This window comes from Hyperolius riggenbachi, chromosome 1, assembly GCF_040937935.1.
Source record: "Hyperolius riggenbachi isolate aHypRig1 chromosome 1, aHypRig1.pri, whole genome shotgun sequence".
Taxonomy (NCBI): domain Eukaryota; kingdom Metazoa; phylum Chordata; class Amphibia; order Anura; family Hyperoliidae; genus Hyperolius; species Hyperolius riggenbachi.
Window position 1 is genome coordinate 547,780,201 of NC_090646.1, and position 144,179 is coordinate 547,924,379.

General features: G+C 45.4%; 1 protein-coding gene across 1 annotated transcript; it reads left to right on the plus strand.

The window, feature by feature from the left end:
• Window positions 1–43,971: 43,971 nt before the first annotated feature.
• CDO1 (cysteine dioxygenase type 1) lies at window positions 43,972–119,339 on the plus strand. Its single transcript, XM_068271674.1, has 5 exons — window positions 43,972–44,235; window positions 72,436–72,513; window positions 90,337–90,494; window positions 113,050–113,219; window positions 118,879–119,339. The coding sequence occupies exons 1-5, from the start codon at window positions 44,066–44,068 to the stop codon at window positions 118,906–118,908; spliced, it is 606 nt and encodes a 201-aa protein (XP_068127775.1). The 5' UTR covers window positions 43,972–44,065; the 3' UTR covers window positions 118,909–119,339.
• Window positions 119,340–144,179: the final 24,840 nt, after the last annotated feature.

Below are 144,179 nucleotides of genomic sequence, written 5' to 3' on the forward strand. Positions count from 1 at the left end.
AAATGATCAAAATGTTAGGAGAATGTGTTTATGAATATACCCCACTCTCTGCAAATGATGGTGTAATGAATAGCGGAGATGCCGCCGCGCGGTCTGACGGTGGGGCGGCTGTCTCCGCGTTCAGACCGGCGGTTTCCGCACAGCAGCATGCGTCTGGTTTGCCTGGGCCTTCTAGTGCACACAGATGGAGAGCTACGTGCGCGCCAGAAGACAGGCCAGCAGGAGAGGTATCAGCTGATCAGGACGATCAGCTGATCCCAGTGGAACTCCTGATTGGCTAGATCTTGCTTGTCATTTGCTGGTTGTCTGCCGTTGCGAATACTTGCGTGTGAGCACTCAGACCTCAGTCAGATCCTACAGTGTGTTAGAACCAGTTGGAACTGGGAATTCACACTTAGCCAGATTCCGCTCTTGATGTTTACTTTGTCATCACTGTGTTATACTTTAGATCAGTTCCAGGGTGTTGAGACCAAGGATCTCACACCCAAGCATAGGATTACTGTGTCATTACTGTGTTATATTTTATACCAGTTCCAGGGTGTTGAGACCAAGGACCTCACACCCAAGCATAGGATACTGTGTTATTCTTTAGTCTAGTTCCCGGGTGTCGAGACCAAGGAACTCACACCACAGACTAGGATTGTGCTTGATATCTGTTATGACCTCTGGCTCTGTTGATCTCTCTCTTGCTTTCTGATTCGGTACCTCTGCCTATCTGTCTACCAGTTGCCAACCTTGCCTGTACCCGGTTACCGAATCAGCCTTCTGTCTCTGTACCTTATCTGCTCGTGTGTTGCCGACCTGGCCTGTCTGACCCTTCTGACTGACTGTCACTCATCCCTCGAGTGATCAGTCTGTCTGTACTACCCGTGACACTAATCCACCAGGTGTCAGTTAGCTGCAAGGACCTCCTGCTCCTCAGAGAGTCCTTCCTGCAGTTCAGCCAGTGGCCTCTACCCCATAGGAGTCCACTGGCTGCAGTACAGTCTGATTCCCAATCCATCTGGGAATCCTTGGCTGCAGTACAGTCTGATTTCCAGTCCATCAGGGAATCACTGGCTGCAAGATTATCTCTATCTCCTCCTCTTAAAAAGAGATAGTCCCTGCACAGCCAGAGGCCACCTGCTCCTCAGGTGGTCACTGGCTGTAGAAGTATCTGTGTCTCTCGCTCCACGGGAGATAGCCTTACAGTTGCACCAAGCACTTACACTTCATTAGGTGTCCAGAGGTTAGTCATACTTGTATTATTGGTGATTCTGCAGATCATCCATAATCAGGTATACATTTGTATTGTTGGTGATACTGCAGATCATCAATAATCAGGTATACATCTGTATTGTTGGTGATACTGCAGATCATCAATAATCAGATACTCTCTGTGTGCTGACACCAATCGTTACAGAACGGCAGACCTAAAAAACAAAATGGATGCACTCAACAGCCGTATTGATGGACTAACCACCTCGGTGGAGAATTTCATCAGGGTGTTGGATGGCCAACAGACCCAGATCACCGCTTTATCTGGGTCCATACAAGTCCTCCAAACGGCTGTGTATGCAGTGCGATATCCTCCTGTTACTGACTTGCGTATGTCTGTACCCGAAAGGTTTTCTGGGCATAGATCTGACTTTCAGAACTTTAGAAATCGAGTATTGTCTTATTTTGAGTTAAGACCTAGTTTATCGGGAACTGAGGCACAGAGAATTACTTTTATTAAGACCCTTTTGTCAGGGGACTCACAAACATGGCCATATAGCCTCCAGGCAGGGCATGAGGCTTTGTCATCAGTTGAGGAATTTTTTAAGGCTATGGCCATAATTTATGATGATCCGGACATTGCTTCCACCGCTGAGCGGAAGCTTAAGACTTTGCGTCAGGGTAAAGATCCGGTAGAAGTTTACGCAGCTGAATTCAGGAAGTGGGCTGTGTCAGCTAGGTGGGGGACATTTGCATTGTTAGACTGCTTTTTGTCAGGTTTATCAGATGTAGTTTCTGATTTGATGTTGGGATATCCTGAACCGAAATCTATTGATGAGGCAATCTCTTTAGCAGTACGGGTTGATCGCCGTTTACGCTATCATCATTCAAAATTGACACAGGTGGAAAAGAATCGCAGGAAAACAGAACAACTCTGTTTGTACTGTGCAGAGGAGGGTCATAAGGTACAGAATTGTCCTAAAAAGTCGGGAAACGCTGCCGCCTAGGTGTAGTCAGAGGTAATACCCTAGGCGCGCAGACATTACCTCTAAACAGTAATCGTCTGCTCCTTCCCTGCTCTATCACATGGGAGGGTGACCGTGAGACTGTTCCCACCGAAGCTTTTCTAGACTCTGGTTCAGCGGCTAACTTTATAGACTACGAGTTTGCAAAGAATTTGGGGATTCCCTTACTCCCGTTAGACCAACAGCTTTTGGTCACTGCTGTAGATGACTCTCCTCTGCAAAGTAGACAAACCCTTTCTCGAACCCCTGAGTTGATTTGTAATGTTGGGGTACTACACAAAGAGAGTTTACAGTTTCTGGTCCTGCGTATGACAACCTCCACCATTATTCTTGGCATGCCATGGTTACAACTTCACTCCCCTCAGATTGACTGGGCTTCAGGTCAGCTAACGAGCTGGTCTACCCATTGTCATCATCATTGTTTAGCGAAAGTAACCGTAGGAAACACCAAGATTCAGGTTAAAGGTGTGCCAACTCAGTATGCAGAATTTGCTGATGTATTCTGTCCTAAATCAGCAGATAAACTTCCCCCTCACCGTACCTTCGACTGTCCCATCAATTTAAGATCTGGTTGTATGCCTCCAAGGGGTCACCTCTATAATCTATCTGGGCCTGAGAAAGTGGCAATGCAGGAATATATCAAAGAGAACTTGGCCAAGGGTTTCATCCGTCCCTCTCATTCACCAGCAGGGGCAGGATTCTTTTTTGTAAAAAAAAAGGATGGAGGCCTGCGTCCCTGCATTGATTATCGAGGTTTGAACAAGATTACAGTGAAAAATCGTTATCCATTGCCTCTGATTGATGATTTTTTCACTCAGGTTACCAACGCCAAGATTTTCTCTAAACTAGATTTAAGAGGCGCATACAACCTAGTGCGAATTAGAGATGGTGACGAATGGAAGACGGCCTTCAACACACCCGATGGGCACTACGAGTATCTGGTGATTCCCTTCGGGTTGTGTAACGCTCTGGCCGTCTTCCAGGAGTTGATAAATGAGGTATTCAGGGAGGTGTTGGGGAAGTTCGTCTTAGTATATCTGGACGACATACTGATCTCCTGTGACACTCTTTAGGTATAGGAGACCAATACGCTGAGAACAGCAACCCTTGAGCCTCACTGACTGGATACCCTGGAAGTGAGACAGGGAATTCCAGTAAGCAAGGGGCAGGAGTGCTTGTGAAACCAGTGGTGAGACTCCTTTGGAAACACAGCACTCCCGCAGGCTGAGTCTGGTACTGCAATGACTCAGACGCCAGGTAAGTTCAGAAGCAGACACCAGATCGAAGATGAGGCTGGGTTTGAGACAGGCAGAAGTCGGCAACGGTGCAGGTACTCGTACAGGCCGGGGTCTGGCAACGAATCGGGTTCTCAGGCAAGCAAGGGTCGGCAGCAAATCGGGTAGTCGTCCAAAGCCAAGGTCAGCAGGGAATCGGGTAGTCAGGCAAGCCAAGGTCAACATCCAGGAAGTCAGAAACGGGCAGAGCAGGAACTCACGCACGGGAGTGCAACACACACAAAGCTGCAATACTACAGTACCGAGGTGTAGCACTCTCCAGACTTAAATAGGCTGTTTGGCGCGAATAGCGCAACGCGTCATGCGCACACGCATGCGCAGACGCGCGCAGCCACACGTGCACGCACACGCGCGCAACATGCGCGCATGCGCACACGCCGCAACAACAATCAGTCATGCATAAACAGACCATCCCTCACGCGCGAGCGTACGCGGCACTCACGCCAACGCCTTGCAGCGCCACCGCTTACGCCGCGCCACGCAACGCAAGGCGTGTGGGCAAGCACCGACAGACCGCCACGTAGGGAAGCCCCACCGAGACCTACCAGGATGGCTGCCAGCATCCGTATGTGCCAGCCGCCTCGTCTGGACAGGTAACTGACCGTGACATCTTCTCTTCCAATCTGTTGGAACATCGAAGACATGTCAAATTTGTGTTAGTGAAATTAAAACAGAATTCACTTTACGCTAAACTGGAAAAATGCCTCTTCGAGGTAACCTCCGTTGCTTTCCTGGGGTACATTATCTCTACATCTGGCCTCTCCATGGATCCAGGAAAAGTCTCTGCTGTTTTGGAGTGGCCTCAGCCTGTGTGATTGACGGCACTCCAAAGATTTTTGGGCTTTGCCAACTACTACAGGAGATTTATAAAGGGGTACTCCACAGTGGTCTCACCTCTCACCAAGAAGGGTGCTGATACTTACCACTGGTCAGCAGAGGCACATTCTGCTTTCTCTACACTGAAAAAAACGTTCTGTTCTGCACCCATTTTAAGACATGTGGATGTCACCTTCCCCTTTATTGTGGAGGTCGATGCCTCAGAGGTTGGGGTGGGGGCTGTATTGTCTCAGCGCTCTGGTTTGCAGGGCAAACTTCATCCATGCGCTTACTTTTCTCGTAGGTTTTCACCCGCAGAGAAAAACTACGATATTGGCATTACGAATTAGCTTTTAGCTATTAAATTAGCTTTTGAAGAATGGCGACATTGGCTAGAAGGTGCAGAGCATACTATCACAGTTTATACAGATCATAAAAACCTGGAGTAAATAGAGGGCGCCAAGAGACTTAGCCCTCGTCAGGCCTGGTGGTCTTTGTTCTTTTCAAGATTCAGATTTGTTATAACGTATACTCCAGGTAGTAAAAACATCAAAGCTGACGCCTTGTCCAGGTATTTCGAGCCAGAGACAGTACAGCCTCAGCCCCTGAGACCATTCTACCTCAGAGGGTAGTCCTGGCAGCTACCGAGACCTGGAAAGATTGGACAGTCACTCTGAGTCCTTACCAACAGGATGTTCTAGAGGGGAAGCCTGAGGGGGTGATGTTTGTACCACTACCTTTTCGTCTGCAACTCTTACATCTGTTTCATTCCCATAAGAATGCAGGTCATCCCGGGGCCACCAGAACTCAGGATTTGCTGGCCAGATGCGCTTGGTGGCCTACATTAGCAACAGATTGTAAGGAGTTTGTGAGGTAATGTGCAGTATGTGCTAGGAGTAAGCCTTCTCGCCAGGCACCCGTGGGTACGTTACAATCCTTACCAGTGCCAAGTGAACCATGGACTCATCTGTCCATGGATTTTGTAGGAGAACTCCCCAGGTCTGAGGACAAGACAGTCATTTGGGTGGTAGTGGACAGGGGGGGGGGTGTACTGTAATGAATAGCGGAGATGCTGCCGTGCGGTCTGGCGGCGGGGTGGCTGTCTCCGCGTTCAGACCGGCGGTTTTCGCACAGTGACATGTCTGGTTTGCCTGGGCCTTCTAGTGCACACAGATGGAGAGCTACGCGCGCGCGCCAGTAGACAGGACCTTTATGCCAGCAGGAGAGGTATCAGCTGATCAGGACGATCAGCTGATCCCAGCGGAACTCCTGATTGGCTGAGTGGCTGGGGGCGGCGCTGCGGAGCGCTGTAGTATATATAGATCTTGCTTGTCAGTTGCTGGTTGTCTGCCATTGCGAATACTTACGTGTGAGCACTCAGACCTCAGTCAGATCCTACAGTGTGTTAGAACCAGTTGGAACTGGGAATTCACACTTAGCCAGATTCCGCTCTTGATGTTTACTTTGTCATCACTGTGTTATACTTTAGATCAGTTCCAGGGTGTTGAGACCAAGGACCTCACACCCAAGCATAGGATACTGTGTTATTCTTTAGTCTAGTTCCCGGGTGTCGAGACCAAGGACCTCACACCTCAGACTAGGATTGTGCTTGATATCTGTTATGACTTCTGGCTCTGTTGACCTCTCTCTTGCTTTCTGATTCGGTACCTCTGCCTATCTGTCTACCAGTTGCCAACCTTGCCTGTACCCGGTTACCGAATCAGCCTTCTGTCTCTGTACCTTATCTGCTCGTGTGTTGCCGACCTGGCCTGTCTGACCCTTCTGACTGTCACTCATCTCTCGAGTGACCAGTCTGTCTGTACTACCCGTGACACTAATCCACCAGGTGTCAGTTAGCTGCAAGGACCTCCTGCTCCTCAGAGAATCCTTCCTGCAGTTCAGCCAGTGGCCTCTACTCCATAGGAGTCCACTGGCTGCAGTACAGTCTGATTCCCAATTCATCTGGGAATCCTTGGCTGCAGTACAGTCTGATTTCCAGTCCATCAGGGAATCACTGGCTGCAAGATTATCTCTATCTCCTCCTCTTAAAGAGATAGTCCCTGCACAGCCAGAGGCCACCTGCTCCTCAGGTGGTCACTGGCTGTAGTAGTATCTGTGTCTCTCGCTCCACGGGAGATAGCCTTACAGTTGCACCAAGCACTTACACTTCATTAGGTGTCCAAAGGTTAGTCATACTTGTATTATTGGTGATTCTGAAGATCATCCATAATCAGGTATACATTTGTATTGTTGGTGATACTGCAGATCATCAATAATCAGATACTCTCTGTGTGCTGACACCAATCGTTACAGTTGGACTCATAACTATACAGCCCCTCTAAGGGACAGTTAGTGACAAGACTATATACTCTGTAAGATACTGCAGATTAAAAGCACTATGTTAATACTAATTTAAATTTAAAAAAGCTGCACAGCTCTATGAAGACATTGACATCTATATAAAGTCTACAAAATAGTGTGTAACCTGGGACTGTAAGTCAGTAGCCATTCTTGGGTTAAAATTCAAGAAGTAAAGAATACCACTGAAATTGCAGAACTAAACTTGTAAACCTTCTTAAAGGAATACTGTAGGGGGGTGGGGGGAAAATAAGTTGAACTTACCCGGGGCTTCTAAGGGTCCTCCGCAGACATCCTGTTCCCGCGCAGCTACTCACCAATGCTCCGGCCCCGCCTCCGGTTCACTTCTGGAATTTCAGACTTTAAAGAGACTCTGTAACAATATTTTCATCCTTATTTCTTCTATACTATAAGTTCCTATACCTGTTTTAATGTGCTCTGTCTAACTGCAGCCTTTCCTAGTTGCAGGGTGGCTGTATTATCTCTGTTATATGATCTAATCCTCTCTCCTCTGTAGGGTCTCTTGCGCTCAGGCAGTCAAGCTGGAATGTGCTGTGCTGCTTGTGATTGGATAAAAGCTATACACACCCTCTCCAGGCCCCCTGCACACTCTGTATGACTCACCACACACTGAGCTCCTCTCAGCCTATCACTTGCTATGTCTTTTGTTTGTAAACACTGCATAAAAATGGCAATAACAAGCCAGGATTGCAGCAGGGAGTGGCAGAAACAGCGCAGAGGGGCCCAGGAGAACATAATGAATAGAATGGTATGCTTTTTATTGTAAGAATTTTAGAGTACAGATTATCTTTAAAGTCTGAAAACCACTGCGCCTGTGTTGCCGTGTCCTCGCTCCCACTGATATCACCAGGAGCGCCCTGCGCAGGCCCAGTATGGTCTGTGCCTGCGCAGTACGCTCCTGTTGACATAAGCGGGAGCGAGGACACAGCAATGCAGGCTCAGTGGTTTTCAGACTTTAACCAGTTCAGCCTATCTGGACGAGGATGTTCGTCCACATAGGCTCTGCCGCTGCTGCTGCGCGGTGCGCACGATCGGGCGCGCTCCCCCCACCTGCCGCTAGCCCTCCGATCAGTGAATGGGAATACAGTTCCCATTCACCGATCTAAGTGTTCCGCAGAAAAACCGACGATCTCTCATCAGAGACCACCGTCTTTCTGCCAAAAAAACAGTTCCCCGTCCACTTTCTAGTTCCTGGATGCGAGATCGTTTGCATCCAGGACTTTTTTGATTGTGGCCATCTTGTGGCCAAATAGTAAACTACACCCACATACATTTTTTATTCAACAATTACATTATTTTACATTTAAAATTAGCTGTTTCCCTCCCACACCAAAAATGACCCAAATACATTTTTTAATTAAAAAAAAAAATTACAATTAAAAAAAACAAAAACAACATAAATAGTTACCTAAGGGTCTGAACTTTTTAAATATGCATGTGAAGAGAGTATATTATTATATTATTTTAAATTATAAGCTTGTAAATAGTGATGGACGCAAATTGAAAAAAATGCACCTTTATTTCTAAATAAAAATCTCCATAAATTGTGATAGGGACATCATTTAAACGGTGTAATAACCGGGACAGATGGGCAAATAAAATACATGAGTTTTAATTACGGTAGCGTATATTAATTTCAAACTATAATGGCCAAAAACTGAGAAATAAGGATTTTTTTTCATTTCTTTCTTAATCTTCCTGTTAAAATGGATTTAGAAAAAAATAATTCTTAGCAAAATGTACCACCCAAAGAAAGCCTAATTGGTGGCAGAAAAAACGAGATATAGATCAATTCATTGTGATAAGTAGTGATGAAAGTCAAATTAATGGGAGGTGAACGTTGCTCGGATGCATGAGGTTTTCGACACTGTAGGGCTGAACCGGTTAAAGTCTGAAATTCCAGAAGTGAACCGGAGGCGGGTCCGGAGCATCGGTGAGTGGCTGTGCGGGCACAGGATGTCTGTGGGGAACCATTAGAAGCCCCGGGTAAGTTCAACTCATTTTCCCCCGACCCTCTTACAGTATTCCTTTAAAGGGATCCCGATATGAGAGGGATATGGAGGCTAACATATTTATTTACATGTAAACAATACCAGTTGCCTGGCAGCCTTGTTGATCTTCTGGCATAAGTAGTGTCTGAGTCTAAACCCTGGAACAAGCATATGGCTAATCCACCAAACCCTAAGTCAGAGTATCTGATCTGCTGCATGCTTGTTTAGGGTCTATGGCTAAAAGTATTGGAATCACAGGATCAGGACAGCCAGGCAACTGGTATTGTTTAAAAGGAACTAAATATGGCAGCTTCCATATCCCTCTCACCTCAGGTTCCCTTTAAAGACATTTACTTTTTGAAGTCAGATCACAAAATGAATAATCACATGGTTGGATATGTGTAGGTACCTGAACAGACATGTGACATGGAGAGATAAACATGGAGACATACTGTATAGTACTAGTTCTACTAAGATACTGTATGCCCTTTCTGTTTTCCTGCATTGCTAGTATTATAAAACTAGTGCTGTTATTTATACAAATGAGGCAGTCAAAGTGTAATATGCACTGCTGAGAAAACCGCAGCAGCAGGAATTTTTTTAATCGCATCAAAATTTGGAATCGGAATAGCATGTAAAATCGCATAGAAATTGGAATTGATGTAGTGTAAAAGAGCCCTGAAGTAGATTTCACATCAGGCTGTAATGGCTGCTGTTTAGAATTCAGACTTAAAGGTAACCTGAGACAAAGGACCTAAAAGAATTGATACTTTCCTGGGGCTTCCTGCAGCCCCACGACTACTGTTGCCTCCATCACTGTCCTCCTGGGTGGCTCCGTTCTATACTACTGGTCCTGGTAATTTACTTTCAGTCGCAGCAGTCAGGCTCTTTTGCGCATGCGCGGCCTGCACACCCGTAGTGTTCACATTGCAGTACTACCTGCACAGACGCAGAATACTCCCGGCAGCATCAATGCGACACGGCAGATTACAGTAAGGGCTCGTTTCCACTATAGCGAATCCGCATGCGGGCACTGCATGCGGATTCGCATACTCAATGTTAGTGGATAGGGCTGTTTCCACGTGTGCGGCGGTGGCGGCATTTTTCGGTGCGGGAAAAATCTGCACGACAGGGACGTCAGATTTCGCATACGGCAGGAATGCGGGCGAATCGCCGCTAATGCATTCAATAGGGAAATCGCATGCGGCTTTGTCATGCGGATTTCCCCGCGATTTCGCATGCGATTTCGCATGAAAGGCAATGGAACTTTACACAGGCAGTGACATGGTTAATTTCGCCTGGCTCCTTGCCATGCGAAATCGCATGCGAAATCGCGGGTAAATCCGCATGGGGAAACGCAGCCGCATGCGATTTCTTCAGCGGTGGAATCCAGGCGATTCCGCACCGCTACAGTGGAAACGAGCCCTTAAAGGAATTCTATTGGGTGCCATTGTGAGTGGAACTGTCCGGAAAGTATATTTAATTGCATGTCAGAACCCCCTCCCTCCCCCATTCCCACTGCATCACCTGGGGGTGGGAGGGGTGGGGAGTACGGATGATCAATTAGATGCGAATAATTCCAAGTTGATTTACATTTTATTCTAATTTTATGCAAATTGACATAGCTTGGCAGTGGACCAATCAAATGCAGCATTTGATCACTCCTGCATTTAACTCAAATGTCCTGTAACTGTGAATACTTCCCAAACGTGGTGGGCATTTAACCAGCTGGCTGAACATTCAAGACAGAGTTTTCCAGAATGTGGATGATATAACCAGAAGGGAAAACAGTGACTGTAAGACATAACCATTACATAAGCCTGGGACGGAATCACATTCTGGGAAACCAAAAACAACTTAATGTCTTATGCACAGATTTACCATCGTCCTGAGAAACCCAGCCAGGGAAATAGAGGCTATACTACAAATATTCTGATCTGTTCCCAACCCAGTCTGTTTTTTAGAAGGAAATAATAAAAGACTTGGCATTAATGGATGGAAATGCATTATGGAAGTTTTACTGATGACTATTTTCCAGATATTTACTGAAGAATGAGCATTTGTATTAACCTCCTCAGTCCAAACCTGCTCTGCCCCCTTAAAGGACACCTGAAGTGAGAGGGATATGGAGGCTGCCATATTTATTTCCATTCAACCTCCCCGGTTGTTTAATTTCCCTGCAGTTTTTGTACCAAAAGCGGTACAATTTTTTCAAGCATTTCTTTATATTGTAAGCATTTTTGCGGATTGCTTGCAAGTTGCTGTCTTGCAAGCTGTCCACAAGCATGCGCACAATATAAAAAAAACAGCATTTTTTCTTTTTTACTTTTATCAAAAGAAGTTTTTTTCACTTTATTATGTGCTGCTATGGGCAGTAGTGCTGCCTATAGCTTTTTTTTTTCTTACACTAAGAATTTTTTTTATTGGATCCAATACAAAAAAATTTAATTTTCCGCCTGATGTAATGATGCTGCATGCACCCGACACCAGATGGAGCACTTAGCGTTATCAGAGGGACACACCGGGGGACGTGATCATTGGGGGACAGGAAGCAGAAGAAGAAGGGAGAAGGGGAGACCGTTGTCAGAGACCGCTAAGAAGACAGGAATCCGCTTACAAGGAAGCCCCGAGGTGCCTGTGAGTGATCGAGCGACGCCGCAGGTGAGTAATAGTAACTGGACAAGCCTGACTCGTCCTTACCGATTCCAGCTATTTTTTTTTGTACGAATCAAGCTCGTCCATAACAATGCAATTTGCCTGGCTGACCTGCTGATCATCAGCCTCTAATATTTTTAGCTATAGACCCTCAGCAAGCATGCAGATCAGATGTTTGACTCAAATCTGACTGCATGCTTATTTCAGGTGTGTGAGACAGATACTACGGATGCATGAAACATCAGCAGGACACCAGGTGACTGGTATTGTTTAACCAGTTTCTGCAAACTGGATGTATGTGTGCGTCCAGTTTGCAGTCTGTTGCTGCAAACAGGAGGTACAGGCGTGTCCTCTTAATCAGCAGTGGCTGCGCACGTGCACGCGCTCCCGCAGAAATAATGTCTGGAGCTGTTCCAAGTACACAGGATAAAATGTGTGGGAACATCTAGTGGTAAAAAAACGAAAATTACATACTCTATACAAACTAAACCTACACTATACATATTAAATACACTACTAACACTACAAAAATCACATTAAAAAGACATTAACCTCGCCTGCCCTCTCCTCCACCCCCATAGTTGTAAACAAAAACAAAAAAAAGAGCCAAAGTGACAGCATTTAAAAAAAAAAAAAACATAAATATTTACCTAAGGGGCTTTTTTTTAATATATATGTCATAAGGGTATATTACTGCTATCTTTGCAAACAAAGGTTTGTAATTATTGATAGAGTACAGTAAGAAAACAAAAAACGCACAACCCTTGTTTTTTACCTTTAAAATTAATAGAAAATAATTACTGAAAATAAGTATCACCCACAAACAGCATAATTTGTGGCAAAAAACACAAGATATAGATCATTTAGGTGTGATAAGCGGTGATGATCAAATTAATGGGAGGAGTGCTGAAAGGTGAAAATGGCTTATGGCGGGAAGGGAAAAGGCTGTGGCATAAAGCGGTTAAAAGTAAATAATTATGGCAGCCTAGATATGCCTCTCACTTCAGGTGTCCTTTAAGACCTTTGACTGTGAGTGTTATAATGACATTGGATTTCACACCTCCTTGCACCTCTTGTGCTCCACTGCTAATGCAGGAAGATGGATGTCAGCAACGTCTTCCAATGATGAGCATTCCCCGATCCATTATCCTGTTGGCTGGTATACGCGATGGCACACGACGAGAGAGAATGGGAAGTCAAGTGATCGCGGTATTTTGAGTCATTGGTAATCTCAAAGTTCCGATCCACCGTGACGGTCATTATCGTTGTTTGCATAATCACGCATGTGTATCTAGGTCACGAGATCGCTCAAAAAGTCGCCGGTTGTCGGAAAAATTATTGTAGAAATCACATAATGGGTACGGGTCTGTAGATTACCAGTGTCCGGAGTGAGGAGTCTGAGTATGTTGGAAAAGGAGAACAGTCACATGACTGCTGCTATCACTGCAAACTTTAGAGACATATTTTTTGTTTATTTACTGGTGTCCTAGGACCGGAGCATTTTTTTAAATTCTCACCCTGTGATTACTGTGATGGGCTCACAGTAACTCAGCTGTCACAAGACAATACAGTAGTTAAATATATGTTGTGTCAGCATTAAACCTCCATAGACACAGCATAGGCAGGATTATAACAATAGACCCTGCAAGGGATGCAGCCGCAGGGGGGCCCAGAAGCCACAGTGAGCCTGTCCTGAGAGACTGACAATGAAGGGCAAGGAGAGAAAAAAAATGTCTGCTGTCTGCACAATTGTTCTAATGACAGCATCTGCTCGGCCACTGATAACAAATTATACAAAGGCTTGGAGCACTCTTGTCTGTCGGTTTTGTGTATGCATTTTCTGCACATCATGTGTCTTTGTATGTGTGAAAACATGCACGTTTTATCACAGAGGCTAATGTAGTTGATAGAGAACATGTGTGCTGTGCTTTATACTGTCTGTTTTTATCTGCATGGGGAAAACACATTCAAGTGTGCACTAGCCGACTGAATAACATTTGTTCTCAGTTTACCTGTGCAGAAAGTAAGGGGGGGGGGGGGGGTAGCCCATCAAAAGTTTTGCTGGGGGGCCCAGCGATTTCTAGTTACGCCCCTGAGCATAGGTGTTACTGCCTGCTTTCCTGAAACAGTTTACCGGAGTATCCATTTTATCATTATTATCAGCCTTAGACCCGGTTAACATTAGCGTTGAGCAGAACGGAAGCTGAATGTATACTGTACAAACGGTCCGGTATGCGAACGGATCCAATGTTAAACCAATGGTTCTGTTCACATCCATCCGCTTGTTCAGATCCGTTGTCCATTCCGCTCAGTGGACAAAAAATGGACCGTTGTGCCCAGCGGAACGGATATGGAAAGTTTTGCAGCTGCATAGGAACAAATAGAAAACTAACAGTTTACAGCACACCGGCTGTAAAAACGGACAGTTTTTACCTGATGCTTATGGCCGGCTCTGCAAAACAAACGATGTGAACCGGGCCTTACTGGTCAGAGACAGCTTATTACCCTATAATGTAAAGGTTACCTGAAGCCAGAGGCGTAGCTATGGGGCTATGGGCCCTGGTGCGAGTTTTACATTGGGCCCCCCCAAGCACTCTATATGTAACACTTGAAACAGCAAAACAAAACCTGTCCACAGTGTCAGAAGTGCAAGAAGGGGATGGGAAACAGTTTGTTAATGATTATTATCATTCAAAGCATCGATAGAAGTGATTATTTCCACCACAGGACCAATAAACAGCTAATAATTTGGTTGAGGAAGGGCCCCGATGCGGTGGCTATCTCTGCAACCCCTATTGCTACACCACTGCCCGAAGCCTAAAAAATGAGACACCTCAGTATGTAAGTATCGATGTTTCTCCACTGTGATCCACTGAAAATATTCAACATGAATGTGAAATATTGTGCTCATGGTCGCATTCTCCTCCATATAGGAGCGTGGCTGCACTGTGCAGATGCAATGTTTGGCCTGTGCCTGCGCAGTAGCATGGAGCGGCTCATGCATTGCTCTTTCCTCTGTGCATGAGCGGCACCGTGCTACTGCACAGCCACAGACCCTACTGGAAATCATTTTTTTCTCCCATACTGTTTGATGTGGACACTAACAAAGGCATGTGTAATGAGGAACCTGTTTCAAACTTCAGGCTTTGAATTGTATAACTCAAACCACTTAGATTAGATTAGAATCAATTAGATTCTAGTTGCTGACATGTTTCCTCATTACAACCATCAGTTTCAGTTATCTTACTAATATTATAAATGTGAATGTTTGGATGTATGTTACTTAATCACACAACAATGGCTAAATGGATTTGAATGCAATTTGGCACACACAGAGTACATCACCTGGAATAACAAATAGGATACTTTTTATCCCCATAACCAAAAAGTGGGCAGAGACAAATACAAAGTTCACTGGCAAAATGTAAACTGCAGCCATTCTTACACTGTTAATGGCAGGGTCCAAGCTTTGCACAGTTGGTCACTAGGTGACTGGGATTATTATTCAGAAAGGTGGATGGAGCCTACAAAAGCCAATCAAAATTCACCTATTGATTTTCAAGGGGAATATTTAATTGCTGACATTCTTGCACTGTTAATGGCACAAGTCTCAAACTTGGTACAGCTGGTCATTGGGTGACTGGGATTTAAATTCAGAAAAGGGGGTGGAGCCACAGCATCAGATTTGTTTCATTTCAATGCAAATTATTGATGCCAAAGACCGCAAAGCTCACAAACTTGGTCACTGAGTAATTGAGTAATTGTGTGTTTGAGTTGGAAAAAGTGGGCGGACCAGCCAAATACATACCCAGGCAACGCCAGGCTATCAGCTAGTACAGTATATATATATATATATATATATATATATATATATATATATATATATATATATACATATACAGTATTTTTTAATAGAATAGATAAGAACAGGAAGGCTGCTGTAACGATTGGTGTCAGCACGCAGAGAGAATCTGATTATTGGTGATCTGCAGTATCACTAAGAATACAGATATATACCCGATTATTGATGATCTGCAGAATCACCGATAATACAGATATATTACTAACCTCTGGACACCTATACAGTGTGAGTGTTTGGTGCAACAGTAATAACTTTGAGTGAGGACCACCCGAGGAGCAGGTGGTCCTTGGCAGTATGAGAAATACTTTCCTTTGGAAGTGCAGCAGCCTGAGACCTCCAAGGGGCGGAGTCTCAGGCTGAATAGCAAGAAGACCCGGTGACTAGTGACCCCTGGAAGATGGGCGTCACAAGCAGGTCTGGAGAATAACACAAATGATAACACAGTTCCCTAGTCTTGGGTGCGAGGTCCGTAGTCTCAGCACCCTGGAACTAGTCTGGAGTATAACACAAATGATAATACAGTTGCCTAGTCTTGGGTGCGAGGTCCGTGGTCTCAGCACCCTGGAACTAGTCTGGAATATAACACAAATGATAATACAGTTCCCTAGTCTTGGGTGCGAGGTCCGTGGTCTCAGCGCCCTGGAACTAGTCTGGAATATAACACAAAGACAATACAGTTCCCTAGTCTTGGGTGTGAGGTCTTTGGTCTCCACACCCTGGAACTAGTCTGAACAATAACACAATAATAAACAGAAGTAATCTGGCTCAGTGTGAATTCCCAGGTCCTCCTGGTTCTAACACACTGTAGGATCTGACTATGGTCTGAATGCTTCCACGTAAGTGTTCACAATGGCAGACAACCAGCAACTGGCAAGCAAGGTATATATATAGTTGCAGGACTCTGCCGCCCTGCCCGAGCCACTCAGCCAATCAGGAGTCCAGCAGGAATCAGCTGATCGTCCTGATCAGCTGATCTATCTCCTGCTGGTATAAAGGTCCTGACTTCTGGCTCGCGCGCGTAGTTCTCCATCCAGGTGCACTAACAGACCCAGCCACACCAGACGCACGCTGCTGCGTGCAAACCGCCGCGTTGGACGCGGAAACAACCGCCTTGCTGCCAGTACATGCGGCGGTTTTTCCGCGATCTATCATATTATCAGACACATGCTGCTGTGTACAAACCGCTGCGCTGGACACGGAGCCAGCCGCCTTGCTATCAATACACGCGGCGGCTTTTCCGCGTTTTCTCACAGTACCCCCCCTCTGAGGAGTAGACTCCGGACACTCTCCACCAGGTCTTTCAGAATGTGGGTCTAGAATATTTTCGGTCTCACATTCTGATTGTTCTTTTACCATCACAGGGAGGGAGGGAGGGGAATCCACGTGCACTGCTGGCTTCAACAGAGACACATGGACTGATCTTACACCTCCCATACTGGCTGAAAGATCGACAGCATAGGTGACAAAATTAACTCTCCTGATCACTGGGAATGGTCCTATGAATGTAGGACCCAGTTTGGTTGATAATCGCTTCAGGGCTCCATGCCGAGAGGATACGTACACCATGTCCCCTGGGGAAAACTCCCACTCTACAGACTTTCTCTTACTAGTCTGATTTTTCAGAGTCCGGGGTTTTCTTGACACTGGTAAATATTGTAATGTACCCGGTGAAGTCTGACGAGATGTTTTACCCCTAGAATGTCTCGCTGGCAAGGGCCCAGACTAGGCATCCAGTCATCCACCGTCTCCGCAGGTGCCCTGACCACCCTTCGAGGTAGACCGGTCTCAGGCTTAGCATCTTTAACTACAGCTTCTGCTTTAACCTGCACTGCCACTCCTCCAACCTGTATCTTGGTAGCATGAACAGCCACTCTGCCCAAACAATGCTGATGGCAATAGGCTGAGCATTCCAGCAGCTGACCTGAAGCCCAGTCAATCTGTGGGGAGTGGAGTTGCAACCAGGGCATACCAAGAATAATGGTGGAGGTTGCCATGGGCATAACCAGGAACTGTAATCTCTCTTCATGTGACGCCCCTAAACAACAGGACAACAAGGGGGTTTGAAAAAGAGATTGACTACTCTGCAGCAGCGAGTCATCCACTGCAGTGACCAGAGTCTGCTTGTTAAGTGGGGACAAAGGTATCCCCAATTTTTTAACAAAATCGTAATCAATGAGGTTTGCCGCAGAACCGGAGTCCACAATGGCTTCTGCGGACCTAGTCTGACCCTCCCATGTAATAGAGCAGGGAAGGAGCAGACGATCATTGTTTAGAAGAAACGACTGCTCAACTATGGTGTTGACCAACCCCAGACGGCAGCATTCTCCTGGCCCCTTATCATCTAGATTGCGTTCTCTTGGCCCTCTGTGACTCTTTTTCTCCTGACTTAACCCTGAACACCCGATTTGCATCGGCTCGTCTGCGGGTGATGGAGATCGAGAAGAATCGTGTAAGACAGACCTTCTAGCATTCCTACCACGAACCTGTCTCTGGTAGCGCAATCGGTGATCTATCTGCACGGCCAATGAAATGGCCTAGTCTACAGATTTGGGCTCAGGATGTCCAATCATCACATCATAAACTGTATCTGACAACCCTGCCAAAAAAAAGTCCAACAGTGCAAATGAGTCCCATCTCGCAGATACTGCCCATTTCCTGAACTCAGCTGCGTAATTTTCAAATGGATCCTTGCCTTGCCGCAACATCTTGAGCTTCCGCAATATACGGATCATCATAAATTATAGCCATAGCTTTAAAAAATTCCTCAACCGAGGCCAAAGCCCCATCTCCTGGCTGGAGATTATATGCCCAAATCTGGGAATCCCCTGACAACAGAGTCTTAATAAACGTAATTCTCTGTGCCACAGTTCCAGATTAATTAGGCCTCAACTCAAAGTATGATAACACTCTATTTCTAAAGTTCTGAAAGTCAGATCTGTGACCAGAAAACCTTTCGGGTACAGGCATACGTATGTCTGTGCTAGGAGGAGATCGCACTGAGTTAAAAGCTGATTGAAGTTCCTGAATAGCCCCAAATAGCTGGCTAATCTGAGTCTGTTGGTTCAAAGTTACCCCGGAAAGATTGTTTACTGCGGTAGTCAGGACTTCAACATGCCTATACAGTGCGTCCATTTGGTTTGGGTCTGCCATTCTGTAACGATTGGTGTCAGCACGCAGAGAGAATCTGATTATTGGTGATCTGCAGTATCACCAAGAATACAGATATATACCCGATTATTGATGATCTGCAGAATCACCGATAATACAGATATATTACTAACCTCTGGACACCTATACAGCGTGAGTGTTTGGTGCAACAGTAATAACTTTGAGTGAGGACCACCCGAGGAGCAGGTGGTCCTTGGCAGTATGAGAAATACTTCCCTTTGGAAGTGCAGCAGCCTGAGACCTCCAAGGGGCAGAGTCTCAGGCTGAATAGCAAGAAGACCCGGTGACTAGTGACCCCTGGAAGATGGGCGTCACAAGCAGGTCTGGAGAATAACACAAATGATAACACAGTTCCCTACTCTTGGGTGCGAGGTCTGTAGTCTCAGCACCCTGGAACTAGTCTGGAGTATAACACAAATGATAATACAGTTCCCTAGTCTTGGGTGTGAGGTCCGTGGTCTCAGCACCCTGGAACTAGTCTGGAGTATAACACAAATGATAATACAGTTCCCTAGTCTTGGGTGCGAGGTCTGTGGTCTCAGCACCCTGGAACTAGTGTGGAGTATAACACAAATGATAATAAAGTTCCCTAGTCTTGGGTGCGAGGTCCGTGGGCTCAGCACCCTGGAACTAGTCTGGAATATAACACAAATGATAATACAGTTCCCTAGTCTTGGGTGCGAGGTCCGTGGTCTCAGTGCCCTGGAACTAGTCTGGCATATAACACAAAGACAATACAGTTCCCTAGTCTTGGGTGTGAGGTCCTTGGCTCTACACCCTGGAACTAGTCTGAACAATAACACAATAATAAACAGAAGTAATCTGGCTCAGTGTGAATTCCCAGGTCCTCCTGGTTCTAACGCACTGTAGGATCTAACTATGGTCTGAATGCTTCCACGTAAGTGTTCGCAATGGCAGACAACCAGCAACTGGCAAGCAAGGTATATATATAGTTGCAGGACTCTGCCGTCCCGCCCGAGCCACTCAGCCAATCAGGAGTCCAGCAGGAATCAGCTGATCGTCCTGATCAGCTGATCCATCTCCTGCTGGCATAAAGGTCCTGACTTCTGGCTCGCGCGCGTAGTTCTCCATCCAGGTGCACTAACAGACCCAGCCACACCAGACGCACGCTGCTGCGTGCAAACCGCCGCGTTGGACGCGGAAACAACCGCCTTGCTGCCAGTACATGCGGCGGTTTTTCCGCGATCTATCATATTATCAGACACATGCTGCTGCGTACAAACCGCCGCGCTGGACGCGGAGCCAGCCGCCTTGCTATCAATACACGCGGCGGCTTTTCCGCGTTTTCTCACAGCTGCCAGTTTTGTACTGCTAGCTCTGTCCACATTGAGAACATTTTTATTTTTGTCCGGTTGAACACAACAAGAAATGTGGACCTACTGCATTTTTCCTCTTTGTGTATTGGTGTAGAGAGGGATTAGAAGTTTCCATGCCAACACATTTTTTTACTCGTCACACACACAAGAGAATGCTGGATGTCAGGTGGGCACTGGATAGGCACTCCATATACTCTGCATTGTAGAGAAAATCAAAGACATGGGGCCATATGCAATTCACTTTTTCACCTGAGTTTTCTCCTAGGTGATATTTTTAAACTTGTCAATAAAATGCCTTTTAAGCTACCAGAAAGAAGAAAATACACAAAATAATTTTGTTAGTACTATTTTACCTACTTTCGGGTACTTTTTTTTTAGTTGAAAAGTGCTGAAAATTATTTTAAATTGAGAATGAAAAATTATCTCCTGGGGGAAAAGTCAGGTGAAAAAAAGAATTGCATATGGCCCAGGATGTCTTGAGGGTGATTCCATGGGTACCAAGCTCTAGAAACGTGACTGTGGTGAATAGCTGGCAGACCTTTAACTGTCAGGGTAATAATGACACAGGATTCCTCACCTCCCTGCCTGTAAGAGGGGAATAGCCCTTTCACACTACGTCTGATGCATTACAGAATAATTGTGCATGCCAACTGTGTTGTGTGACTGATCACTTTATTCTAACTCGCTGCATGCAGGCTTTGTATTAAAGTACCCCTGAAACTGTGAAATAAAGCCCATGGTGGCCTAGATTACCTGATACTGAATGTGCTTCTGCTGCTCGTTGTTATTGGGGGACCCCCCACCCCATCCCTGGTCCTCTATAAACTCCGCAGCTGCCCAGAAGTTCTTCCAAGTGGTGCAGAATCCATGAATGAACTGTGCAGGCACGAGTTAACAAGCTCTTCGCTTTCACTGTGCTTGATCGATTCGGAACTGTACCTGGGCTGTTCTCAATCAAACAAGGCTATATTGGGAAGCAGTTTCTTGACTTTAACTGAAGATTCCATTGAAGAAGAAGACGGACAGGGCAGGGGTGGTGGGGTGATTCCCGGATGACATTGAGCAATGGCAGCACATTCAGCATCAGGTAATCTAGCCCCCATGGGCTTATTGCACAATTTTTTATGTCAGTTCAGGAGTACTTAAAGTCTATATCCAGTCTCCATTGCCAGTGTCCAGGAGTGTGCTCAAGATTGCCTGACAGTCTGGGTGTGTCTGAAAAGGAGAACAAACTGCAAACTTTAGGTATCTTTTTTTTTTTTTAATTCATACCATACAAGTATTTCTCTTTTTGATGGTTTCCTAGCTAGAAACAAATTTCCAGTATTTCTAGGTTACAGCTTTTTTTATATAAATGGACCAATAACTTGATAATCTCAGTGGATGGACAGTGCAGCACTGGCTGACATATGCCAGTGCATATGAAGCAGTGCACACTGACAGAGGCCATACTATTATATCAAACGCACAGGAGACCATACATAGGGGGTGTGGCATCAGCTGGAAATGGTGAAAGATTGTTACTAGTTAATGATTTGCTAGGCAGCATTGAAAAACGGTTTGCAGAACCATTTCAACAATTTTCCAGACTTCTGTTTTCTAATAGTACATTCCGTTTGAAGATCACAAAGTACTTAATGTGGAAAATATGATATAGAGGGGATTCAGAAAGGGAGCAAATAGTTTTTCAGATCATTTCAAATTTAAAAACAGTGTGACTGCCACTTGACTCACTGGGCAATATCTTTTAAGAGAAGGTAGCGCCTGCACAACCGAAACCTCTGATTATATATGCAAAAGGAGCAAGTGAGAGTCCCGATTTTTATTTCCCTATGGTTGTATGGTGACAGTCCAACTTCTGTGATCTCTTCACTATGAAATTCACCACCACACCACAAGGGACCAGACTCACCAGACAGTAGGACCTATACTAGGCCAGATCGCGCATCAGGACACTTAGGGCCGTCCTCCACTTCCTCTGGATCATCCACTTGCTAGGGGCCAGTTACTCATGTGCTTGCCATCATGCATCACAGAAGTATTCCTCAAAGGGAAAAAGACTCCACATAGTGTAAAACCGTATGCGTAAGCTTTTGCACTTACAAAAAGTAGACTTGTAAAAGGGCGTAGAGTTTTAGGACGGGCTCTCCCCCGTTAGGCTGGGCTCCGGCTGCCATTTTTTTGTCCCCCATTTTTTTGTCCTGCTCAGAGTGGTATCCGTGCACGCTGCGGTCACCGCCCCCCGTCAGGACGCCGTTCCGTATGCCCACGCCTAGTGTATCTTGTTGCGACTCTCCCTTCTGTGCCTAGGCCCCGCCCGACATGTTTCGTCACAAGGACTCATCAGAGCTCCTGATGAGTCCTTGTCAAAAAGGTTGAGAAAGGCTGATCCAGAGGCTTCCCTCCCATTAGGTAAATATGTGACTTTTCACCAGAGCTATGACTCTTATTGCCTTTGTTTATCCATATAAAATTATTTATACAATAATAATCATAATAATAGAAACAACCAAAACATTCTTTATTTAAAAAGTATAATCAAAAACAATATCAGCGCAGCCAAGCAAGTCCTAATATGTGGAACACTCCATGCACCGCAGCCAAAGTCCAACTCCTCAGTAAAACGTCTTCAATCAACATACAATAATATACTTCAGCGCAAGTTCACTTGTGTCCACCACCGAAAAACACCATAAAAACTGATGCGCTTACCAGATTCTTACAGACCTAAACTACAGGGTTAAAAGCCCCTGATGAAACTTGGATAGTGAAACCGGTCGGGTGAGGCGGACGTGTGGCTGGACGGCGTCCTATGATTTAAGTGCTGTTTTTCCTTGTGGGTCCCTGTCATAAAAGCCCAGATGTGAGTGACATTTTTTTTTTTTAATGAATTCTTTTTATTGAAAAGAGTTTTCTCAATACAAACATACTAACATAGAACACCAAGAAACAAAATCCCCCAAACTCCATCACTCGCAGGTGAGGAGAAGAAAAGAACAAAAAAAAAAAAAAAAAAGACCAGCCTTTCAGCTACAAGATTGCTAGGAATTACAATAATTGCAGCAAACATAAACAGCATATATTACACGTAATTTTAACGTTATTAGAACCAATTTGTATGTTAAACACATCATATTCTTGTGCCAGCTATGACACCTTATTTTATATAGCTTACCCCACTATCGTGAGCCTTAGAGGGTGACTCAGAGGTTACACTGTGTACCCACCAGAGAGAGGTCAATAGTTATCACACTGTGTCTTTGCTTGCCGTCCAGGGCCCCCACACTTTCTTAAACTTGGGGGCACATCCCCTTGCAATATAGGCAGCTTTGTATAAGTGCAACGAGCTGTTTATCAGTTTTTTCCAACTCTGTATTGAGGGCGGTAGAGGTTGCTTCCAATTTAGAGCTATTTCTTTTCTGTAGTAAAAGAGCAATAGGCCTATCAGGCTCCTCTGTGCTCTAGTAGGGGCAAGGGTATGAACATTACCCAGTAGACAATGCATGGGCTCAGGTGCTATGTGTATTTTAGTGACCGACCCCACAATTTGGCAGACATTTTTCCATTGTTCAAGTATCTCAGGACATTCCCAAAATATGTGGTCGAAGTCAGCTGAGGCAGCGCCACATCTCCAGCAGAGGCCGGGGCTTGTGCGGTCAAATTTGAGTATTTTTGCCGGGGTCAAATATGCCCGATGAAGAATTTTAAACTGTATCAGTCTGTCCTTAGTAGAGATCAGGTATTCGAAGGGTCTGATCCAGACATCCTCCCAATCCTCATCATCGAGATTTGGCATGAGTTTGAGCCAGGGGCGCTTGTAAGCAGTGATGTGAGGCTCAGTGATCAGGATTATGTTTCGGTATATATTCGAAACAGCTTTAGAGAGGTTTTCATTACAAATTACTTCCTCTATATCAGTGGGGGTCAATTTAACCCCTTCTCGACCAAACTGCGCCGCGAACGCATGCCTCAGCTGAAAGTATCTGAAAAAGTATTTATTGGACAGTGAAAACGTTGTTTTAAGGGAGTCAAATTCGGTCAGATCTCTGGAGGTGATTATATGTTCTATGTGCGTTATTCCTTTTTTGATCCAGATAATCGGGTCCGGTATCATATAGAAATGAGGAAGAGAGGGATTATTCCATAGTGGGAGTCTCGGAGAAAGCGTGTTTGGAGAGGGAGAGTGCCAAGCCTGTACTACTCTCCAAGCTTGCAGGACCACTTTCATATTTATTGTTAGGGGGTATGGTGCCTTGATCCCCCGGTATATTATTTGGGCAAGTGCCTAATATGAACCTAGCACCGCAGCCTCCAGCACCACTGCCGAGTTGGATTTATCCTGTACAACCCACCAGTGGGCCGTGACAAGCTGGGAGGCTATGAAATATTTATAAAGGTCTGGAAAGGCAAGGCCCCCCTCCGTCCAAGGTCGTTGCAATTTTTTAAGACTGATCCTAGCAGTCTTGTTGTGCCAGATGAAGCTAGAGAGCATTGAGTTAAGTTGTTTGAAGAAATTTTTGTGTACCCAAATAGGGCAATTTCGAAATAGATATAAATATTTGGGGAGTAGCTTCATTTTAATGAGGTTAATTCTGCCTATTAGGGACAGAGGGAGGCCCCGCCAGCCCAGAAGCTTCTGTTTGGTGAGCTGAATTAACGGAAGTAGATTATCTGAGAAGTAGTCCGCTGAGTTACCTGAGACTATAATCCCTAAATATTTTGTTTTGGGAACTATCTCCAACGGGGTGGATGGCAGTAGAACCCGATTCAGAGGAAGCAGCTTCGATTTCTCCCAGTTCACATTAAGGCCCGTGAACGGGGAGAAGAGTTTAAAGGTCTCTAGCACACCCCCAACAGATAGTTCAGGGAGCTCCAGGTATACCACTAAGTCGTCAGCATATAGTGACACCCTCTCCTCCAGCCCCCCAATGCGAAAGCCACGGATTTTTGGGTGTTGGCGTAAAGCCGTAGCTATTGGTTCCATGGCGATCGCGAAGAGGGCCGGAGAGAGAGGGCACCCCTGCCTGGTACCCCTGCCCAGCTGTATATTATCCGAAATTCTCTGTCCAATTTTGATTTTAGTGCCTGGGTGTTTGTAAATGGTTTTCAGCCAAGAGATAAAACTGGGGCCGAGCCCAAATTTGTGCAGCGTAGCCCACAGGTATTCCCACTCCACAGAATCAAACGCCTTTTGTATATCCAAAAAGGCCAGGGCGCGCGGAGTAGTGGTGTTTTCTGAGAGTTGGATATGAGAGTATACGCGTCTAAGGTTGATATCTGTAGTTTTGTGAGGCATAAAGCCTGTCTGATCCGGTTCTATCAGGTCTGAAATGTGTTTATTTATGCGGGTGGTTAAGATTTTGGTCAAAATTTTTAAATCATTATTGAGGAGGGAGATGGGTCTGTATGATCCGCACTCCAGGGGGTCCTTGTCCTGTTTTGGGATGAGAATGACATGTGCTTGGTAAAAACTAGGTGGGAGTTCCCCAGACATCAAGCAACTATTGTATGTTGATTTTAGATATGGGGCTATTATTCTCATGTGGCGTTTATAAAATTCTATAGGGATCCCATCAGGACCTGGGGACTTATGGGGCGGGAAAGAGATGATAGAGTCTAATATTTCCTCCTCCGTTATTTCCGTATCTAGGCTAATAGAGACCTCCTCATCTAAGGAGGGCAGCGGCACAGTTGCCAGCAGTTCATGGAGGTCAGCGATATCGCCTTTGAACTGGGAGGTATAAAGATTGCTATAGTATTGTTGGAATCTGTTGAGGATATCTGTAGGGGATGATATGACTTCCCCAGTGTCGCTCTTAATTTCTGGAATGTTAGAGTGTTCTAGAGGGTCCCTTGCTATGTTGGCAAGTAATTTGCCGTTTTTGTCCCCCTTCTCAAATGTGGTTTGTTGCCACTCCACAAGGGATGTTTTAGTGAGGTCTGTCATATGTAAATTGAGGGATCTTTTGGCTTGCATCATTGCCCCGTACGTGTCCTCATTGGGGGTATCAGAGAAGCACTGTGTGTTTTTTTCCTCCTGTTCTTCCAGTGTACCTAACGTGGCGCTATATTCCTTTTTACATCTGCTTATTTGGTTTATGTATTCGCCCCTGATTGTAGCCTTAAAGGCATCCCATGTTATCTGGGTAGTGGCAGTATTCTCGTTAGTTTCCCAGTATCGATCAATAGCTACTGTGATATTTTTAGCAATGTCTTCCTCTTCAACCCACTTAGGGTTAAGCCTCCACAGTGTATGGTTGAAGGAAGTGGGGAGTGCACATATAATTTCTAGTGGAGCATGGTCTGATAGGCCACTAGGGAGATAGGAGGCTGCAGACATAGAGGAGAGCCAGTCAATGTTACCAAAGGCCAGGTCAATTCTCGAGGCAGATTTGTGTGTGGCTGAAAAGTGTGAAAAGGCTAGCCTTTGTGAATTTTTCCACCTCCAAAGTTCTGTAAGAGACAGGGAGTCTGCCCAAGCATTTAGGTCCACGTTAGCTATACGAGATTTATTGGTGGTATCGAGGTGTGATGAAAGGATATCATTAAAATCTCCGATTATGAGGAGTTTAGCAGGTAGGTATTTCTGTATCTTAGTCGTTATTTCTGCTAGCAGGCTCTGTTGAAGGGGAGGAGGAGCGTAAACCCCCACAATGCAATAAATGTTACCGTAAATGGACATATGGAGAATAATGTACCTACCCTCAGAGTCTGGAAGTGCGTGTAGCAATTTGTATGTGAGAGATTTATTAATCAACACTGTAACCCCCCGAGAGAAAGTAGAGTACATGGAGTGGAAACACCTGTGGACCCACGGCTTGCTTAGAGATCCTGTCAATGCCCCATCCAGATGCGTTTCCTGGAGTATTAGAATGTGGGGCCGGTGTTTGGAGATATACTGGAACATTAGCGACCTCTTAAAGGGAGAGCGTATGCCTCTGATATTCCAAGAGATTAGCTTTAGGGAGGTTCCCATGTCTGAGCATGGCAAATTTTAGCAGAGTTGAATCTAGGGGTAGCTAAGGGACAGTAACAGGCATAATAGAAAAGGCTTGTCCAGTGCAATAGTAATAATACATTCAGTACAGTTAAAATTGATTGTCTTGTAGCTGAAAAGAAGAAAATGAACAAAAAACCCTGCTGCAGCAGCATAAACATTTAACACCGAAAACTTACCGCAGCGTGTATCCCAACTTTAGTTACTAGGCCTGAGTCTCCTATAGAACTCAGACAATTTTGTCAGTGTAGAGCGGTCCCTACTTGGGGGGCGGCGGTACCAGAGAGAAAATAGGTGGGTCCGCTGCCCAGCTACACCCAGATATTGGGAGGAAACAACTTTAACCGTTATGGTCAGAAGAATCGTCATACCGTTTCTGTATGCACCTGATGTCAAATAGGCACTTACGCTATTTATGGAGTATGTATGGCACCTACAATTAACCCTTTCTGAGGTGATATGTGGGAGGCACCGGGCCATAGGACCTTTATGGAGAAAGCTTAGCGCTAGCAAGAGCAGTTAGGTAAATACATATCAGTGCATTAATCCACCCAGGGAAGGTGTATGCACAGCATACAACTTTTAGTGTGGCTTTCACTATGAAAGATAAATTATCCTAGCAGGGGAGTACGTGGGCCATACTGTTTGTATTTTGAGCTCGCTACCACATATAGCAGTGAGAGTTAATCAGGCAGGGCTTAATCAAGTATACTGCCGTAGGGAGTTAACTTATGGTATCCATTGCCAGCCTACCCCATTAGAGGGGAGTTGCAGGTAGACAGTGTCACCCCTTGAGTGTTGCTTGCATAATTATGAAGCATTAAGTCTCAGAGAAGATTCGATGTATTGCTAGGGAAAAGCTTTGTGCAGGTAAGTATTGCAGCACTATCTTCTAACGCAGACTGTGTGATATATATACGGTGGAGTGCCGCTGCAAAACAAATATGCTTGTAAGAGTCACAGAAAGTTAGCTAGTAGTGCCCTCTGATGTCTAATTTTAGCAATTGGATATCCCCTCTTCTAACGGCAAATTTGGTTAGATTCGCAGCACCTCCCCCATAAACACCTCGTTATAAGCCCACATAGCCAGCCCTACATCCCCCCACTGGCTCGCCTTCATTAGGTGCCATACCATTTACTTGCATCCTAGTGTTCTATAGCACATCAGTTATCTTAGCCCAGGTGTACATTTCCAACCATTATATTTCAACACACAACCAAACCAACTTAGTTTAACTGTTAGTAGTTTAACTGTTAAGCATGTCATGTGTCACTTAATGTGACGGCAATGAGATTTGTGCAGCATTACATCAATCACCCCCCCTCCCTCATCCCAGACCCACGCCAGGTACCCAGCCCGGGCCTCCCTTCACTCCTGCAGGCCTGGCAGTGTTCGCCATTTACTATTTTAGGTAAGTGTACATGTTAGCATCTGCCTCTTCTCCACACGATCAGTGCAGGCAGCTGGTTAGCATATAAGAGTTTTGCTTAGGCTTGAGCGGAGTTCACATTCCACATGTTCCTCACCACCCCTCCCTCCCCTCCCAGCTCACGGATCCGATGTATTGAGGTAACTAGCGACAGGGAGAGAGGCGACCCGTGAGAGGCGGCAGTTCGTTTGTATGGCCACAGAGTGTATGTAGTACTGCGTCACCATTTCCCCACAGGGCGCCCCGGATCACAGGTAGAGCACACAGAGAGGGGGAGGCCAGTAGGAGCCCGTAGTTCACAGCAAGCCGCATCCTAGGGGCGGGGTCTCTCATTCCCGGGCAAGAGAGAGCTAGTGAAGAAGGGCGGTACCTAGAGGGCACTCAGTTGCGTGGCAGAGGACCGCCATATTGTACAGCGTGGCAGGAACAGGCCCGATACTCATTTTCATGTATATACACACACCCATCTTCTAAAATGTCCCACCAAACCATCTTCTTTTGTAGCTAATAAAGATTAACCGTGGTTAGGATCATTAGAGTGGAGAGGCAATATTATCACGGCCCAGTATGGGGAGGAGGCGGGAAGGACAATGCAGCCACACAGTACTCAGATAAAATAAGGGTACCTTAGGTTTTGGGCAGAGACTCGATCCATGTTAGAGCCTCTGCTGGTGTGTCAAAAAAAAGGACCTTGTCTCCATCTTGGACTCGGAGTCTGGCCGGGAATAGCATAGCGTAAACAATTTGTTTATCCCGCAGCTTGTTCTTAACGTGCTGGAAGGAGCTCCGCTGCTTCTGTGTTTCCACAGTATAGTCCGGGAAGATCATAAGCTTAGAATTTTGGAAATGTAACTCACCGGCTTTCCTGGAGGCAGATAGGATAGCGTCTCTGTCTTTAAAATTTAAGATCTTGAGAATTACCGGTCTCGGGAGGGCCCCAGGGAGCTTCTTTCTGGTGGTCATCCGGTGAGCACGCTCGATCACAAAAAATGGGGAGAACGTGGATTCAGGTAGGAGCTGCTTGAGTAAGCTCTCGATGAAGGAAGCCATGTCTGTACCCTCCGCTCCCTCAGGAATCCCCAGGATGCGGAGGTTGTTCCTGCGGTTTCTGTTTTCCGCGTCTACCGCACGGTTCTCAAGTTGGGATATTCGTTGCTGCATGCCTGGGATGGCCACTCGGTGAGCCTGGGCAGTGTCCTCCAGATCCGAGGTGCGTTGCTCCAGCTCTCTGGTCCTATCTCTGATCTTGCCCACATCATTGCGTAGATAGCCTATGTTCACTTCCATGCTATCTATTTTCTTAGTGAGCGCTGACTGGCATGTCTTAATGGCGTCAAGTAACTCTGCAGGATTTGGCATGGGAGGCTCGTCATCTTCATGGTCCGCCATGCTGTCGGTGTCTTTTGCCTGCCTTCCTTTCGGCGGTGGCCGTTGCTGGGCCGAGGTGCCTGCAGGGTCCTCCGAGGGATCCTTGTGTTCCTCCTTATCTTTAGTTCTCGATCCTTTAGGAGGCATAGCAGAGTATGGGTGAAATCTGTGTTGCGATTTTTGAGAGCGTTCAGGTCTCTCCGGCTCGGTCCAGCATGAGGCAGCAGCCCCCGGCTCCAGATCAGCTTCACTCCCGCTCTCCAGCGGCGGCTTGTAACCGGTCTCCAGCTTGCGGGTATGAGTCTAGGAGGTAAGGCACTGTGTTTTTGTCGGTCTGGAGGTGTGCATATATCGGCAGTATATTATAGGGCTAAGGCTGGGCAGCGGAGCATCAGGAAAGACCTCTTCTCACTTCGCCATCTTGGCCACGCCCCCATGTGAGTGACATTTTAAAACTTTTTTATGTCATTTTATTGAGCTATTAAAATCGCTGTAGATACGCTTAGATGTGCATTGTCTCTTTGCATGCATCATTTCTGGTGAAATACTGCAATTGAGGATTTGATTGTTCGGCTTGTCTGGAGAGGAGGCCGGCTGCGAAGACACCTGCTGCTGACCTCATAAAGCCATATTGCAGACCCTGTAGTTAAGGTCTGTAAGAATCTGGTAAGCGCATCAGTTTTTATGGTGTTTTTCGGTGGTGGACACAAGTGAACTTGCGCTGAAGTATATTATTGTATGTTTATTTAAAAAGTACCTACCGTACATATTACACAACTCTCTCTGCACTGTAAATTTTCGGATGTGTAGATTACAAAGACAGGATTAACAAAAGCATAACACAGGAGGAGGAGGTGGGCCTGGCATCATCAGGCCAACAGTCTAAAGGTAGTCATTACCAGGACAATTTTCGGTTCTGATCGACCCACCAATCAGATAATAGTGATCGTAAGGAAACAATCATAACTCATTGATTGCCCCATAAAGAAGATTAAAAAAATATAACCAATATGATCATTATTATCAGATTATATCGATCCTCAGAACAGATCAACAATCCTATTAATAATATGATCTTTTGTTGTCGATCAGCAACATCAACACCCTCTAATTTCTGCCAATCCGATTGCAATTATCAGAATGGAAAGTTGATTGTTTCTGGAACCATAAGTAAATGAGTGCATGAAGGTTTTGGCTGTTGATATAGCATAGATAGATAGAAAGTAGAATAGGAAGGCAATTTTAAAGTCTTGTTTAAATGTGTTAAAATGTTAATTCCTCTTTGCATCTAAATTGGTACCAACCGCTCGACTGTGCCTCTTACTTGTCACTTTCCAATTAAGCAATATGGTGTTTTTCACAATGAACGATGCCATACCCACCACAATCTCCCAGTCAGAGTGTAAATGGGTCCTTATAGCCTGAGGAGGAGAGATTCTGCAGCACCATTCAAAGAGGTAGAAGAGGAAAACATAGAAAGTGAATACTGCAGTGGTCTCAGGAAGATGATGAGGACTTGCTCAAAGGCTTTTCAGGTCTTCTGAGTTAAAGGACAACTGAAGCGAGAGGGCAGGGCAGTTTCTAGGCTAAATTTCACCCAGGGCGAGGGTGTAAAAATCCCCCCCCCCCACCATGGAGCCAGGTATAGGTGCCCACAGTTTAGGTTAGCTATGTATTAGATAGGTAGGTGCCCGCAGTATAGGTTAGATAGGTAGGTGCCTGCAGTACAGGTTTGGTAGGTAGGTGCCTGCAGTATAGGTTAGGTAGGTAGGTGCCTGCAGTATAGGTTAGTTAGGTAGGTGCCAGCAGTATAGGTTAGTTAGGTAGGTGCCTGCAGTATAGCTTAGATAGGTAGGTGACTGCAGTATAGCTTAGATAGGTAGGTGACAGTATAGGTTAGATAGGTAGGTAGGTGACTGCAGTATATGTTAGATAGGTAGGTGCCTGCTGTATAGGTTAGATAGGTAAGTGCTTGCAGTATAGGTTAGGTAGGTAGGTGCCTGCAGTATAGATTAGACAGGTAGGTGCCTGCAGTATAGGTTTGGTAGGTAGGTGCCTGCAGTATAGGTTAGATAGGTAGGTGACTGCAGTATAGCTTAGGTAGGTGACTGCAGTATAGCTTAGATAAGTAGGTGCCAGTATAGTATAGATAGGTAGGTGACTGCAGTATAGGTTAGATAGGTAGGTGCCTGCTGTATAGGTTAGATAGGTAAGTGCTTGCAGTATATGTTAGGTAGGTGACTGCAGTATAGCTTAGATAAGTAGGTGCCAGTATAGGATAGATAGGTAGGTGACTGCAGTATAGCTTAGGTAGGTAACTGCAATATAGCTTAGATAAGTAGGTGCCAGTATAGGTTAGATAGGTAGGTGACTGCAGTACAGGTTAGATAGGTAGGTGCCTGCTGTATAGGTTAGATAGGTAAGTGCTTGCAGTATAGGTTAGGAAGGTAGGTGCCTGCAGTATAGCTTAGGTAGGTGACTGCAGTATAGCTTAGATAAGTGCCAGAATAGGATAGATATGTAGGTGACTGCAGTATAGGATAGATAGGTAGGTGACTGCAGTATAGGTTAGGTAGGTGCTGCAGTATAGATTAGGTAGGTAGGTAGGTGCTGCAGTATAGATTAGGTAGGTAGGTAGGTGCTGCAGTGTAGATTAGGTAGGTGCCTGCAGTATAGATTAGGTAGGTAGGTGCTGCAGCATAGATTAGGTAGGTAGGTGCTGCAGTATAGATTAGGTAGATAGGTGCTGCAGTATAGATTAGGTAGGTAGGTGCTGCAGTATAGATTAGGTAGGTAGGTAGGTGCTGCAGTATAGATTAGGTAGGTGCCTGCAGTATAGATTAGGTAGGTAGGTAGGTGCTGCAGTATAGATTAGGTAGGTGCCTGCAGTATAGATTAGGTAGGTAGGTGCTGCAGTATAGATTAGGTAGGTAGGTAGGTGCCGCAGTATAGATTAGGTAGGTAGGTGACTGCAGTATATGTTAGGTAGGTGACTATAGTATAGCTTAGATAGGTAGGTGCTGCAGCGGTGTTGTGAGCGGGCATAATAGTAATAACTCACCTTTCTTCATCTTCAACCGAATAGTCGATCTCCTGCAGCTTCAATGTCTTTCCTGTCCCGGCATCTGTCTCAGTAACAGCGCCCCTTGTGATGACATGCGGTACGTCATCATAGGGGGCGCTGTTACTGAGACAGATGCCGGGACAGGAAAGACATTGAAGCTGCGGGAGATCGGCTATTCGGCTGAAGATGAAGAAAGGTGAGTTATTGCTATTATGCCCGCTCACAACACCACAGCGCCCCCTCCGGCCGCAACAATCCAGCGACCCGGGCGATTGCACGCATCGCACGCCCATAGAAACGGGGCTGCAAGAGGGAGTCTGACAAGACTAGCTGCATGCTTGTTTCTGGTGTTATTCAGACACTACTGCAGGGAAATAGACCAGCAGGGCTGCCAGGCAACTGGTATTGATTAAAAGGAAATAAATATGGCAGCCTCCGTATACCTCTTACTTCAGTTCCCCTTTAAGACGGGATTCATTTTTTGTGTTTGCAATTTGTTTTCAGAAGCAGTGCCTAATCAATAAAATTTATTTTTACACTAATCCTTTTCTCAATAAAGCATCAGCATTCTTACATAGTGTTTACTGTGAAATGTATTTGTGACCCGGTCAGCCAATATCTCATATAGCTGCCACGTACATGTTGTCTGCATAACATGAGTTTTGCTAATTGTATAACTTTACCTGTGCTATCAGAATGCAGTGAAATTGGCCCATTGTATCTATTTAGTCTATTATCATACTCATACTATATTTACCCAAGTGAACTATTTGTCTGAATAACATTATTAAAGTTAATTCATATTACTAAGTATTAAAATACCATATATACTGGAGTCTAAGCCCATCTGAATATAAGCCAAGCTACCTAGTTTTACTGAATAGCCAGATGTGCCCCGAGTATTAGGTAGCTACCCAACCCAGCATACATAGCCAGATGTGCCAACGGTATCAAGCAGTCCCCTTCCCCAATATAGTTAGCCAGATGTGCGCCTAGTATAATATGGCCTCCCCCGCATATGCAGAACAGAACATGCTTGTAGCTGTGACTCAAGAGTTGGCGCTTCTGGGATCTCTCTTCAGCCCTGTCTGTCGCAGGGTCTCATGTCTATGACTCCCCCAGCATTGCATGTAATGAAAGATGCCACATAGACATGACAAGATATAGAAGATGATTGATTAGCACCAGTTGCTGGCTGACAGCTGACTCTATGTAGTCGCTCCTGTTGGTGGTTGTGCTCACAGTCCAGAGGTTACATCCACAGATAGTAGAAAGAAACAATATGGAGCACCAACTCTTGCTATTCAGGTTTATTGCGTGTACATAGGCGTACAGGTATACCAGTAGGTTAGGGTGGAGGTACCGGCCTGACAGCCGTTTCGCGGCACCTGCCGCTTTCTCAAAGGCACAAAAGGTATCAAGTCTTACAGGACAATGTGGTCAATAAATACATTATGTTAACACTCACCACACCCATCCGTCCCTGCATCATGGATTGGTAACGCGCCGCTCCTTCTAGCGTCCGCGTACGCTTCCGGGTAGCCACCCGCCCATTTCCGGGGTCATGTGACTTACCAACCAATCAGCGCTCAGGAACGACGGCCCTATCCAGAGCTTAGGAAGGGGGGGCAGTCCGGCGCTGCGTTCAGTCTACGTCACGACGAGCGTTTCTAGTTACTATAGCAACCCCAATCCTGATGCAGAGACTTGATAGGAGCGTGTCCCTGCAACAGAGATGAAAACAAAGATTAAGAATTAAAAGGCTACCTGTAATTACAAATGTAAAAACATTTAAGAACATATATAGAAGCAGGCTGAATTTGAAACATTTATAACTCTAATATGCGTCTAGAAAGCAATGCAATTCATTACGTTCATTAAGTCCTTGTGCATAGCAGGCATCTGTCAATGAGATAATTTTTGCTTCCTCCTGTAAAAGAATTTGCTTACGATTACCACCTCTATGGGGGATCGGTATTTGTTTCAGGCCTGTGAATTTTAGGCCCCCTGATCTCCCATTATGACACTCTCTCATATGTAGTATAAATCTACCTGCTCCAACCCCCGTACGTATAGAATTAACGTGTTGCTGGAAACGGGTGGCCAATTGCTGCTCAGTCTTACCAACATAGAACCTTTTACAGGGACATATAATTGCATACGTAAGTGGACCTACAGTGTATATAGTCTCTAATAACAATGTTAGTACCCCCTAATTGTACATTCTTACCGGGTAAAAATTGGTCACAATGATTACAAGTTCTACATCTGAAATTGCCTTTGGGGTAGAGATTCTGTAGCCAGTTATCCTTTTTCGGTTTTCTTAGTTCACTAGAGGTGACAATGTCACCCACTGTTTGAGCCCTCCTAAAGGTAATTAGAGGTTTCTCTTTTGTAATGCAGTTTAAAGTGGGATCGCATTGCAAGATAGACCAGTGTTTCAAGATACTGGTTTTTATCTGTGCAGCCATTGGAGAGTAGTCGAAAACCATTGCTACACGACTACCTTTAGAGCAAGATTTCTGTCTGTTCTTTCTTTCTCTCAGAATGAGATCCAGACGATCCCTATTTTTTGCTTTTATATAAGATTTGGTCACTAACTCCACAGGATATCCCTTGGCTAGGAACCGCATACCCAGTTCATAACTTTGCGACTCAAAGTCCTCTTCAAGACTATTATTCCTTTTGAGCCGCAGGAACTGCCCGTATGGGATCCCCCCAAGGGTATGCCTAGGGTGATAGCTGTTATATCTTAGGAGGGAGTTGGTAGCTGTGTTTTTTCGATATCCTCTTGTTAGAATTGCTTCTTCCTTGATAAACAGCTGTAAATCAAGGAATTCCACTTTATCTCCCCCCCACACTCCTGTAAATTGCATATTGAAGGTATTTATGTTGATGTATTTCACAAATTCTTTGAATCCATTATGGTCACCCTTCCAGACGATTAGGACATCGTCCACAAATCGATACCAGCAGGCGACCAGGTCGCGAAAGGGATTAGAATCATTATGAATAATCAAGGTAGCCTTTTAATTCTTAATCTTTGTTTTCATCTCTGTTGCAGGGACACGCTCCTATCAAGTCTCTGCATCAGGATTGGGGTTGCTATAGTAACTAGAAACGCTCGTCGTGACGTAGACTGAACGCAGCGCCGGACTGCCCCCCCTTCCTAAGCTCTGGATAGGGCCGTCGTTCCTGAGCGCCGATTGGTTGGTAAGTCACATGACCCCGGAAATGGGCGGGTGGCTACCCGGAAGCGTACGCGGACGCTAGAAGGAGCGGCGCGTTACCAATCCATGATGCAGGGACGGATGGGTGTGGTGAGTGTTAACATAATGTATTTATTGACCACATTGTCCTGTAAGACTTGATACCTTTTGTGCCTTTGAGAAAGCGGCAGGTGCCGCGAAACGGCTGTCAGGCCGGTACCTCCACCCTAACCTACTGGTATACCTGTAAGCCTATGTACACGCAATAAACCTGAATAGCAAGAGTTGGTGCTCCATATTGTTTCTTTCTACTATCTGTCCACATAGACATGAGACGCTGTGACGGACAGGGCTGAAGAGGTATCCCGGCGGCAGGTGGGTCGCCGCAACAAGTATGCTCCACTCTGCAAATAGCCGGCTGTGAGGAAGGGGGGGCACAGGCACATCCTCAGGCTCTGCACCCAGAAGTTGGTGCCTCCTGTGCCTCGGCCTGGCCCTGGGGAGGATTTTTAGATGGTTGCATCTTAAAATCCTGAGTGGTTATGAGGTCTTCTATTGGGAAGGACCTCTCACGCAGGTAAAGGGTCGCATTTTGGTAGGGCGAATTGAGTATAAGCCGAGACAGATTTTTTTTCATCAGCACATTTTCGGTGCTAAAAAACACAGCTTATACATGAGTATATATGGCACATACTTAGTTGGTTAGTTGAAAAAGACATCTATACATCAGATCCAATCAGGAGAAGAAAAATAAAAGCAAATACATTAGTTAAAGTGGACCCAAATTAAAAATACAAGATTTCAGAAATAAAATCTATTTTCTAAATTATAATAATAAATAGCAGCCTTTTTTCAGCTGCATGATGACAAATATAAAATATTTGACATTTATTGGAGGAACCCCTCCCTTCCTTTCAAATTGCCGGGATTTTTCCGGCAAACTGGTGGAGTAGAAGGTGTCTGGCAAAGGAGAAATTGCTAATGGCTGCCACCTGTATAACCCTAGTTATGAAAAGAGAAGGGTGAAAAGCATGCACTGAAATGATCATAGGTTTGAAGGAGTGTTTAATTATCTTTGTAAGTGTCAGAGTGGTGCAACTAAATATTTTTAATAAAAAAAAAATGTTTGGTTTGGGTCCGCTTTAATATTAGGTATATTTATGTCCTGCACCCACACATATATCAGATGATCCAGCAGAAGACACAAAAGCCTTAAAATGCTTTGGCCAAGCCACCTAGCTAATTGTACAAGCTGTTAGTCAGTATTTCTCCTGTCTGGCTTCTTGGGGAAATTGCTGATGTTGCTGAAACCCAAGAGAAGCTGAAGACGTGTCTGACACTTCCGCTGCCGGCGGTTCAACTGTATACACATCACCATGGCAACAGGGACGTGAGCCCTATTGTCCCAGTTTGAAACATATTGTATGGCTCTCACGGAATTACATTTTAAAATATGTAACATTTATGTCTCTCTCAGACAAAAAGGTTACTGACCCCTGTGTTATGGCAACGTTTATAGAAATCACTCGAACAATAAATATAAGTATGTAGTCTTTGTGAATAATGCATGCAAATACTAATAGAACAGACAGCAAAAGCAAAAAAGTGTATACAAATTACAAGTTTTAAATTACAAAAGTAATTAGCAACACAAAGACAGAGACCACAAGTAGTTACAGAAACAAAAGCCAAAATACATTATTATTTTTCATTTATATACCACCAACATCTTCTGTAGCGCTGTACATAGTGCAAAACAAATATTGGGGGACATATACAGTATATATGAGACGTTCAAGACACTGTGTCATGACATCCAGTAATACAAGTACAAATACATACATAAATACATACGTAGTTAATGTGTGGATTGAGATATCACTAAAGTTGTTACACGTTCATATGGTAAACTACAACAAAATAAGAAGCGATACGAGGAGGTCCCTGCCCTTGCAAGCTTACAATCTAGAGGGTAGTGGGGTGGAAACAATAGGGAAGGAAACACTGGGGTTAGTGGATGAGACAGTGAACTTCCTATGCTACTTATAGCAACTTATAGTCTTGTCTGAACAGGTGTGTTTTTAAAGGACGTTTGAAGATTACCAGCCTCGGAGCATGATGGACAGGCTGTGGGAGAGAGTTCCAAAGTGAGAGGGGCCCCGTGAGAAATCCTGGATGCGAGAGTGAGAGGAATAGTCCAAACTAGAGGACAAAAGGGTCTCCTGAGAGGAATGGTGGTTCTGGGTGGAGAGGTATCTGGATATTAATGAGGAAATGTATGGAGGTGACTGATTGTGTAGAGCTTTGTATGCTAGTGTGAGGAGTTTAAACTAGATCCTTTGGGTAATTGACAACCAATGGAGAGATTGGCAGAAGAGAAAGAGGAGAGGTGGATGAGGTGGGCAGCAGAGTTTAGTAGGCACTGTAGAGGTGCCAGTCTGCTTTTTGGTAAACCACAGAGTAGGGTATTAAAGTAGTCAAGACGGGATATGATTAGATTAGAGCACGTACAAGCATTTTGGTTGCCTCCTGTGAAAGAAAAGGATGGATTCTGGAAATATTTTTGAGATGGAATTAACAAGAGGTAGTTAATGTATTACTATATGATGTAAATGAGAGCTCAGCGTACAGAATCACCCCCAGACAGCAAACTTTAGGAGTTGAGGTTATTGGGATGTTGTCTACATTGATGGTGATTATGAGAGGTGGAACAGAGAGCGAGGTTCGAAAAATCACAATCTCTGTTTTGTTCATGTTAAGATTAAGGAAATGGGAAGACATGAATGTAGATACAGCAGATAGACAGTCGGGGACTTTAGATAGTGGTGAGGAGAGGTCGGAGGCAGAAAAATAAATTTGGGTGCCATCAGCATAGAGGTGATATTGAAAAAAAATTGAGTGTAAATGGACAAGAGGAGGGGTCCAAGGATGGACAGACTCATAAATCAAAGGCATTTTGCTCCCTTAGCTTTTGTACCATTATGTAAACTCTCATCCAAAGAAAGGACAAGGTGTCAATTCTCAAGTGTGCCTATGCAGGTGGCCCCATGAAAATGTTACTATGGTGTGTCATGATTTTTTGTTAAACTTCTGGTGCCACTTGGTTTTAGTGCTATTTTTCTTGTTGCAGCATTAGGGAATTATCACCATGACGTCACCCTCTATAGCAGGGGTCTCAAACTCAATTTACCTGGGGGCCGCAGGAGGCAAAGTCAGGATGAGGCTGGGCCGCATAAGGAATTTCACAATCGCGGCGCATCGCCGCCTCTGCCCGTCCCTCTCACTCTTCCTTCACAGAGAGGGGCGGGGAGAGGCGGCGTTCCGTGCGGCGTTCCGTGCGGCGATTGACGTCAGGAGGGGCAGAGCTGAAGCTGAAAGCTCTGCCCCTTCCAGGAAATGCCGGCGGATTGCCCCCGGGCGATTTGGGGCTCTGCAGCCCTCGTTTAGCGGCGGGGATGCGGCGGATTACTTGGGAGCACTGAAGCGAACTATAAGGAAGCTTTTGCCGGCGAGGGCCACAAAATATTGTATCGAGGGCCGCAAATGGCCCGCGAGCCGCGAGTTTGAGACCCCTGCTCTATAACTAGTAGAAAGTCTAGTGGTACAGTTGTGGTGCACCGGTGTAGTTGTGAAGGCTGTGTTTGGAAGTTAATGTGACACTGGTTAGGGCTGATACCTTTTTGTTTAGGACAAATCCAGACATTGGCCTCAATTCACTAAGCATTGCTGCATTTGGTAATGCTAAAAACAGCTGATTTTACCAATCACCTTCCCAGATTCCAATTCACTAAACCTATTACTGCACACAAAATTACAATTACCGACTAGTGAGGTAAATTACCGACTTGTGCGATAAATACCTCAAGAAATGTCAAGAAATTGCACTTCAAAGTTTTACACATTCGGTTAATCAGGCAAAAGTGTTCGATGTTTTTCTCCAGCTCTGACCAGCCGATAACTTACTCTTTTCATGCTCTTTCCATGTGATAACATTGACAGACAGCCAATAGGGAGAGCCAGTCAACCAATAGGGAAAGCCACACAGACATGCTTCTCATCCTGATTTGGTCCGACACCCTGGAAGGCAGGACTTCACTGTAGCAGAGCAGGGGAAGGAGACTTTTTACAAGGCTTTTCTGCATCCCTTTATATGTGAGAATATGTGTATTGTTATAAGAAAGAGCTCTCCCCCTGGTGGCTGCAACACATCTAAAGGGATGTCAGGAATGCAGTGGACAGAAAACTCCAACACATACACAGAGCTTCCTGCCTCACCGCTGACCTGCTCCACAGCTTAACGACCAGGGCTTAGTGAATTGTAGCATGTTTGTTTGGTAAATTACATGACTTCTAACTTTAGTGATCTTAAAAAAAAAGGTGTACGATACAGAATGCAGTATTTTACCAACCTAAATGATTTTACCGAACTGAGTTTAGTGAATTGAGGCCATTGAAGGGACACACTGTAGAAAGCAGAGTTAATGAGAAATGTAATCTGGGGAAAGGTTAGCATGGTTTATGCTGATGACAAAGCATTTGAGCAAGTGACCAGTGTTGTTCTGGTCTGATCTGGACTGACTTGGACACCAGACAGAAAACTCATCTGTCAGAGGGATCAGGAATTGGTTTGTCCACTGAGGTCATAACAGAGATACAATGTTTTATTCTGAATCATACTTCTTCATCTTTTGCCCACGTTAATCTCAGTACAGCAAGGACATGAGACTGTAAATTGCTTTGAACTGGGATCATGCAATTTTCCGATCGAGAAAATGATTGGATAATAAAATATACAGTCTACTGACTGCCAGCGAACAATCCCAGCTCAAGATCGGTTTCTTTCTCGATCAGAACCAATCAGACATGCTAAAAAATATTGATGGAACTTCTAGCTATCGTTCCATGTATATGTCCTTTCCAATTGGATTGGTATTCATTTGGAAATCTAATTGGAAATCTGACCAAAATGTAAAAAAAAACTAGTATACACGTGTATACTAGCTTTCTTCTATATCCGATCAATGTTAGATCTGGATATTGATCTGATTGCTAAAATCGGATCTGAAGTCAAAATTGCATGGTGTGTACCCCGCATGAGGATCAGGGTGGGACTGATTTAGTAAGTCTGTGTTCTCTGATAAATGTGTGACATTGGCCTCCATTCTCAATGAGTTACCAAATTCTGTAACGAAATGTCGGTAAATCATCAACTGCGACATGACCATGTTAAAATTCACATTTCTGCCCAAAATTACCGTTTGCAGAAAAAATTTAGAAAAAGTGTGGTAAATGTGCTATAGCATATTAATAAAAGTGCTTTAAAAAATTGTTATTTTACAGCATACATGTCAAACTCCAGCCCACGGGCCAAATCTGGCCCTCAGAGCGATTAACTTTGGCCCTGAAGTGGTTTCCCCACTTTGCATTATATTTGGCCCACTCTAGACCACCAGGGAAGCTACCGTATATTGAAGGTGAAGCCCTAGAACACCAGGGAAGTCATATGGGGGAGGTTGGAGAAAGCACTAGGGAACTGTATAGGGGAGCATGGGGAGCCACTAGACACCAGGTAACTGTGTAGGGGTTGGAGGGGGACCATTAGACACCAGGGAACTTTATAAGGTGGCCAATAGACATTGAGGTTGGCTCGCCACTAGGTCCCAGTGTAAAGTTTCGGCCCACTTTGTATTTGAGTTTGACACCCCTGTTTTAGAGGTACTTACTGCAAAAAATGAAAATGAAAAATGAGGGCATTTTTTGATTGTTAATTACCAATTTTTTTATATCCTGTAAGTACCTGGCGCAATTCTTCCCATCATATACAATCAGATGCAGTTTAGAGCTGTGTTTGCTGGACTTTGGAATTTTTCCTCAAAAAACAATATTTTGCGCACATATTCCGCATTTTTACCAAACATTTAACATTTTTTTTTTCACTTTTAACGTAATGTTACCGCACTCTTTTAACAAACATTATTTGCACCCTGTAAAATTTACATACATTTGGAAAAAACTGTATTTACCGCTGGAAAGTAACTCACAATAAGTTACAGCATTCAATAACCAAATGTTGGAAAATTATTGACTGCAGTATTACCATGTTCACATTCACAATGTTTTCCATCTGAAATAACCATTTGCAAGAAAAGTGCGGTAAAAAGGTGATAAAAGTGCAGTAAATTATTTTTTTCCAAACTTCTTCTGTATTTTTACTACTACTTTTTTAACTCCTTTTTTTACTATTACCGCCATGTTACCGCACTATTTTACCGATTTTTGCTCACACTGTTGTGAATATGGGGGGAAAACGGTAATTACCGCTGCTGGTAATTTTTGGTTACAAATGTCTTTACGGCACATGGTATTGTAAATCTATGACAGTGGGCTCTATTTACAATGATGTACCGCATGCAGTAAACAAAAGTCGTAAAATAAGACCATGTTGACTTTCACAACGTTTTCCGTATGGTTTCCACGTGATTTTTACGCATGCGGAGAAAGTGCATCAAAAAATTTGTCAATGCATAACATTGTTGGTAAAAAAATACTTAAATAATTTTTTTTGTGCAAAAAAAAAAAAGAAATTCAATATGAAAATGGGGTGCATTATTTATGCCCTAAAGACCTCTAGCACACTACATGCGATTGCGATTTTGATGCGATGTTACATGTGATTCCGAATTGGGATTTTGAATTGGTCCTGCATGCCGTGTTTTTTCTGCATTTTTCTTCTTTTGTTGATAGCATCCAGAGAAAATATGAATCGCAAATTGGAATTGGAAATCGCACTTGCGATTTGCAGTGTACAAGCAGCCATATACTGATTTTATTTTATCACCTGCTAGTACAGGGTGATATTTTTCACTTCCCACTAAATTAAATGGAGTCTAGAGGCTTTTTAAGTGCTGTGTTTGCTGGACTTTAAAAAATTTATTTTGATTTTTTTTCCTGCATTTTTTTCTGCATGTTTACCGACTGTTTTACACTGTTTCCAACATGTTTCAGCACTTTTTTTTTTCACCATTTACTCACATTTTTAGTGAATATGGAAAAAAATAGAAAATTACCAATAGCGGTAATTTTGCGGTAAAATTTATTTTACCGCACGTGGGATGGTGAATACATGTGTAAGCACTAAATGTATATAACTAACATATATATATACCCATGAAACAGATGATATAGAACAGCCTCTCTCAACCTTTCTACCATGGAGGAACCCTGCAAATAAACTTTTGGATCTCAAGGAACCCCTGCAAACAATTTTTTGGTTTCGAGGAACCCCTGCATTTATTTTGCAGGAGGCATGGTCTTTAAAAGTATGTGTGGCTGTTTATTTCACTACCCCCATTACACTGCCACTCATTATACCGTCTCCTGATGCCCCAATTTAGTGCTTCTTGTTACAGTACCACCTATTATAGTGTGCTCTATTATACTTCCCCCACGATGGGGGAAAATGCCAAGGAACCCCTGCAGAGTCCTCAAGGAACCCTGGGGTTCCAGGGAACCCTGGTTGAGAAAGCCTGATATAGAAACTAATGAAAAATACAGATCAGTGTGGTGTTTTTTTATTGCCAAGGATACTCTTCTATCATCGATCATTCTACAACTCCAGCCCTACAGAAACATGTCATGGAACTTCCTTCAGCCCTGATGTATGGAGAAGAGAGGGTGGTTGGTGGGAGGAAAGGGACAGAATTTAAGGTATATTTTTCTGCTCACACAGATTATTCTGCATTCCATTCCTGTGTAACTTGCATGACTTCAGCTTTTTAAGGAAGAATGCATTTTCCCCATCTGCAAACGTTTAAAACAACACATGAGTGACAGTGCTGGGGGGCTTCTATGGCTGCTGGCTTCATTTCATAGAAACCACCCCCTACAAGCCCCTTATTTGAAAGTTCAGCAAGCCCAGAGGCAGCAGGTCTTGTGCAGCATGGTGGGAAAGGTGATCTCCTTGCACTCAGTGTCCAGCGTCATTGATGGGAAGCTATTGAAAGTTCCTGTTTATCAGGGCTAGGTAATTACCTGCTAATTAAGCTGCATCCTTATCAGCACATCCGAAAAGAGGAGGGGAAAGTTTCACAAACATCAGCTGTTTGTTCCCCTTCCTCCCCTCAGGAACTTGGTACATCCCTCTGCAAGTAGGAGAGTTTAAATAGAGAAGAAAGTCAGCAGTCCTGCTCTGTTGTGTGAGTGAGTTGCTGTTGTTGCTGCTGCCACTCTCCTCCTCTCTCAGTAGTAGTCATTCCAGCTCTGACATTGTAGTATGGATCACACAGAAGTGCTGAAGCCACAGACACTGGACGAGCTCATCCAGATCCTGCACCAGATCTTTGCCAGCGACAAGGTCAATGTGGAGGAAGTGCAGAACATAGTGGAGTCCTATGAGAGCAATCCGCTGGAGTGGATGCAATATGCCAAGTTTGACCAATACAGGTAACTACATAGAGATAGTGAAGCATGCAAAAGTATGTTAATCATTTTAGATTGCATTTTATCTGTATTGATGAAATCATTGGAATGTGACATATGGAATATTGGAATGTAGCAGCTGTGTATATAATGATAGTGTTTTCTTCAATTATTCCACAATATACACACATTTTAGAAAACCCAACATAGGATGTGGATGATGAGTTCTTATACTGATGCAGGGCTGCCAATTGGCGATGCCTGGCACGTCCAGGGGAAGCTGGCATTGTGTGGGAGATTATGGGAAATCAAGTGCATTGCATTAACTGTGCTTCCATTGTAATCTCCTGAATGGGGTTTATGGGGATCTAATTAAGACATTTGCATACATCTTCATTTATGATTATATTTTGTTTGTTTCCCCCTTGAGTGCATGTTTTACCTATCCATTGGTTGATTTGTGTACAACCGAATGCATTCCTAAAATAACGTATTTTGGTGGTATTAGCATTTGGATATGGATTATGCACAAATCGCCCTTCACTTTCTGTGGATGTAGAAGATAACCATATGCAGTGCATGCCACGCAGATGGAGCAGAGTAGGGAGATCTGGCTGGGAGTGAAGAGGGTGTGAGCCCGCGAGCCAATCGTATGTCATTAAGTTTGACACAACTTCTTGCTGCTGCCAGATCAGCCCTGTAGCAGTGCATGCAGTGAGCAGTCTGCTTTTCCAGATAGAACCTGATTACTTCCCCTCCCTCCCTGTATTTAGCAACGCAAGGCCACCTGGTTTGGCGTTTTGAAGGTTTTGGTTTTTTCCTTTCTGATTCGTCTTTCATGGGAGGCCATGGAGTGCTTGTGCAGCTATTTTGTATCCAATGTATTTGCAGTCATAAATGTAACCAAATGATCACAAAACGCTCAACAAATCGGGTGTTACATAAAGTTGTATCTGTATATTTGCAGTTTGTTCAGCAGTGATCTGGCACAGATTTCAGCAGATGGAGAAGTGTACTGAGAGTTCTCTTGAAAAATGCATGCCTTTCTTCCTTTCATAAATATGTAGTGCTAAGCAGTGCTGAAAGCATGCATTTTGCATTTCTACATATATTATAATTTTTAAATAGTTTCCCTTTATTTTACTCAAAAATATTGTGCATCAGGTGTAGCTATAGCAGCTGTTATGGGGTCCTGGAGCATAGGTGGCCCAGGTGCTACTTAATGTTTTCATTAAAGTGGACCCAAATTAAAAAAAATAAATTCAGAAATCTATTTTCTAACTTATGATAAATAGCAGTCTTTTTTTTTTTCAGCTGCATGATGACAAATATAAAATATTTTACATTTATTGGAGGAACCCCTCCCTTTCTTTCATATTGCCGGGACAGACTCCAGCAAACTGGTGGAGGAGATAAAACACAAAAACAAAACACAGGCTGCTACTGATGTCACAGGGGAGATGATTTCAGCTTGTGTGAGAGTTCACATAGAAGATGCCCCTGTGAGGGAGGGTAGCTGATGAAAAACACACCCATGATCTAAAACCTCCTACTAAGCTCAGAAGTAATGGCTGCCACCTGTATAACCCTAGTTATGAAAAGAGAAGGGTGAAAAGCATGCACTGAAATGCTCATAGGCTTGAAGGAGTGTTTATCTTTGTATGTGATAGAGTGGTGCAACTAAATATTTTGAATTAAAAAAAATGTTTGGTTTGGGTCCGCTTTAACTTTCATGTGTTCCTCCACCCTAAAATTCTGTGCCCATGAACTATGTGCAGTGTTGACTGCATGAGAATGTAACTTGCCCAATTCATATCCATAAGGTAGGGGCAGGTCACATTGCTTAAAGAGACTCTGAAGTTCCTGAAAATGAGGTTTTTATTTTAAAAACCTCATTACCATTATTTTCCCTCTTAAAACGCTGCGCTCTGTCTTCCTTCACTAAGAGGGGCGGGGGAGAGATGCACGCTGATTGACGCGCATAGAGGCGGCAGCAAAATCCACGACCAAGAATGTTGTGGCTTTTGCCTGCCGTGTACTCCCGTGAGTTTGGGGTGATTGAGGGGGTTTTCAGACACGGTTCTGCAGAGATTCAAGAGGGAAAAATGTTAATGAGGTTTTTAAGGCTACTTTCACACCAAGACGTTGCGTTTTAGGGGACGTTAAGGTTGCATAACGTGCCCCTAACGCAACGCGTGGTGTTAAAGTTGGAAGCCAGATTGAGCCGTGTTATGCGGCTCTCAAAGCAGCCGCCCCAGGATAGTGATGGGAAGTCCGGATCTTTTTAAGGATTCGGATCATTTGAATCTGATCATTGAAAAGATCCGGATCTTTGAACCAAATCATTTTACTAGGTTAGCAGATTGGGTGAAATTACTTGCAGGACAGGACTTTCCCTGCACTGTAAATTCTGTATGTTCCTGTTTCTTCCAGACAGACATCCACTGTGAACTGAATCTTTTGTGAGTCGAATCATCCGGATCAAATGAACGATTCGTTCATGACCTGGACAACACTACGAGTCCCACCACGAGTCACCACAGTGCAGTGAATATTAATTAGCCATGTGGCTAGTCACTGAGCATGTTCAAATCTAACGCAACTCTAGTAGGGTATAACGTACAGCATGCTGCACTTTCATTTAACGGGCAGCGTTATACCCTAACGCAACATGTGCACTGTGAACAGCACATTCATTTTACAGTGCTGTGAGTTAGGCTGCGTTACTGGCTGCTGTAACGTGGGACTTTAACGTCCCACTGTGAAACCAGCCTACAATACAAACCTCATTTTCAGGAGAATTCAGAGTCTCTTTAAGGGCCCTTTTCCACTAGAACGATTGCTAAATCGCTAGTGATTTTTAAATCGCTAGGGTTGTTATGCAAATGAAAATCGCATAACAGAATTAATGAAAAATCGCAATTGCTGGAGTTTGATTCGATTGCTCATGGAAAAGGGCCCTTAGAATGGCTATATCTGAGGAACCTATGAAAGTTCTATGGGGCCCGATGACCTGTAGCTAGGCCACTGATTGGCATCCAAATAAAACATGTAAACAGTGCCCTCTGTGTCTCCATTGAAATACAGTGAGCTTTTTGCATGCGGTTTTGAGAAATCTGCAGCAAGTTGAGTTTTGAAAAATGGTCTAAAGCAGGGGTCTCAAACTCAATTTACCTGGGGGCCGCAGGAGGCAAAGTCAGGATGAGGCTGGGCCGCGTAAGGAATTTCACAATCGTGGCGCATCGCCGCCTATGCCCGCCCCTCTCACTCTTCCTTCACAGAGGGGGGCGGGGAGAGGCGGCGATCCGTGCGGCGATTGACGGCAGGAGGGGAAGTGCTGAAGCTGAAAGCTCTGCTCCTTCCAGGAAATGCCGTCTGATTGCCCCCTGGGCGATTTGGGGGCTCTGCAGCCCTCGTTTAGCAGCGGGGATGTGGCAGATTACTTGGGAGCACTGAAGCGAACTATAAGGAAGCTTTTGCCGGCGAGGGCCACAAAATATTGTATCAAGGGCCGCAAATGGCCCGCGGGCTGCGAGTTTGAGACCACTGGTCTAAAGGGTGTGTTTTTTTATTTTTTTTGGGGGGGGGGGGGGGGAAGAATCACAAGCAATTCATGGATATCAAAGTCTACAATGAGAGGTAAAACTACAGTGGCCCCTTCTCCAATAACGAAATTTGTTTTCCACCCCCACCTCTGTGCATGCTGCATTTTTCCTCAAATTGCGTTTGGGGTCCCTCGATTAATGAAAATCATGGTGGGCTGTGATCTTTTTTCACCTAACTAGTGTGCATTTAACCATGATTTACAGGTGTGCACCTGTTCCCCACCAAATAGGAAGTCTCATAGTACTGCATTTGCTATGAAAGTGCAAGCAAATGATTTATTTAACCTTATGGCAAATCAAATCCTTTAACAAATCAGAAAGCTGCGCATGCACGAGGGTGCTCGCTCATGCGCAGTACGGAACGGCCTGTCTTCGGAAGCCCAAGTGCTGCTGAAGTCTCAGAGCAGCCACGACCCTTCTGGTCGTGGTCTGCTAACAGGGTAGCCAGCGGGGGAATGCGGACACTGGGAGAGCAGGAAGATCATTAAAACCCAGGGCTTTTCCTTAGATTCTTACCTAAGGTACAGATTCTTACCTGTTATTTATTTTTTTATATTTTTTTATTTTTTTTATTGAGGCTTCACTCTCTAAGTAACAATTCAAGTTGTGAAAATGTTTGTACTCTTTACGTACTGTTTGCCCTGTGCTGTGCACACATTGTGTTCATAACACAACATAGGCCTTGGTTCACTAACTTAACCTCCGTGGCATTACAATTTCCAGATTTGGGGTCTACAATCAATGCAATTTTTCCATAAGCTTTTTAAAAAAACAAGAACAAAAATACCACAGATTTGTAGCAACTCTTGCTTATGACTCACTCAGGCTCGGAATTACCACTCTGAGAAGTGTATTTCCATCCCGAGCCTGACTCTGGGTTACCGCTAAGGAGGTTAAATTGAACAGCACGAGTTAAAAAAACCCTATGTCCACGCTATGCTCTGTAGTGCTGCATAACGTGCGCTTCTTACGCCCGCTCCTTTCTAAGTACCGGCTGCTCCTTCTCACCCGGAGCACCGTTGGGTCCAATGGCTTTGGAGGACGTGATCCCTGCACTTTGGCCCAATAGGCTGCCTGTCGCGTCACTGCAGCACTACAGCGCGTAGCGGGCGCACAGGATTTTTAACTCGTGCATGGACCCTGATGGCAGATGAGCATAGCCAGATCCAGTCACTTCAGGAGTACAGCAGACACCTTTTTAACTAGAAAAATGTAGAGCAATGAAAATGTACGTAGTCATGCTGATGTGCAAAGAACTGTAACCTATAGCATCCAGTCAGAAATAATCTCTTGGTTAGCTCTGCAAGATGAGCTGTAATCCAATCGAGTTGAAGAAAAAAAGCGGGGCACCACTCCTTTAAAAGTCCCTTTATTCCGGTAGGGGAAACAGCAGGTACATGCAGTGGGGGTATCAAGTGCCTGACAGCGGTTTCGCTGGTTTAAACCAGCTTCTTCAGAGGCAGTATGTACCATACGTACATGTCTATCTCATCATGTCACGTCACTTCGGGTATCCTTTAAAGAGAACCCGAGGTGGCTTGTAAGAATCCTATTAGCACACAGAGGCTGGGTCTGCATATAATGCCCAGCCTCTGTTGCTATACTGTTTCCCCAGCCCCCCCCCCCCTCCCATGCTCTGCTGTCCCCATAAATCAAACCGCCGTTTGAAACACACAGCTTGTTGCAAGCAAGGCTGTTTACCTCTGCACTCACTCTCGCCGCTCCCCCGCCTCCTCTATCTCTGCTCCCTGCCTGTGACCCTTCCCTCCAATCAGCGGGGAAGAAAGGGATGCAGGTGGGGAGCGGCGGGAGTGACAATGCAGATGTAAACAGAAAGCTAGCGATGTTGCTAGCATGGCGTTTGATTTATGGGGGACAGCAGGCGCAGGGGGGCCTGGGGAGAAACAGTATAGCAAGAGGCAGTGCATTATATGCAGACCCAGCCTCTGTGTGCTAATAGGATTCTTATAAGCCACCTGCAGGGCTGTGGAGTCGGTCCAAAAATCCACCGACTCCGACTCCTCAGTTTAGGATTCCACCGACTCCGACTCCGACTCCTCTAATTTGCATATTACAATTTTGTTGATTAAAAGTATGTAACATGAAATTCGTCTCTTAACTGCCAACGCTTAGGAATTTTACAAGACAACTGAAGTGAGAAGGATATGTAGACTACTATATTTATTCCCTTTAGACTAAAACTAGTCCTTGGTAAGAGTACTTGTAAAAGGTACAAACCGGAACAAAGAACATCTATCAGGCCCTAGGCAATGTAAGTGTGGGTACATGTAAGAATGATGTGCAGGTACTCTGCAGGGGACTGAGGAGATTGTAAACAGACAACACCTCTGTGTTCAATGTGGACAGCATTCTCAGTGGATTCCTGCAGCTCTGTGGGGAGTGCATATGTAGAGTATAGTACTACTGTGTAACAAAGTAAACCTGAGACAAATGAAATTAAAGTTTTATACATACCTGGGGCTTCCTCCAGCCGCCTTCAGGATAATCAGTCCCTGTATGTCCTCCTCCACCACCTGGATCTTCTGCTATGAGTCCAGGTACTTGAGCCAGTCAGGCGTAGTGCGCATGCACACACTCCGCCGCCAGGAGCATACTACACCTGTGCAGCACTATTGCGCAGGTGCAGAATGTTCCTGGCTGTGGGAGCGGCATGCGGCCGGACAGCGCTGACTGGCTGAATTACCAGAACTCATAGCAGAAGATTCGGGTGGTGGAGGACAGCGAGGGACTGATTAGCCTGAAGGGGGCTGGAGGAAGCCCCAGGTATGTATAAAACTTTACTTTTCATCCGTTTCAGTTACCCTTTAATTTGTAGTCACCAAACCAAATTTTAATAACATATCACATTATTTGATTTCATCAGCAAAGGGAGTGCATACATTTGCATAAATCAGCATCAATGCAGAATTATTTCCATCTCGTTGACCATCTCTATTAGTGACACAGCTACACATCAGGCTTTATTCTTACAGCATAGATGTTATTTAGTGTATATAAGAGATTCCTGTGTACACATCATATATACAGTCACAATCAGATATGTATATCTGACCTTAAAAATACGGGGACTGCTTTATTGAAGCAGCACAAGTAACTAATTTTGACTGGTTTATTTCATTTTTGTGGACTAAGCACAGCTATTACTGTATATATACTGTATATATACATTATTTTTAATGACTATTATCTGAGAAATAGAACATTTTATCATATTTTCTATTTGAATTACAGTTACAAATTCATTAGGAGTCGGAGTCGGTGCATTTTTTCCCGACTCCGACTCCAGGCACCCAAAATTGCCAGACTCCGACTCCACGACTCCGACTCCACAGCCCTGGCCACCTGTCTAGGAATAATCCCTGTACAGACCTGCTGATTGTATACAGCCTGCTCTCTACTATGGGGAGGAGGAAGAATAAGCAGCACATAAGATAACTGAGCAGAACAGTAAGGCTACATGCAGTGGAGAGTTGCATTCTGTTCCCTGTAGAAACAGGAAGGCATCGTTTAACATGCATGTCAGTAGGTCGTGCACTGCATGCATCACATTATTGCCAACGGATTCTAATGTGCTACATAGTTGCAATAAAGTGCATTGCACTGTACCTCATTCAGATAATTTGTTTGGTGCTCTACTTTGTCGCTAAACCTCATATTTAAATGGGTTCTGTCAGGGGTGTAGGAATAGGGGGTGCAGAGGTAGCAACCACATCAGGGCCCTTGGGGTTGCAAATAAAATAGACCCTTACCTGGGGCTTCTATCAGCCCCCTGCAGCAGTAATGTCCTACGCGTCCTCCTCCGATTTGCTGTTCCCTGCCGCCAGCACCAGGCAATTATTCATCTAACAAGATGAATAATGCGCACTCCTGCTAGCCTCATCGGAAGCTTACTGCGCAGTATGAAGGTTTAACGTACTGCACCTGTGCAGTAAGATTCCGATGACTCGCTCACGGCCACGCAGCAGAGTTGGATGGCATGCTGCGCTAGACTGGGGCTGGCGTGGGACATTACTGCTACAGGGGGCTGATAGAAGCCCCTGGTAAGTGTCTGTTTTTATCTTCAACATCTCCCACAGAATCCCTTTATAGAGAAACTGTAACAAAGAATTGACCTTCATCCCAATCAGTAGCTGATGCCACCTTTCCCATGAGAAATCCTTCCCTTTTCTCAAAAAGATCAGGGGGCTCTGTATGACTGATATTGTGCTGAAACCCCTCCCACAGTGTGATGTCAGGAACATGGTCCTGACTGTTTCCTGTCTGAACCTCATTGCATTGTGGGAAATAGCTGTTAACAGCTGTTTCCAACTGTCAAAAAGCAAGCTGCATCTCCTTCCACTGACATCACCTGCCAGCAGTAAAAATGTCACCATGTGGTAAATGTCAGAAGGTAAATAAGGGAGAGGAAAGATTTTACAATGGGCAAACGCTGACTAAATCATTTATACATAAATATTGTAAAAATGAAGGCTTTTTTTTATTTATTTTCACTGGAGTTCCTCTTTAAGGTGTTAAGTGTTGCCCACAAGAACTAGGGTTGATCCTGAGGGCAGCTCAGTGTGATCAGCAATTGTATCAGGGCTGGATTTTTGGGAAGGCCACAAAGGCCAAGGCCTAGGGTGACAAAATCAGATAAGATCAGAAGGGTGTAGGACTTGGAGAGAAGGGGTCATATGTTAAAGTAAATCATCTCTTCTGGTCTGCATTGATGTCTAAATTCCAGAGTTCCTGTAATCCCTGCATATCTGATCCCATGGTCTGTAGGATAGACCTCCATGCAGCTGTGTAATAACTGCTAGATTACAGTAAAGCAGACAACTGCATTCAGCTTTAATGCACACAGTCACAGAGTAATTTCAAGAAGTTTTAAATTGGGATGATGAATGGTACAATACTCAATGGCTACAGAGGAATTTCAGCACTGCTAGTTCTCCATTTCTCCTACAGCTGTCAGATTGACTCCTGTTAATTACTTTCTTATCTAACCCTAAATTTCATTTTTTTTTCCTTGCTAGCCAGGGATGTTTATGGCAGCAGTGATTGCCGCTTCAGTTAACTTTTTTTTTTTTTTTTTCCTGACTCATTTCAACCATTTAAGTACCAGCAGTCTATGCCCCCTTAAGGACCAGAGACCGCTGATACAGAAACAGCAGAATCCTGACAAATCGCCGTACATACCAGTCGCAACCGCCATCACATCGGGATCATGGGCCGCCCACTCTGCCGTCTCTAGGATGGCAGAGTTCCTGTGAGCTGGTCAGGAGCCGCTTTCATTGGCTCCTGACCCTGTCTTTCAATGCAAGCCAATGGGAGCAACTTGCATTGAAAGACAGGGCCAGGAGCTAATGAAATCTGCTCCAGACCTGCTCATAGGGCTCTGCCGTCATAGACTGGCAGAGCCAGTGAGCTGCAAGGATTAAGCTGCAGGAGCGATAGAAACGGTGGATGCATGCATCGGCGCCTAATTAAAATCTACGCCCAGCCAGGTGACCACCAAAGCAGGGCGTAGATTTCAATTAGCTTGGTCCTTAAGTAGTTAAGATCTGTCTTTCTGGTTTAAGCATTAAATTGTCACTGTTTAAGATGCCTACATCAATGCCATTGTATGTAGTTTAGAATCCTTCTAATTACCTGTAGCAGTAGAGTATTGTACCAGGTTAGCCACTAGTGAAAGCAGAAAGTTTTTAATCCAGAAATAATTTATTGGTGAACTTAAAGAGTCTGAAGCGAGAATAGATCTCGCTTCAGACCTCATAGCTAGCAGGGGCATGTGTGCCCCTGCTAAAACGCCGCTATCCCGCGGCTTAACGGGGGTCCCTGTCCCCCCAAATCCCCTCTGTAATGCGGGGGAACGCTTCCGCATTGGGGCAGGGCTAACCGCCGCAGCCCTGCCCCATGCGCGTCTGTCAGACGCGTATCTCCGCCTCTCCCCCGCCCCTCTGTCTTCCTTCACTGAGAGGGGTGGGGGAGAGGCGGCGATGCGCGTCTGATAGACGCGCTGTGAGGCAGGGCTGCAGCCGTTAGCCCTGCCTCTAGGAAGGGCTAATCTGCGACCAAGAAGACGACCAAGGTTTGCGGGGGGTGGGTTGGGGGGACAGGGACCCTCGTTCAGCCGCGGGATAGCGGCGTTTTAGCAGGGGCACACATGCCCCTGCTATATATGAGAGCTGAAGCGAGATTTAGTCTCGCTTCAGTGTCTCTTTAAAAGAAGCTTTCGGCTACTAAACATTCTTCCTGTATACTGGCAAGATGTTGTTTGCTACTTACCTGTTCTCTGATTTGGATGGGCTTCTCTGCATTGCACTGCACTGTCAGTGGCTCTGTCTGCAGCCAGTCCCACAAAGGACAAAGAAGCAGTGCATGCTCTGTCCACTTGTGCTCCTTGTAATTTCCTGCTCCTGTCTGGATGTGCACACAGCAGCCAAGGCCGGGAGTGTTATGGGTATGCATACTTGACAAGTGCTGCTCATACACAAGTGTCATTTCTGAAGTATGCATGCCCAGAACAGTATTGGCGGCTGTGCACATTTGGTCAAAAGCGTGGAATTACAGGGAGCGTGAGTGGACAGAGCATGCCCTGCTTTGTTGAATAGAGGGCAAAAACAGCACAATGATAAGGAGCCCATGCAAATCAGTGATTACTAGTAAGGTTTTCAGACAGAATGGAGCTGGGAAAGGGGGGGGGGGGGGCGGTTCATGACACCTGGCCTTGGGCGCTGGAAAGTACAAATCCGGCCTTAATTGTTATACAGACATGTTGATTTAGGTATACCAGACAGCATGTACTGCTTATAGAGCTGGAAGTAGGATTGATGGTGCAGTGTACAGTACAGCAGCTTCCAGTGGGCAGGCTAATGAGCAGAACGTGCTTGGCAATGCCTGAGACCTTGCAAATATACTACACGATTCTCATCTGATATGGTGCTGTACGGCCCCTTTGGCTGAGTAAAGCCCCATACACACGCTTGATTAAAGTTGGCTGAGGAGGCCAATAATGACCACCTTAGCTGATAGTGTACAGTAGCCCCAAACTGCCAGGTGGCTCACTTTGGCTGAGCAATGGCCGATACCTTTGCACCCCCCTCTTGCCCCCACCCACGGTGTGGCATGTCTATACAACCATTCCCCCCCTCCCCCTTCCCAAATAGCAACAGGACCTGTCATCTGACTCCATGTCTACAGCTATTGGCCCAGCAACATTGCTAGAGGGATATGCTTCTGTTGCCCAGTGGATGGCATTGTGTACAAGACTTTACACTGAAGGCATGCAGGAGAGCACACATGCTGTTGTCTCAGGAAATTCAATTTTCGCTTATGTAATGAACTGTGGCTGGAGTGTGACTATGCCCTCCAGTGCTTTATTTCATCTGTGGAGCTTCTCAGGTGTGGTGACGTGTGGGCTCATTTTAAATTTTGTAAGAGCCTTAACGGGAATTAAAGCCTGAAGTTCCTCTTATAAAATAAATCCTCTGGCCCCCACTGCAGCTAAGTTTCATAATCGCTGACTTGTAAGCGATGGGAGCATGAACATCCTTGGCCAGGGCCGCACACACAGTGGCTGACTTACAAGTTGGTGAGTATGAAACTTAGCTGCGGGACTGGGACCTTTCTGGGACAGCACAGGAACAGGGCACCTGCAGGGGGCTGGCAGAAGCCCCTGGTAAGCGAAATTTTTTTCTTTAGCAACTTCAGGTTTTTAAGTTAACAAACTGCATGGTGTAAAATAAACAGGTGCTACAGGATGTACTGATGCAATGACTGGACACACAGTTGGCTACAATTTGCTAATGAGCAATTATTTGAACACTGAATGACCTGTCTGAACAAGATAAGATTACCCTTTTTTTTTTTTATCAAACCCAGTGCAATTTAAACTGCAAAAATTGGAGCAGACACCAAATCAAGAGCTCTGGTGTAACTGCCTCAATTTTGGCCCTGTTTTGATATATGTATTACAAGTGCAGCAGTTGACCCATATGAAAGATAAAGGCTATAGAATGAAAAATTGAGTTACTGGTATCTCCATCACACTCTCTTGGTTAGATATGGGGAATGATACATAAAGCCTTTCTTTAATGTCTGACACAGCAACATTTGGTGCAAAATGAGGGTGTCAAGCTCTAGGGTACTTACACCATACATGTTGTGTATCCTGAAAAATAGGTTTGCAACAATGGCCGTGTGCTTCCCTGCAACTAGAGTGTAATCATGTGCATCATCCAATAAATGCACAGCATACTGCGCATCATTCTGGCAGAATGCACTGATCTAAACCTACCTTTGTAATATATTTGTATTGTGTTGCAATTTTTATATTGTTTGCTGCAACATAATGGATAGTGTGAAAGGACTGAAATTTAAAATGGACATTTAGGTACCTTTGTTATTGTAAAGGTGGCCACTAAGGTCCAATTTCTAGAGAAAAATTGTTAGAGCGATTAGAAATTCTGATCGGATTGCTTGGATATAATCTGTTGATGGGCACAATCGATTATGAACGAGTATACAAAAATCGTCCGACTGGATTTGTCAATTCAAAATTTGGATTTTCTTGATTGGTTGTGACAGGAAGCAAAGATTGGTTCGTTGATGGTGTAGTGAACGATTTTTCTTCCGCTCAGAATTTCTGATTGCTCAAACAATTTTTCTCTAGAAATTGGACCATTAGTGTAAATTGGACCTTAATGTAAATCTGACCACTCCTTCACTAAAATAAAGTTAATATGACTGTTTTCAAAGCTATAGCAGTGAGTGGGTTTCTTGGTGCAGTCCCCACAATTGTCAGTATAAACACCAACACAACAAACTAGACCAATTTGTCCAGATGTGCTGCGCCATTTGGCTCCGGGTCTTTCTTTGGTTTTTGAAGTGGGTTTTGGGAGTTTTTGGAAATGCCAGGATAAGTGCCTATTTCCACTACTATTATACTGTGCTTTTCACATCTGAATTTAAATATATGCAAATTCAATTTGGAAACCGCATTTTATTTTTCTTTGCAAGAAAACAATCGTGATCAGGGCCGGATTTACCACTAGGGACTCTAGGCACGTGCCTGATGGAAAGGCAGCTCACTTCCCTCCAAGTGCATCCCTCCCTTCCCTATGCAGTCCTGATGAGTGTAAATGAGGTTACTCGCCCTGCTCTCAGCATTTCACTGACCAGATAGATCTTCCTTAACCTCCTTGGTGTTCAATTTCCCCAGGATTGGTACAAAATGTAATTCAATTTTCATTTTTTTTTCCCCTGTAACTCGCCAAAATGTATCAAGCAAGGGTCTAGTATACAGTGCAGGAGAGTATTGACGTGTATGCACATTTATACTGTTCACAGCATGTTTTGTATTGATGTGTATAATCCTGCCTTTATAAAGAAATTAACCAGCATAGTAGCTATATAGAAATAACACATATGCTGATTGGCTGTGATCACATAAACCAGATAAACCAAACCTTTTGAGATCCCAAAAGTACCTCAAACTAGGCCTACAGTACATCATGGTGGATTAAAATACACAACTTGTGCTACATACACACTTGAAAAATAAATGAAAGACCACAGACCAATTTTACTATCTTCCATGTAGTATGAGAGCCATACCTACAGTCTATTCCATGAAGCTGAACTCCCCATCAGACAGAAATCTTTGCAAGATGCTGCACACAAAGATGCTGCACTCATTCAAAAGATTAGTATCTGCAAAAGATCAGTTCCTGCAAAATGCATTAATAGTCTAATATCTGCAGATCCTCATACACACCTTAACAGACATTCATCTGCAGATCATCAGATCCACCAGGATGAATTTTCATATCTGCATATCTGACAGATCGCATGCAAATTCGCAATAGTGGAAACGGGCCCTCAGATTTCTCACACAGCACAAGCTTTTCTCTTTTTTTTTTTTTTTTTTCCCCCCAAATGATGACCTCTTCACATCACGCTCTCCTCTTGTTTATCCTCCTGATTGCATGCTGTTAGTGTGAACACAGTACAAACATGCTGCCCCTGTAATCTCTGTGCCTGATGCAAATGTTTCATCTTGCTTCATGAGAACCGGCCCTGATTGTAATATGGAATACATTGGTTGGAGAGAAAAAAAAAAATCAGTGGAGCCATGATGGGGGTTTAATTTGGCTTTAACATTCAGCAGTGCATGTGTTAATAAAATAGACATTGCCAGGTCATACATGACAGGAGCAAGACATTAAAGGACAACTGAAGTCTGAGGTGTATGAAGGCTGCCATATTTCCTTTTAAGAAATACCAGTTGCCTGGCAGCCCTGCTGATCTCTTTGGCTGCAGTAGTGTCTGAATCACACACCTGAAAAGAGCATGCAGTTAATTTAGTCACATTTGACAAATGTCAGAAACACCTGCTGCAGGTTTGTTCAGGATCTATGGCTAAAAGTATTAAAACGTGTAGGATCAGCAGGATAGCCAGGCAACTGGCATTGCTTTAAAGGATATATGGCAGCCATATACCTCTCACTTCAGTTGTTCTTTAAGAAGCAAGTAGGACTTATCTTCCACTTACTCATTAACTACATGGCAGCATTAACCTGAGTACCAGGTTTTTTTTTTTTTTTTTTAGTTTTTTTTGGTATGCTTGCTTATTGCACGGTAAGTTATAAGAAAATACCTTCAGCACAACCTTTTTTTTATTTTACTTTTTATTTTTTATTTTTTCTACAAGGACAGGTTTTGTCTTGACAGCTGTGGCAGTGTCCACTTTAAATGGCTTTTTTTGAAAACTGTAATGTCACCACCTGAGACTCTCACAATTGCCTTCCTTTGGAGATGGCATGTCACTGTGTGAACAGAAACCTAAACTGGAAGGATGAAGAGGCTGACACTAATAACTGCCTCTTAAAATTCTACTTGGTTCAGTCATAATTTGCGTTCGGCTTGTGAGTTGGTGACCTGGAACAGCAAGTGGGTCAGAACACCTTGTCTAGGAAAACATAAAGGTAGAACATCACTATGTCAGCCAGCAAACCTCTATTTTCTCATACTCTTCAGCTGCACATAAAGCCTTTATCCCTCTGGGCATTGTGATTGTTTGCTGCCTGAGACAAGTTTATGATGCCCACACATACCAGGGATGTTATTGGCTCTAAAATACCACCAAGGCTCAAACTTATTCCTTGTAATTATGTATGGTTCTCTGAAGCTAGTACCTCACCTCTGAACAATAAAAGGGCTGCTCCTTCCATTTACTGATAAAGGTCTGTGGGAGTAGATGGAGCATGCAGTTTTTATTTGTGCATAGCAGGCGCGTCGTTAGGGCAATAGATCCGAAGCACGTGCTACGGATCTCGCCCAGAGTGCCACAAACCTCTGAGCACCTGCTGCGGGGCACTTGAAAGGAAGCGTCGGCGTCTTTTGCTATGACGCCGATTCTCTATGCTCCGCTCCGAGGTAGGACAAGTGCCCCGGTCCCCAGGGGCGACCATTGGGGATTTTACACCCCCCCCCCCTGCGGCCGTCCCCGCTGCCAGTCAGGCAGACGCAGCACAGCTTCAGACCTCTGACCAGCCGGCGACCACTATGCGGGCGCTAGGACCTAGCGGACACCGCACTGATATGCGGAAGTGACATCACTTCCACATATACAGCGTGGTGTTCACCGAGATCGGCGCTCCCGCTCTAACTGGTCGCCGGCTGATACTGAGGTCTGCAGCTGGGCTGTCCCTGGCACTATCTAACCGGGTGGGCGTCCCTGTCATTATCTAACCGGGGGGGCGTCCCTGTCATTATCTAACCGGGGGGGCGTCCCTGTCATTATCTAACCGGGGGGCGTCCCTGTCACTACCTGAGCTGGGGGGCTCCTGTAACTACCTAAACTATCTAGGCCAGCCAGCCCAACATCACCACCAGCCAACCAGCCCAGAATCGCTGGCAAAAAGGCCACAGCATCACCACCAGTCAGGCCAGCATTTACTTCAACCAGCCAGGCACAGCCACAGCATCACTGCCAGCCAGGCACAGCCACAGCATCACTGCCAGCCAGCCCAGCCACAGCATCACTGCCAGGCGTTTCAGCCCACACATCATCCCCAATCCAGACAAAAATAGTATTGCCAGCCAGGCACGGCAGCCAGTAGAGAATTCAGAAGCCAGGTGAGGTGTCTACCATATTAAGGGGGCATTCTGCCCATTTATGTAAAATGGTGTCTATTTATGTGCCTCATGACTGCTGAATTTGTCTTGTTGGGGGCCCTCATGATTGCTAACTGCGAAACTATGGGAAAAGCTGAATCCTCATCATATGAGACAATAGCATTAACCACTTCAGGATTCGGCGTACGCTTAACTACGCCCCTGAATCCTGAAGTGGATTGCATGGAAACGGCCGCTCGTATGAGCGGCCGTTCCATGTCAGTTCACGGAGGGTGTCTCCGTGAACACCCTGCGAGCCTCCGATCGTGGCTCGCAGGGTAAATGTAAACACACGGGGAAGATCTTCCCCGGTGTTTACATGTATACGGCGCTGCTGCGCAGCAGCGCCGTGGCGGAGATCGGCGATCCCCGGCCTCTGATTGGCCGGGGACCGCCGGCACCTGATAGGCTGAAGCCTATCCTATCCGGCGCAGAACAGAATTCCGTCCTGCGCCGCTCACAGGGGGAGGTAGAGGGAGGGAAGGGGAAGGCGGCCAGGAAGCACTGCGGAGGGGGGCTTTGAAGAGAGCCCCCCGCAAGCGCAAGCAGCCGGCGGCGATCAGACCCCCCCCAGCAGGACATCCCCCTAGTGGGGAAAAAAGGGGGGGGAAGTCTGATCGGCCTGGCTGCTAGCTGATCGGTGCTGCGGGCTGGAGAGCCCACGCAGCACCGATCAGCAAAACCACCCGGTATCCGGAAGTGGTTAAACCTACTTTTTTTTTTTTTTTTTTTTTAGCTTTTTAAAACCGAAAATAAAACTGGGGTGTTCTAAAAAAAAAATAAATACATTTTTCAGGAGTAGGATGGATGAAATTGTTTATCTTCAGTTTATGTTCAACTTTGATTTTCCATAATGTTCATGTATGAGTTAAAATGTTTGTATTTAGTTTAAATTGATGTTGGCACCAGAGTTACATCTTCCCCCTACTATCCATGGCGGCCTGGAGGGAGAATAGTAATTAGCGCCAGATGTGCCTGGCTAATGGAAAAGAACTGCTGTTACTCTGTGCCTGTACTGATAGCAAACTAGCTGCAGTGTGCTGATCTCTGCCACCTCCAGTATGTACTGTATATGCTGTTACTCTGTGCCTGTACTGATAGTAAACTAGCTGCAGTGTGTGCTGATCCCTGCTACTTTCAGTATGTACAGTATTAGCTGTAAAGCCTGGTACACACATACAATTTTGATTAGCCAATTTTATTAGCAAATTTTATGTGCGTATACATCTTTGATCTATGCCTATACTGATTGTCAATTATCTAAATAAAGGACATGGGGCTCCATCCAATATTTTGATGGGCAGGCCCCGTTATCTGTAGCTTACACCGCTGCTAAGTTCATGTAAATTTGGCCACGCCCACTCACTGTATGATCACGCCCATTTTTGCCGCGGCACGCTACGTGCGCCGCATACACCCCTCACCTTGTGCCCCCGATCTCCAAGGACCCTAGGAACGCCCCTGGTGCATAGTAACCCTGAATCCATTGGTATGAGAAGCATGCAGTGCATTGCCCCAGACTTCAAAATGTATTTCCAGATATTGTGGTACTTTGCATTTCATTTGTAATGTGGGCATAACATGCACATTGTCCGTTAGCGCACCGCACCCTCTCAAAGGACATGGTGCACTGTGGAGGAAACATGCGGATGTGAATTGGTCTGTTTAGGAATCCTTATGTGTAAGTTGTTTTGGTGATTAGAACTAGAAATATAATGCACCACACAACTGTTGGGCCAATGCACCCTAAACTATTACAGTACAGAAATATCAGTTGGGAATAACAAATGTGAAGGTTAGTGAATTATTCTGGGCTATTCATTCAGGGCCCTGTTGCTGCAGTAACTTTGCAAAGTCTGAGGCTACTTTTTAATTTGATGTAAATCGGCCAAATGTTTATCAGCCAGTAAGTCAAAATGTATTGCCGTCTGATCCAGTGAGGGGAAATGTTCGCTCACACCCCACTACTTCCCATTCACATGACAGAGCTTCAATCTGAGTATGTGGTGTTGCCAAGGAAGGTAGTTTGACGGTACTGAAGAAAAGAAAAACTCACTGTCCCGATTTGGGTAAAGGCTCTTCCAATAGGAGACTGATGCAAAAACAAAAATCTGTTAGCTTTCTACTCTTTGCACAACTAAAATACATTTTTGGTGGAGATGGGTTTTAAGTTAAAATTAAATCCCTTTGGAATGGTATGAATACCCAAAGATCCACTGATTCTGACAACCTTAAAGGGAACCTAAACCTGAGGATATGGATTTTTCCTTTTTTAAAATGCATTGCCTGACTTTCCTGCTGATCCTGTGTCTATAATACTTTCACCCACAGCCCCTGAACAAGCATGCAGATCAGGTGCTCTGACTGAAGTCGGACTGGATTAGCTGCATGCTTGTTTCAAGTCTATGATTCAGCCTCTACTGCAGCTAAAGAGATCAGCAGCACTGCCAGGCAACTGGTATTTAAAAGAAAACATCAATATCACTCAGTTTGGGTTCCCTTTAAAGAAATACTGTAGGGGGGGTCAGGGGAAAATGAGTTGAACTTGCCCAGGGCTTCTAATGGTCCCCCGCAGACATCCTTTGCCTGCGCAGCCACTCACCGATGCTCCGGCCCCGCCTCCAGTTCACTTCTGCAATTTCAGAACCGGAGCATTGAGTGGCTGCGTGGGCAAAGGATGTCTGCAGGGGACCAGGTCAACTCATTCCTCCTCCCCCCCCCCCCCCTACAGTATTTAAGTCCTGCCAATCACTGAGTTATGATGGGCCATCAGGCAGCAGGGAAAATGGCTATATGATAAAACCATGTCTCAGTTGATGGGCAAGTTGGCAGTGGTAAATCGTGAGTTTTTGTCTGTGAATTAGTGAAACAGATGGGTTGGCTGTTTTTTGTTTAGCTTAACCACTTCAGCCTTCAGTCGTTTTCACTTTATGCATCCGAGCAATGTTCACCTCCCATTAATTAGCCTATAACTTTATCACTACTTACCACAATGAACTGATCTATATCTTGTTCTGCCACCAATTAGGCTTTCTTTGGGTGGTACATTTTGCTAAGAGCCACTTTACTTACTTTTGTAAAGGCATTTTAACAGGAAGAATAAGAAAAAAACGGAAAAAAATCATTTTCTCAGTTTTCAGCCATTATAGTTTTAAAATGCATGCCTCCATAATTAAAACTCATCTATTGTATTTGCCCAAATGTCCCGGTTATTACACCGTTAAAATTATGTCCCTATCACAATGTATGGCGACAATATTTTATTTGGAAATAAAGGTGCATTTTTCCGTTTTTGCATTCATCACTATTTACAAGTTTAGAATAAAAAAAAACTATTTCATCTTTGATATTTAAAAAGTTTAGACCCTTAGGTAAATATTTACACTTCTTTTTATTTGGGTATTTTTTTTGTGGGTGGGATGTAAACAGTACTTTAAGAATGTAAATGTGAGTTAAAATTTTTTTTTTTACTTTTTGGCCACAAGATGGCGGCCATGAGTTTGTTTACATGACGTCACTCTAAGCATAGCATACGCTTAGAGGGACGCACGGACGCAACAGCCAGAAAAAGCAGAGCTTCTGAGAGAAGCTGTTGCTTTTCTGCAGGGGAGAGGAATCGGTTATCGGGCACCATAGCCCGATTCACTGATTCGTGGGCTAACTATCTGTGGCCGGGAGAACGCGCGTGCAATCTGCCACGGGAGCGCGCGGACGTGCACATGGCCTCCTGGGCGTAGCTAGTACGTCCAGGAGGCCAAAGTAGTTAAACTACATTGAGCATTCTCTTAAAATCTTTATGCATAGCCAAGTTTTTTTGTTTTGTTTTTAAACCACTTAAGGACTGCAGTCTTAAAACCCCTTAAAGCGGAACCAAACTTGAATTTAAAAAAAAAAAAAAAAAAAATATTTAGTTGCACCACTCTGGCACATACAAAGATAAACACTCCAAGCCTGAGCATTTCAGTGCATGCTTTTCACCCTTCTCTTTCCATAACTAAGGTTATACAGGTGGCAGCCATTAGCAATTCCTCCTTTGCTGGACATCACCTACTCCACCAGTCTGCCGGATTCTGTCCCGGCAATATGAGAGGAAGGGAGGGGTTTCTCCAATAAATGTAAAATATTTTAGATTTGTCGTCAGAAGGCTGCTATTATTATTTAGAAAATAGAAAATAGATTTCTGAAATCTTGTATATTTAATTTGGGTCCATACAACCTACTATATAAACAAATTTTACTACTTGTCACTAATACAACTTTCTTTTGGTGCGATGTGATTCCTGCTGTGACTTTTTTAGTTTTTATTATATTCATAAAAATACATTTATTTTTTTATTTTTATTTTTTTTTTGTCCAAATTGTGCTACATGTCTTTGATCATTTGACACTTATTGGATATTTTTTTTTTTGGGGAAGGGGGGGTAAAAGTTATAGCGTTTACAAACTATGGTGCAAAAAGCGAATTTCCCCAGTTTGAAGCATCTGACTTTTCTGAGCACCTGTCATGTTTCCTGAGGTGCTCCTGAGGGTTAGTTGGGCCCCTCAGCGCACCTAGGCTGCAAAAAAGTGTCACACGTGGTATCGCCATACACAGGATATGTAGGGGTGTATTTTTACACATACTGTCACGGAACAGCCATGAGAAACAAATGCAACCGCAATCAGTTTCCTGCCTCGATTGCCTTGCGCTGCCAAATCAGAATCTCATGTCTGTGGATACCATTCAGTCCAGCCTGGAGGGTCTCTGTCTTCATAAGAGCAGTAGAGTTCTTTTCATGAAACCTGGTGCCTGTGACCTGTTAGCCAGAGGTGCAAACTCAAAGCTTGTCCCAGCTGATTTCACATTCAGATGCTAATTAAAGGAACCAAAAGGTCCCTTTCATACAGGGCTATCCCAGGAAGCTAGTCACAGCTTGAAACTAGACATCCTGGCTGCAGCAAAAAGCAGGAAGAAATGAATGTTGTATATGGTTTTTTGCATATTTAAGGAATACCATTCAGGTGAGAAATGTGAACGTTATATCATTCTGCTGGTCTGGATCTTGTGAGTATTTTGATATTAAATTGGAGCCACTGGCATAACCAGAACTCGGGGGATTCCACCGTTTAACATGCCCAAGTTTGGCATCATATGAACTGGCCTAGTCTGAGAAATGTGAATATGTGATGGTCATGTGTGTGCGGAAAGCGTAAGCCGAGATATGGCAAATGTCATATTTGGTGGGCCTAGAGCACCCCTCCAGGGAGCTCACTGCCCCTGTCCAACCCCTGGGCTGTACATGAGGCTCTACCCAAAGGTGGGCATTGTTCAAAAGTGTTTGCAAGGGACCACTCCCTCAGTCCTCCAAATTCCACCTTCATGAAAGCACTCTGCCAGCCAGGGGACCATGTGGTTGGCGGCCATCTTGTCTGAGCTGAAACAAAGGACACATGGCTAGCGGCCATCTTGATTGGCCATCTTTGCTGAAACTGAACAAAGGACATTTTCCAGTTTGCTTGGACTTTAAACTTTGCTGAAACTGAACAAAAGGAACTCTACAAGTTTTTCCCAGAACGGACATATTTCCACAAACCCTAAGTATTTTCTCCTTTATTTCATACTGGCTATTAATGTCTCAATTGTTGTTAATTGTCTGTATATATTATTTATATTGCTTTCAATAAACCGACTCTATCGCCAGTTGTTCTAGCTACCCTATTATTCAGCATACACAGAAACTGATCCCAGGTCTCTGAAGAGATGCTGCTATTGTTTGTTGTTGGCTAGACAGAATACAGCGTGTTTTAACCGTTTTTTTTGTAGATCTAGGCTCAGTCAGCGGGCTCCTCTGTCCCATGGTAACAGAGGTGGTGGCAGTTATACCCTGAACTAGTGTGTAATTTGCAATTACCGAACCTCACAGGCTCCCTTCTGGTTTGTCTGCGGCCAATTCCCAACGGTTCCTGCGCATTGACTGCGACCAGAGTTCGCACGATCTGTGCGCTGGCACCGTTTGGAAGGCATTTTGCGGTCTGACCACTAGGGCTCATGTGACACATACCCATGCTGGGTGGGAGAAATGGCTCTGTAAATGACCCTTTGTGTGTAAAAGAAAAAAAGCCATTTCTCCCACCCAGCATGGGTATGTGTAAAAATCATACTACTACTTTTGAGTACGGTGATACCATGTGACACTTTATTTATCTTATTTTTTTGCAGCTTAGCACCTAGGCTGCAAAAGTGTCACACTTGGTATCGCTAAGGGGCCCAAGGTCCTATGAGTACCTTTAGGATTTCACAGGTCATATTGAGGCATTTGATTTCCAGACTACTCCTCACAGTTTAGGGCCCCTAAAATGCCAGGGCAGTTTAGGAACCCCACAAGTGACCCCATTTAAAAAGACAACACCCCAAGGTATTAGGAGTATGGTGAGTTCATAAAATTTTATTTTTTGTCAAGTTTGTGAAAAAAATAATCAATTTCCACTAACTTGTGACAAATCTTCTATAAACTCCTCATAATACCTTGGGGTGTCTTCTTTCTAAAATGGGGTCACTTGTGGGGTTCCTAAACTGCCCTGGCATTTTAGGGGCCCAAAACCGCAAGGAGTAGTCTGGAAATCAAATGCCTCAATATGACTGTTCAGGGGTATAAGCATCTGCAAATTTTGATGACAGGTGGTCTGAGGGGCCGAATTGTGTGGAACCGGTCATAAGCAGGGTGGCCTCTTAGATGACAGGTTGTATTGGCACTGAAGCGCAGGATGTTCTCAAATCGTGACCTGGACATGGCAGCAGAGAACATGGGCATGTGATGTATTGGGTGCGTAGACCAATAAGACCGCAATAAATTTTTTGACTAGACCAGGCATGGGCAAACTTGGCCCTCCAGCTGTTGAGGAACTACAAGTCCCACAATGCATTGCAGGAGTCTGCATTTGCCATTATGAGTCATGAATGTGGCTGTCATTGTGGGACTTGTAGTTCCTTAACAGCTGTAGGGCCAAGTTTGCCCATTATTAAACCAGACCCTGAATTCAATCTAAATACACAAAATTATCCCTCTATACTGAATCACATAATTAAAACGTAACGTTTATTATATATAATTCTTAAAAACTGGCTAGCTAGGTAATATGCTAATAACTTGCAAATATTGCTGGACCAACTCTGTCAGAGAGAAAATAAGGAGATGGCTATATTGCCAGCTCTGGTCCTATCGCAATATAGATAATAGTTACATTACACAACCCCCACCAAACAACCCGACATGTTTCACTTCTAACTGAAGCTTTTTCAAGGGAAAAGTGCTTAAAAAGTGCTATTAGTGATAAGGTGCAAAGATAACATTTTAAAAACAAGTTACAGATATAGCCTGTCGGCTAGTAACATAGTAGCAGCCAGGCTGCTACTATGTTACTAGCCGACAGGCTATATCTGTAACTTGTTTTTAAAATGTTATCTTTGCACCTTATCACTAATAGCACTTTTTAAGCACTTTTCCCTTGAAAAAGCTTCAGTTAGAAGTGAAACATGTCGGGTTGTTTGGTGGGGGTTGTGTAATGTAACTATTATCTATATTGCGATAGGACCAGAGCTGGCAATATAGCCATCTCCTTATTTTCTCTCTGACAGAGTTGGTCCAGCAATATTTGCAAGTTATTAGCATATTACCTAGCTAGCCAGTTTTTAAGAATTATATATAATAAACGTTACGTTTTAATTATGTGATTCAGTATAGAGGGATAATTTTGTGTACCAAGTTTGCCCATGCCTGGACTAGACCCATGTTAAGTAGGCCTCAAAAAATGTTATGTTCAGAAACTTGGAGTGGTTTCCACTGAAAAGGCTGGGCATGGTAGCTTCTTGGATTGGCGGTTGCCATATTGTGTTGCATAATGGTTGATGGGTGTTTGGGTGCAAACAGAGGTCTGAGGGGTGCTGTGGGCGATCAGGGGACAGGGTCAGTGTGTGTGTGTGTACATGCATAGCTGCCTCCACCCCTGGTGGTCCCTTGATCACTGGGACCACCAGGGGAGAAGGCAGCCTGTATAATACACTTTGTATGTGGCAGATGGGGGATTAACAACCCGCCGGTGGGTTGACTTTGCGGGTGGGTGGAGCCTAATGCCGGCAGATGTGCATGCATCCCTGCACACGATTCCCGGCTAATCAGTCCCCCAGGTGCCGCTGCTGGTCAGCGTTACGTGGTCCTGGGGGTGCCACTTTGCAACCGCCTATTGGTAGTGGGCGGTCGGCAAGCGGTTAAAGCTTTGCGTCACCTATTCTGTAGCATGGTACAAAATGCATACAAAACATGGTTGCTGAGCAGAGGTGGTACACAATATAATAACTAAAATACAGCTGGTGAACAAATGATTCATGGGCTACAAGAGTTGGTCAGGAAGAGCCCTGCCCTTGACCTAGAGGGAGTTGGCACAGCTTGGCAGCTGCCAGTGGTTGCATAAACTTGGACACCCAGCCAAGCTGCACTGTTTATCCCGTGGAAGAGGGAGCCAGAAGAAACCGTTATCCGTGCCAGCTGACTGGGGACATGTTTTCCTAACCTGCTGACCTTAGACCTTATGAGGACTGTACTGGAAACTCCTGCTTTGTGGGAACACAAACAAATGGGGTCTTTGATTTAACCTTTAAAGGACTTGTTATGAAAAAAGATTAAACCTCTTCCATCAATGTGGTGAAGAAATCATTCCCTCTATGCTGTAACTACTTGGCTGCGCTTTGCTGTCTGTGCATGCCTCCAGCTGTACTGATGAAACTGGGGGAGGGGCCATGTAGGATGGATGTTCTAATAATGGCTCTATAGACTGGACAGTTTGGGACCTGGTCAGCTGTCTCCCTGGAATATGGCCACTTTGATAATTCCACCACGTTCATGCATATAGGGAAAGGGTCAAACTTGCATCAAAGAATTTGAGTAAGATTTCAAAATGTACTGAAGTCACAGCAGACCTGGGAAATCACTGGGGAATTAAACATGTTGGTTCTTTGTTTAGTGAGTAGACCAATATACGAAATGCCTCCAATAAGGGAGAGATTGTTGAATCACCAATAATGTGAGGCCGAGCTCCAGAGCCACATAAATGCCAATGTTATTCTGAGGTCTCTGCATGAATGGTGGATACAAAGGCATTCTATGCAAATAACAGAACACATCAGTATGATCAAAAGATTAAGAATGACTGTATTCAGTGGTCAATTGCACAATGCACATCTGAGTGTGAATTGCAATTGGAGACAAACTTTAATGCTAAGCCTACATGTAGAGTTAGAACAATGCAATCCAATACAACAGTGATGTGAACAGCCACATTGAATTGTGTAGGCTGAGCACTCTGCACTAGGCCTTATGTGTGATTCAGACACTACTGCAGCTAGAGATCAGCAGGACTGCCAGGTAACTAGGCTTTTATTTAAACTTTTTTTTTTTTTTTTTTTTTTTTTTTTTTACTCTAACTTCCAGAGTAAAAATCTACTCTGCAGCACTGAAAAGGCTTGGAGTTTCTTCAACCGTTTTACTGAATCCAGAACTTTGTTTTTCTTACCCAAGCCTCATTTTTTGAGCTGCACAGAAGCGAAGCTCCATCCCATCAAATCTGCCCAGGCATTTTTCCACTGATGCTGTGCAAAACATGATGGGATTTCTGATGTTCTGCTGTTTAGCCGCAAATGTTTTACATTTTGAATTTGAGATTTGAAGCCTAGCGTGTGCAGCTGGGAGGGGCGATCTGGACACAGGACGGTTGGAAATGTCTCATGCTCCCTGTCGCTGCCTTTCAACCAAAAAGATGGCTGCCCCATGAAATCACAAACATTGGCCTGTTCTTATCAGAGCTGACAATGTCAAACACCTGATCTGCATGCTTGTTCAGGGTCTATGGATAAAAGTATTAGAGGCAGATGATTAGCAGGATGGCCAGGCAAATGGTATTATTTAGAAGGAAATATGGCAGCCTCCATATTCCCAGGGATGTATTTAACACCAAGGTGCTGTAGGCACATGCCTACAGGCACCTGTTGCTGGAAAGGCAGCTTCCTCCCCTCCCCTCCCCTAGTGCCTTCCTCCCTCCTTCCCTATAAAGAGTCCCGAGCAGTGTGAAAGAGTGGCTACTCACCTAGCTCTCAGCATTCCTCTGACAAGACTGGCACAGCTAGCTACTTAATACTGAGTATCCTCTGGCTATCTAATGCTAAGGGGCACCTGTAGCTACCTATGACCAGGAAGGGAAGTAAGGGAGAATTAACAGCGAGGACAGCAGCACACTTGTGGTGAGGTCGTAGGGGGTTTTGTAGGTTCATGGAGGGCGAGGTCAAGGGTGCCAGAACATCTGTGCCTATAGGCTCCTGCAATGTAAATCCGGGCCTGCAGTTGCCCTTTAAAGCTAGAAAATGGACAACCTTAATTTAGTAAGTCAGTTCCCCCTAAGTGTGATTCACTAAGTGGAATGCCAAGCAAGATTCTTAATTGACCTCAATAGGAATTATGTCAACATTTGCCACCCCTGGATTTATTTTCCATAAAAGCCTTCTTAAGTCAGGCTATCTGTGATTAGTGGAGTTTACCTGTTTATGTTCAAAGATAACATTTATTGCTCTGGATAAGATGTGGCAATTGTACAGTAAGATGTGGAACTTGATCAAAAGTGAATCATCTTTCACATGTATCTTGGGCACCATAAAATTCATTGGGGTCCCAATGCCAAGTACAGCCATGTGCCAACAATAACATCAAAACAAATTGCAGACTTATCTCCGTAAAACACAAGATTTGATGTGCTATAAACGTTTGATTGCATGTTATGTTATCCTAGAGAAAATCAGAAGTATTTATAACGACTGTTGTGCATGGCCAGTTTCTGTGTAAACTCAAGGCTTACTAACCAATGCAACAGTGGAGGTGTGGTGGTCTTATAGGAATGATTAATCGACACACATTGTTAATTTTATTTGCTAAAGCCTCATACACAGGTACAAGGCAGGTCACCCAGCAGTGATAAAGTACACTATCCCTTGGATGACACTGTACAGATGCATTCTAGCGATGTGTTCTGTTATGCCGAGGGAATATGGAGTGGTGTGATGTCATGGGGTGAGAGGAAAGGACAATGCCCTTGTCTGAATCAATGCAGATTGCTGACAGGACAGTGGGCTCCTACTTGGATTTTGATCATGAGTAAATTGTTTTGAGGTCAGAATAGTTTTCTCAGTCGATAATCATGTGTGGTGGTGAGTATTCCATCTGGATGCATAACACAGTGGGTATCTGTAAAGAACTTGTTGGGGACAGGACTGGAGCCTTTGTACACATGTACATTGGTATTGTATTCCCATCTGATTCTTTACTAATCAAGAAATCAGTTGAAAAGGTGAAACCCCCCCCCCCCCTCAAAAGGTTGGTCCCCGATGTCCTCACATGTACCAGTCATTGGACAATGAGCTCTATTCACTTAACGTATGATCTATGTGACATTACTTTTGAAAAGTAACCTAGATCTAATTGCTTTTCTCAAGTTGGCCATATGTTGTGGTATTTTTCAGACTATGGAACGGCATGTTGCTGCCTTTCTAATGCTTGTTAGAACTGCTTGGCATTCAAAAAGGCTAATTTCTCAATTCACAGATGGAAATGTGTAACATTGGTTGATAAGGGGACATGGAGGCATTAAGAAATGTTGGTGTATAGAAGTGTTGAATCTGAGATGGGAGCAGAAATAAGTTATAATTTTCAAATGGCTCACACTTGAATTGAGCCTAATATATATTTAAATGTGTATATGGGAACCTGGGTTGGAGGTTTATTGTACCTTCAGATTGAACAGTGTGTGGTTTATTTATAGCTTCAGCTGATAGAGCTCAGCCAGGTTTGACAACCAGCCCTGTTGGCTATATCCGTGCAGTGCTGAAGCCCTAATTTGAGAGGTGAACAGGCCTGTAGAATTGTATGGGCAGTGAGTTGACCTGCAGAGTTATTCTCCAACAAACTTAGTATGAAAAACAGAGAAGCACCTGATAACTTGGACACATGCAGGCTGATTGTGGCTGGGTGGACAGCTGCTGCTCTGCAGCTGTAATATAGTGCAGAACAGCTGCTTATCTCTGCTCCCTACTACTCTGCTCCCTTTGCCAGCCATCTGTGGCTCTATGTACAGCTGCTGCTGGCTCCGTTAACCTCCCCAATGCATCCCTTAACCCTCCTGATTGACACCTAATGCTAACCAGTGTTTACTGAATATCCTCATATTCACCATTGGCCATGGTATCCGTTTTTATTCATCACTAGTTTGATATAAATGTAATATGAAATATTTGAGACCCAGGAGCCACATCTTTTTGAAGTGCAACACATCCACTGACCTTGCACTCTTGGTGTACTTTTTGTGCAATACCTGGATTTTGCTTTAGTCTATTTAGTGACTTTAATTGTGCTTTGTCTTTCAGATACACCCGAAACCTGGTGGATGAAGGAAATGGAAAGTTTAATCTGATGATTCTCTGCTGGGGTGAAGGACATGGCAGGTAAAGATGTGCCATATTTAATGGCAAATACTGTAAGATGAGCGCTGGATCACTAAAGCTCCATTCACAGTTGTAATTGGGTCGCATTCCCTGCAAAAACAAACTCCACAGAACAATGGTCGCACCGCATGTAATGAGACCTTTAGGTCACATACAATCAATGAAAAGTATGCTTCACTTCCACTGTTAGTGTACCTGAGATGTCAATAATGGGTAGATTTATACTTGAGGCTTCCTCCAGTCCAGCGAGGTGCGTAGGCTCCCTCACCGTCTTTGTCCACTTGTTATCCCCCAGTAATCTGGCCAGTTGTGTGCTTCTGTGCATGCCCAGCTGCGCACATGCCACTGCTGCACTCCAGTGCACAGGTGCAAAATGCTCCCAAATGGGTGTGCGGCCACGCATGTGCAGAAGAGCATGGCTGGCCAGATTACCAGGGGTGGGGGAAGGTAGTAAAAGAATGGGGGACAGAGAGGAAACCTGCACACCTCATGAGGCTGTAGGAAGGGAAGTATAAATACCATTGCCATATCTGGCTTCCTTTAACCTCCTTGACGGTATGGACGAGTATATCCGTCCATTACCGCCGGAGGTCGCTGCTCAGGCCCTGCTGGGCCGATTTTTATGAAATAAAAAGCAGCACACGCAGCCGGCACTTTGCCAGCCGCGTGTGCTGCCTGATCGCCGCCGCTCTGCGGCGATCCGCCGCGAGCAGCGGCGAAAGAGGGTCCCCCCACCCGCCCGAGCCCTGCGCAGCCGGAACAAATAGTTCCGGCCAGCGCTAAGGGCTGGATCGGAGGCGGCTGACGTCAGGACGTCGGCTGACGTCCATGACGTCACTCCGCTCGTCGCTATGGCGACGATATAAGCAAAACAAGGAAGGCTGCTCATTGCAGCCTTCCTTGTTTATTCTGGGCGCCGGAGGCGATCGAAAGAACGCCTCCGGAGCGCCATCTAGTGGCCTTTCATGCAGCCAACTTTCAGTTGGCTGCATGAAATATATTTTTTTTTATTAAAAAAAAACCCTCCCGCAGCCTCCCTGGCAATTTTAATAGAACGCCAGGGAGGTTAATGCACGCATTATGCATTAAGGCACAGCATGCAGGGCGTTGGATTCAAACGTGCTTCAAGTATTATAAAGGTTTCTTACTATTACAGTGCAACTTGGCCTAAATAAAACTTGCCAAGTACCCCCTAACATGGTAAACATTATCACAAGTACCCCCTGACAAATATATATTTAACCCTAGTACATAATTGGCTTTAAACTATTTCCAAGCATTGACTATTCCTTTTTAATTAGCTAAAACACTAATTTGGTGTTTAACCTCCTTGGCGGTATGAAAAATACCGCCAGGAGGGAGCGCAGCAGTTTTTAAAAAAATTTTTTTTTTTAATCATGTAGCGAGCCGAGGGCTCGCTACATGATAGCCGCTGCTGAGCGGCATCCCCCCGCCCGCTTCGATCGCCTTCGGCGATCTCCGATCAGGAAATCCCGTTCATAGAACGGGATTTCCTGGAGGGCTTCCCCCGTCGCCATGGCGACGGGGCGGGATGACGTCACTGACGTCGGGACGTCATTGGGAGTCCCGGGCCACCCCTCGGCGCTGCCTGGCACTGATTGGCCAGGCAGCGCTGGGGTCTGGGGGGGGGGGGCGCGCGCCGCAGCAAATAGCGGCGATCGGGCGGGGGCCGGCGGCGATCAGAGTGCTGGCGCAGCTAGCAAAGTGCTAGCTGCGTCCAGAAAAAAAAAAATTATGAAAATCGGCCCAGCAGGGCCTGAGCGGCACCCTCCGGCGGCTTACCCCGTGTCACACACGGGGTTACCGCCAGGGAGGTTAAATAAGATTTATAATTTTCAAAACTCTAAATTTGTGTTTCTTGGTTGCGGATATCAAGCCTGAGTACCCCCTGGAACCTTTAGAAGTACCCCCTGGGGTACACGTATCACACATTGAGACCCTAGGATCTACAGTAGATTTTTGTATGGAGTGTCAGTGTTACTTGCTTCAAGCACAATTAGCTGATAAAGTAAATTCTTGCCATTGACCATGGTCCTCTGGAACCTCTCTTGAAAAGGAAAAATGTTCCACATCTGCATTAAGCAAACCAGCATATGCCAGTTTAGATTGTACAAAGGTCAGCTTTACTACTGGTGACACTTTTCCAGCTGAGTGAATTGCCAGTTACAGCAATGGCTTGTTTACACATCTCTGTACACCTGTTGAGAAAGATCTGCAACCTTCAACTTCACTGATGTACATAATCTATGTAACCTTTAGCACCTTGACTTTAACAAACATGAAAGCTAATACAGTGTATTTTTGTGCATCTCTATCTTGTGCAGTCTGCCATTAATGGGCTGTTGAAATTGGAATTTTTTAATTTTTGTAACTTTGGAGTGTTCATGAGCTTGCTCCCCTTAACATACCAGTATGCCACACTGCATATGAAGTTCCAACAAGATGTTTTACTGGTGATCCGCAATTTTCACTGGGAATTCTGCATGTGACTTGTTGGTGTGTGTGTGTGCTTCTCTATTTGTGCCAGTCAAATGCAGTTGTAAACAAATTTGGGCTAAAACCAAATTTAAATCTTTCCTGACTGGCTGCTACATTTGGTTTTGGCCTAAATTTGCACATTCACATCTGCATAACTCTGCGGCCACCACACCTACCACTGCCAGCTCAGGATTGTCTGCTTCCTCCACTATACCTTCACGTCATCCATCTTCCTCCTCCAAGCTTCAGTGTCTCTCTACAATGGATGGAATAAATATGGCACTTCAAATTGATATTTTAGGGCACAATGACCACTTCTACCGTTGAATGTAAAGTCTCAAAATGACATCCTATCTTTATATTTTTCATAGCGTCACATACAGCATTAATTTCTCCAGGCGTCCTCCAGGACAGCCAACAGGTTGAGTACACCAGTTCCTCAAACTATTAACCGACAGTTAATTTGCATACCCAATTGGCCACCTTACATACGTGCGCACCACCAGACAAACTACAGGTTTCACTGTTTCCTACCTTCTAAGGAACACAGACGGAATTTGATAAAGGGGGGTGAGCTCCTTGTGCTGGAGACGTTAAGGGCTTCCATCCCTGGGGGTTATCCGCGTGGGGGCCCTCATGCTTTTGGTCTCTGGCATGGTGGTGGCAGAGATGGCATACTGGGGCAAAGCAGGGTTGCTTACCGGTACTTCTGGTGGCATGGAGAAGTTAGACGCCCAGTCCGCCCGGAGCTTGTGGGTCTCCGCAGTGTGGAGGAGGCGTCCGGAAGTGCTCAGTGCGCATGCAGCCGGACGTACGCATGACGTCTGTCACACGCATTGCGCCGTACGGATGACATCAAAACTAGGCGTCTTCCTTTCCAGATGCGGATACCGCCGCTTTTCCCTGCTGGCTCCGGACGCAAAGGTAACCTGCTCAGTCAGGTTTTGTGCTGTTCCTCACTCGGCCACCTCATAGTTGGGACTCCCTTGTGCCTAGAACCTATGGCGCAGTTAGAGGTACCAGTAACAAACATGGCGACAGGGGAGGGGGAGGTGGAGCCAGCATGGGGCGGGCTATTTAAACGCCGGCTCTCAGTGGGGAAAGGGTTCTAAAGGAGAATGGAGGCTGCTAATGTTGCTGCAGCAGAACACTTAAAGAAAACAGTTACTGGGCCAGCCGTGGTTGCTCCTACAACAGGACAGGGTTTTTTTTTTTGTTTTTTTTCCCTTTGCAGCATTGATGCAGGTAACTCTCTGCTGTTAGAGGAAAGGTTCTTAGGCTTACTATAGTATTTCTGTTTTCTGTATCTTTCCTAGGCTAAGCCCTTGGATAAAGTTACATCGTTAAAACACAAAAATAAATCTAAGATGTAATAACTGCTAAGCTAGTCTAGGACTATCAGAACATTTTTAGACTCTCAGGTCCGAGATGCAGTCAACTTTTCAGACTTAACCACTTCACCACTGAGGGGTTTTACCCCTTGAACACCAGAGCAATTTTCACCTTTCAGCGCTCCTTCCATTAATTCGTCTATAACTTTATTATTACTTATCCCAATGAAATGAACTATATCTTGTTTTTTTCGCCACCAATTAGGCTTTCTTTAGGTGGGACATTATGCCAAGAATTATTTTATTCTAAATGTGTTTTAATGGGAAAATAGGAAAAAATGTGGGAAAAAATTACATTTCAGTTTTCGGCCATTATAGTTTTTAAATAAAGCATGCTACTGTAATTAAAACCCATGAAATGTATTTAACCATTTGTCCCGGTTATAAAGCCATTTAAATTATGTCCCTATCACAATGTTTGGCGACAATATTTTATTTGGAAATAAAGGTGCATTTTTTCAGTTTTGCATCCATCCCTAATTACAAGCCCGCAGTTTATAAAGTAACAGTGTTATACCCTCTTGACATAAATATTTAGTCCCTAAGGTAACTATTTGTTTTTTTTTTTTATTGTATTTTTTTTTTAATTACAAAAAATAAATAAATTGGGGAGTGTGGGAGGTAATGAGTTAATTTATTGTGTAAATGTAATGTTTGTTTATGTAAAATGCTTTTAGGGTGTAGTTTACTATTTGGCCACAAGATGGCCACAGTGTTTGTTTACATGCGACCTGTAAGCGTCCTTCCGAACGCTTACAGGAAGCAGTAGGAGGCAGGGAGAATCACAATGATCGCGCTGTTTCTAATAGAAGCAGCGCGATCATTGCGGGGGCTTAGATCAACGAATGGGAATGTATTTTCCCGTTCATTGATGGGCTGGCGGCGGCGTGCATGAGCGGCGGGTGCGCGCGTACAAGCGGCGGTAGCGCGGACAGCGGCGGTAGCGCGGAAGGTACGGATTTCTTCGTCCCTGGTTTTTTAGGGGGGAAAAAAGGGACGGAGAAATTCGTACCGCGGGGGTTTAAGTGGTTAAGTAAATGTACTGACTGACAAGCTGACACCTGCAGACTCTCTACTAATCAGGTTAATTTAACGATTGAGGATGAAGTGTTTTCTGTTTCCTCTAGAACAGGGGCGTACCTAGAAATCTCCGGGCCCCACCTGCAAAAAATCCCCCCCCAGACCTGCTCAGGGACTTTTGGGGGCAGGAGGGGTCGCAGCATAAGAGGAGAGTGTAGCAGATCGGTGGGGAGGGGGGAAATTCCCCCCCCCCCTCACCTCGGGCTCTGCTCTTGCAAACATTGGTGGCAGCAGGCGGCGGTGGCGGCAGGATGATACATTACCTCCTTCTCGCTGGAGGACTTCCGTTCTCTAAGAGCAACTTCCTGTTTACACAGGAAGTTTTAAGAAGCTCTTAGAATGGAAGTCCTCCAGCCGAGGAGGTAATGTATCATCCTGCCGCCGCTGCTGCTGCCTGCCCGCTGCCACCAATGATTTCAGGAGGGGGAGCACTAAGAGGAGAGCCCGAGGTGAGGGAGGGGGGGGGGTAATTTCCCCCCTCCCCACCGATCTGCCACACTCTCCTTATGCTGCGACCCCTCCTGCCCCCAAAAGTCCCTGAGCGCGCCCTATGCCCCCCCCCCTGACAGCAGGGGTCGCATCCCCTATTGGTACGCCAGTGCTCTAGAACAGAAGAGGATGATTTATTATCCACTCAGACCAAATATCAAAAATGACATGATTTCTATTGCAGAAGAGACTGTAATTTTAAATGCTATTTACGACAGTGGGCAAAGGTGCAGGAGGTTTCTATCCAGGATCAGATTTATAAAGGCCTTGAATCCCCTGTTTCCAGAACATTTCCTGTTCATAAAGCTCTCAATCAGATAATCTATGAACGGTGGAAGGAACCGGAAAAAAGATTTGCTATTCCAAAATCTTTTAGATTTCCTTTTGAAGAGGAGGAAGTTGAGAAATGGAAAATTCCGAGATTAGAAGCGGCTTTATTGCAACATTCTAAGGATGCTGATCTTTCATTTGAGGACACGGGGCCACTAAAAGACCCGCTAGACCAGGGGTAGGGAACCTATGGCTTGGGAGCCATGTGGCTCTTTTGATGGCCAAGTCTGGCTCACATACAAATCAGTAGGGTTTGATTCACTAAATTACACTAATCAAGCAGTGCAGCTTAGTATGGCAGCGCAAGTAAAATTTTCAAAGTAGGCACGCTACTGCTGTACCATGCATTACTAACAGTCACGCTACCCCAAAACGAACAGCTGCTTCAATTGTCCCACTCTGGACACTGTCTGGTCCAGTGACTTAGTAGGACGAGATCCCCACACTTTGATTGGCCCAATAGGCTGCCTGTCACTTGACAGGCAGCCTATTGAGCCAAAGTGCAGGGATCTTGTCCTACAAAGTGAATCAACCCCCAAGTCAGCTAGCTAATTGTACAAGCTGTTGGTCAGTATTTCTCCTGTCTGGCTCTGAGGTAAATTGCTGATGTTGCTGAAACCCAAGAGAAGCTGAAGATGTGTCTGATGCTTCCGCTGTCGGGCGGATCAACTGTATACACTTCACCAGGGCAGCAGGGACAGCCCTCTGATGCGCATGCGCACTGTCCCAGTTTGAAACCTATTGTATGGCTCTCACGGAATTAAATTTTAAAATGTGGTGTTTATGGCTCTCTCAGCTACAAAGGTTCCTGATCCCTGCGCTAGACAAAAAGGTGGAAGTTAGTTGTAAAAGTGTGTGTGTACTACAGGAGTTAATTGCAGTAGGCACTCCTCAGGAACAGCTTTTAGAAGCTATCCCAATCATTACTACAGCAATGGCTTTTATTGCTGACGCAGCGGTTGAGTCTCTAAGGGCGTCAGCCAAAGCAGCTGCTTTAATTAACTCTATTCGTAGAGCAATCTGGCTTAAAACTTGGGCAGGTGATATAACCTCAAAAAGCAGGTTATGTTCTATGCAGTTTGAGGGAAAGATTTGGAAACTGTTCTTTCCAGGTCCACTGACAGAAAATTAGTTTCCAGATAAAAGAAGGAAGCTTCAGGCCAGAAAATTATTTCAGGGCAGAGGTTCTTCCCAAACGAGAGGTAGAGGCCAAACAAATTGAAGGGGTGCTTTCCTCAGAGGTAGAGGAAGGGGTAGTAGACCTAGTTCTAAAACCACTACTCCTGGAATCAAACTGACAATCAGAATCAAGTGGGAGGAAGGTCATCCAAGTTCCTTCAACAGTGGCAGGAAATTTCCCAGAGCTCGTTCATACTCAGAATAATACAATGGGGTTATCGCCTAGAGTTCAGAAGTCCTCCTCCCACCAAGTTTTACCTCACAAAAGCTCCAAAAGATGTAGTAAAAGCAAATGCTCTGAGACAGACTGTTATAAAGTTACTGGACCAAGATGTGATTCGACACGTTCCTTTCGAAGAAAGGGTAGGGATTTTACTCCCACATTTTTGTTGTGCTCAAACCGTCGGGAAAGATTTGGTTGATTATCAATTTGTGTCAGTTAAATTTGTTTCTAGGAGAGAAGTTGAAAATTGAAAGTGTGTGTACTCGGTAAGAAATATTTTATTTCCTCAAGCCTGGTTGGCAACAGTCGATTTACAAGATGCTTGCTAGCACATACCAATTCATTACCAACACCAGAAATTCCTACGTTTGCGTTGGAGTTCAGAAACGTCGTTTGCCATTACCAATTTCAGGCACTTCCTTTTGGCTTGGCAGCCTGTCCATTTGAGAAGGATAAGTCGTCCCTTATCTGGACGACTTCCTTGTGTTGGCATAATCCGCTCAGGAATTAGAGAGGGATCCAAGTTCCTGTCTTCAGCTGCTACAATCTCTGGGGTGGAAAATAAGTTGGGAAAAATCCAACTTGGTTCCATCTCAGAGGACTATTTTTCTCTGCTATATACTGGATACAGTAAACAGAAACCTAGTCCTTCCGCAAGAAAAAATAGGCAGTCAGAGGTCTCAAGGGAAATCATGTCCCTATTGGGGTCTATGTCTTCCTCAATACCGGCAGCCCAATGGGCCCAATACCACTCCCGGGTATTACAACAGTGGTTCCTACAAAGTGGGGGAAGAAATCGCCACTGCCACTTGTGGGACAAGAAAAGGTGTCTTGATATGGAAACCAAACAATCCCTCCACTGGTGGCTGGATCCACTAAATTTATCCCAGGGGCGTGCTAGATGCAGGAGTCTGTGCTCCGGGTGACCACGGACGCAAGCGCATGGGGGTGGGGGGCCCACGTCCAGAAATGTCAAGTACAGGGAGAGTGGTCAGTCCATGAAGGAAAGGTCTTCAAACTTCAGAGAGCTATCTGTGGTAAGAGAAGCTCTGTTGGCCCTGGGGAGTCGGGTCCAGGGCCGTCATGTAAATATACTTTCAGACAACATGGTCAGTTTCCTACTTAAAAAGGCAGGGGGGTACCAGTGTGCCAGACCTACTGTGTCTGTCATTGGAGATAATGGAGTGGGGGGAAAACACCTGAAATCCCTTTCAGCTACACACATAAAGGGCTCACTAAACAGAGTAGCAGACAAACTCAGCAGGAGTCCTATTCTGGAAGCAGAATGGGAATTAACCTCCCTGGCGTTCTATTAAGATCGCCAGGGCGGCTGCGGGAGGGTTTTTTTTTTTAAATAAAAAAAACTGTTTCATGCAGCCAACTGAAAGTTGGCTGGCTGCATGAAAGCCCACTAGAGGGCGCTCCGGAAGCGTCATTCTGATCGCCTCCGGCGACCAGAATAAACAAGGAAGGCCGCAATGAGCAGCCTTCCTTGTTTTGCTTACATCGTCGCCATAGCGACGAGTGGAGTGACGTCATGGACGTCAGCTGACGTCAGCCGCCTCCGATCCAGCCCTTAGCGCTGGCCGGAACTTTTGTTCTGGCTGCGCAGGGCTCGGGCGGCTGGGGGGGACCCTCTTTCGCCGCTGCTCGCGGCGGATCGCCGCAGAGCGGCAGCGATCAGGCAGCACACGCGGCTGGCAAAGTGCCAGCTGCGTGTGCTGCTTTTTATTTCACAAAAATCAGCCCAGCAGGGCCTGAGTGGCGACCTCCGGCGGTGATGGACGTATATATTCGTCCATACTGCCAAGGAGGTTAAATCCGGCTCCTCTCGGAGGAAGGGGTTGCCAGGTCGGGACCTCTTTGCGTTCCCAGGGAATGAAAAATTCCAGACTTCTGTTTGCTACACGCATCTTCTCCGGTTCACAGGGTAGATGTTCTGCATGTCAGTTGGGTAAGGTCTGGTTTATGCCTTCCCACCATTCAATCTGCTAACAAGAGTGGTCAGGAAAATCCAGCTGGAGAGAGCCACGGTAGTTTTGATCACCCCTTGGTGGCCAAAACGATCATGGTTTCCGATAGTCAGATCTCTGGCCCTACAGGATCCATTTCTGCTACCAGAGAGGAAGGATTTGCTGTCCCAGAAGGGAATCCTTCATCCAGATCCATGAAGTCTAAAACTGACAGCGTGGATCCTGAAAAGCAGTTACTGATTAACCAAGGCTTTTCTGATAGTGATAAATACACTTAAGAGTAGGAAGGAAATCGCAAATAAAATTTATAGGAAGGTCTGGAAAACCTTTAATAGCTGGAAATCAAAGGAGATTTCGATGTCAGATAACTCTTTGACAGTAATCTTAGCCTTTTTACAAGATGAAGACATGCAACTGTCTGTAAGCACCTTAAAAGTTCAGGTTGCTGCTTTGTCAGTATTTTTGGATGTACGTTTAGCTAAAGAACCGTACATCAAAGCATTTCTGAAAGCCGTATCCAAGTCTAGACCTGTCCCGATCAGACCCTTTCCTCCATGGGATCGGTCACAGGAGCCCTAGTCGTCAGACCACAAAATGCCTTCCAAACGGTGCCAGTGCACGGATCGTGCAAACTCTGGTCGCAGTCAATGCATAGGAACCGTTGGGAATTGGCCGCAGACAAACCAGAAGGGAGCCTGTGAGGTACGGTAATTACAACTTTACACACTATTTCAGGGTATCTGCCACCACCTCTGTTTTCTGAGACAGGGGAACTCACTAACTGGCTATTTCTCGACCTGCAAATAAAATGGTTAAAACACACTGTATTCTGTCTAGCCAACAACAAACAATAGTAGCGTCTCGTCAGACCTGGGATCGGTTTCTGTGTATGCTGAATAGGGTAGCTAGAACAACTGACGATAGCGTCAGTTTATTGAAAGCAATATAAATAATATATAGACAATTATTAAAATCAACAATTAAAACAGTAATAGCCAGGATGAAATAAAAAGGAGAAAATACTTAGGGTTTGTGGAAATATGTCCATTCTGGGAAAACTTGTAGAGCTCCTTTTGTTCAGTTCAGCAAAGTTTAAAATCCAAGCAATATGGAAAATGTCCTTTGTTCAGTTTTTAGACAAGATGGCCGCTGGCCATGTGTCCTCTGGCTAGCACCAGACAGCTCTGTACAGATGGAATGTGGAGGACTGAGGGAAGAGCCCCTCGCATATGCTTTTGATGAAACTGGTTTGGGGGTGTGGCAATGCCGGCCCCTCTGAATTACCAACCAATGGCAATTCATTTCCTCTGAGAGATTTTAGGTTTTAAACTTACAAACTGCCGTAACCCACAAACGATATACGTCATATTCAGGTGGATAACAGATTCATACTTGTCAGAAAATACAGATTAATATGACATCATACATGGCTAGTGCAACGGACCCAGTTCTTGAGAAGGGTCATACCTCAATAACCGGACGGACTATCACAATGAATTTCATATCAGCACGATGGCCAGATTTTACCGAATAAGACTATATGAATTTCATAGCTGTGCGATATTCGGTTTTCGTATACCGACAGGAAATCATACCACCGAGGCTTTCAGATTGGCCATTCATCGGTGCCAAGAAGTCTGGGGGGAAAGTAGGTTTGGAGTAGCCCCCTGCTGGGGAGGGAAGCCTTCTCTGAATAGAGTCCCCAGCTGGTGACTAGAGAGGTAATGAAAGATAAACATTCTAAGCTAATGAACACATCAAAAGACATCCTGCATCTAAGTCAGGGGCAGAGGAGAAAAACGTGTACTTTAAAAAAAAAAAACAGGAATGTCCATTCTGATTCCTGTAATGGCTGCACAAATTTAGCCAGACAGCGATCAGAAATTGGACTGCGTGGCTCCTTCCAATTCGCCCGCGTTTCTCATGGCTGTTCCGTGACAGGATCTTTCATTGGTTTTACAAGAACTAGTGAAAGAACCGTTTGAACCGTTGGACAAAGTTCCACTCAGTTTCTTGACTCTGAAAGTAGCCTTTTTACTGGCCATCACCACAGCAAGGAGAGTGGGTGATTTGCAGGCATTGTCAGTAAAAGATCCATACGTGACTATACTTCCAGATAAGATTATCTTCAGACCTGACCCTTCTTGCATACCTAAAGTCAATACAAAGTTCCACAGGACTCAAGACATTATCGTTCCCTCATTTTGTGAAAAAGCTACCTCTGATAAAGAGAGAACATTTCATTTATTAGAAGTCAGGAGAGCAATTATGATTTATTTGCAAAGAACTAGTGACTGGAGAAAGTCAAATAGTTTACTTTTTGTTTATGGGACACAGGAAAGGACTACAGGTGACCAAATGTAGTATTTCCAGATGGATTAGACAAGTTATTGTACAGTGTGATCAGAATGCAGGCAAAGAAATACCTAGTCAGGTGAAAGCTGATTCTACCAGGGCCTTGTCTACCTCTTGGGCAGAAAGGGCAGGAGCGTCAATCGAACAAATGTGTAGAACAGCAACATGGTCTGATCCATCTACATTTATCAAGCACTACTGCATCGACCTATCAAGTCAGGATGTGTCGTTTGGAAGGAAAGTGCTACAAGCTGTGGTCCCTCCCTAAGAGTGAAATAAAATGCTATTTTATTTTCTCTTTACATGTGCTCTGTGGTCTCTCAACCTGTCGGCCGTCCTGGAGGACGCCTGGAGAAAATCCCAGTTAGACTTACCGGTAATCGGATTTCTAGGAGTCCTCCAGGACCGCTTTCTCTATTCCCTCCCTTTCTCTTGGAGGGGGACCTCTGGTTTGAGCAACCACTAAACTATTGAGGTGTGCGCACCGAAGGTGGTACTGTGATAAACTGTAGTGTCGGGTGGAGCGCACGTATGTAAGGGCCTGTACACACTGCTGCGCTTGCGTTGCGTTTTAAAAACTCATGCGTTTTTAAAAATGCAAGGTCTTTTGAAAAATGAAAATCGTGATGACTTGTACACACTGGTGCGATGCGTTTTTAAAAAAACGCAAACGCAGTGCCTGCTGCGCTTTTTTAAGCGCAGCGCATGAAAAACGCATTAAAAACGCATGCGCTTGCGTTTTTGCCTGCGTTTTTCAGAAGTCAGTATCCCAGAAGACTCTGCAATCTCCTGATTCCTGTTGAAATGTCAACTAGAAAAAAAACAAAGGATTCTTTAGCCAATCGGCAATTACAAGAAAAACGCAAACGCACAAAAAACGCAGGCAAAAGCGCATGCGTTTTTAAAACTACAGGCACTTTAAAAACGTATGCGCTTGCGTTTTTGCCTGCGTTTTTCAGTGTGTACAGGCCCTAAGGTGGCCAATTGGGTATGCAAATTTATAAACTGTCTGTTTCCATAGTTTGAGGAACTGGTGTACTCTCAACCTGTTGGCCGTCCTGGAGGACTCCTAGAAATCCCGATTACTGGTAAGTCTAACTCAGATTTTTTTTTTTTTTAATGTAAAGCATTTGCCTAGCACCAGGTGCATTTCTAGACAGTCACACTAGGCTGGTGCCTTGAGTACAATCTATTGGGCAGGGCATAGCCTGCATTTTTATTGCAGAGTTGCTGCTGTTTACATGTTGAATTCAGCAGGATAGAGGTAGGTGGGGTGGGGGGAAGCTGCTTTACCCCCTGCATAAGCAGTTTAGGAAACTGTGCTATCTTTCTCTTCAATATGACAAACTGCATGTGGTGTGGTTATGAGCATTTTATTCATAGCTGTGTCCTTGCTGTGTTTTCCCCCTAGCCTGTTTCGTAGCTCTCACTTACCGTATTTTTCTTTCCAATGATCTTTCCATATATTGACTTGTATTTACCTTTCAGCTGTGCTAAACATGTCTTGTCTGATCTGTCTTATCTTGTACAGACTGCAACTATCTGCATTCCTTCATGTATACAGCTCAAGTGCAAATGTTTTAGCAGCACAGCTAGAGTTCATTGGGCCCTCATATGTAGGCACTTTAAAGTATTTTAAACAATGCCACTTACCCCTACCCTATGGAGATGGGTTACTTGGGCAATTTACATTCTCGTGCAATCAACGTTTTCATGTGCACTGAAACAGAGGATGGAGAACCCCAAAGTTAATGGTGACTACATTCAGTACCTCCTGGGCCCCCTATGCTGTCTGCATAGCAGTTTATACATTCTCTACTTCCTGATTAGCAGGGCGTAGAGTATAAGCGGTTATGCGGGAAGGGAGCAGAGTTGCCACAGTTGGCCGCTGTGTTTACGCTGCAAAGCAGGTGGCCCCAGGATAGCTTCTCCCTCTCCCCCCCCCCCCCCCCTCCCATCAATCACTGTGCCCGAGCCTCACCTGGCCTGCCCCTATAAATGGGGGCTGTGCCTATCAAACATCTACAGTGTAATCTGAGGTCTTAAATGAACTTTGCTGCACCCTTTTTATGTTGAGAAATGGGGCTGGAGTTTGGCCAAAACACTTGGTACTGAAAACTGGCAAAAGTCACAAATGAAATGCTTAAACCTAGATCAAACCAGTACAAGCTCTGCAGTTGCAAATTATTCTCCAGATGGCACCCGTATTGCACAGAACTTAATTCATGGAATTGGACACTATCTCTGCTCTGGCAGAAGTGTAATAAGGCTAGAGGCACTTTTACTGGATAAACTGTGAAATGATTAAACCCTTCTGGAAAAAAAGTTCCACAGTTCTGTGAAACAGAAACTTCCATTACAATTCTGGATCATCTGTCAACAGTGAAAGGTGTCCATATATCTAGCAATGTATGGGCAGATCTCTCTCTGATCAGATTGATCAGAGATCTGTTGGCTGCCCATACACTACATGCTGAGTCAATTTCCAAATGAAATCTCTTGGGAATCGGCCTCATGGTCCCTGCATGTGCCACCACCACCGCCCCCTTTCCTAAATGTTAAGGTGCCCATGCATTGAAATCTGTCTGGCCATAATGAGTGTCCAACTGCTCCTTCTTCCACACTTGCCTTTGTCGTGACATCACATGCGCGGCAGTGCTGTACATGGCAGCCACATTGGATGTGAATATGCATTAAACGTGTGATTTTAATGTTTTCTGATATCACATGCCATTACTGCTGCACACCCAGTTGACCACATTGGGCTGAAATTTTCCAGCTTGCTTGATCTATTTTAACCCAATTTGGCCTGAAAAAAGTCTATAGGACATGCCTGTTAAGGCATTTGATGAAATTATCAAATTGGATGGTCCTCTGCAAAATTGCTACATGATTGGCCACCTTAATTTGACAAGTTATTTTTTAATTCTAAATGCAAGAAACTTGGGGACTTATTAACTTAACCTTTCTCAAGTTTTCACACGTGTTTGTATTTCACAATTCTTCTTACAGCAAATCTGAAGTGTATATTAAAGAAAAAAAATAGATAAAAATGCTTGCCTAAGTTTGAGGGAAGCCTCTGGTGTCTTCTCTGATCCTTCCTCAGTCTAACAGATTGTCTGAGGAATGAAGATCGGGCCCAACTCTAAAGCTGCATATTTGCCGCCCAACGGGTCCTGCAATGTCCCCACAACGGTAGTCAGCAATGCTTCTTCCTTTTGGCAGGTGCGCGCTATAATCCGGTTTCTCTCCTTACAGGAAATGCTTTTGTAAAGTACAGGTCCTTTTTCAAAAAATTAGCATATTGTGATTAAGTTAATTTCTGTAATGTACTGATAAACCTTAGACTTTCATATATTTTAGATTCATTACACACAACTTAAGTAGTTCAAGCCTTTTATTGTTTTAATATTGATTTGGCATACAGCTCATGAAAACCCAAAATTCCTATCTCAAAAAATTAGCATATCATGAAAAGGTTCTCTAAATGAGCTATTAACCTAATTATCTGAATCAACTAACTCTAAACACCTGCAAAAGATTCCAGAGGCTTATAAAAACTCCCAGCCTGGTTCATTACTCAAAACTGCAATCATGGGTGAGGCCTGGGGCACACCAGAGGAGTTTTTCTGAGCGTTTTGAGTTTTTAAATCTGCTGCTAATGTTACCCTATGTGTCTGCACACTGGAGCAAAGAGGTTTCAAAAGCTCTTCCCAATGTATGGCTATGGGGTTTTTTACAAAACCTCATCGCTCCAGTGTGCACAGACACATAGGATAACATTAGCAGCAGATTTAAAAACTCAAAACGCTCAGAAAAACTCTGGTGTGCCCAAGGCCTGAGACTGATGACCTGACTGCTGTCCAGAAGGCCATGGACACCCTCAAGCAAGAGGGTAAGACACAGAAATTTCTGAACTAATAGGCTTTTCCCAGAGTGCTGTATCAAGGCACCTCAGTGGGAAGTCTGGGAAGGAAAAAGTGTGGCAGAAAACGCTGCACAACGAGAAGAGGTGACCGGACCCTGAGGAAGATTGTGGTGAAGGACCGATTCCAGACCTTGGGGGACCTGCTGAAACGGTGGACTGAGTCTGGAGTAGAAACATCCAGAGCCACAATGTACAGGCGTGTGCAGGAAATGGGCTACAGGTGCCGCATTCCACAGGTCAAGCCACTTTTGAACCAAAACAGCGGCAGAAGCGCCTGACCTGGGCTACAGAGAAGCAGCACTGGACTGTTGCTCAGTGGTCCAAAGTACTTTTTTCAGATGAAAGCAACTTTTGCATGTCATTGGAAATGCCAAAATGCTTGAAGTCCAGTACCCACAGTCAGTAATGGTCTGGGGTGCTCTGTCAGCTGTTGGTGTTGGTCCACTGTGTTTTATCAAGGGCAGGGTCAATGCAGCTAGCTATCAGATTTTGGAGCACTTCATGCTTCCATCTGCTGAAAAACTTTATGGAGATTTAATTTTTCAGCATGACCTGGCACCTGCTCAGTGCCAAAACCACTACTGTGCTCAATTGGCCTGCCAACTCTCCTGACTTGAACCCCATAGAGAATCTGTGGGATATTGTGAAGAGAAAGTTGAGACGCAAGAGCTTAAAGAGACACTGAAACGAGACTAAATCTCGCTTCAGGTCTTATATATAGCAGGGGCACGTGTGCCCCTGCTAAAACGCCGCTATCCCGCGGCTTAACGGGGGTCCCTTCACCCCCAACCCACCCCCCGCAAAAGTTGGTCGTAAAATGGTCGTAGGGAAAACTCTTCCTGGAGGCAGGGCTAACGGCTGCAGCCCTGCCTCCCAGCGCGTCTATCAGACGCGCATCGCTGCCTCTCCCCCGCCCCTCTCAGTGAAGGAAGACTGAGGGGCGGGGGAGAGGCGGAGATACGAGTCTGACAGACGCGCATGGGGCAGGGCTGCGGCGGTTAGCCCTGCCCCAACCAGGAAGCGCTCCCCCGCTGCACGGAGGGGGTTTGGGGGGACAGGGACCCCCGTTAAGCCGCGCTATAGCGGCGTTTTAGCAGGGGCACGCATGCCCCTGCTAGCTATGAGGTCTGAAGCGAGATCTATTCTCGCTTCAGACTCTCTTTAAGGCTGCTATCGAAGCATCCTGGGCCTCCATAACACCTGAGCAGTGCCACAGGCTGATTGCCTCCATGCTACGCCGCATTGAAGCAGTCAATTCTGCAAAAGGATTCCCGACCAAGTATTGAGTGCATAACTGAACATAATTGAAGGTTGACTTTTGTTTTAAAAACACTTTTCTATTATTGGTAGGATGAAATTTGCTAAAAACAAAGGCTTGAACTACTTCAGTTGTGTAATGAATCTAAAATATATAAGTCTAATGTTTATTGTACATTGCAGAAAATGAACTTTATCACAATATGCTAATTTTTTGAGAAGGACCTGTAGATTTGGTTTGATTTTTCACAGCCTCCATAGTTAATGAAAGGTTACATCCTATACAATAAAACGCAAGTGTCCCTGTGTCAGTGCTTTCCGCTACTGCGCATGTCAAGTACTGATAGCCATTGGGACAGGACAAAGGGCGGGCCGGCCGAGCGGACTTGTGCGGGAGCGTGCGCACTGACTGGCGGCGTGAAGAGACATAGAGCCCGTTTTTAAACTGGCTTGGGTCAACTAGTAATAGATCTATCTCAATTTTTAGTTCTCACATTGGAGTGGTTTGCCTTTTCTGCATGCCCTTCTGTAGAATGGTTGTATCCAGTACTGCCAACTTGGGGATTGGGTTGAGATCCCTCCTGGCATTGAAGTGTCAGGGTTTTAAATTACCGGTAGAAACTATTTGCCCACATAAAACCAAAGCGGACTAAGTATACAAGTTAGGTGGGCAAGCAGGTCTAAAGCCCAATCTACACGATAGAATTCTTTGTGCAATTTGATTAAGATTCTATTTTTAATCTGATTCCACATGTCCGATCGGGATTCGATTTGCCATTTCAAAACAATGGCAAATCGAATTGAATCCCGATCAGACATGTCTGATTTAATCAGATTGAAAATACTCTTAATCCAATCGTGTCGTGTAGATATGGGGCTTAAAGTTTTTTCCACCATTCTGCTGTGAAGGCAAAATAAATGCCTGAGATTCAGGGCCTCTTGCATCATGCTACAAAGCATAAGATGGTATATATTTGTACATGCATTTTGTTTGGGGTCGCCTATTTAGTTGCATCTACAGAATGACCAAATGTATGAACTGGGTTTTTTCCCAAGTTAGTGTGCATGTGTGTACGCCTCATGATCCTGCTCTAAGTGCTCACTATTTTTCCCATGCAGCAGTATACATGACCACACCGACTCACACTGCTTCTTGAAGATGCTCCAGGGCAACTTAAAGGAAACAATGTACGAGTGGCCAAAGAAGAAATCAAATGGAGCAATGGTGAAGAAATCTGAAACCGTTCTCAAGCTGAATCAATGTGCTTACATTAATGGTAAGTCCTCGTTTATGTCTATAGTCTGACAAAATCTTTGCCTATAAGTTTGTCAATATTTTATGGGACTTGACACACTTTGACTAGGGATGGTCAATGAGACTCCATTCTGAGTTGATGCAGGATTATGTAAATTTTGTATGCATATTAATGCAGCCTGAAAATGGACCAATCAGATCTCCCTTTGGGACACAAATATTCTTAAGATATCCCTACAAACAGGGTTTTTTTTTTGGGGGGGGTTTTTTTTTTGGTATGAGGTGCTTTGCAGATTTTGAGGGGAGTGGAGTTTGCAAAGTAACTATTAGAACTGTGGGCTTAAGGGCTTAAAGGTAGTTCACATGATGGTGTGTTCTTGTCCATTTTTATAAAGGTGGGGGGAGTAGTTTATATACTTTCCACAGTGACTGTGTATGATGAAGGTGACTGTTTACGGGGAGTGGATTAGCAATGGGGTTCCGCTGTCTGTATAGGGTTTGTGTATGAGTGAGAGTATGCTAAAGGCTGTGTCCGGCTTATGACTGGCTGTGTTTTTAGCTGTTACAGATATTTTAAACTGTACTGTGATGTGCATGCAGGATTTTTTTTCCCGCTCCTCAATACTTCCTTGCAATTTGTATTTCAGCCACAGGAAGTGAGCGCTAGAGAGCCTCCTTAGTATTTGCTTCCAAAACTTGCATTACAGCACATCAACTCAAGTTTATACAAAGCCTGTTTTTAGCGTTGCTGTCCAATGCAATCATCTGTTCACACCGCAACCAAAACACAGGCTGCCAATGTGAAACCGGCCTGATTATGGGCTGAGGTGGTCATTATCTGCCTCCTCAGCAGACTGTAATCGAGTGCACAAGTCTTAAGTGAAGGTGGTGAATGGGTGTAATTATGCCTGATGCCAATTGTGTGCAGTCTGATGGTAATCGTGGATGATGGTAACTGTTTGAGGATGGGAGTTTCCACTCACTCACTGACGAATTGTTTTGAGGATGGGGTTGTACTGACACTAAACGCACCAAGGTGGTGACAAAATATCTGTACTTGCCATGTTGGGGTCATGATATCTGATCTGGTTATGTGAGACATGGCTGCACATACATAGCAAGTAGTTTTTGTATGGGTCATGTTGCATTTGAATAAACTAAATGGGTTATCTATAGGTGTACCCGATCTATGTTCAATGCATAAAACTTTTTTTGGGGACCCCTGCCATAGAGCCTTCCCGATCCTTGGTCTGTCCTGTCATTTGTGTGCCCTTCGCAGTTGAAAGTGAGACTGGCTGGGTCTTGGGTACTCTGACGCAAGCACTTCTGAAGGCTGCCCAAGAAGTACCAATCAGGTTGAATAACTCTGAGGTAGGGCACTGGAATGACTGAAACAGACCCATGAAAGTTTTATGGTAGCCAGAACCTTCCATCTACTTGGGTATGTGCTTAACCTTGGTAATTTAAGTGGCATGGCCATAAATACAAATTCAGTGATTAATAAAAAACACGGACAACAAGACTTGGATTTTAAATGGCCGTAGGCTATATTTATTGCGGTTTAAATAAATAATTTAATTGTTTATTAACGGGTAAACCAATATAAATAGTAATAAAACATTCATAAACCAATGTATCAATTGATACTTAATCAAACCATAAAGTCTTTATACCAGAGTAAATGTTCATTCAAAGTCCAAAGAGCAGCTAGCCCACCCACAATCGTGGGCGACTATAACCGCCAATAAAGTCAATCCGCCTACGACATAAATAGAAGAGAAAGAGGGATGGGGGGGGGGGGTGCTTCCAGCTTGCTTGACTGAAGACTGAGGAGAAAGGTCAGAGCATCACAGGTTTGAGGTAAACCCCTCTGTAATTGGCTAGCAGAAATTGGCTCCAACAGCCAGCTGCCAATCAAATGAGAGAGACCCCTTCACCTCTGCTCAGCAACCCAGTTCTCCTCACAGCTCCTAGGACCGCCCAGCATCTGTAAGAGATGAAAAGACACAGCAGCATCAAAAGGAAAGTGTACATGTCATTATATAGCCTTATACAAACTATATACCCATACTACCAAATGAAGTAACCTTCCCTGAACTGTCCCACCACCAAATTACCACGAGGCCTGCGTTCCATGCTCTCACTATGGCCTTACAGAAGTGAGTTTCCTCAGTTCAGAGAATCATTGTGGGGTTAAACTAAACATAAAATAAGGTTTATGCAATTTTATGCCAATTTATACTACAAAAGCTACTTCTGTGGCTTTTTAGTGGTCCATTTTCAAGCTGTATAAACTTGTAAACAACATTTCCATAAGCCGGTTATTATCCTCTTATTGACAATCCCTACTCACCAGGTCATTCCACTAATATCCTTCCAGGCCACATTAGAAAATCATTGTGGGCTTAGAGGGAACTTTTAAAGAGAACCAGAGATTAAGCACACTCGTATTTTACCATATATATCAATGGGAACATGACAGTAAACCTCTACTCTGCTGTTTCTTTCTTTCTTTTTTTTTTTTTTTTTCTTCCCTTCACTGCTTGGGTTGCCTGTTTTCAGCTCTAAGAATCCCAGACTAAGCATTCAGTCTAGGTTTTCCCCATAATGATTATAGCAGTCGGTCTTCTGTGATGTCTTTTCAAGCCCAAGCCTGCCCCCTCCTGGTTCTGACTTCATGCTATGTATACTCGTAGCAGGAAAGCAGAGCCATATATGGGCACCATAAAGGTATTAAAGGCAGGATAGCCTGGCAACTGGTATTACTTTTAAGAAGCATGCTGGCCTCCATATCACTCGTGTCCTTTTTTAAAATGGGGAAACTCTCTTAAGGCCTGGAACCCACTACAAAACGCTAGCGCTAATTGCAATCGCTAGCATTTTGTATGAGCGGTTTGTAAGCGACTTCATGAGCTTTTTGGGAGTAATTTTAAAAAGTGTAATTTGCCAGCGGTTGTGTAGTGATTAGCGATTAGCGTTTTTAATTCTGATTGGTCCTTTCAATTTTTCATTTTGTTAGTGTGCAGTAATGTAAAAAACCCTTGCAAAATCGCTCTGTGTAGGTTTTGACGAGCAATTATGCCAGCGTTTATATACTTTACATTGCAGAAACGCTAACTCTCTAATGCTCAAATGCTGCATGTCCTGGGTTGTGCGATTTTCGTAATCTCAATCGCTCCAGTGGAATTTGGCCTATCCATTAACATCAGCTGAGCGTTTAGGGAAATAGCTAGTGGTTTGAATCGCTCCCTAAAAGCTCAGAAAATCGCTCTAATGGGTTCTAGTGTTAAATCAGATGGCGCCGTGAGCAGGCGCCTCGGTCACATCTGCTCCCGGCATTGCACAGATTAGGGTAGTTTAGTGTATATTAGCGTATATGTAGATAGTTAGTCTAGTGCAGTCTATTTTTTTTTTGTTTTTTTTGTTTTTTTTTGTTTTAGTGTACGTTGTAGTTATAGCTCACAGTATTCAGTGCCAGTATAGCGGAGGGTGTTAGAGCGGAGGACAGCGGTCCTGGGCTTCCCGCTCCGACTCTCAATCACCTGCCACGGATCCATCTCACCTGCGTCCGGGATTCACTCAGCCTGCCACCGCCGGCCCCTCGCTTCAGCTTCTCTGGTCGTCCCAGGGCCTCTGCACCACTGCGCCTGGCTCCCACGTGGCTCCATCGGCCCGATCAGCTCCTTCACATCCACGGGTCTCCACAGCGCTCCTCCGGAACCACTCTGCCTTCCACCGCTGTCTCCTCCGGGGCCCTCGCTCCAGCAGTCCTCCAGCCGCTCAGCTTCCTCCTGCCGCAGGAGGGCCTCTGCATACCTGCACCTGGCTCCCACGTGGCTCCTCCGGCCCGCTCAGCTCTCTGCGGCCACCGCTGACTCCTCCAGGGCCCTCGCTCCAGCAGCCCTCTAGCCGCTTAGATTCCTTCTTGCCGCTTGGGGGTCTCTGCGTCTGGGGTCCACGTGGTCCCTCCAGCCTGCATCAGCTCAGCTCCAGCACATCTGTGGGTGGTCCCCAACGGCTCCTCTGGCCCGCTGTGGGCTCTGCTACATCTCCTCAGCCGGCTCATCTGCGACGGGATCCCTGTGCAGCTCCGACCCTCTCTGCATCCATCCACCATACTGCTCAGTCGCGGCCTCCTGGAACGCAAGGTCAGCCACCTGGTACCTCTGGGCCTGCTCCACATCAGCTTGCTGAACCCCGACCCCCGAACAACGCCACACTGAGCATCATACCTTATATACCTCCTACTTGTGCCAGCTCACTCATGCTGCTATGGACCGCATGCTTATGGCTGGGTGCTGCTTTATCCTGCTTACTGCCTGTGCTGCTCATTGATTGATTTGCTTCTCTGCTATGGACTGTGCTGTGTATGGACTGTGTGCTATCCTGCTCTGTTTGGACTGTGTGCTGCTCAGAGACTGTCCAGCTCTGCTCAGAGACTGTCCAGCTCTGCTCAGAGACTGTCCAGCTCTGCTCAGGGACTGTGCTGCATGCGATCTGCGTACGGTGTCAAGCCCCTTGCTGGCCACTCCCTACTCCTCTGCTCTGCTTAGGGACTGTGCTGCACTGTGCAGGGACGGGGCTGCCTACGTACCGCGCACAGTCTGGGCGCTGCGCGTCCGTCCATACCCCTTGTTGACCACTTCACTCCATGGCAACCCGGTACTCTGTCCCCTTGTCCAGGGAGGCGATACTGGAATGGGAACTCATATCCCAGTGCGACCCATCATCAGGACCTCCACTGTGGGACCTAGTCTGTGCCCACTTTGAACAGCTGACTGGCGGTGCCAACGCCCTTCCAAGGAAAATTCAACACGGGGGGGGCACGGGTGAGACTCAAAAGGAAGGGGCTTCGATCTCCTATCCCGGCCATCCTCCTGGTGAACGTATGCTCCCTTCCAAACAAAGTGGATGAACTACGCCTACTGCTCGACAGCAAACCCTCCATCGCCAAAAACACTCCGGTCCTCTGCTTCACTGAAACCTGGTTGAACGACAATGTACCGGACAACTCGCTCCACGTGCCAGACTATGACCTCTTCCGTGCGGACCGCGATCAGTACCTTTCAGGGAAAAAAGGGGAGGCGGCATATGCTTCTACATAAACTCCGCTTGGTGCACTAGCACACTAACTCTGAGCAAGATCTGCACACCAGACTTGGAGCTCCTAGCCATAAACTGCAGGCCACAGTATGCACCCAGGGAATTCTCCTCATTTGCCCTCTTCGGAGTCTACATCCCCCCCCCCCCCGATGCAAACACCGCCAGTGCCCTTCAAACACTCAGCGACACCATCTCCCGGTTGGAAACTGCACTCCCAGAAGCCCTCTTCATTTTCCTGGGAGACTTTAATAATGCAAATCTGCGAAAGGAGCTGCCCCGGTATAAGCCGCACATCACGTGCCCCACCAGGAATCACAACACGCTAGACCATTGCTACACTGTCCTAAAGAACGCTTACAAAGCTGCTCAGGGCGCTGCCCTAGGGAACTCTGACCACAACCTTATCCACCTGATCCCTTCCTACAGAAGGGTCCTCGAAGCCTACCACCAGGACTGTCAGGAAATGGTCGGAGAAGGCAAAGCTTGAGCTACAGGCATGTTTCGACTGTACCGACTGGTCGGCCCTGGAGGCACCAACCCTGGAGGAGTGGACAGACAATGTCGCCTCCTATATCAGCTTCTGTGAGGAATCGTGCATCCCAACCAAATCCTTCAAGCTCTTCCCAAACAAGCCTTGGTTCAACAGTAAACTACACCGCCTGCGGAAACTCAAGGAGGAGGCGCACAAGTCCGGCACCCCAGAAGAGTTCAGGGCAGCTAGGAACTCCCTAAACTGAGAACTAATGGCTTCAAAAAGGGCCTACTCTGACAAACTGGGTCTTAGTCTCCAGTCCAACAACCCACGGGAGGTGTGGAAAGGCTTTAGGGCAGTGACTAACTTCAAAGCACCTGCACATCACGCGACCGCCAGCACCCAACTGGCGGCGGAGCTCAACGAGTTCTACTGCAGATTCGAGCACCAACCCGGGCAGCACAGCTCCCCCACACCTATACTAAAGGAGGCTCCTTCCGTCCCAATCCTACCGCTGGGCCACAATCCCCCTGCGCCAGTCGTCATTCAGGAAGCAGAAGTACGGAGTCTGCTTCAAAGGATTAATCCCAGTAAGGCCTCTGGTCCAGACGGAGTCATCGGCCTGTCTGAGATCCTGTGCAGACCAACTAGCCCCCGCCCTGACCCCCATCTTCAACAGGTCCCTAGCAAAAGGAAACGTACCATCCTGCCTCAAAAGATCTCTGATTATCCCAGTTCCCAAAAAGCCAGGGAATCCAGATCTCAACAACTTCAGGCCTGTAGCCCTTACGCCTGTCATTGCGAAGATCCTCGAACGCGTCGTTCTCACCCTCCGGAAGCGCTCCGACACCCTCCTTGACCCACACCAATTCGCGTATAGGGCAAACAGATCTGTGGAGAATGCCATAAATGTCAGTTTGGCTTGCATCAGAGCACCTCGATAAACCGGACTCTTACGCCAGGATCCTGTTCCTGGATTTTAGCTCCGCTTTCAATACCATCTGCCCGGTCATCCTGCTCGACAATCTCAGGCAGCTAGGAGTAGATCCCATTCTGCGTGCATGGGTCAGGGACTTACTCTCCAACAGAACACAGCGAGTTAAGCTTGGCAACTGCTTCTCCCACGAAAGAACCACAAATGTAGGCGCTCCGCAAGGGTGCGTGCTGTCTCCTCTACTCTTTTCGCTGTATACGAATACTGCACCACCTCTGCGGACTCTGTGAAGGTCATTAAATTCGCAGACGACACAACTATCATAGGCCTTATTGACAACAAAGGGGAGCACACCTACCGTAGCGAGATCGAGAGGATTAGCAGCTGGTTCAGGGAGAACAAGCTCGTTCTCAATGCAACAAACTGTGGAGCGCTCTATAGACTTCAGGAAGCACCCCCCTGTGCTCTCCCCTGTCCTCATCGAAGATACTGCGGTCTCCAGTGTGTCCGATTACTTGGCACAACCATAACCAGGAACCTTAGGTGGGAGCAAGACACTTCCAAGATGCAGAAGGCCCAGCAGAGGCTATTCTTCTTGCGTCAACTAAAGAGATTCGGCATGCCGCACGAACTGTTGACCAGCTTCTATACTGCTACCACGGAATCCATACTCTGTTCCTCTGTCATAGTATGGTACACAGGAGCATCCGCCAAGGACAAGCACAAACTCCAAAAGGTGATTGACACTGCAGAGAAAATCATAGGTTCACCCTTGCCTCCACTAGACCTCCTCCACATGGCGAGACTCGGGTCGAGGGCTTCCAAGATCTCTGGCGACCCCCTCCCACCCGGGGAATCGCCACTTCGAGCTCATGCCAACAGGCCGACTTTACAGGACCATCTACGCCAGAACCACCCGGCGCAGGAACATTGTTCCCTCAAGCTGTTCTCCACCTGAACTCTATCACCTAGCCAGCACCCCGATCTCTGAACTATCTCCACTCTGGGCAGTACTGGGCCACACTAGCTGCTAGTGTTCCCTAGTATCTGACAGAGCTCCCATGAATATTCACCAGTATCTGCATGTCGCTAGACCTGTCTCATTGTAATTCCTGTTTGTTCTTGTTCTGTCTGTCATGTAAAGCTGCCATGTGTACCAAAACCAATTCCGGGTACAACTGCCGTACTTGGCGAATAAACTTGATTCTGATTCTAGCCCTCAGGCTGGATGCAAACCTAAGTCGAAGGAAGGTCAGCATACCACAGAGCCCGCCTGGTCCATCCAGTCTTTCCAGCACTGTCCCCTTTAAGTTATTTGACCTGCTTTTTGGTTTAAAGGACTACTGTAGGGGGGGTCGGGGGAAAATGAGTTGAACTTACCCGGGGCTTCTAATGGTCCCCCGCAGACATCCTGTGCCCGCGCAACCACTCACCGATGCTCCAGCCCCGCCTCCGGTTCACTTCTGCAATTTCAGACTTTAAAGTCTGAAAACCATTGCGCCTGCGTTACCGTGTCCTCGCTCCCACTGATATCACCAGGTGCGGACTGCGCAGGCCCAGTATGGTCTGATTGCGCAGTATGCTCCTGGTGACAGTGGGAGCAAGGACACAGCAACGCAGGCGCAGTGGTTTTCAGACTTTGAAGTCTGAAATTGCAGAAGTGAACCAGAGGTGGGGCTGGAGCATCGGTGAGTGGTTGCGCGGGCACAGGATGTCTGCGGGGGACCATTAGAAGCCCCGTGTAAGTTGAACTCATTTTTCCCTGATCCCCCTACAGTATCCCTTTAATAAAGTGATGTCGCTACTAAGGGCTGGTGCACACCAAGAGTGCTTCTGAAACTCTGAGGGTGTTCCTACAGCAGTGTTGTGATTTTTCTAAAATCGCAAATGTGCTGCATGCAGCATTTTTGGAGCGGTTTAGCTTGAATGAATGAGCAAAAACTCTCATTCATACAAAAATATCTAAAAAAAAAAAAAAAAGCTTAATAAAATCGCTATCGCAAATGGCTAGCCTCTAGCGCTTGCAGTAGCAATTTTGGTGTGCTCTAGCCCTTATCTATTGTCCTGAAGACAACAGGTTTCTTGTATGCACAAATTCTAATTTGTTCATATTTAATGTGGCTGCTAATGCTATCTCTGTTCTCCCTGTGCACTCTTGCAACAATGTACAATATCATTCAGATAAAGGCAATGCATGTCAACATGTTTTGCAAAAATACGGCCATCTTCAAAGTGTTAAACATTTTTCAAGCGCTATAAAAACTTATGTTAATCTCCCATTTACAAGTAGCTGAACTTCTTTATAGTTTACAACTATGCTATGACTGTACTGTTGCGTAATTCTTAACGCTACTGATACTGAAGGGTTTGTTCAAGGTAAGAATATTGATTATGTAGGCATCTGTATATGATCTGACTAGGAGACTCCCTATGTATAAGCCAATCACTTGTAGTTTCGTTAAAGGACTTGAACCTTCGTTTTATCAACTGCTTCATGTTATAAATCATAAACTGGTTTATTTTTCTGGTATGTTTACATGCTCATAACAATTTTTGACTTCAGCACATACCAAAGATGTAAATACAATATTCTCTCTCTGGCAAAGTTTAAGTATGGTATCAGACTTTTTTTTTTTTCTCCTTTTTACTTCAGACTTGCTTTAACCTAACGCCATTGGGTGGTGGGAGGGTGGCACTGCCTAACGTTTGGTGCAAAGTCCTGGAGGCGGATTAGCAGGCAATGCATGTGCGTGTATCCTGCTGTGATTCAAAGCAGGGTGGGGGGGGTGGAGATCCGTGAACAGCCTGCCAGCTGCGATTGAAGCTGGCAGGCTGTTAGACAAAAAGCAATTTATGTGTGCAGTGCTGTACAAGGGACACTCAACAGTCTCTCTGATGGCCTCACAATCTAATTGCATGTAGGCTGATGCTGATGTACAGTATGTGTAGTGTAGGGACAATTTTAGGGAGGAAGGGAGGGGGATTTATGATTTATTATTATTATTATTCTTATTCGCAATCAGACCTCCAAAAGACAGCTGTATTAGTCAAATGAATCTGGTCTCCTTTTCTTCTCACGAAGTTGTATGGCTGAGCAATTAACTGATAAAGCTGCAGAGTGCTAAATTGTAAAAATGGCCTGGTCACTAGGGGGGTATAAACCTGTGGTCCTGAAGAGGTTAATGCTAGGTACACACCATACAATTTTTCTGGCAGATTTACCTGACCGATCATTTCCAGCATGTCCGATCTGAATTTCAACTTCCCTTTTTTTTTTTTTTTTTTTTTTTTTAATCAAAAAAATAATAAAAAAAATTGAAATTCAGATCGGACATGCTGGAAATGATCTGGCAGTTAAATCTGCCATAAACTCTATATGGTAACTACCTGCCATCTCTAGCAATGGCCAAATATTGCCAAGGGGTGGCTGCAGTGATTGTATTTGCCATCAATGTTGATTTATAACCTAATTATACATCTAATGTATGTACATAAAAGTAAAAATGCCAAATGGAGTCTGCGTTTAAAAGGCTCGGGAGGCTTTTAATTTGTTTTCCTTTCCTATTTTCCTACTTTTTGCCCTTCAGTGAGAGGAAATAGTGTGCCAAACTGGAATATATTTTTGCCACTGGTGTAGCGAAGGAGCTTTGAGCCCCAGTTTTACATTGGGCATTCTACACATAATTCATATGGTGCAGTAAAACCTGCTAAGGATATCCACAGCATGAGGTGTAAGCAGGGGGAGGGGAACAGTTTGACCAGGGGCATAGCTATAGGGGGTGCAGAGGTTGTAACTGCATTGGGGCCCTCCCTCAACTGTATTGGCTCTGTAGTGGCACTGTGCTCATAATGGTTACTACTATTCAAAGCATCTATAGAAGTAATTAACCAGCTGTTCCTCATCCCCCTCCTTGCACCTCTGACACTGTAGTTGCCATTGGCAGGTTTTGGTGCGCTGTATTAATTATGTATAGAGTGCTTGGGGGGGGGGGGGGGCGCCTCCATATAAAACTTGCATCAGGGCACATAGCTGCTTAGTTATGCCACTGAGTTTGACCACTATTCAAAGCATATATAGAAATTATTACCAGCATATCCAATAGAGCTAATACTGTGGTTTGAGGGAGGGCCTCTAGTGAGCCCTTCTGTTCCAAGGGCCTGGTGTGGTCACATCTGTGTCCCCTATTGCTACACCACTGATATTTGCATAGAGTTCTGTATTCCAAAGAACGACGTCTGACAGCTTGACTACTTGGCCATCAGATATTTTCATACTTGGCCTTCTGAATCTCATTTGTCCTGTGTAAGTTTTGGTGCAGCCCACTTCCAGAGCTGTCAGCTGCAAGGGGCTGGAGGAAGCCCCAGGTAAGTAGTGGTGGTGGGGGGGGGGGGGCATTTTTTGATTGACTTCTTTTTTTTTTTTTTTTTTTTTTTTTTTTTTATTGGGTGGTCAATTTCAAGCTGCATGTATTTACATAAATCTGCATGAACTCGGAAATATTAATCTCATTGATCATCTCTAGTGACATGCAATGGCCTAACAGCTTCCTTCCCCCCCCACCAGTCCTGCAACATAATTAACTAGATAACTAGAGTAGTAAAGAAGTAGTAGGAAATGACTATCGTAGGTGTCTTAAAGAGACACTGAAGGGAAAATTATGATATTTGTATGTGTAGTACAGCTAAGAAATAAAACATTAAGATAGGATACATCAGTCGAATTGTTTCCAGTACAGGAAGTTAAACTCCAGTTTTTATCTCTAGGCAAAGCCATTAAAGGGACTCCGAGCAGTGCAGAAACTATGGAAAGATGCATATAATTTTAAAGCTCTCTTTCTTCTTTCCAATGATTGATAAACCGCCACCCTACGCCTTTTAGTTTTCACTATTTTCGCGATTGAAATTGCCGCGGCCGCGATTTCAATCGCGAAAATAGAGAAAACTAAAAGGCGTAGGGTGACGATTTAGGTGTCGCCAGAAAGAGGCGAAAGAGTTTTATAATGATATCCATCTTCCCATAGTTACTTGTATTACACAGGGCGACTTTTTCCTAAAGTCAGCAGTTCCATTCTGCTGAATGGAGCTGCTGACACTGGGGAAAGTGTCGCCCTGTGTAATACAAGTAACTATGGAAAGATGGATATCATTATAAAGCTCTCTTTCTCCTCTTTCTGGCAACACCTAAATCGTCGCCCTACGCCTTTTAGTTTTCTCTATTTTCGCGATTGAAATCACGGCTGCGGCAATTTCAATCGCGAAAATAGCGAAAACTAAAAGGCGTGGGGCGGCGGTTTATATATCATTGGAAAGAGGAGAAAGAGAGCTTTAAAATGATATGCATCTTTCCATAGTTTCTGCACTGCTCGGAGTCCCTTTAAGCTCTACCACTTTCAAAGTCATGGAGAGGGCTGTCTTCTGACTTTTTTTTTATCTCAACTGTTAGTGAACAAATTTCTTTTTCTCTGCCAGAGGAGAGGTCATTAGTTCAGACTGCTCTAAAAGAATCATTTTGAATGCTGTGTTGTGTAATCTGCACATATATTATAGAATGATGCAATGTTTAAAAAACACTATATACCTGAAAATATGAGGAATATTTTCTTTGCTGCTAATCTTCTAGTAATTCATAGTGCACAACCAATTCATTAGATCATAATTTTAATGACCCAAGTAGGGATTCTCATCACAATTAAAGTGTAAGTGCACTTATAATATAGTGTTAAAAGTCCTTCACTAATACTGTGTACAGGCATGTCAACCCCAGAATGTACAGTTGAAGCTGGTACATTGTGCTTATACAGGCAGTAAACCAGCTACAGTATGTGCTGATCTCTGCTTGAGTAATATCAGCCTTTCCGAAGTGTCATTTCACATGCTAATGGCCTACATGGAGAACAGACTGATTAGGACTTCTCTTAGTAAACCATGCAAGAAATTCGATCTTATTGTAAGAAAACCTAGCCATGTAAAAATGTATTATATTGCACTACAGAGCATTTTTATTTTTTTTAGTACACAAAGCCTGATGCGTTCCCCCTCGCCCCCAGACTATACATTTTTAACCACTTGAGGACCTAGGGCTTTCTACCCCTTAAGGACCGGCCACTTTTTTTTCCATTCAGACCACTGCAGCTTTCACGGTTTATTGCTCGCTCATACAACCTACCACCTAAATGAATTTTGGCTCCTTTTCTTGTCACTAATAAAGCTTTCTTTTGGTGCTATTTGATTGCTCCTGCGATTTTTACTTTTTATTATATTCATCAAAAAAGACATGAATTTTGGCAAAATGATTTTTTTTAACTTTTTGTGCTGACATTTTTCCAATAAAGTAAAATTTCTGTATACATGCAGCGCGAAAAATGTGGACAAACATGTTTTTGATTAAAAAAAACCCATTCAGCCTATATTTATTGGTTTGGGTAAAAGTTATAGCGTTTACAAACTATGGTGCAAAAAGTGAATTTTCCCATTTTCCAGCATCTCTGCCTTTTCTGACCACCTGTCATGTTTCATGAGGGGCTAGAATTCCAGGATAGTATAAATACCCCCCAAATGACCCCATTTTGGAAAGAAGACATCCCAAAGTATTCACTGAGGCATAGTGAGTTCATAGAAGATATTATTTTTTGTCACAAGTAAGCGGAAAATGACACTTTGTGACCAAAAAAAAGTTTCCATTTCTTCTAACTTGCGACAAAAAAAAATGAAACCTGCCACGGACTCACTATGCTCCTCTCTGAATACCTTAAAGTGTCTACTTTCCAAAATGGGGTCATTTGTGGGGTGTTTACTGTCCTGACATTTTGGGGGGTGCTAAATTGTAAGCACCCCTGTAAAGCCTAAAGGTGCTCATTGGACTTTGGGCCCCTTAGCGCAGTTAGGCTGCAAAAAAGTGCCACACGTGGTATTGCCGTACTGAGAAGTAGTATGTGTTTTGGGGTGTATTTTCACGCATACCCATGCTGGGTGGGAGAAATATCTCTGTAAATGACAATTGTGTGTGTGTAAAAAAAAAAAAAAAAAAAAATTGTCATTTACAGAGATTTCTCCCACCCAGCATGGGTATGCGTGAAAATACACCCCAAAACACATTATACTACTTCTCCTGAGTACGGCGATACCACATGTGTGGCACTTTTTTGCACCCTACAGTGTTCTCCCCAGAATTTGTTTCCAGCCGGGTGGCATGAAATGGTAGCCGGGTGGGGTGAGATGAGAGAATGCAGGGCTGGCGCTTATCTGCACAACTCTGCATACAGCAGAGAAGGTGAGCCGATGATAGCCGGGTGCTCATCAAAACTAGCCGGGTGGAGTACCCGGCTAAAAGAGCCTGGGGAGAACACTGCCCTAACTGCGCTAAGGGGCCCAAAGTCCAATGAGTACCTTTAGGATTTCACAGGTCATTTTTGTTTCAAGACTACTCCTCACGGTTTAGGGCCCCTAAAATGCCAGGGAAGTATAGGAACCCCACAAATGACCCCATTTTAGAAAGAAGACACCCCAAGGTATTCCATAGAAGTACGGTGAGTTCATAGAAGATTTTATTTTGTCACAAGTTAGCGGAAAATGACACTTAGCGGAAATTGATTTTTATAGTTTTTTTTTCACAAACTTGTGACAAAAAATAAAATCTATGAACTCACCGTACTGTCTTCTTTCTAAAATGGGGTCATTAGTGGGGTTCCTATACTGCCCTGGCATTTTAGGGGCCCTAAACCGTGAGGAGTAGTCTTAAAACCAAAATGACCTGTGAAATCCTAAAGGTACTTATTGGACTTTGGGCCCCTTAGCGCAGTTAGGGTGCAAAAAAGTGCCACACGTGGTATCGCCGTACTCAGGAGAAGTAGTATAATGTGTTTTGGGGTGTATTTTTACACATACCCATGCTGGGTGGGAGAAAACTCTGTAAATGGACAATTGTGTAAAAAAAAAAAAAAAAAAAAAAAAAAAAAAAAAAATCCAAAGATTGTCATTTACAGAGGTATTTCTCCCACCCAGCATGGGTGTATGTAAAAATACACCCCAAAACACATTGTACTACTTCTCCCGAGTACGGCAATACCATATGTGTGGCACTTTTTTGCAGCCTAACTGCGCTAAGGGGCCCAAAGTCCAATGAGTACCTTTAGGATTTCACAGGTCATTTTTGTTTCAAGACTACTCCTCACGGTTTAGGGCCCCTAAAATGTCAGGGCAGTATAGGAACCCCACTAATGACCCCATTTTAGAAAAGACACCCCAAGGTATTCCGTTAGGAGTATGGTGAGTTCATAGAATTTATTTTTTGTCACAAGTTAGTGAAAAATGACACTTTGTGAAAAAAAAACAATCAATTTCCGCTAACTTTTGACAAAAAATAAAATCTTCTATGAACTCGTTATACACCTTACGGAATACCTTGGGATGTCTTTTTTTTTTTTTTTCTAAAATGGGGTCACTTGTGGGGTTCCTATACCACCCTGGCATTCAGGCACGTGCACAGGGGAGTACTCTGGGTGCTCAGGCACCCCCCTTTTTAAAATCTTCAAAAAAGGCCCCTCTCGCCGTGCAAAATAAGCCCCGACTGCGATAAGCCCCGCCCACCCGCTGGAAGCTCCGCCCCCGCCTGGGACACTTTCCAGTGAAGAGGCCCAGACAGGAATCCTAGTGTGGCATACTGACCTCTCCCTCCACCTAGGACCCATACTTACCTCTACCCCCCCCAGCACCCATAGTGACCTCTCCCTCCACCTAGTACCCAGTGACCACTCCCTGCCCTAGCAGTCAGTGACCTCTCCCTCCACCTAGCACCCATACTGACCTCTCCCTACCCTGTACCCACAGGGACCTCTCCCTCCACCTAGCACCCACAGAGACCTCTCCTCCACCTAGCACCCACAGAGACCTCTTTCTTACCCAGCACCCACAGTGACCTCTCCCTCCATCTAGCACCCACAGTGACCTCTCCCTCCACCTAGCACCCACAGTGACCTATCCCTCCACCTGGGACCCATAGTGACCTCTCCCTCCCCCAGCACCCACAGTGACCTCTCCCTCCCCCAGCACCCACAGTGACCTTTCCCTCCCCCAGCATCCACAGTGATCTCTCCCTCCACCTAGCACCCACAGTGATCTCTCCCTTCCCAGCTCTAGCAGTGATCCTGCCTCCCCCAGCACCCACACTGACCCACACTCTCCCAGCATCCAGTGATTTTTCCCTCCCCCAGTGGCTACCCTCCTGTCCCCTGCAGCACCCATAGGGACCTCCCATCCCAAAAGCAGCACCTACAGTGACCTTTCCCATTGCCAGTGCCCACAGTGGCTTCTCCTAACACCCAGCATCCACTCCCTCCTCCAGTAACCACACTGACTTCTCCCAGCACCCACAGTGGCTTACCCTTCCCCCAGTACCCACACTGACCTCTACCTCCTTTAGCAGCAACTATGCCATTCATAGCAGCACCCATAGTGACCTCCCACCCCCTGCACCCACAATGACCTCTACCTCCCGAGACCCACAGTGATCTCCCCCAAAGGACCCACAGTGACCTCCCTTTCCGCCAGCACCCATACTGACCTCTACTTTCCACAGCACCCACAGTTCCTTCTCCCCCCAGCACCCACAGTGACCTACCCTTCCCCCATCAACCACACTGACCTCGAACCTCCCCTAGCAGCAAGCAACTATGCCATTCATAGCAGTACCCACAGTGATCTCCCACCCCCTGCACCCACAGCAATCCCACCAATATTCAGCACCCACATTACACTCAACCAGTAACCCCCACTATAGCAAGCAACCAGTACTTGCACCAAGCACCCTGCACCCAATACTCACATCTGGCCTCAATATGGCACTTAGTACTTGCATCAAGCAGCCACATGACACCCAATATCTGCAGCCCTTCACCCTATAGCTGGCACCCAGTACTCACACCTACATAGCACAGTACTTGCACCCAGCTCTGACATGTCACTCACTACTTACAACTGCACACAGCCTCCACATGGCACCCACTCACATAACCAGTAGTAGCACCCGATGTACCTGCACTCAGAACCCACGTGACACACAACACCCACCCAGAGCTAGCACCCAGTGCAGGCATGGCACCGAGTATTTGCACCTATGTGATACCCAGTACCTGCACCCAACACCCACATGTTTCATCTGCAGTAGTTCCAGTTGCACTAAGCCTCCACTTGGTGCCCAGCACCCACACCAAGCACTCACATATGACATCCAGTACTTGCACCCAGAACTCAAAAGGGACTGAGTACCTGCAATCAACACCGACATGATGGTTGATACACACCCATACAGCCAGAATCCACATGACACCCTGTGCTAGCACCCAGAACCCACATGGCACCCAGCATCTGCCTTTAGCACCAACATGACAACAAATATCCCACTAGCCAGCACCCATCACCCATATGTCACCATGTACTCACTCCCAGTACCCACTTGGCACTTAGTATTTGCACCTAAGACCCACATACCCCCATAATCAACACCCACATGGCACAGTACTCACAAGTCACCAAGTTCCAAAGTCATTATATGTAACTAGTGCCCGTCCATGGCCAGCTCCCAAATAGCACCCAGTACCCATCCTTGGTCCAAACCCATATGAAACACAGTACTCTCCCATGGCACACATCCAGACCACGCATGGCACTCCCTACTCACTCATGTCCAACACTCACATGGCTCCCTGTATCAATTAGCACTCACATGGCACCCACTATTGTTTATCACCATCTGCTACTCATTCAGCACCCAATACTGCATAGCACCCACTGCAAATAACCACCCAATACAAACTGGACCTTGGTACCCAAAGCAGCTTGACACAGACTTTACGTTGGCATCTCGGCACCCACTGCAACTTACCACAAAGTGAACCTTTGTGTCTTACCATCCACTGCATCTGGGCACCCACTGCACCTTGGCACTTACTGCAGTTTTGCATCTACTAATGATTAGCAACCACTGCATATTGGTAACCACTTTGTCTGAATAGAGGCTTGGGTGCTGATCAAGAGGGACAGCGGTCCCAGTAATGAAAGGTGAGTCTGTGCCTCTACATTGGGCTTCACTGTGCCCACTCTAACCCACTAACAGTGGGCACCTATCACTGCTGATTTGAGGGTGGTGGCACCAAAAGAGTTGGAAGGAGACAGTCTGCCTGATACTGCTATAAAGGTGTAGGTGTGTGTGTGTGTGTGTGTGTGGGGGGGGGGGGGGGGATAAGACTGCCTTATGCTATATGGAGATGGGGTATTACATACACAATTTAGCACGATTTATCGATTTGAAATTTGAGCACCACACCCTTGAGGATCCTCTGCATGGCCCTGCCCCTTCCTGCAGCACCCACACTGACCTCTACTTTTCCCATCAGCCACCCCTTCCCCTCATAGCTGGCACCCAGTACTCACACTCACATGACACCAAGTATCTGCACCCAGGCCTAAAATTGCACCCAGTACTCACACCTGCACACAGCTTCCACATGGCACCCACTATCTGCACCAAGTATCCACTTAACCCGTAACCACACCCAAAGTACCTGCATTCAAAACCCATGTGATGCCCAAAGCCCACCCATAGCCAGCACCCAGTACAGGCATGGCGCCAAGTATTCGCACCCATGTCACACCCGGTGCCTGCACCCACATGACATCCAGTACATGCACCCAGATCTTACATGTCACTAAGTTCTTGCAATAAACACCCGCATGACACTCGATACCCAACCATAGCCAGAACCCACATGACACTCAGTACTTACACCCAGAACCCACATGGCACCCATCATCTGCATTCAGCAGCATGACAATCAATACCCCACTGGGCAGAAACGAGGAGCGGGGGGCATGCGGGGGAAGGCATTGCCAGGCCCCTTTTTTAAATTTGAGCACCCCCACTTAAGGACCCTCTGCACGGCCCTGCTGGCATTTTACGGGCCCAAAACCGTGAGTAGTCTGGAAACCAAATGTCTCAATGACTGTTCAGGGGTATAAGCATCTGCAAATTTTGATGACAGGTGGTCTATGAGGGGGCGAATTTTGTGGAACCGGTCATAAGCAGGGTGGCCTTTTAGATGACAGGTTGTATTGGGCCTGATCTGATGGATAGGAGTGCTAGGGAGGTGACAGGAGGTGATTGAGGGTGTCTCAGGGGGTGGTTAGAGGGGAAAATAGATGCAATCAATGCACTGGGGAGGTGATCGGAAGGGGGTCTGAGGGGGATCTGAGGGTTTGGCCAAGTGATCAGGAGCCCACACGGGGCAAATTAGGGCCTGATCTGATGGGTAGGTGTGCTAGGGGGTGACAGGAGGTGATTGATGGGTGTCTCAAGGTGTGATTAGAGGGGGGAATAGATGCAAGCAATGCACTGGCGAGGTGATCAGGGCGGGGGTCTGAGGGCGTTCTAAGGGTGTGGGCGGGTGATTGAGTGCCCTAGGGGCAGATAGGGGTCTAATCTGATAGGTAGCAGTGACAGGGGGTGATTGATGGGTAATTAGTGGGTGTTTAGAGAAGAGAATAGATGTAAACACTGCACTTGGGAGGTGATCGGACGTCGGATCTGCAGGCGATCTATTGGTGTGGGTGGGTGATCAGATTGCCCGCTAGGGGCAGGTTAGGGGCTGATTGATGGGTGGCAGTGACAGGGGGTGATTGATGGGTGGCAGTGACAGGAGGTGATTGACAGGTGATCAGTGGGTTATTACAGGGAAGGACAGATGTAAATAATGCCCTGGCGAATTGATAAGGGGGGGTCTGAGGGCAATCTGAGCGTGTAGGCGGGTGATTGGGTGCCCGCAAGGGGCAGATTAGGGTCTGATCTGATGGGTAACAGTGACAGGTGGTGATAGGGGGTGATTGATGGGTAATTAGTGGGTGTTTAGAGGAGAAAATAGATGTAAACACTGCGCTTGGGTGGTGATCTGATGTCGGATCTGCGGGCGATCTATTGGTGTGGGTGGGTGATCATATTGCCCGCAAGGGGCAGGTTAGGGGCTGATTGATGGGTGGCAGTGACAGGGGGTGATTGATGGGAGATTGACGGGTGATTGACAGGTGATCAGGGGGATAGATGCATACAGTACACAGGGGGGGGTGGTCTGGGGGGAGGGGGTCTGGGGAGAATCTGAGGGGTGGGGGGGGTGATCAGGAGGGGGCAGGGGGGGGATAAAAAAATAGCATTGACAGATAGTGACGGAGTGATTGATGGGTGATTAGGGGGGTGATTGGGTGCAAACGGGTCTGGGGGGTGGGCAGGGGGGGTCCTGAGGGGTGCTGTGGGCGATCAGGGGGCAGGGGGGGTAAAATCAGTGTGCTTGGTGGACTAGGGTGGTTGCAGCCTGCTCTGGTGGTCCCTCGGACACTGGGACCACCAGGGCAGGAGGCAGCCTGTATAATACACTTTGTAAACATTACAAAGTGTATTATACACTTTGTATGCGTCGATCGTCGGTTTTACATCCCGCCGGCGCTTCCGTATGGCCGGCGGGATGTTGCGGCGTCAGGCGGAGGCGAAGGATCGCGTCACGGATGACTCGATCGCTCCGCCCATGCCCCTACAAGGACCGCCGCCATTTGTCTATACGGCGGTCCTTGCGGGGTCCACTTCCCGGCCGCCTCTGTGCGTTAGGCGGTCGGGCAGTGGTTAACCAGCTGCGGACCGCCACATGCAGATTGGCAGCAGGTCCGCAGAGCTCTTGTTCCTCTGACACAAGCGTCATCTCTTGAATGAGATTTTGATGGGAGCTTAGAACACACTGGATTGATTGCTTACTTGGTCTACAACTGAAGGTGGCCACACACGCTACAATAAAATGATCCGATTTTACAGTAATTCGATAAAAACTATCGTATCTCTCGGAAAAATTGAAAGCTTTTCATTCGTCTGAAAAATCCGATCGGTTTTTCCGTTTTTTTTTTTCTATTTAAATCGATCCGGAATGCCAGATATTTCCCTTCAATTTCTACTAAAGATTGTATGGTGTGTTGGATTGTTAATTTATTAATATGCACACCCTAGCAATTTTCTGAGTTTCCAATCATTTTTATCATAATTGAGGAAAAAATTGAACATAGGTGTGTAACATTTCAAAAATATGACCAATGTACCAATCAGTCAGAAAAATGTATTGCAATTCTTAAATTGAACAGAAATTTAAAAAATTGTATGGTGTTTGTGGCCACCTTAAAACAATGTAAGGTTGCTTCACTAAAGGTACCCATACACTATGCAGACATGGGTCCACTATGCTATGTTAGGTCTGGGACACGGTGCTTTATTGAACTATTTGGAGTTCTGAAAATGGTCACTACTTTTTTTTTTTTTTTTTTTTTTTTTTTTTTTTTTTTTCTTAGCTGAGTGCATGGAGGCAGGGCTGTGGAGTCGGTACAAAAATCATCCAACTCCTCAGTTTATGAAACCTCTGACTCCAGGTACCCAAAAAGACTCCGACTCCACAGCCCTGCGTGCAGGTGAGCTCACTAGAGCGATTGCAATTTTCAAAATCTCTAAGGGCTCATTCACATCGTGCGTGTGGCCATTGCACAGAATACATGTTGTGTTGCCCTAGGAGCGCAGACGTTGGCGTCCAACCCATCAGGAGAAGGTGTGCAATTAGATGTTCCCAGAAGCGTTGCATCGTAACGCATTGGAACGTACACCTGTAATGTGAATGGTAACATGAAAGTACTTTCATGTTGCCATGTAGATCGTACACTATGTGCGTTGCGTCAAAACTGACAGCGCAACAGTGTGAATGAGACCTAAAGCAGGACATGCAGCAATTTGTGTGTAAGAGGAAAGAGCAGGGAGACAGAATTGGTGTTTGCCTTGACCTGGTTACTGTTCCTGTTTAACATGAAAGGTCTCATTCCAGTGCTGTTTTCTAGCAGAAGTTGTACTTTCAGCAGAATTATTATTTTTTTTTTTTCTATGTGGGGAAGGTGTCAGCAAACCTGTGCTGCACATTGTACCTGCTTCTGGTCTGTGTATGCATAAAAGGGCTACTGAAAGATTCTAGCAGTAAGCTCTGCCTGTTCCAATGTAAACTTCCATATTAAAAGGCATACGTTTCCTGAGATATGCAAGACTGTCATCGTTTATAAGTGGATGCTTGGTAAGCGAGGCCTCTAATTGTCACATTCTGCATATAGATTTTTAATGGATTCAGTATGAAATCTAGTCCATCAATGACCATCACTTTCCATCTGAGCTGCAGTCATACCTCAGTGACTTGTACTTGCACTGCTGATGGGACACTATGGGCACATGTACCTGGGTACATACACTGCTGCTGGGACACTATGGCATCAGGAGATGGCAGCACAGAGGGAGTGCACCAGACGGAGAGATGTCTGAGCACTTTGCTGCCCTAAGATATAAGGCCCCGGGGAGCAGCAGTAGCAGGGGGATGCAACACCAGCACTCGGCTCCTTTGGTAGATTTGATCAGGGATCAAATGTGCTGAGAAATGTTATGTAGTGTATGGGCACCTTAAAGTGTACCTGAGCCAAAGCTGGGGCACAAATTGAGATGCTTAGAGGGAAGCCTCGGATCCTATTGAGGCTTCCCTCCCTGCGCTGATGTCCCCCTCGCTGAGCGTGGCCCCCTGGAAGAATCGCATCGGGACTGCGCAGCTCCTCTTCTTGCACCGTAGCCACACAAGCCCACCTGCACATGTGCACTAGGCCAGAGCCATGGGCTCAGTGGCTACTGCACATGTGACCTTGCTCATGTGTACTGTGCAGCCTCGATGTGGAGAGGGGCAACACTTGGCAATGGACACCACCGAAGCCACGATAGGATCCTGAGGCTTCCCTCTTTTCAGATGAGTATCTTCGGCTTGGGATCACTTTTGAAGTACACCTGAACTGAGAGGTATATGGTTGCTGCCATATTTAGTTCCTTTTAAACAGTACCGGTTGCCTTCTCCCTCTACATTGTACCATTGTTTTGCACTCTGCACACTGCTGTTTGACTTGCTTAGTGCTGTGATCCAACTACATGAAGCAAGATTTAAGATGTATAGCTAATTCCACTGTCTTCTTTCCTAGACTCTATTGGCCTGCACCAGGTTGAGAACCCAAGCCACACAGAGACCGCTGTGAGTCTTCATTTGTACAGCCCTCCATTTAACCACTGTCAGACGTTTGACCAACGAACTGGGCACAAAAACACAGTGAAAATGACATTTTGGAGCAAATATGGAGAAAGGATTCCACTGGTGAGTATTAATGCTTTGCTTGCAAAACCTGCATGTATTTAGACTGTGTGGCTAGAATACACTTCAAGTTAGATTAGAACAAAAACCAGGGTGGGAGCTATAAGAATACCAACTGGAACAATGTGTCTTTTACTTTTTTTTTTACTTTTTTTTTTTTTTTTTTTCTACATTAGCCACAGTAAATGAGGTATAATAAACAGCCAGACTAATGTAATCTACCGGACATAGTGCTTGAAAAAATGCCTAGTTTGGGACACCCCACACAATACAATTGGAGGTATCTTTTAGGTGGTGGTCTCAAGTTTTCTACCTTGGCACCATAAAATGAATTAAAATGATGTTCCTGTACTCATGTTTAAAGGGTTTTTACACAATTTGCTTTAGTATCTAACAATTACACTACTCGGCCACTAAATTTTTAAATGTGAAAAAGGTAAAGGCTGGGTTCAAATCTCTGCTCTTACTATTAAAGACTCAGAAGTCTCAAAGTCTTTTTATTTAACTAATGTTTAACATCTTTGCCCTAACTAAACCGCCACATTCCCGCCGCTCTAATCTAACTAAATTCCCCCCCCCCCCAAACTCCCCGGGGGGCAATCCGGGCAGCGCTTCCGTGTGAGGCAGGGCTATGGGCTGCAGCCCTGCCTCACACGTCTGTCAGCCCGGATCGTAGCCTCTCCCCGCCCCTCTCGGTCTTCCCTAAGGGGCAGGGGAGAGGCGGAGATCCGCTGCTGACAGATGCGTGTGAGGCAGGGCTGCAGCTCATAGCCCTGCCTCACACGGAAGCGCTTGGGGAAGCAAAATTCATGACCAAGAAAGTCGTGGATTTTGCAGGGGGGAGGGAGAATTTGGGGGATTTAGATTATAGTGGCAGTTTAGTTAAGTCTGTTAAACACATTTATTAAATGTTTTTTGGGGGCTTCAGTGTCTCTCTTAACCGGTTAATGTTTACAGTACAGTAGATCTACTCCCCTAAAAACTTCATCTAAAGTCCAGGGGAGTAGATATTTGTAATCCCGCTGTGCGCACTCTCGCTCACTTGTGCTCGTGCACTCGTTCTCGCTGCTGCGTTAGCCTGGAGATCAATGAATTGTTCTAGTTCCCCGCGTAAATGATCTCGGCATTAATTAATGTCTGCGGTCATTTGTAAACTGTAAGTTACACTTAACACGCATTAGTTCTGGTTTTCTTACTAAAAGCATGTGCAGGAAGCTGAGGACCTCTTGTGGCCAAATTGTAAAATTACGTCTACATTCATTTGTTTTAATAGAGACCAACACAATTTAAAATTTACCCCCTTACCTCTCTCTCCCATAAATACCCAAATAAAACTTTTGCATAAAAATTACAATAAAAAACAAAAGCAAAATTGTTTCCTTAGGGACTGAACTTTTTTTTAATATGTATGTCAAGAGGGTATATTACTGTTAAATTATAGGCTTGTAAATAGCAGTGGACACAACTGAAAAAATGCACATTTCCAAATAAAATATTGGTGCCATACATTGTGATGGGGACATAATTTAAATGGTTTAATAATCGGGGTACATTTAAATACATGCTACCATAATTAAAGCCCACGTATTTTAAACTATAATGGCTGAAAACTGAGATTTTTGGGGATTTTTTTTCTTAATCTTCCCGTTTTTAAATTTTTTTTTTTTTAAATAATTCTTAGTAAAAGGTACCACCGAAAGAGTCAAACTGGAGGCAGAAAAATAAGATGCAGATCTTTTTGTTAAGTAGTGGTAAAGTTATTGGCAAATGAATGGGAGGAGCGCTGAAATGTGAAAATTGCTCTGGCCCATAAGGGGAAAATACACTGAGGGCTGAAGTGGTTAAGTAAGCCAGCACCTCTTCAGTAAGGAGTTCTTGGCAAGACTACGCTGCTGCATGCTGAGTGCTCTAGTGGTTGCCTCGCTAGTGGTTGGAGTCCGGCAAGAGAAGTGCTATACAAATAGTCGGGTCCATAAATATTGGGACATTGACACAGTTCTAACATTTTTGGCTCTATACACAACCACAATGGATTTGAAAAGAACACAATGTGCTTTGACTGCAGACTGTAATCTTTAATTTAATTTTATTTAATTTAAGGGTATTTACATCCAAATCGGGTGAACTGTGTAGGAATCACAACAGTTTTCATGTGTGCCTCCCACTTGTTAAGGGACCAAAAGTAATGGGACAGAATAAAAATCACAAATCAAACTTTCACTTTTTAAATACTTGGTTGCAAGTGCTGAATTAAACAAAAACTGACACTTACCTGGGGCTTCTATCAGCTCCCTGTAACGGTCATGTCCCGCGCTTTCCTCATATCACTCGTTGCCCACCGCCTGTCCCAGTCTAATTACACGTCTAACGCGGCTGCTTCCATGCTCTGCTTCAATGTGCTGTGGCCATGCTCTGTCCTGCTTGTGTCTCCAGGAGCTTACAGTGCAGTACAAGAGAACCTTGTACTGTGCCTGCGCAGTAAGCTCCCGGAGACTGGAGCGCACACTATTCGTCTTGTTAGACGAATAATTGACCAGTGCTGGCAGTGGGGGAATAGGTGATTGTAGGATGGCATGGGACATGACTGCCACAGTGGGCTGATAGAAGCCCCAGGTAAGTGTCAGTTTTTGTTTATTTCAGTACTCCACAGAACCCCTCTAACGCCGCCAGGACTTGTGCAGGAGCAGGGTAAGCAGTATATCTGCTGTATCCTGCACACAAGTCTCCCGGCAGCTATTTCATACATATGGGTGTATAGAGACAAAAAATGTAGAATTGTCAATGTCCCAATATTTATGGACCTGATTGTGTTGGAATTATTGAATATTTATTGCCTTTAAAAATTCCCTCAAGGCCCTTAACACTATTTGTAAATCTCCTACGTTTTGGGGCTTGTTTACTCGATTGCCTCCGATTTTAAGTTTGTGTTAAGAATACGGTTTCATGAGTGTCTTGTTGGCTAATTTTATATAAGCTATAGTACTATGCACTACAAGTGGCAGCATTCCAAACCAAAGATTCAACCGCTTTTATCTAACATTTCATTCTAGTGCAGTAATCTGCTTTCTTTAAATGTGAGTGCATATTTTCTCTAATAAAGCAAAATATAAAGCTTGTACCCCTTACCACATTTGCAGTGCTTACTGCTGGTTATCTAATTGGTCCTATGTTGTTAAAAGATTATACTTCAGTTGTTTTGGCCATGCGTTTAATTTATGATCCCCTTGTGCAAAATGGTCTGTATAGGTTTTCTCAAATGTTCTGCTGGTCTATGCTGATTCATTTCACTTCATGCCAGATTGACCTGTTTTTGCATGGAATTCTATTGAGGTTTCTGCAATTGGGCACCTCAAACTCACAATGGAACATGAATATATAAATAATGCTTTTAAAGGCCGAGGTGCTTGAATTCCCCTCATGCAACCCCAGGACTGTACTAGTAACCATACACTGAAAGAGGGCAAACCACATAGCAAAAATAGACCAGTCAAGACATACTTATTGGGCTGACTTGCAGTGGTGAATGCTGAACTAGAAATTCTGTCCCTGTCCTCCTTGGGTAGACATTTGCCTTGCTTTCAATCACTTTCACAGCAATCCCCAAATATTGACAGACCTCTTAAATAAATCAAAACCACAAACTTACTGACGTAACCTTGCTTTATCTTCTGTACCTCCAATTACACATACAAAATGGGGTATAATGCCTTAAAGTCCACGTGTGCAGGTAGCACACATAAAACACATCAAATGTATTGAGCTGTAGCAAAACTGCATAGCCTGTTGCATAACTTGCAACTGGCTAGAAGTCCAAAATTGGCTTTCAATCTTCAATACTGAGAACAAATGGCATTAGGATCACCTCCTATACCCCCTTCCTTCTCCTTGGTATTCTCTGTGTGTTACGAGTTATACTGGGCTGAGTGTTCAGTATCCATGATACAGCAGATATTTCTGGTTAGGTTCTCAGAATTGGTTAGGTATATGATTTATGCTGTTTGTCACCAGGTTGTATCTCGTGTGGAAAGTATATTCAAGTGGTCGGTCTAGTCCTTCCACAAGATGTCCTTTTTGTATAACCATTGAGTTCCACATGCACCATGTACAGACTGTATTTACCAGTTATGGCCTATGAAAACTCAATAAAAAAAAAATTTTATTCCCACATTTTTCTTAGTTTAGCACAGGTTTTATTAGCCTAAATCAGCCAGATGGCTTGAGGTTTCGGGCAGCTAAGGACTTGTTTTACTGTGCAGTTTACTTCTTGGTAATGTGTGCACTTTCATCAACAGAGGGGGTGGGTAATTAGACCACTTCAGAGCTAATCCAGAGGGAAGGTATGATGATGGCATCTGATTTCTGTAAATAAGGACTGTGGGGGGGATACATGGCAGTTCCTATAGCCATTACAAACCTGTGTGTGTGGGGGGGGGGGGGGGGGATACATGGCAGCTCCTATAGCAATTACAAACCAGGAGAAAGTCCAAGGAAGGGGTGCTTAGTTCCCTTAAGACTCATAGCTGTGCATGCAGCCTACAGGGGCTGGAAGAAGCCCCAGATAAGTAAAAAAAAAAAAGGGGGGGAGGGAACCGCTTATGTAGTGACTATCTTGAATTGAGGAAACCTTTTAAGTGGGAAGTAGGGATGGTCAATGAGCTGCAAATATTTCAGAGTTCATGCAGGACTATGTACATTTTTATGCAAATATATGCAGCTTGAAAATGGACCAATCCATTTAAACCTAGGTGGGACTCGATTGATCTATTTTCAAGCTGCATATATTTGCATAAAAATGTACACAATCCTGCATGAACTCGGAAATATTCATCTCATCCTTAGTGGGAAGGAATCTTCAGATGATAGACATGACCATGGTCAAATTCTTTATATTCTATCCCAAACCATAAAAATATAGGAACCATAAATTCCCTTGTTTTACTTTGGAAAATTCTTGCATCATGCTCTTGGTAGCCATGGAACTGGTGTATCAAGTGAGGGGAATACTGTCAGTTGAAAAACTGCAAGCATTGATTTCAGTGGACTGTAAGTGTCTGTCTTTTAGTAGGAGTGTCAGAGGAGCTGTCAGCCAAACTATCTCAGGAAAAAGCACATGTATAAGTAAAATACTTGCTCTACTTAACGTATAGCACTGTCCACATTTTGATTTTAGTGATTTTTCTATAGTAAAAAGAGAATTCTGAGTCAAAATGGAAAATCCTATCTTGAAGCCAATCCTGACAGCCTTTCTTCCTTTTTACGCTGAAGACTGGGAGGAGGGCGGGCAATGATGCACACTCCCACCCAGCTCTGTAGTAAGTGCATTGTCTCAGCAGGAGAAATCTTGGCCAATCAGAGAGAAACAGGTGTGGAAGGGGAGAACAGGAGGGAAAGAGGCCTCGGCCAATCAGGCTGCAATAGTTGTCTGAGGGGAAAGTAAAGAAGAAAACCCAGCATGCAGCAGATGTACCAAATAAGAACCAGGGAAACTGGAGAATGATTTTATGGAGGTGTTTTTTTTTTTTTTTTTTTTTTTTTTTTTTTTTTTTACCGGTCTCCCTTCCTTATTACTTGTTTACCAGATAAAAATGAATTGGATTTTGATTTTATGCCTCACTGTTACTTTAAACCTTGCTCTAACCAAATAAACACTTTCTCTTCACAGGTAACCACACAGTCCCAGGAAAACAACTAACCTTTCCTATAAGAATTTACTGGAAACATTGATAAGCTGTGGAGCCCTGAAATCTCAACTGCAAAAAACGTGTAGCCTCTGGAATTTCCTGACCAAACTGTACATATACCCTTAGTAGGACTTACAAGAAGGCGTCACTGGGATGCCCAACGTGCTAGCAAGCTCCTCCTCAGGGTTTAAACCTAGAATAGATTGATTTTTATTTTTAAAACCAGTTCTCTTTTATTAGGATTTGTATAACCCTTCATATCCTTTGTTCAAAATGGAGAAAACTATGTTTTTAACATGTAAGATAATCATCCTGTTTTTAAAATGCCCTAATATATGTATAGCGTTTTAATGTTTTAACAAATGTACATTTTGATCTCTGTATATTTTTAGAAAAAGGCTTATGAATTTGGAATCTCCAGGAGCAATAAAATTCAAATTCATTTTGTTTTGCTGGCCACTGTATTTTCTACTGTATACTTTGCAGAATAGTTCTTCACCACATTTGCCATTCCTTTAAAGAGGAGATGTTAGGTATAGGGTCTCAGAGGGAAAAAACATATATCAGTAGCTAAATATTGGCTGTACTTACATTACATATACATTTCACTGTCCACGTTTGGATTTCACAGAATTTTTATATAGTATTTGCAGAGAATGATGCTCATGGCAGGTTCCATGTTTGTCTGTCTCCTATGAAGCAAATTGTGATGTCCTGTCCTCCCTGCTTCCTGATGATTCGACTCACAAAAAAGATCCTAATGGTTCATGATCACTACTGTGCAGTGAATATTAGCCATGTGGCTAGGAACAATAGCGGACTCATGCAGTATACTCTAACGGAACATGTGCCCTGTGATTTTTCAGTGCTGTGAGTTAGGCTGCTGTTACAAGCTGCTGTAACATGAGCCTGTAACTTCCCACTGTGAAAGCAGCCTTAGGGCGTGATAGGGAAATGAAGGGGAGGACCCACGGTAGAGCACTGGGGAGAAGAAGCAGCCCCAGAATGCTTTGCAGTATCTGGTATGCGTCCTGCCGGCCTCCTTAGGAGCTTGGGAATAACCATCCTTGCTGTTCAGCACACATCAAAGTAAGATATTTTTAACTTCAGTATTGCCTTTTTGGCTTCCTTCTAAACTGTTTATCACAGGAAAATAGATGTTTAAATTAGCTTTTGCAGCCTGACAGTTACTCTTTAACCACTTGCTGACCGCGCACTCATACCGCGCGTCGGCAAAGTGGCAGCTGCAGGACCAGCGACGCAGTATTGCGTCGCCAGCTGCAGGCTGATTAATCAGGAAGCAGCCGCTCGCGCGAGCGGCTGCTTCCTGTCAATTCACGGCGGGGGGCTCCGTGAATAGCCTGCGGGCCGCCGATGGCGGCTCACAGGCTAAATGTAAACACAAGCGGAAATAATCCAATCCAATAATAATCCAATCAGCGGCCGGGGATCGCCGCCATGTGACAGGGGACGTCCTGTCACTGGCTGAACAGGACGGATAGCGTCCTGTGCAGCCCTGATCTCCGGGGGGGAGCAGGTAGGAGAGGGAGGGGGGAATTTCGCCACGGAGGGGGGCTTTGAGGTGCCCCCCCCCCGCCAGCCACATGCAGGCAGGAGAGATCGGACCCCCCCAGCACATCATCCCCCTAGTGGGAAAAAAGGGGGGTGATCTGATCTCTCTGCCTGCTACATGATCTGTGCTGAGGGCTGCAGAGCCCACCCAGCACAGATCACTCAACACAGCGCTGGTCCTTAAGGGGGGGTAAAGGGTGGGTCCTCAAGTGGTTAAAGAGAACCAAAGCTGTTTTTTAAATCTTAATAGGACACTAAGGCATGTTCTGTGCACAATGACATGTCTGTGTGCTGCCGCCAGTACTTCCTGGGCTCTGCTGTCCCCCTGATAAATAGCGCAAGGCTAGCGACAATCTGCCTGTTGCTAGCCATCTGTTTACTTGCAAATGTCAGTGTCCTTCTCCACCTCCCCATTACATGCCGCTCTCCTCCTCCTTTAGCTTCCTCCAATCACAAGCTAATTTGTGACCCAGGAGTACTTCCTGGGCCATGGCTTAGCTTCTGATTGGAGGAAACTAGCGTAGGCGGGGAAAGAGCAGCATGTAATGGAGGACACTGAATTTTGCTGTAAAACAGATGGCTAGTGACAAAGCAGATTGTTGCTAGCCTTGCGCTATTAGGGGGGACAGTGGAGCCCAGGAACATGCCTTTGTCCTATTAAGATTTAAAAAAAAAAAAACTGCAACTGGTTCTCTTTTAAAATGAACCCAAGGTGAAAATAAACTTAAACTGTATCTACCCTCCTCTAGAGATGGCCCAAACCTCTGTTTTCAGGTTCGCGAACCTCCGCAAAAGTTTGCAAACCGCCATAGACTTCAATGGGGAGGTGAACTTGAAAAATTAGAGAAAATTATGCTGTCCAGAAAAGTGATGAGAAAAGATGTTTCAAGGCATCTTACACCTGGAGGGAGACATGGTTGACTGGGATAGACGCCAAAAGTCCAGGGAAAAAATTTAGTTCTCAAAGCAGTGTTTTTTAAGGGCAGAAATCACATTCAATGCTAAATTGAAGGCCTACACTACTGCATGTGTATAAATCGGAGTGTAACACACTCACTTTCAAGGATTTGTAGGCTGTCATACATTGGCCAGGAAATTGACCCAGATCAACTGCTTGGAAGGCAGTCATGCTCACCACTATACCACCATTGGCTGGGAATCAGACCCAGATCAACTAACATTACAGGCTGAAGCCAGCCATTTCAAACCTCCAACTACAAGAAAGGCCCAGGAGTAATCTTAGCTACTGTAATATCTGTTACGGCAGGGCCCTTATTACACTTTCTCTTACAGGGCTATGGAAACCGGTTTGCCCATGGGTAGACATTTGCCTCGCTTTCAATCACTTTCACAGGAAGTGAATAGCAATACCCAAATATTGACAGACCTCTTAAATAAATCAAAAACCACAAACTTACTGATGTAACCTTTAACCTTGATCTTCTGTACCTCCAATTACCTATACAAAATGGGGTATATGCCTTAAATTCCATGTGTGCAGGTAGCACACATAAAACATCAAATATATCCAAATGATCAATATTTTAGTAGCAGTTCACAGCGCAGGTATATTCCTCCTTTGATGTAGATCTTTCCACTCCACCACCTGTATGCACTGAGTGCAAACAAAGTAAACATGTATGCTTTCAGTAGATAATATCAAAATTGTTTTATTTCTGGATAAAAAGGGCAGTACAGGTGATATGAGGTGACACTTACTTCCAGAGGGTCCTAATCCACTTAGGACCCTCCCCATGCATGTTGCGCTTCCCACTCAAAGTGGTACTAAGGACCTCAATATTCGCCGCTGCCCGCTCTTGTCCCGACTAGTTTTGGCTGCTGCTGTCATCAATGTGGTCCTTAGTACCACATTGAGTGAGAAGTGCTACATGCATGGGGAGGGTCCTAAGTGGATTAACAGGTGGTGGAGTGGAAAGATATACATCAAAGAAGGAATATACCTGCGCTGTGAACTGCTACTAAAACTTTGTATACTTACCATTTCTTCATGGTATGCAGGACTAGTAATGTATGCCTTCAAATTTCATTGTCACTTTATTGTTCTACTGAATAGATTTGGTAAAACTGAACAAAGTTGTATTATCAAAATTGTATAGAGTATTGCTTTATAAAGCCCCAACAGTATTATAATAATTATATAGCCTGATGCAGTGCAAAAATAATGCAGTTTCACTCTTAGTGCTATTCTCATCCAGTTAAAGGCATTGCCTGCAACACCAACCATCTCAGTGGCTTGGGGATTACCATTGCAGCCATAGTGGCTGCTATAGGGCCTGTAGCCAAAGGGAGACCCAGTGGTCTCATTGGCAGGCGATAAAGGGGTCTGCAGTAGGCCCCCTGAAGTACATATTGGAGCACAGGAGAGAAGGAACATACTTCTCCTGGCTCCACCTGATCTACTGCCTTCTTATCCATGACTAGGGATGGTAATGCTAAAGGTCCGTACACACGCCGGACTGGAGGCAACGACTGGTCCGTTGTCACCTCCTGCTGGGTGGGCGTTATGACAGTCCGGCGTGTGTACAGTCTGTCGGACTGATACGGCTGTTTCTGAGCGATCCGCCGGGCGTATCGCTCAGAAACAGCTGTATCAGTCTGCAGACAGACTGTACACATGCCGGACTGTCGCTGGAACACCCACCCAGTGGGAGGTGATGACGGACCTGTCGTTGCCTCCAGTCCGGCGTGTGTACGGACCTTTAGAACTCGTGGAGAAGTATGTGATCAGCTACTAGAAACCAGAACCTTACAAGTCTATCAACTGATCAAACTGATCACACACTTCTCCATGAGTTCTCCTAAGCATTGTTATCCCTTATCCGTGGCTACAGCCCCATCACTCATGTGATGAGAGGGGACTGTTATGAATGTAAAAGGTAGATCCTCGGTGGAGGTGTATTACTTACCATCTGTGCTCCACTCACTGCTCCTGCATATGTGGGGGGACTACTTCAGCATACCTACACTGGGGGGGGGCACATTTGGGTACTACACATACTGGGGATATCTCTATCTACCTGTACTGTGGCTATCTGTAGCGGAGGGTTACCCAATGCTGGGGGGTACCTATACTGGAGGGATTGCTGGCTACTAATACTGGGGTGCCCCTCTGGCTACCTATACTATACCTATACTGAGACACTGGAGGGGGAGTGAACTTCTAGCTATCCTTACACTGGGTGTCTGTTTGGGGTGGGGTGTACTAATACACACAAGGTGCTTATTTTTTGTAAAAGGGGGTTTCACCAAAATTTTGCAATGGGGCCCCATGACTTCTAGCTATTAGTGCTGCTCGGATACCCCTTTTCAAAATCCAGATCAGATTCGCATCCGGATACCCCGATATCCGATCCGGGTCGGATATCAGAGTTCAAAATTCTCCAATCCGATTTGAATAACCGGATAGAAAACCGGAAGTGGCCTTTAAATTGCTTTAAAAATGTTTTTTAGGGTATATGAGGCATGTAGCATTATTTTGTAAAGGGGAACACTAATTGATGATGTGGGGACTTAAAATCCACAGACTGGGTGGACAGATGAGCGCTTCTCGGTGACCACGCCACTGGCCGCACTGAAGAACCTTTCTGACAGCACGCTGGAAGGTGGGCAGGACAGCACTTCCAGGGCGTACTGCGCCAGCTCGCTCCAGATATCAAGGTGCTTGACCCAGTAATTCAAGTTGTCCACAGAGGTGTCTGTGTCAAGCCTGCTGTAGGACCCCATGTAATCAGCCACCATCCAGTTCAGGTGCTGGTTCTGGCTTTGATTACTGGATGGTGCTGCAGGCACCTCCTCAGTCGGCAGCGGTACTGGCGTGGCATAGAGTGCCTTTGTCAGAGACAGCAGGTTTGTTGGGCTGCTGGATGCAGGCACCTGCTGCTGTGCTGGCTGGACTGTGACAGCAGAGGGGGTGGGAGTCTGGGGGAAGGCTTCCTCCAAGCGCCAAACCAGAATCCGCTGCAAGTCCCTCATTCCAGAGCACAGGGTCTCCTCCTTCAGGCAGGAACTGAGCCAGCTTTCCCTTCAGCTGTGGGTCCAGCATCAGGGTGATCCAGATGTCCTCCCGAGCACGCATCTGCTTCACCCTTGGGTCTTTGCGCAGGCACTGCAGCATGCGCACTGCCATCTCTGCTGACACATACTCGTCTTCCTCACCCCCAGTGCTGTCGTTGTCCTCTGATCCTCCTCCTGCTCTCTCCACCACTGCAGCTGCACTCTGCTGTGACCCCTCCTCTTCAAGGTCAGGAACCTCCAAGTCCTCAAACTCCTCCTCCTGCCGCACAGAGGTGGACTGTGACGGTTGCTGCTCCTGCGGGATCAAGGCTGCCTCTCCCACTTCCAGCAGAGCATCGAGGGCCTTGTCCAGCATGCACACCATGGTAACCCACGCGGTGCCGGTTCTGGACAAGTTGGCCTCCATGGTGGCTTTGGCCAGGTAGCCGTTGACAGCCCGCCTCTGTTCAACCAGATATTCCAACATTGCCAGGGTGGAATTCCAGCGTGTTGGAACGTCTATGATGAGCCGGTGCCGTGGGAGGTTCAGCTCCAGCTGCACAGCTTCCAGGGATGCTGTGGCACCACCCGAGCAGCGAAAATGACCCACGGTTTTCCTTGCCACTCTCAAAAGGGCGTCCATCCCCTGGTAGGTGCGCAGGAATTTCTGCACCACGAGGTTCAGGACGTGGGCCAGACAGGGGATGTGGGTTGAGGTTTCCCCGGTGGATGACGGCAACCAGGATTGCCCCATTGTCGGCCACCACCTCTCCGACTCTGAGGCTTCTGGGGGTCAGCCAACTCCTCTCCTGCTCTCGGAGCTTGGCCAGGACGTGGTCTGCCATAAGCTTGTTCTTCCCCAGGGTGACCACCTGCAGCAGTGCTTGGCAGTGGCGGGCCTTCACGCTGCTACTGAGGCGGGGGTATTTAGCGGCGGGTTTGCCGGAGGATAGAACCGGATCAGAGCTGGAACCTGCTGCACTTCCCCTGACCCTGCAGCGGGGTGGCACCACCCACTGGGGTGATGATGCTGCTGTCCCCTCCTCACCCCCTTCCACCAAACTGTCCCAGTGCGCTGTGAAGGACAGATAGCGGCCTGTCCCGAACCTGCTGCTCCAGGAACCTTAGAAAAACGAGCAGACATATCTATGCAGTAAAAATAGCTATATATACCAATATGAGTTAAGGTCAGGGAAAAGGTCAACGACCTCAAACCATAACAACCCAAGAGACTCAAGAACCACCTGACATATAATAATTATAACTAAAGAGCGACAAATGTACAAATCTTTATTAATTACTGTTAATTAATGGTAATTAATAAAGATTTGTATATTTACTTTTTTTGCTTCCTTATCCAATTTGTTTGCTCTTTAGTTATAATTATTATGTCAGGTGGTTCTTGAGTCTCTTGGGTTGTTATAGACCTGCTGCTCCAGGAGGCCATGGTCACATGGACCCGCTCACCCACCGCATGATCCAGCCCACTCTCCACGTTGGCCTTCACAAAGCGTTGCAGTGCTGGGAAGGCTGTGTGTGCGAAGTAGTGCCGGCTGGGGATTGGCCAATCCGGCGCTGCGCACTGCAGGAGCGCATGCATCTGGCTCCCCTCCTGCACAAACGAGTACGGGAGGAGCTGGGAGGACATGGCCCGTGTAAGCAAGCCGTTCAGCTGGCCTATGCGATGGCTGCTGGGAGGGTGAGCCCTGACCACAAACGAGTCACTCAGCAGGGTCTGGTGGTGGTGGTGGCGGCGTTTTTGGCTTGCACGGGGAGCCGAGTAGGGAGCAGAGGAGACCACTGAGGAGGACTGGCTGCCTGAACAGGCCTCAGTGTCGGCAGGAGTGGCAAAGTGGGTTATAGTGCTCTGACCACTGCAAGGGCCAGCTCCAGCTTTCTTCAGCCTCTTGAATTCCTCGTGCTCAGTTTGGTGTTTATTGGCCAGATGGTTGATGAAGCTGGAGGTGCCATAATTGGAGGGGTTAGACCCTCTTCTCATCTTCACATGGCACACATTACAAGTTGCAAACTTGCTATCAAGTGAGGGCAGATGAAAAAACTGCTATATTGGAGTTTGCCCTTACGTCGCTCAGAATGGGATGCTGCTGCTTTTCTCCCAGTGGTGGTTGGGACCTGGGGTTGAGTGGTGCAACTGGTGGTAGTAGTGGCAGATGGAGCAGCAGGCTGTGAGTCACGCATTCCACGCCCACTGCTGCTCCTGCCAATCCCTGCAATGCTGATCCTCCATGCCAGAACCACTGAATCATCCTCCTCCTCAGAGTCAGAGCTGACATCCCCCTCCGGTGGATGGTAGTCCTGGTCCTTCACCTCGGCATCAACCTCAAACTCCCCCTCCTCGAACAACTGCTGGGATGATAACGCCCCAAACTCCTCTTCTGCTGACACATCATGGAGGATGGACTCCCCCCAACAATTACTGCCACCCTCTCAGACTCTTCCACAAAGCCCATTGCGTCTAGAATGTGTTTTGTAGGGCTGGTGGTGGCCTGCTCATCATTCACCATCAGCTGCATCACAGGCGCGGCGTCTTACTCCTCCAATTTTCACCGCTGACCCTGCTTGAAAATGGCCGCTACACACTGCTGCGTCTCTGCAGCGTGACTCCCCATAACAGCTGGACGGCCAGTGGGTAGCGGCGGAATGGAGACTGATGCGGCAGAACTGCTGACGGGAGGCCGCGATGTTGCTTCCTCTCCTCTTGGCCTTGCTGCCCCTCCCCTGGCTGCCAGTGCCAGACATAGTATAAGATATGTGTTGATGTCACAGATGATGTGTGGGGTACTTGTACTGTATTAGCGGGCTTGGACTGTGAATCAGCATGGAGTGACAGACAGCAGAGTACAACAAGACACACTGACACTGCTCACTGCTAAGTCAGCAGCACTGCAATAATCTGTAGTAGCTAACACAGTACTACTCTCACTCTCTAACAACTATAGCACTGCACTAACTACACAATATAACACAGTAATACTACCTACCTATACTGTAACTAACTACTAGCTAGCTAAGGCTAATAGCAGGCCAGACAGCAGCAGAAGGCCTAGACTGTGCACAGCACACAGACACAGGACCTAACTAGCAGGCAGCTGCTGCAGCTCAAAGTCTGACTGACTGACAAATTATACAGACTAGCTAACTACAACACAATAACAGTAGTGTAGTGAAGGTGTTTACGTGTAAAAATGATGGGTTTATCACTGAGATAATGCACTTGCTTTAGCCAAACACACTGGAGTTGTCTCTCAGTGGCAGTCACAAAGCAAGGACGAGATTCTCATTATGGCCCCCCTCCTTATATACAGGAGGGACTGGCCAAGAGTCCCCTCTGTGATTGGTTGCTTGGGCTTAGGCTGGGAGCCCTCTGATTGGCTCAATGACGTCATGGATGTCATCTTCATGGTAACAAAAAACATACATATATCCAGGCACATCACCTCTAGTTAGGACATTAAATAAATTATTAGGGAAAGGGAGGTGCTGAAGGGGGTGTGGCTAGAAAACAGCAAAAATCTATTAACCCTTCGCACACTCACACACTTTACCTGGGTACTACTGCGCAGTATAGGTGATTAAGCATAAGAATGCATTCTTCTGTGAACTAAAACCCTGGCTTTTAATTTAGCTGTAGGGATAACAGTTGTGCCTGGATGAGTGAATCTTCATGGTAACCGTACCCGGATTTGGATATCGGACCGGTATCCGCGGATATCCGGGTATGCAACCAAATATCCGCGGTTTGCTTTCTGGATTTTGACCCAGGTATCCAAAATCCGAATCCGGTCGGATAGCGTAAAAAAGTTCAGTTACCCGGATATCCGGAATCCTGATGAGCAGCACTGCTAGCTATACCCCGAGTCATCTTTTCCCCTTCTACTATTTTTGACTAATGTGATGTGTAAGGGGTTTTTTTTGCCTTCCTCTGGATCAACAGGGATATGTGAGGGAGCAGGCTGGTGTTGTACTTTGTTCTCTAGTTGAACTCGATGGATGCATATCTTCATTCAACCCAAATAACTATGTAACTATGTGATGCCTCGTCCGAATAAGCTACTCAACTTGATCAGCTATTTATATGAATGTTGTAAGCTGCACTAGGTTGCCATCTGATTAAGGCCTCTTTTCCAGGGGCAGTTGAACTGTGTGCTCAGCAAGCAGTTGAGTTTGAGAGGCGTGTCACTGCTTTCACTGCCTAACAACTGCCCGAGGAAAAGAGGGCTAATGGTGCCCATACATGGCACAATAAAAACTTTCGATTTTCCCGTTTAGTCGATCAATTTGAATGCAAGTCAAAAAAGAATCTTTTTTTTTTCCTTAACCAAGAAAAATGTACGATTATCCCATTTTTCAATAAAAATCCGATTGGACATGGAAACATTTGGATATTCGATCTAACACAATAATCGAACTAAATTATCTAATCGGAAGAAAAATGAAAAAATTGTACCATGTATGGGCACCATTAGGCTGGATTCCTGCTGTGCGTGTTGCATAATGCATGTTTTATAATGTGTGAACTGCAATGGAAACTGGACATCGACATTAATGCAAATACTGCACGCAGCAAGTTAGAATATCATGATCTGTAAAACTCCATAGTATAAACAGCCTCATAGAGTTGTATGGGCAGTGAGCTGACATGCAGAATTATTCTGCAACCCGACTGATGCACTATGAACTATGAGCTAGCCCAAAAGGGAACCTTAAATGAGAGGAATACAGAAGCTGCTATTTTTTATTCCATTATAAACACTGCCAGTTGCCTGGCTGTTATGCTGAGCTTTTGTCTTTAGCAGTTTTTTTTAATAACACACTTGCAACAAGCATGCAGCCAGTGGAATCAGACCATCAGTCACAGCATCTGATCTGCATGCCCATATCTGGGTTAATGATTTAAAGTATTATAGGCCTAGGATAAAGGGGAAAGAGGCGCCAAGAGAAGATAAAATGCGTTAAAAAACAAATCAAATGAAAAAAGTGAGGAGGCTTACCTCAATGAAGACAAATTCAAGTATTAATAGAATTTTATTGCACTGGCAACGCGTTACGTGGGTGCATACCCACTTCCTCAGGCCAAATAGCAGTGCCTAATAGTGCTTGTAGCCACAAATAATGTGCCTCTCATATCATAGGCCTAGATCAGTGCTGTCTGTGTTGTAACAGATCGCGTTATTCTAACTTGCTGCATGCGTGCTTTACATTAGTCTATTGCCAGTCTCCATTGCAGTTCACACTAATCTTAATGCATGTGTTATGCATCTGACCACTGTGAATCCAACCTTAGGCAGGGAACACACTTGACTCAGTTTTCCACGCGCGTTTTTCTGCATACTTTTTCTGCACACCAAGTGTGTTTCCATGCAGGAAAACGCGCGCGTTTTTTCACAGCAGCTGATGTAATTGATAGAGAAAACTGCCAAAATGTGCAGAGTCATCATGCAGAATGTCAGTTTTTTTTCTGCGTGCGAACAACACAGTAAGTGTGCACTAGCACATTGATTAACATGAGTTCTCAGTTTTTCTGTGCAGAAAACGCGTACGAACAGGGGCGTAGCAATAGGGGTTGCAGAGGTTGTGACCGCATCAGGGCCCTTGGGCCAGAGGGGCCCCAAAGGGCCCTCCCTCAACTACAATATTATCTCTCTATTGGTCCTGTGCTCATAATAATCACTTCTATAGATACTTTGAATAGTGGTAATTATTAACAAACTGTTCCCCATCCCCTTCTTGCACCGCTGACACTGTAGTTGCCATTGGCAGGTTTTGGTGCGCCGTATCAATTGTTATGTATAGAGTGCTTGGGGGGCCCCATTGTAAAACTTGCATCGGGGCCCACAGCTCCTTAGCTACGCCACTGCGTACGAAAACTGTCAAGTGTGTTCCCTGCCTTAGGCTACTTTTACACTGGTATGTCGCAGTGCATGCAATGGACAATTTAATCAATTATATTGTAATGGTACATTCACATAGGTGCATTACAATGTGGTGGAATCTGTTAGCATAACGTGATACATTACATGTGCTTTAACCATTGCAGTGAAGCATACCTTGTACAACAGGCATAATGTGTGATGTGACTTTCCCCCTCTGCTGCATGTGTCCTGGTATGAAAGTTACCTTATAGGCAGAGCATCAGAATAGAGTTGGACAACTGTCATTGTTTGTTAGAGAATGAAGATGGCAGACTCTGTATACTTCTGACTTCAGGTTATCTTTAAGGCCTTGATCACATCGCCAGCGATATCACAAGCGCTGGTGATTTATAGGGGGTGGTTTTTTTAACTGCTTTTACAAGCGCTTTCTGAGCGATTTTTGCTTTTATAAGAGTTTTTCTAAGTGCTTTTGCGGAGCGATGATTTTTTTTCCCTATACCTTGTATTGAATCACAAACGCTCAGAAAATGGTGCAGGAGGCGCGTTTGCGATTCAATAGAAACCGCATTGCTCATGGGAGAATACTCACATAGAGCAATGTTGCACTAGCGCTTTTAAGGCGATTTTTATAAATCGTTCTTAGGGCTTGATTCACTAAACCGTGATAACTCAAATATCACACCTTATCAAATATATCACACCTTATCAAAGTTAACACGCCTTATCAGAGTAGCATAGCAAGCACTACAAACTTATGTCTGCTAATTGGCAATGGAGCTTGTCATGCCCTGAGCCCCTGCGGGTTCGTAGCTCTCGCTATTCTACTCTGATAAGGTGTGTTACCTTTGATAAGGTGTGATATTTGCGTTATCACGGTTTAGTGAATGCAGCCCTTAGTGTGAACAAGCCCTGACTTGGTGTTCAGCTCCACGTGTCCTTTCCCTCTGTTTCGCCTTTGTTCAGTGTGCAGGGTTCATACAACCAAAAGAATGTCAAGTATATACTCTAAGTACAGCCTAACAGTGAAATAAAACACATATGTCTGGCAAAGCTGACGGAAAGAATACCAGAAAACAAACCCATTTCAGAAAGTCAGAGGAAATATTCAGGGCCGTTCTCAAGTGTTCTTAATGGATATTTGTTTTAGTATTATGCATTTATTTATTGCTGACCTTTTCAGCAACACTTTAAAGTTTATGGTCACGTCCCCTGAAGTTGTGTCACTGGTATTTGTGGGGGTTTTTTTTACTCCCTTTGGGTTAATAATCGGCTCAACAGATGAATTTGTGATCTACAGGCATTAGGTATACATACAAAACTCATGAGCCCTGTCAAATAGGCTTACAATCTAAAGGGTGGGGAGAGGGACACATAAAGGGAGGTGAGGTGCAGGCCCAATCCTGCGGGTGGGCGGGCTGGGTGATCGCCCTGGGAGCAGTGGGGGAGGGGCGCAGTAAAGGAGGGGGCAGCAGCACATGGACTCAGCCGCAGAGAGAGGGACCTGACTTCTCCCTCCCTCTCCTCTGATCCCCCTCTGTGCTCCCTCCTCCACTGAAAGAGATGTCCGGTGTTGTGTCTGATTACGCTGCCTTTGGATTTGCGCTGCCCCGCATGCGCAGTAGGAGACTGTGTGGCCAAATGGTAAAATACTAAATATCTCTGCTTCTTCACATCCTACACTCCCCAATTTTTCAGGGTAGGGAGGGGACCCCCCGAACTACCTCTATGCCAAATTGCAGCCCCCGAGACCCACTGGTTCCCAAGATAGGTTTCTCTAATCTATCTCCTGAACCAGCGGGGCTCGGGGGCTGCAATTTGGCATAGAGGTCGATCGGGGGATCCTCTCCCTACCCTGAAAATTTGGCAAGTGTATGATGAGTGGAAGCGGAGATAATTATTATGTTACCATCAGCAGCATAATTAACTTCACACTGAGCATGCGTGCTACTCAGTGTGGAAGGGAGCTTCCGGGCAGCGCAATCAGACATTACATCGGCAGCAGCGACGGGGAGTTGGCAGTAACCCACCTTCCGGGCTCCAGGTGATGCTCACGTCCCACGGATTGCTCTCTCTGTGTACATCACTGCTTACAGGAAGTAGTAACTTCTAACTTCGTGTGAGCGGCAATGTACACAGAGAAGGCGTGGTCTCTTAGGAAGCCGGGCTTCACCGGCGACACACGTTTTACGCCTAGAGGGTGGCTGCGGTGGTTTATTTACATTGCTGTATGTAGTGCTCAGATCTCTTCACAGGACAATACTTGACTGGGAGCACTTCTGTATGCACATATGCATGTACATTGTAGGCATTAGGAATATACAGTATATACTGGCGAGTTACTGCCCAGATTGCACTTATATATATATTGCATATATTGCACCTTGCACTTCTTAGAGGTTAGTTTGATTGTATTCAGGGATTAATCCAGCGATTTAGTTGTATATTTATTGGGCCACTGTGGATTACGACCTGGATTCGTTCATTGTACTGTATGCCTTACTGTACGGTCACATGACCGCAATGCTACCACGAGGTGTGACTTTTTGGCTTAGTTACAATTTCATTGCAATGCAACTTACACAAGGCGAAAGGGCCCTTAGGCATAAAGGTGGGGTAAAGTCCCTTGTTCTTAATATAAGGGCTTAGTAGGGGTGGGGGGAGGCTTTGTTGCACCTCTCTTACAGAGCCCCCATATCATGGACAATGCAGGCTAATGTAGGCTAGTATGGTGAACTCCCATGTGGGTTGGCTCATCTATCCTAGCAATACCAGCCTGCATGGTGGATAAGGGTTTAACCCATTAGCAGCTTCAAACTATTTTATTTGTTTGAAAGCTGCTGTGCATTCTAAACCTCTGCCGGCAAATTTTTTAAACGGGTAGCAGGTAGAAGTGGTTACCTGCTATAGACAGACTCTTCCCTTCCTCCATTGGCAGCTCTGAACTTCTTAAAGGTTTTTTGGGTACCGATCACATGATATGACGTGATCGGGATCCAGTAAAACGTGTCAGCGTTACAGCGCCACCCGGTAATGGAAGAATCTCTTCCATCACCCCTCTTTCACCACCGGGTGGCGCTGTAACGCTGACACTTTCTCCTGGATCCCGATCACATGTGATATCATGTGATCGGAACTGAGAAGATATGTCGGGATTACATTGCTGCGGTGGTGGAGGAAGAAGTCGATCCAGCTAACTATAAAAGCTCCCTGCCGCCCACTCTGCATACCCTTCTAGTCTGCCAGGCTGGGGAAGGCACACTTCCCCAGTGGCAGGAAAAATGTGGCCGTGCAGGCACATTTTTACTTCATTTGGCTGCTATACGGTTTAAAAAGAAAGTAAATATCAGGTGCGTTATAGGGATTTATCACATGCATCAAGCAGTCGCTACGTTCTCACTCATCTGCATTCATGTTTGCCAGGAAGCAATACTTCTCAGCAGCATGAAACTTGTAATTGCATAAAGGAAAAAGAACTCACTTGGACATAAAAGTGAGTTTTTTTTCCACCTTGCTGAGTGAGGCTGGGAGCACACTAGGGAGAAACGCTAGCAGTGCAGAATATGCAGCGAATACACACATAATGCAAGTCAATGGGCCACATGAAAAAATGCATATACTTGCATTCTGCAATGTGCATTTTTGAAAAACGTTGGTTTTGTTGCATATGTTTCAAAAACGCACACAATGAAAGTCAATGGTGACCCAGAGGTATTGCATTTTAGTGCGTTTTGTATGCATTTTGCATGCGTTTTTATACGCGTTTAAAAAAACAAACAAGTTTGATTATGTATTTCCACTTTGCATCAGGCAATGGCTACATGGCCTCACTTTAGAATTCCCCAGTACTTTTATGCTGGGAAGTTTTGCAATGATAGGGCCCCCAGGTGCAGTTCACAACCACCATTTGTCCTATCTTTTAGCAATTCTTACTATAATCTGATATGACCTAAGTGAGGACAATTTTTGATATCTTAAGTATGATCCATGAGATTCAATTCAAAACGATTTGAATATTAATGAAAGTCCTCACTTTTACCCGGATAAACCAATTAATTGTTTCACTAATCCATATACTTTATTGTGCCCCTTTATGGGCTTTCTCACATGATAGTGCCACTAATATCAATAGCAGCAAGAACACTGATCCTTCTCCACCGCCACCTCTGTCCCATGCTAATCTGCTTCCCTAGCTGGTCTCCCTGATAAAGTGCCCCCACTGCCACTAGAGTTCCCTGCCAAACAACTCCCACTGTCACCCTGTGCTCCTTGTTGCACCCACCCCAACACCATTCCAGTTCCCTCCCACTCTGCTCCCCGAGTCAATCACCTCACCAAACTGCTCTTTGATTCATAGGCTGGTTACTTATGCCACTTTGCTCCACTTGCCAAACTTTTACTGCCACCACATGCAGAGTGTGGCGATCTGATGATTGGTATGGCTACTAGAGATGGTCTGAACCTCCAATTTTCGGTTCGCGAACTGCCGCAAAAGTTCGATTCGCGCAAACGTCAACGAATCGCAATAGACTTCAATGGGGAGGCGAACTTTGAAAACTAGAAACATTTATGATGGCCACAAAAGTGATGGAAAAGATGTTTCAAGGGGTCTAACATCTGAGTTGCATGGTAAATTGGAGGCCTAAAGTGCTTTAAAACATCTTCCATGTGTTTACAGTGGGTTGCAAAAGTATTCTGCCCCCTTGAAGTTTTCCACATTTTGTCACATTACTGCCACAAACATGAATCAATTTTATTGGAATTCCATGTGAAAGACCAATACAAAGTGGTGTACACGTGAGAAGTGGAACGAAATCATACATGATTCCAAACATTTTTTACAAATAAATAACTGCAAAGTGGGGTGTGCGTAATTATTCAGCCCCCTTTGGTCTGAGTGCAGTCAGTTGTCCATAGACATTGCCTGATGAGTGCTAATGACTAAATAGAGTGCACCTGTGTGTAATCTAATGTCAGTACAAATACAGCTGCTCTGTGACGGCCTCAGAGGTTGTCTAAGAGAATATTGGGAGCAACAACACCATGAAGTCCAAAGAACACACCAGACAAGTCAGGGATAAAGTTATTGAGAAATTTAAAGCATGCTTAGGCTGCAAAACATTTCCAAAGCCTTGAACATCCCACAGAGCACTGTTCAAGCGATCATTCAAAAAGGGAAGGAGTATGGCACAACTGTAAACCTACCAAGACAAGGCCATCCACCTAAACTCACAGGCCGAACAAGGAGACCGCTGATCAGAAATGCAGTCAAGAGGCCCATGGTGACTCTGGAGGAGCTGCAGAGATCTACAGCTCAGGTGGGGGAATCTGTCCATAGGACAACTATTAGTCGTGCACTGCACAAAGTTGGCCTTTATAGAAGAGTGGCAAGAAGAAAGCCATTGTTAACAGAAAAGCATAAGAAATCCCGTTTGCAGTTTGCCACAAGCCGTGTGGGGGACACAGCAAACATGTGGAAGAAGGTGCTCTGGTCAGATGAGACCAAAATGGAACTTTTTGGCCAAAATGCCAAAACGCTATGTGTGGCGGAAAACGAACACTGCACATCACTCTGAACACAGCATCCCCACTGTCAAATATGGTGGTGGCAGCATCATGCTCTGGGGGTGCTTTTCTTCAGCAGGGACAGTGAAGCTCGTCAGAGTTGATGGGAAGATGGATGGAGCCAAATACAGGGCAATCTTGGAAGAAAACCTCTTGGAGTCTGCAAAAGACTTGAGACTGGGGCGGAGGTTCACCTTCCAGCAGGACAACGACCCTAAACATAAAGCCAGGCCACCAATGGAATGGTTTAAAACAAAACATATCCATGTGTTAGAATGGCCCAGTCAAAGTCCAGATCTAAATGCAATCTAGAATCTGTGGCAAGAGGATTTCAGTCTCTAGATGTGCAAAGCTGGTAGACACATACCATAAAAGACTGGCAGCTGTAATTGCTGCAAAAGGTAGTTCTACAAAGTATAGACTCAGGGGGCTGAATAATTATGCACACCCCACTTTGCAGTTATTTGTCTGATTTTCATTCCACTTCTCACGTGTACACCACTTTGTATTGATCTTTCACATGGAATTCCAATAAAATGGATTCATGTTTGTGGCAGTAATATGACAAAGTGTGGAAAACTTCAAGGGCCCGAATACTTTTGCAAGCCAGGTAGTGTAATTAGTGTACTGCACAGACCAAACTCACTGTGTAACGCACCGCAAACAGCTGTTTGTGTAGTGACGGCCGTGCTGGACTGGTGAGCACCATGCAAGAGTGCAGGCCATGCTGGTTTTCAAGCCCATATGGTCAAGCTGAGGTAGCTGAATGACAGAACAACAGTGACTGAGTGTCCAGCTGATCGAATTTGGTCTGTCCACAATGAAGCAACGGCCTTATTATCTTGGGTGTGCCACCCCCCCCCCCCCCTCCGAGACACTCATATAGCAGGCGGTCATTGCTTCATTGTAATACGCAAGCCCCTACCCTACACCGCTGCAAGGTAACAATCACGAAGGAGAATTGACACATGTACATGCCTTTTGTGTTGTTATTACAGCTGCAGTGCAGCCAGAAGAATTAGGCAGGCATGTACACGCACCAGAAAGTTTATTATAGCGGCCGCAGCGACCTTAAAAATTCAGGAATCCGCCTGGAGTCCTGGACCCTGTTGGTGGTGGTGGAGAAGGCAGTCAAGCGCCCTGCAGGCAGAGATGCTGTGTGGGGAGTGACTTAGTCATGTGGCAGGCAGTCACACGGCGTGCAGGCAGAGATGCTGTGTGTGGGGACTGACTTAGTCTTCAGGCGGGCAGTAGCCCTCCGGGATCCATGCCTCATTCATTTTGATAAAGGTGAGGTACTGAACACTTTGGTGACTTAGGCGACTTCTCTTCTCAGTGACAATGCCTCCAGCTGCACTGAAGGTCCTTTCTGACAGGACGCTTGAGGGAGGGCAAGACAGAATTTGGATGGCAAATTGTGATAGCTCTGACAAAAGGTCAAGCCTGCGCACCCAGTAGTCCAAGGGTTCATCACTGCTCACAGTGTCTACATCCACACTGAAGGCCAAGTAGTCGGCTACCTGCCAGTCCAGGCATTGGTGGAGGGTGGATCCGGAAGGACTAAGGTGAGGCTTTGGACTAAAGAATGTCCGCATGTCTGACATCACCATGAGATCGCTGGAGCTTCCTGTCCTTGCCTGCATGGACATGGGAGAAGGATTACTGGCAGTGGTACCTTTATTGCGTTGTGCTGTGACATCACCCTTAAACGCACTGTAAAGCATAGTTGCCAGCTTGTTCTGCATGTGCTGCATCCTTTCTGCCTTCAGGTGAGTTGGTAAAATCTCTGCCACTTTGTGCCTATGCTGAGGGTTTAGTAGCGTGCAGTGGCGTAGCTAAGGAGCTGTGGGCCCAGATGCAAGTTTTACAATGGGGCCCCCCAAGCACTCTATACAGAACAATTAATACGGCGCACCAAAACCTGCCAATGGCAACTACAGTGTCAGAGGTGCTAGAATGGGATGGGGAACAGTTTGTTAATGATTACCACTATTCAAAGTATCTTTAGAAGTGATTTTTATGAGCACAGGACCGATAGAGAGCTAATACTGCAGTTGAGAGAGGGCCCTTCAGGCCCCCTCTGGCCCAAGGGCACCAATGCGGTCGCTACCTCTGCACCCCCTATTGCTACGCCCCTGGTAGCGTGGCAACCCAGTACAGGTCATTCCCCTTGAGTTTTTTTTATACGGGGGTCCTTCAACAGGCTGAACAGCATGAAAGATACTATCTGCACAAATGTGGATCCAGACGTACTATCCATCTCCTCTTGCTCTTCCTCAGTGACATCAGGTAAGTTCTCCTCCTCCCTCAAGCCTCGAACAATACCACGGGAAAGTTGAGCAGCACAAGCCTCCTGCGACGCCTGCTGCGGTTGTTCTTCTGCGTGCCTCCTCCAAAAAACACCTTCCTCATCATCTGAGTCTGACTCCTCTTCCCCACACGACTCTTCCTTCTCCTCTGTGCTGCCGCAGATGTTGAGTAAACATCTGGTTCTGCTTTGAATTGACCCCACAACTCTTCCTCCTGTTCCTCCACAGCTTGATCCACCACTCAATGCACGGCACGCTCCAGGAAAAAAGCATAGGGGATCAAGTCGCTGATGGCGTCTACACTGCGACTCACCATGTTTGTCACCTCCTCAAATGGCCGCATGAGCCTGCAGGCATTTCGCATGAGTGTCCAGTTCTTGGGCCAGAACATCCCCATCTCCCCAGATTGTGTCCTCCTACTGTAGTTGTGGAGATACTGGGTGACGGTGACGGAGGAGAGGAGGTGGCAGCTGGCCTGCCGGCAAGCCGTTAAGGTGTCACAAGTTCTGCTGCACAGCCACGTACTCCCTGCTTGCCAGCGGTCACCAGGTTGACCCAATGGGCTGTGTAAGTAATGTACCTGCCCTGACCGTGCTTGGCAGACCAGGCATCCGTGGTCAGATGGACCCTTGACCCAACGCTGTGTGCCAGAGATAACACCTCTTGCCTCTCAACTTCATGGTACAGTTTGGGTATCGCCTTTTTTGAGAAATAATTGCGGCCTGGTATCTTCCACTGTGGTGACCCAATGGCCACAAATTTTTGGAAGGCCTCAGAGTCCACCAGCTGGTATGGTAACAGCTGGCGAGCTAACAGTTCCGCCAAGCCAGCTGTCAAACGCCGGGCAAGGGGGTGACTGGCACACATTGGCTTCTTCCGCTCAAAGATTTCCTTCACGGACAACTGGCTGCTGCTCTGGGCAGAGGAGCAGGAACCGCTCAAGGTGAGAGGCGGAGTGGAGGAGGGTGGCTGTGATTGTGAAGGTGCAAGGGAGAAAGCGGCTGAAGATGATGCACCTGAAGGAGGAAGAGGAAAAGAAGGGTGGCTTTTCTTTTGTGTGCTGCTTTTCCTCAGGTGGTCTTCCCATTGCAGTTTGTGCCTTTCCAGCATGTGCCTTCGTAAGGTGTTGGACTTTCCACGGCTCAATTTTTGGAGGCAGAGAGAACAGATGGCATTGCTCTCATCTACGGCAGACACACCAGCAGCTGACGTTGAAGGGCATGTTGGCTGGCTGTCCATAGGTGACGATACATGGCACCGGACACTGCCACCAGCTGTTTCTGACGACAAGCTCTCCTTGCTTCTTTCAGGAACTCGTCTCCTCCTACTCCTCTCTTACTACCCCTGTGAACTGTCCCCCTGTTCATCTCCTCTATTGGGAACCCACATGGCATCCGTATCATCATAATCATCCTCCCCACCTTCGCTTGCCTCAGACACCTCATAAACTGCACAAACTGCAGGTACTTCATCATCCTCCTCCTCACACGTTACGTCCATAGTGTCGCCTAACTCAGACATATAAGGTGGTGTAACTTGCTTAGCACCTTTATCTTGTTGTAACAAGAATGGCTGTGCATCAGTGATTTCCCCACCAAATAACTCCTGTGAAGTGTCAAATGCAGCGGATATGGTGCTAGTAGTAGCGCTGGTGGCTGCGGAAGATGAGGTGTTCTGTGTTAAATAGTCAACCACGTCCTGACAATCTTGGGAGTTGATGGGACGTGCCTTCTTCTGAGCACTGTACTATGAGCCAGGGCCGCATGAAATCACGTCAGCACGACCTCAAACAGACCTGCCGGGTGGCCTGCCTCTGGGTCTGCCCCTGCCTCTCCCTCTACCTGTTTTGTCCATATTGGGGGGATGAAGTGAAAGGTATGCACTGACTTGACTAATACAATGTGCAGTCACACAGGTGCAGTAAAAGGTATGCAGTGACTGGTATTACAATACAATGTGCAGCTGTCACACACAGACAGGTACCGGACAGGCACAGTGACACTGCGTGCGCTCACGTAGGTAGGTGGGTGCACTGAACAACAGGTAAGTATATGCAGTGGGGGGTATTACAAATGTGCACCTGTCACACACAGACAGGTACTGGAAAGGCACAGTGACACTGCGTGCGCTCACGTAGGTAGGTGGGTGCACTGAAATGAACAACAGGTAGGTATATGCAGTGATGGGTATTACAATGTGCACCTGGCACAGTAGTAATTACCACCAAGGGGCCAAAGGCCAGCCGCGACTGACTGACAGGGCTGTATATTATGCAATGGGCCACACAAAAAAATAAAATAGATCACAAGAACAAGATTAGCTCTTAAAAGAGCTGTTGAGGGGTGCTTTTTTAGCAATAGGAATCAGCAAGCAGCAAGCTAACAAGCCTACAAGAGCCTAACTAAGCTTTCCCTATGTGAGTCTGCAGCAGCTCTCCCTTCTCTAATTACTGCAGGCACACGAGTGAGTGAAAAGCCTGATGCTGCCTGCCTTTTATAAAGGGGGTGGGGCTCCAGGAGGGAGTGTAGCCTGCTTGGCTACAATGTGCCTGCTGACTGTGATGTAGAGGGCCAAAGTTGACCCTCATGATGCACTATGGGGGCGAACCAAACTTCCGGTAAAGTTCACGGTTCTCCGCGATCGCGAACCACGGAAGTTCGCCGGTTCCCATTCGCCGGCAAAGTGAACCATTCGGGCTATCTCTAATGGCTACCTTTACCAATCAGGACTCTATACTTTGAGCAGCGACTGCACACCACCACATCCTACATCAATGACCATCAAATATGCACTTTGTGTGTGGCGGGGACTGGAGATTAGGGATGCTCATGCATGATTATGCAAATTTATGCAGTTTGGAAATGGACAAATCAAGCGAGCGCTGTAAAAACAGCGCAGTAGATTTGGGCACAGTTAGCACCACCAAAGGCCGTGATAGGAATTACAGCTATAGCGGTACCCAATGAGTAATTTGGGCGCCGTCAAAAGACGGAGCACAAATTACTACAAAAACACTGTAATTCGGCTGCCAGCATAAGCTGAAAGCCGAATTACATCATTCCCTACTATCCACAGCAGCCTGGAGGGGGAATAGTAATTAACGCCGCCAGGACTTCCGCAGGAGCAGGGTGAGCTGTTTATTGTCTTTACCCTGTGCATAAATCTCTGGCTGCTGTTTCATAGGTACACCAATCAAGTCCCACCAAGGTACATTTTCGATTGATACACTTTCGAGCCGCATATATTTGCATCCAGAATTTACATAATCATGCATGAACTCAGAATTATTTGTACCTCATTGATCTAGTCAATCTCCAGTTCCTGCCACACAAAAAAGTGCACGTGTTATGATCACGTCTGCAGCATGTACTGCTGGCTGCAGTGTTACTGAAGACAAGCAGTTTTTGATGTCATTACATGCATTTGCTTGCATAGTTTGGTTTGCACTCAAACTAGTTGCTGATTCCATCTGCAGTGGCTCTGCAGTTCTGGCCAGCTCAGGATTGAATAATTACCATTCACCTGTGTGGGAATCTGCATGTCTGCTCCCATTGGATGACCTCAGTATAAAGATCTGCTTCCTGCAGGGCTCCTCGGGCTATCATAGTTTCAGATCAGTTTGTTACTCTGCCTGGGCCCCCTTCGCTCCTAGATCTCGTGTGGACTGCACTGACTCCTGCAAAGGGGTCAGTGAGTCCTTCTAAGTCCTGTTCTGTTTATCAGTAATTGTTACTTTGCTAGTCTTGCATCGTATATGGGTTCATCGCCAATTTATACGCATACTAGCGTGTTTGTTATTTTCCTTGTATTCGTGTTACGTTAATATATCAGTGTCGCTGATATATACGTACTCGAACTGTTCATATCCTGTGTTCAGTCCTGTTTCCAGCACGTTTTGGTAGGTTGTGCGTATCGTGATCACCCGTGCTTAGCTAGTTTAGTCTTGTTCCTTGTCCTGCTCCAGTTCTTAGTTCGTGTTCCTTGCTTATGTCATATATCGGTTTATCGCTGATATATACATATGTCAATCAGTCGTTTGTAGTTTCGTTGATAGCTGTAATCGTAGTACGCTAGGAAATCATACCTATTGTATATTTGTGGGTATTACGTCTGCCTTTTTTGACTCTATTTCCCGACTATTCTGTCCTGGCCTTGTGAGGGACGCCACCGCTGCAATCGCATTGGCTGCCTCATTCCAGTCTGTCTTGTTATGGACGCTTGCTGTCACTTAAGCAGTGATTAGTTCCAGCAAGCGTTCACTCTGTTACCTGTCCTGATCTTCTGAGTTCTGGTTTATGCGCTCAGCGCTACCTTGCGCTAAGCCACTATAGTGAAAGGATTGTTTGTGGCTGTTCGGATCTATGCCTGCTCTGTGCACCACATCTCCTGTTGGAGTCAGTCCTCTCCTTTACTAAACTGGGGATATCCTGGTTCCTTGTGCTAGCCTGTGTACCTCCTTCACGTCAGGATATACACCACGTGCTGACTGTGGAGAATATACCACCAAGCCTAACATTATAATAGCCCCATTACAAATCCCCATTGTGGAGGAGACTTCCAGAAAATATGACACTGTTTATTATGATCCCTGTTCCTTTAAGAAATTTGAGAAACTTAACTCTGAAACAGAAAATTAGTTTTTTTCTGAATGTACCAGGTTTCTGGCCAATCCCGAGCTCCAAGCTACTCCTGTTTCAACGTGGGCACCCCAGCTAGTTTATACCTTGTTTAAGGGGAAATTGTTTCAGTGGGCTTATGATGTCCTGGATCATACCAATTTGAAAGAGAGACCGCTGGAATTTTTAGCGTTTGTGATCCATAACTGGCTGCGCAAAACTAATTTGCCTTACCCTTTTAATGAGCTCCTGGCAGGTTATCAATCAGCTGTTCCTTTAACTGCTTGCAAAAATGATCAGTAAGCAGATAGTTGTACTGATAACTTTCCTTCATCTGTGAATAAATCGCCTAAGGCAGCAAAGTCTAAAGTCTCACAAAGAAATAAGCGTAAACGTTAGAGGAAGCGTTCGCAGCCAGCAGAGTCGTTGCCCTTCGCGACTGCGCATCAGATCTGTGGTGAGACTCCGCCATTGGCAGATGATGAAGTTCGGTTGCCATTCAGGGGAGTCAGGTGAACCTTTTGAAACTACTAATGAACTTTCATTGCTAGCCAGGGAGAATAAAAATTCTTGTTTAAATGAATTGTCTGAATATGATTATGAAGACATATTACAGAGTATTGAGAAATCTACTTATTTGTGCAGCAAGGGAAATTTGCATATACTACAGTTCGACACTTGTTACAGGTTTTGGAGATTCTTAGGAATAAGAAATCTGCCAATCGACTGCTAAATAACCCAATACATGTTCCTGCCACAACCACACCTGTGAACTGTGTTCAGCTTGAATGTTCAGCTGTCGTTAAGTGTGCATGGGATGCTCCATTTGAGAAATGGGAGATTGAAGCTCTAGTCTGTGAATTGAACAGTGATTCAAGTTCATTCTGTCATTTCTTCAGTGCTAAAAGTGAAGCAGTATTGAATGCATGCATTAAGTCTGCCTATAATCTAATAAAAACTGGTGTGTGTGGGTATAACTTTGTGGCTCCATTGATCGATGTGTGGGAAATGATTTTGGATGATTTTGATGCGATTCAATCAGTTGATACCAGGGAAAGCACACTGTCAGTTGGAGATGGTTCCACTTCCTCATTTTCTGAGGCTCCGCAATCCAGTCAGGTGACCTCAGAACCTCTGTCTCTGAGTTTTCCAGTTTCACAATTGAACTTAACTCCAGATTCGCAAATTTGGCGTTCTGACCCGCCTGCTTCAGCACCTTTGGCTGATTCAGCGAGTGATTCAGAGCTCATTTTGTGTGAAGTTGAAGTTCCTGAATCCCTGCCTTATCCAGTAAATGTTCCTGTAATTCCACCCT

Excerpts from the sequence above, each read along its gene's own strand:
- CDO1 (XM_068271674.1), top strand. The coding sequence starts at position 44,066 with ATGGATCACACAGAAGTGCTGAAGCCACAGACACTGGACGAGCTCATC. Across the intron at positions 44,236-72,435 it reads GCCAAGTTTGACCAATACAG|ATACACCCGAAACCTGGTGG; the intron begins GTAACTACATAG and ends TTTGTCTTTCAG. Across the intron at positions 90,495-113,049 it reads TCAATGTGCTTACATTAATG|ACTCTATTGGCCTGCACCAG; the intron begins GTAAGTCCTCGT and ends CTTCTTTCCTAG.